This window comes from Nymphalis io, chromosome 9, assembly GCF_905147045.1.
Source record: "Nymphalis io chromosome 9, ilAglIoxx1.1, whole genome shotgun sequence".
Taxonomy (NCBI): Eukaryota; Metazoa; Arthropoda; class Insecta; order Lepidoptera; family Nymphalidae; genus Nymphalis; species Nymphalis io.
Window position 1 is genome coordinate 3,044,556 of NC_065896.1, and position 144,179 is coordinate 3,188,734.

Below are 144,179 nucleotides of genomic sequence, written 5' to 3' on the forward strand. Positions count from 1 at the left end.
AAGCACGTAAAGCCGTTGGTCCTGCACCTGAACTCTTTCCGGTCGTGTCGGATTGCCGTCCCATCGGATTATGAGAGTTAGGAAATAGAGAATGCACCTGTGTTTGCGCACACACTTGTGCACTATAATATATCCTGCGTAGTTAGTTAATCTCTTTTGAGATTGGCCGCAGTGGTCGAAATCGGTCTGGAGGAGATTATTATTGGCGTATAACCAATATAACCAGTATTTCAAAAGCCAAGTCTAGTCTTCCCTTCAAAGGCACCAACGTTAGGGTTGTAATACTATGTTTTAAGCATAATTTGTTTCCATATTTTATTATAACCGAATAACAAGGACAGCATAACAAAATATATTAAAATTAACAACATTGTCACGAGCTTCAACATGTCTATTAAAAGATGGCAGGTTATGAAATCAATGTACAGATGTATTCTGATAATAACTATCGGCATTTCTCTTAATTGCGCTGTGGGAATGTAGGTTACCATTAACAAGGTGCGCCTTATACGGTGTTATTGAGAACATTCAACGCAATTGTTCTATTACGATTTCGCCTTAGAAAAGTCTTATTAAGGCTTAACATGCTATCTGGATACAGGCAGACCAAGGTTTCTGTTATGTCTCCAAAAATGGCGGTGTGGCGATTCGACGCGCATGCGCGCTCGGTAGGCCTTTTAAGGTTTCTCAAGAGCCTTTTAGAGGGCTAGCTGCTACAAACCGACTCAGCGAAGGCAAACTTGAAATAGGGCGACGAATGATACATTTTACATTTTACTTTGTAGGTATTGATAGTTGGGAGAACGAATGGCTAATAAACGTTATTTGAATATTAAATTATATAGCGGAAGAGTTCCTCTTTGTATGCAAAGTATCTTAACGTCGAGATGACGATAATGTGTTTTCATTATTCGTTCTAAGTGTAATGCGTCAATAAAACAAAAAATGTAGCGTATCACTATACGTATATATCAATTAGAATAAATCATTGAGTAGTTAGTCTTAAACTATGTAGACAATTTCATGGCATCACTCTTACAGTCAGTTAAACTCAATTTATATATTTAGTTTTTAATTTCAATATAAAAAGTATTTTGAAAAATATACATAATATATACCTACTAGACATTTATTTTTCTTTATACATTAAAGATAAAAATAAATTTTATTTATTTTATTAGTTGACATATGGAAGAATCAAAGCGTGAAATGAACTCCAAATATTACACAAATTGTATAATTGTAAAGTTACAGTGCGTGAAACTGAACATAATAATAATAATAATATACATAACCTCAGCGCCGCACATGCGACGGAGCTCAACGAAAAATAAACTGCATGTGTCAGGCCTACCTACCGCCTACTATGGGCTTTATACTATAACTTGTAATTACGGAATATTACGAAGTCGCATCAGTAGATGATTTTGTTTGTTGATATTCATAGTAAATTAAATATAATTTATTTCTTCTCACAGTTATCTTTTTTTATATGAGAAGAAAATTGAAAATACAAGCAGTACAATACAATACCGGTCAAGTAATTGTACAAGCGTCTTAGAACTTGGGTGCTTTTTGTATGAGCGTTTTGTATCGGCGTTGAATTATATTAATAGTGACAGCTTTATCAAAATAATTGAAATCGTCTTTTTCGTCTTTTGCTGTTGCTTTGCTCTCAAAAATGTGAACAGCGATAGAAAGTAAATATTCAAATCGAGACATTTGCACATATGCTTGTACTAGTATGTATCGTATTAGTGTAAATGATCAATGAACTTGAACGGGGATCGCTGCAAACGCGTGCGAAGTCGAGCTTGCCTTAATCTTGCGTGCATGATATTAGTGATTAACTACATATTTTTATTTCTAATGTGTTTGTTTTAAATGTTGACGGTTGATTTTTTTTTTTGGTGTTGGACAATTGTTTGTCTGCACTTTTTTCATCAATTAAGGTAAAAAAAGTTAGCCCCAGTATAACATTTTTAATTAAACTAAATAATGTACTATGTTTAATTTAAAGCCTTTATCAAAATTATACAATTTTTTAATTCTGTTTCAGTAGTCGAACACTTAATTGAATAATAAACGTTACCAATTTACCCGAAAATTTAACGTAATATCTACAATAACATTTGCTCGATCTTACAATTCCAAAGAAATATTTGTTAACCAATAAATTTTGACACATGTTAATTTAAGTTACACATTACAAGACCCTGGGGGGTCGCTGGCCGTACTTACATGAACTGGGTATGAACTGTCGAATAATCAAATAAATTCTGGAATCAGGCCGAGTTTATTGAACTTAGGAGATACGCTTACTCATCTCCTAACCTCCTTAATTAAATTCTGACAAAATAAGTAGTCTAGACTAGAATAGATAAAAACACGAAAAGATTTAAAATGCTCCTGAGAATTAAAAATATTACAAGCATCTTGTTCTTCTTAATTAAAGAAAAAATATTTACAATAATTAATATAAACTACCCTACTCCTACTATACTAATGCCTCTAATAGAGGTCATGAGGAAAACTATAGATAACTATAATTCATAGTAAAAATTACGCATTTGTCCATACAAGCATAATACTATATGACACACACGATTTATATTCCAATATTTAATTTATCTCGGTGTTCAACAATTTTTATACACAAATTTCAGACCTACAAATATTGCTCATTATTTTACTTGGAATAATAAATCTATGTAAAAACGGAATTAATCAGATATGTTTCACATACAAATAAAATCCTGAGCATTAATTATTTTTAGCAATTCATAAATTTCATGAGAATCATTATCTTTTATCAATAAATATTTAAAGACTGACGTAACTTTATATTCCTAATTATATAAAGATAAAAGTTTTGTTCGTTTGTCTTTTAATTTGCATAAAAAGTATGAATTTTATTGACTGTCTTTGCGGCGGGCATCCTCGATGGAAAAGACTGAGAGGCAACACACCAGATGATCAGACCAGTTAAGAGACTTCAACTCAAGCAATTATGACACTATCACGAGGATATACTGCCGAAAGAAATCATTTAGTCGCGTGATTTTTCATTGCTAGATTAAAATTAGATTAATCAGCTCTGTAATATAAGCATTTTGTTTTGATTAGATATGTTACGTCATTTAACCTTAATATTAAATTATAGTCATTTGAAAAATTCTTAAGGTTGTGTAGTATTAAGATTCCTATCTCTTCAAGTCTTAGTCAATTATGTTCCGTTACATAACATTTAAAATCAATAAAAATACGTTCATAAAAAAGTTCCGAGTCATAAGGACGTTGTAATTTGTTATGCCCTTTAGTTTTCCTGTTTAAAACAGAGTTTTAACTCGTTGTATTATTGTTGATGTGGATAATGGTACGGATTTATATATTTTTTCAAAGTACCGAACTGAATGGCGTAAAAAAAAATTATAAGTGAACCTTACAAATATTTTTGTGCAGGTTGGGTGGTAGTTGTCAAACATTAGACCGCAAAACATGTTATGATATGCATGATGATTTTATGTGTCTTATACATAATATCTTAATTCTCAAGGTTGGTATCCCATTGCCGATGTAATAATGCTAATATTTCCTATGGCGTGCAAGTGACCACTTACCATTAAGAGGCCCAATTGCCCGACCGCGTACCTATTTTGTAAAAAGAGACACAGAGCTTAAATGTTTTTTTTTTATTTTAATATCGGTTAATTCGTGTAAGTATGTAAAAACTTCTAACGTCTGAATAATATGCAGATATCTCGAGTGCCACGCCTTGATAAAGTATATCGGAACAGTTATGATAACATTCCAGAATTATCGATGACATTTAAGTACTATCATCAGTAACTGGTAATACAGAGTAATATTACGTATAATAATTTTATAATTTACATTTTATAGGTATCGTCCAAATTGTTGTGCAGTTATATCTTAAAAACAGTCCTAACTGCATAAGAAATTGCTTTTTTTTAAATGCAACTAATAATGCAATTTTGAAGTGGAAAATCATTTGATTTTAGATTGGGTAAATTAATTTGCTAAAATAATAATATTAATCAAGACTAGTAATAAAAAAATCCAATTAATGCAAAGTACATATGTAGGTGCCGAATTAGCTCAGCTATTGCTGATATTTGGTTCTTTTCTTTTTCCTATTGGAAAAAGTAACTGTTACGAACTATAATACATCGATTAGCCTCCTTTAAATGAAACGATCATCATTTTTCATTATAATTTACTGTTTATTATAGTAGCTAATATTAATAAGAATTTAGATAAGATAGAAACGAACCAATGAATTAAAAAAATACAATCTGTTTAGGCTCCGAACAACATGTTGTAAGTAAGATTATATTTAAGCAGCTAGTTTCTTCCGCATGTAATTGTCAATAAATTTATATACTAATATATTTTTGGGTTATCTTTGTTTTTTTATCATCGTTATTTTTTTCTAATTCAGAAGTGGAAGATGTTCTATACACTGCAACCACTATTTTCTTCTCAATATTTTTATAATTTATATTTTTTAATATTTACTTTAGTCAATAGAACATTAAATGTTTTGCTTAGGTGATGTATTCACACAAGACTACAAATTATGTTATGTCAGATAATATACTATAAAGCAAGATATGTTTTGTCGGTTTATTTCAATGTTAAGTTTTATATTATTATGGACATAACATCTTGGTTTCAAGGTTGACAACACTCAACAATGTCATGTCATAGTCTTGGCAAATGCCCCTGGCACGCTGGCACACATTGTCTTTAGGCATACAGACTTTAAGTGGTCGCACTTACTATAGTGTTTCTTCCTGTTGTTAGTATAAAGCTACAATTTTCTTTCAAGCTTTTGCATTTTAGCTTAGCCTTTGTTTAGGTTTGATCAATTGGATTTATAGAAAAAAAATGTCATTTAATCGGAATAATTAAATACGGTAGGCATTATATACCGACTATATAACAAATATTTATGTAAAAGACTCAAAACGGTAAATGAATTATCACGATACATATATGGGATTAGACACGATGCTATATACTTTAGAAATGTTTTTAGATAAATACAATTTTATGAATTCTCGTTATTTCAATTTTAATACAGATATCAGTGACGTGATTGATACAATTCGAAATCATACTCAATTGATTTTTGTCACAAGGCTGAGAAGTGATTCACGCTTACAAGAACACAAGTGACTCAATCTCGAGAATATAAAACGTTTTTATATAATTTTACCTTGTATAAATACCATATTTAAATAAAATATTCTTAATAGTGTATAAATTCTTCACTACAATACACTACTAATAAAAACAAAAAATGACGACTTCATATAGATATTATGTAAGGTTATTTGCTTACATGGTAATAATATATTATAATAATAATGTCCTTCGTTATTTCTGCATATGGTTAGAACTTAGACAGCTGTCAGCTTCGCTCACTATTTCAAGTGTCTGGGGTTCCATAGCTATTCGCTAGCAGCATAAAACGGTGCTGCTTGATTCGGCTAGAACAGTCTGCCGCTTTCAAACTCTCACCCTGACCCCCAGCCGTCTGGTCTCCCCAGGCGGGGTGTTATCCTCCGCCCGCTGCTAATATTCATTTGTACAAATGGTAACTGCAATTTTATATGTCTTTGTGTATTTATGTAGGTGTATAGTATATTATTTACCGTAGTATGTATGTTATTTTGTATGTAGACGTGATTGATTAAATAATATACTACACACACACATAAAAGAATATAATATTACAAAGCACAGACAGTTGAGCACTTTAAAAGATTGAAATAAGCGGCCTTTCTGCTAATAAGCGATTACATACATTACACATTGATTATAAATTATCACTGGCTATATAAATAAACATTCGTTGATCCATAAAATAAGTGTTTTTCTATCCTAAAACCACAATATTAACAATAATCTATGTTCGCATAAACTAATTACTAATACATATTTAACAAGGAAAATAAATCGGAGTTATTCTTCAAACACATATGTATATCGGAATTACGCTATAAATAATATTATATGTATATTATGTTTCACACTTATCGTTTCTGTGAAATTCCGGAGGTAAAGGAGATTATACCTACATAAATATACGATGACTATAGTAAACAATATTATATGTTTAAGTCTAATCATATTATATTCATATTTTTGTACATTAATTGTTTTTTTGCTAAAATCAAAACCAATAAAAAAGTCTCTTGGTATATTCAAATTTACTAAATTCGATTTTTTTATGATCATTTATCATATATTTTAAAAAGATTACCTTATTAAAAAAAAATAGGTTTTTTTTTTAATTCTATAAAATAATACATTTATTATCTGTATTAAGTTAGGGAGTGGGATGAGTCAGCAGAACGCGTGACGCACCGCTCGACTGCACACTTGCACAGGGGTGCAAGGGATCGATAGTCGCAGACGAGTGTCAACTATATGTATACTTTAATATAACATACCTAAACTATAACGCTATATAGCAATCGTGGGGTGGTTGTATTGATTTTGATTGCAGTCTCTCACTTGGTATTAAACATTAAGTGCGTTGTTCGGTATTCCAGTTTGTATCAATATACGGTAATTTCTACGGCTCCTTCTTACACTACAGATACGATTAGAGGATCTTTTCCAGGTTTATAAGTTTTTGTCAAGTAACTCATAAGTTTAATATTTAATTATTGAAGTCAGATGTAAAGTATTTTTTGCTAACAGAGTCAAACGCTGTAAATTAGACTTAATAGATTATTACTATGGTATCCTAAATTTATCTTCTAAACAAATAAAACTTATATAAAGACTATAAATATTTTAAGTTTATCCATTAATTTCTATTATCTATGCGAATTCGTTTTTATGGCTTCATGATAATCGACTTTAATTTATTCTCTAGATATAGTAGTCAAGCCGATATGTCCCAGTCATTAGAACGCTTGATTCGGAACCAATGATTGCGGGTTCAAACCTAGACAAGTACAACTGAATTTTCATGTGCTTAATTTGTGTTAATAGTTCATCCCGCGCTCGGCGGTGAAGGAAAACATCGTCAGAAAACCTGCATGTGTCTAATTTCACTGATATCCTACCCCATGTGTACCAACCAAGCCGAATCGGAGCAACGTAGTGGTATAAGCCTCAAACTTCTTCTCAAAGGGAGAGAAGGCCTTACAGCAGTGGTACAATTACATTCTGTTACATTTTTACTGTATATGGCATGTTACAAATATACTAATAAATAATGTAAAATGTCGGTCAGTAATGCCCTAAATATCATCTGTTGTACGTTTAAAAACACACAAATTATTTCGTACTAAATATTCTTCATGGATTTTGCGCACTACGTGAAACGTGAATCGTAGTGACCATTGAGCCAATATATCATTAAATTCAATAGAGTATTAATATACAGGATAAATATATCGAAGGATGTGAACAATCGAATGATTCGTAAAATATTCGTCTTGTATCAGCAAGTAGTTTAAAATTATTAGCAACATTATTTAGAATATATATAGTCTTTTATATATATATTATTAATTGTTTCTATTTCATTGTTGACAATACAAATTAATTACTTATAAAATGATTTCCAGTTTAATTAAATTACAACTGTGGATGTTTATTAATAAATTCTAACAAACTATGCATTACATTTTTTTAGAAAAAACTATAAAAAATAATAAATTTTCTATTAAAAATATAAAATCATGTTTTAGAAATGAACAACAGCTTAATTACAAAGCTTTAGCGTAAACAGAATTTTTTTTTAGGATCTAAAAACTCAAGAAGAATATTGATATAGAGTTTTGCTTATTTAGTTGACAATGAAATAGATCGATTAATTGGGTTTAATAACTATAGATCGTTTTATTTGTGGAGAGGCCAGGTGGGGCCGTGCCCGTGGGGCTACGCCCATGCAGTAGTCTCGTTTATTCCGACCAATTTCCTTTTATCATAAATTGCAAGAATCTAAAAAAATCGTTTTGGCAACAATATGATCGAATATGATTTAAAGACGGTTATCGTAATCGTATAGGGTGAGCAAGTAAATAAATGTTGACTTTTAATCACAAATCACTAATAATTTTGTTAATTCAATCTCTCTGTAGTACAGAAAAGGATATAAGGAACCTAACCCCCATTCGCAGGCGAAACTGGACTTTTACTAAGAATTTAAAATTGGAATTCAATATCTTGCAACGTGATAAAAGCAGAATTATTATGCTTATTACTTATAAATAATAATAATTACGGTAATAATTTGGACGAAACTACTTTAAGGATGAGTAATCCCTTAACTATTATCCTATTGTTAATGTCGTTAACAAAACAAATAACACTGGGCGTGTATCAGCTGTTGTGTTGCATGACTCATCGTATATTTCGCCTTGGAAAGGGAAAAATAATTCATCAAACAAATATTTGTCATATTTGTGGTATTAATACTTCAATTTCTTGATTTATTTCATACGAATTCTCGCAAGAAATAAAAATGAAGAAATAATTATATTTTTCAATAATATAAAAATAAATAATATAAATAACTTTAAACTAATAAACAATTTTATATTACTACCGAAAAGGTTTAAATAAAGATAAAATATAGTATTACAGATAAAAAACAAAATATCAAATCAATCATCAATTATGAACTCCTTCGTCCAAGATCCCTGCAGTCCAAGATCGACGAAAATACGAAGAAATCTTTAAAAACGACTACAACGAGGAAACTTGACTCACAATAAAATATCATAAACACTGTTAACATATAATATTGACGATTGGTATCCTCCGAACAATCTTGATACGAAATTTCACGTAATTTAAGTAAACCAGAAGAAAGCGCGCATTCAATTATAATGTAATTTATCAGCCTTAAACTCGCTTATCAACTTTTTTTTATGTAAATACTGCGTTTTGAGTTAACGAACAGATAAAACTTTCGAAATTGTAATAAATAAATATAAAAATTAATTCAAAAACTGTGAGACTAGAATGAATAACAAGTGACTAATACATTTACAATAAAATATAGGTTAATATGCGTTGTCTGTAATGAGATAAAAAAGCTGACTCATAGAGAAAGTGCAGAGTTTCCGAGATCACGGTGAAATGCTTGAAACACCAATTAGTCTAAAGAACACGGTCATACATCACCATTACGGGTCTTGGACGAAGACTTGCATTATTTTTAAAAACTTTAAACAGACTATCTAACGTTTTTTTACTTAGTAACCTCTATTTAATATCAAAGAGCACCGCAAACATTGATGTATGTAATGAAACACAAATGAAAAACATAAAAGCAGATTGAAATACATTGCAATGCAATGTTATAAAATAACCTATTTAAAGAAAATCCGTATCTATAGGATAAAGATATATATTTAAAACATGAAACCAAAATGAGAACAACGACGATATTGTGTCATGCAAATTATCGGTTGTTTTTATATTGACTGGGAATCCTTTTATATTCCTGGGAAATATTATCCTACATTATGACTAATGGACCATTTACATTTTTATTATAATAGTCGTCTTCTAATAGATAAGATATTCTTATGTAAAACTAAATCTATAATGATATAAGTACATAACAATAAATAATCGACATCACATGACCTAAATACTTAGTAAAAACATACATTAACAATTTTATCATACAAATAAAACATTTGGTTGATTGACAAATTAAAGAATCAACCTTATTTGAGCTAAGAAAACTTTCATTGTAATATTTATAATAATTATGTTTTATTTAAAGTTCACTTCCGTAAAATCAATTCTGCGTAATTGCTTGAGTAATTTAATCGATTAAAATAAAACGCACACAAGAATAGCCTCCATTGGTTTTGCTAGGATTTTCTATTCTCGGGAGAGCCAAGGATTTCAATTAAAAGTTTTGCTTACTAACTTTATAAAAAAATATTAAAGATGACCTATAATTTAGATTTATTAATAATACTTGATCGTTTTATTTGGATATTAAACCGGCTTCTCTTGCACGGAGAAGCCGGTCAGAAAGTCAGGTAGGCCTGACACCCTATGTCTTGGTACGCCCATGGTAGCTTCATCATATGATATGAAAGTACCAAGTAAAATTGGCTTAAATAATACCTGATAATACCTGAAAGGTATTTCAGTCAGTTATTACTAAACAATTTAATTTTAATTTTATCAGATAGTAATAATTGATAATATAAATATTAGTCACAAATATGACCATCGTAAACAATACGTTTAAAATTATATTTAAAAGTTATAAAATTCCTAAAGTAACTAAATCGATTTCAAAAGGATTGTTCTTAAACAACGAGATAATCAAGAATAATTTTATTTTTTTCCCTAAAATTTACTACTTACTTTCAATTAAAGTCTGTTATTACATTAAAGACAAACTAGATTCTATATTCATATTATATTTGATTAAAGATATATAATGATTTACACTTTACAGACAAAACTATTATAACGGCAAACTTTTTTAACTCTTAGTTCTTGTAAATGTTCTAAATTACAAAAAAAAAAAAAGAGTTGATTGTAACCTAAGGTTATTCACTTCTATTGTTATGAGAAGTTAAGTTTATATAACAAATAATTTTTTAAACTGTCATTTACTAGCTGGTATAATGTTAATGTTCTTGATAACTACATCATTTTGCCGCTTGAGCGATTGTAGTGCGGACATATTGTTTACGTGAAGCCGGCTCTAGCGAGTTGCAAATATTATCAGCTTATCAGTGATAGTGTATTACCATCTCTTATCGCACTTTATAACATGTGGATTCACGTTACCATATAAGGTAACGAAAATTGTGATTGGTGGGCTATTATGCTAACGATAGCATATGAACTCTGATAAGACGGTTTTATATAGTTAATACTCTCAGCAACTGGCTCATTTTTGTGAAGCAAGCTGGACGTAGCGGCTGTCGCATTTACTTATCCTCTGTACTTAATTTAAAAGTAAGTTTTATTACAATTTTCTTTAAATGCTATTTATTGTAATTTCGAATATCAAGTTTAAAAACAAATTAAATTGTGTTTTTAATAAGAAAAAAAAATGACGTGAAGTGTCGTTATTACATAATTATATTACATAATTGCGTAATGAAGCAGTGAAGTGATAAATCGTTATAATTGGAAAAATTAATAAACTGTGAACACCTGTGAATATATATTTTATATTTACTTCGGAAACTCAGTTGAAGTATTTATTTGAGTATTTTAATAATTAATTTATGAGTATCATGTATCTCCCGTATAGCACTTTTTTTAAATTTTTAAGTAATAGACGTTATCAGCTTTAAAAAAGTTTTTTTTTTGTTTTTCAGTCTAATTCAAAATGTGCGACGAGGAAGTTGCCGCGTTAGTAGTTGACAATGGCTCCGGTATGTGCAAGGCCGGTTTCGCAGGAGACGATGCACCCCGTGCCGTCTTTCCCTCAATCGTGGGCCGCCCACGTCATCAAGGCGTGATGGTCGGTATGGGTCAGAAGGACTCGTACGTGGGTGACGAGGCCCAGAGCAAAAGAGGTATCCTCACTCTAAAGTACCCCATCGAGCACGGTATCGTCACCAACTGGGACGATATGGAGAAAATCTGGCACCACACCTTCTACAATGAACTGCGTGTGGCGCCCGAGGAGCACCCCGTGCTGCTCACCGAAGCACCCCTCAACCCCAAGGCTAACAGGTTGGTGTCGTCGTCGTTGTGTGTTGTTGTCTTTTGATATTCAATAACACAGTCACGTCACGTCACGTCACATCGCCAGTCGCTGTCGTCGCCATGCTAACGTTCGCTTCTCTTTTGTTACAGAGAAAAGATGACACAGATCATGTTCGAGACCTTCAACACGCCCGCCATGTACGTCGCTATCCAGGCCGTGCTATCTCTGTACGCGTCCGGTCGTACCACCGGTATCGTGCTCGACTCCGGCGACGGTGTCTCGCACACGGTGCCCATCTACGAAGGATACGCGCTGCCGCACGCCATCCTGCGTCTGGACTTGGCCGGTAGGGATCTCACTGACTACCTCATGAAGATCCTCACCGAGCGTGGTTACTCTTTCACCACCACCGCTGAACGTGAAATCGTACGTGACATCAAGGAGAAGCTCTGTTATGTCGCCCTCGACTTCGAGCAGGAGATGGCCACCGCCGCCTCCAGCAGCTCGCTCGAGAAGTCTTACGAACTTCCCGACGGTCAGGTCATCACCATCGGTAACGAAAGATTCCGTTGCCCAGAGGCTCTCTTCCAGCCCTCATTCTTGGGTATGGAAGCTAATGGCATCCATGAAACTACTTACAACTCCATCATGAAGTGCGATGTTGACATCCGTAAGGACTTGTACGCCAACACAGTATTGTCCGGTGGTACCACAATGTACCCTGGTATCGCTGACCGTATGCAGAAGGAAATCACAGCTCTTGCCCCATCCACGATGAAGATTAAAATCATCGCTCCCCCAGAAAGGAAATACTCCGTATGGATCGGTGGTTCCATCCTCGCCTCCCTGTCGACCTTCCAACAGATGTGGATCTCGAAACAGGAGTACGACGAGTCCGGCCCCTCAATCGTGCACAGGAAGTGCTTCTAAGCGCCAATTAAGACTTGCTAATACAATATGATGCCCTACACCGAGACCCCGAACGGACGGCTCAAATTACGCTTGTGATGTATGTTTTAAGTGCAGTATTTAAATAGGTTGTAAGGTGTCGTAATATGCATATTACGTAATTTTTGACAAAAGATTTTTAATTTATTTATTAAAAGTCACTAACATTTTTAATAAAATAATAATTTATACCGGTATAAAAGTGCAGTTTTCTTTCTAATATACATCAAATCAGACGAGATACCGTTGAGGATGATGATTTAACATAAATATTAAAAAGATACGGTGTTTAAGTCTGGTCAAGCTATCAATTGTTTTAACATTTTAGTTTAACTATCACCAAAAGATTTGTTTGTCTTTTTTATATTTTTCCGGGCTCATAAAACTTATATTTATGGACCCGGAATATTTTATTTAATCTAATATCAATACATTCATAAACTTATTATTATTATAAACAATAGTAGTTTTAACTGAATAAATAAGAAATATAATTTATCAAAATAATTGAATAACTTCAAAATGCCACAGAATCTATTTAGCTGTGTCAATAACCTTAAAATTAAATGTTTTGAATTTTACTTCGTCTAATTATCTCAACAATATTTAACTGTAAAACTAAATTAATAATAAAGCCTTATTCCGCTAATTATTTATGAGGAAGGAAAATAAATATACCGTCTTTTCCTGAATTGTGGTCGAATAAATATATATACATACATAATAACATCTAATTAAGTTTGTTTGTTACGACGCTTCAGTTTTCCCTTTATCATTAAAAAGTTATTTTAGTTACATTGCGTGAATAAGGATGACTGAGACTTAAATGTTATAATTCTATAATAGTGTTCTGAATAAATGACTATTTTATTACAAAAATATTATTTTACTCAATTAAAAATTCAACAAGCAGTAAATGTCCCAGTGCTGAGCAAAAATCTCCTGTTTTTTTAAGGCCGTGAACTTATTGCACCTCGCTGCACCACAGGTAACTAATGAGACAAAATATTTTTTTATTTAAATGGTTAACGTACTGGTTTGCTGTTGGAATACGTTTAAACGTTAGAATAATATTATTACTCTGAGAATTCGACGTCATCTACGAAATTTTGGCAGACTATATTTAACTGACCTATAGATTACGGTGTGATCTATAATTATCCCGACACACGCCGTCTACGTTTCGTCTGATCATATGACGTCATAGGTGCATTACCAGTATGACGGTTTAGATGTTGGTCTTTAAGAATCAAAGCTCTCTATATACTTATTTTTCTTAGGAATTAAACGGTTTTTTAATATAATATGCAATTGCGTGTATTTTATTGGGTAGTATTTTGTTGTAGTGTGCTTATTGTTTTGTTACTACGATCTTCGTTAATAAACAACAATGTGCATTATTGTTCTCTATGAAAATGAATTGTTAACAACATTGTAGTTATTAGCTTTATTTTTATTATAATATTTATTGTTTTATTTAATGTAACATATTTATTTATAAAAAAAATATATAATTAAAATAATTGCATATAATATTCATATTTTTATGAGACATTTGTGACATGTCTTTTAATTGTAATTAAAAGATATTTTTATTGTTTTTTATCGTCATAACAAAGATTTAAAAGAAGTACCTACATTTTTTATTGCTTTTACGTTTTTGATTTCGTGCAAGTCGTATTTACATGTTGATGCGGAAAGCGTTGACTTAATCAACACGTTTCTGTCCAAATTTAGTATAATATTAAGAATGTTCTTAAAATAACTCAAATAGAATAGTCACATGTTACATGCATGTTACACGGAGTCGGCCGCTGCAGGCAAGGGTCAAGGGCGGCGCCTCGGATCGATTCGCCCCAAGTCTCGCGTCTGCCGCTTCGCCAGACGCCTGAGGAGGCTAGACACCGCTCGGTTAATAAACGAGACGTTGTTTTGCGTTTGTAGACTTCAATAAAATTAATTTAAGAATAATATCTAATATATCTCTATAAATTTAGACAGAAAGTAAATACAAAATTTCTTTGTTACCTATAATGGTACGTATCAACCTATACTGGGTAGATAGATTAATTACCTAATGGTACTTATTAAAATGGAAATAATAAATAACAAAGACAAATTAAAATAATAACATCTAAGAAATGGTTTAAAATTTATATAAATATTTATTTAATGTATAATCAAAATGTTAATACTATTGGTTATATTGTTCCAGAAACAGTAATTTCTACACTTATTACTTACATTCGAGATTAGTATGAAGTTGGATCAATTAAAACTAGGTATTTGTACGTTAATTACGACGACAGTTAATATATTTATAAAAGATAATTGAATTAAGTTTGTAAGTCGGTACCTCATCTATCTTTATATAATTGACAAAAGTTAATAATGGGACAGGCGGACAGAATATTTTTATATTTTATACCTCAATTTCTATGTAATTGTCACTGTCAACGAACGCTGCAAATTATCAAACCTGAAAAATTTGTCAAGTTTTTTTAATCAAAATTAGCAATAATAATTAATTCAAAGTGTTCTATCTATCTAACGCTAAATATTATCACTAGTAAAAAAATGTCAAGGCAATCTTTATTTTAAAATATATCCCTAAGCTGTACTCTGTATAAAATCTATACACAAATTATTAATATTAAAACGTAGTTCAGTTTAATTATTTAATTCTATATGAAATGGAAAAATAAATATATATTTTGTACAGATTGTAGTAGAAAAAAAAAGTCTAGAAAGTTTTATAATTCAGTATTCGTAGGACATCGTATCCTGTGCAGGTTAATAAAAATGTATATTCATCCCTTCGAGGGTTTGACAGATTCTACAAAGAGAATGTCTTATGAATGTTAAAACTAATCTGTTAACTCAGACCATCGACGAAAAGGATTTTTTTATAACTATTTCAATAGTCTACGTAATAATCACTCTTATGTGAACGGTATTAAGACATAATATTGAAAGATCGAACCGTTGCATACGAGTAAGGGTTTGTTATATTTATAGAATGAAGGACAACTTGTGTGTCCGTGAACAAATGATGCGTTCATTAAAAAAAAATTGTGATATCGATTTATTTCAAACTCCTTTTTCGAAATTAATTTAGCTTTGAGAAATTACAAGGCATTTTAATAATTGATGTCAGACTGTTAAATAATTAAGAAATTTTGGTGGTATTTAGTTATCTCTTTTTATAAACTATCTATTTGAATTTCATAAAACAGTAAATGTGTAAAAAACTAAAAATATTTACGAATCGAATTTTTGTTTTTATTTATTCCATGTATATTATGTATGCATGTATATTATTGCACTATAAAAAAGATTTATTATGGACTATTTTCTTAGACAATGAATTTTATAAGCGATGGAAACAATTCGTCACACTCAAGGCTTGGCGAACATTATGTACATACATAAATGATAAAGATAATGAATCACTTCGATACAGCACAATATGTATTCCCTCCGAATAGTAAATACTTATAATACAATAGTATTCGTAATTTGTTATTCTTCTACCTTAACGCGTATCCTTCGATGACTCATGTCAGTCATGAGATCCTTAAAACGATATAAATATTTACCTCAAGACATCATGTTATTCTTTGAAATTGACGTAAAATTCGAAGTGAATCACGAAAAATTTATTTGCGATAATATGCACATATAATTTTACTTGTGTTAATTTAGCACGATATAATAATAATAATAATAATAACTTTATTATTCAGGCATCGACGCCCATAACTGTCTACAGATTACATATTTATAATTACAGAACATTCATTAATAATTAAAATTAAAATTAGAATCATAAAAATTACAATTAAAATATATAAGAATTATAGATTAATTAAACACATAACAAATACAATTTTATATATATATACGACTAGAAATTAACTAAAAATAATTGTTTATGTACGAGGCGCATAAACCAGATGATTACAATGACTTCTGGATCATCCGCCTCATCATATAGCCATTAACGTCATTTGCAATATAGTTTTATCAACTAGGACTTATTCCTTAATCTATTTCAAATTTAGTTATGTAGTCTATCTTCTTTGTATTAATTTTTTATAATTATTTTATACTTATATTTTTATAATATTATATATTTAATATAAAAAAAAACTTTGTGAAAATTTTTATATTTATGTTATCTTGTTTTGTAGATACTTACTACTGCACCGGTTCGGTGGAATATGTTCAAAATTTAGTTCCGAACTAAAAGTGTTGGTACCACCGTGCGAGACGATCAAACCGTCTAGCCTACCTTCACGGTGTGCTCTTTGTTACGTTGTGCATCGTATCGACAGCTATGGCCTGCCGCTCATAGTCATCATCAGTCATATGAATCTCACAAGCATGTGATTTCGAACAAAATGTTATATAAATTAATTTTTTTATTACTAAACTCAAAAGAGAGAGTTAAAAAGGCAAATTCATGGCCTTGACCGTGCAGTTAAGACCCTTGGCTTAGGAAATGACTTCTGATAGTAACAGGGGCTGACTCAGCGTTGTAGTACGCATGCGCAAATCAACACGATTCTGACTCATCGACATAGTATAATTTAGATAATTATAGTTACCTACTCTAAATGTTACTAAGATCAGGAGTTAGAAAATATGAATAACATCGTAGTTTATGTATCTACTATGAAGTCATTTAAAAGTGGACAAATGTGCAAGATACGTCATTCATTTAGCTTAATTTATTAAGATACTTCATCTGAAATGTATTTATTTTGAGTTGCATTAAACTAACAATTTATAATTAAATAACGCAGTTATATACAAAAATTATTGTTGTATAGTTAAGACTGTTATAATCACCGGTTCATCAATATTATCATAGTGTCACGTAGCGTTATTTATCACGTTTATTCTGAGATAGGCAATGAAAGTAAAATATAATTTCTATAGAAATTATGAAGATGCAACAAATCCAAGTAATAGATATATAGTATCCAGTGGTGTGCAATGCATCCTATATGCATGACGCATGTAAAGCGTTGCTTCCCCTATGATGACCATCATTTTTTTTAAATTTACTTTTTCTTCGTCAAACTAAACGAAATTGTTTCAACATGTTAAAAAAATAAAAAATATTATTTTTGTAAATAAATAATAATGATAAACATTTTTACGAGTTATATATATGAGTTTGCAAGTAACGGTATTATTTTTTGAATAACTGATAATTTGCAACTTTAGTATCCTAAATTCATAAGGTTTTTGCAGACTATCTGATTTATAAATGTGTTACAAAAATTAATCTTCACTTACGGCAACCAATAAATTGTTCATGCATACCGTCTATCTCACCATTATATTGTAATTATTGAGCAGCATCGGATCTCAGGTATGCGGGAACAGTCACGTCACATGATTACAATCAATGACAGATAAGGCATGCGTCGAGACAGATTAACCGACCCAAACAAATAAAACCTACAATTTTATCCTCGCCTATACATTGATCGTTCCTCATTATTTTGTCGGTTTATTTTGTCAGTAAACCAACGACAATATCGTATTGAATGAATCGCTCTGTTACTAGATACAAACACTTCCAAAGATGTTTATGTGTGAGCTTGAGCCCGCTGTGTACATACAGTGACCGTTGCGAGCGTTCACCAATCAGAATCCCGTGCCCATATATGGTAAAACCGTCGGTTTGCTGCGAGAGAACTGAGGAGGTCGACAAGTGTATGTTTGCAGAAAAAGAATAATTCTAATTTTAATTTATGAATATTCACTTGACATTAGTAAGTCAAACTGTCAATAATTGATTTTACTTAGTTATTTTGTTAACTGTCGAAATTACAAATATAACGTTTTATTATAGCCTGTTCAGCAGTTTTTGTTTTAATAATAAGTAGAACGCACATATTGCCACCTGCTTGTGATACAAATTAGCCTACCGAGCCTACGCCAACTTTGAAGCAGAGCCACCAACAGAAGTGATCGGTATTTCCCACAGATCGACGATTGTTGTATTATTTCTCCTGCTATAGTTTTACCACGGTAATAGGTAAGTTAATAAAATAATTAATTAATTATTCCAATAAACTTACATTTTACTTTAATAACATTTCAGTAATCATTCTAATAAATAAGTTTATAATTCAAAATACACATGCTAATTTGCATTATTTGTGTATATATGGTACTAGACATACAGAACCCTGAATCACCGCAAAACCGTTTATGTACAACATCTGTGCGTGTTGGAACGATGCCAATATTGATTATTATTTTTTTACTTTCGCTACTGCATTTGATTTGCGTAGAATATGTATGTATGGAGTTAATCTTAATTAGATAGACTCGGGTCGTTTTATATCAAAGAATTCAAAGGCCAGTGTGAGAACCGTGAGATGTCGTTATCAAGTAGCGAGCTATCAACGCCGGTTCCGCGGCGTCGGGTGAGGGGCAGGGGGGACGCGCAGGCTCCCTGCAGCGCAATACCATATATGGTAACGAAAACTCAGGATTTCTGCGATTGGTGGAGAGCTAGCGGCGGTCGCGGGCTCGCGGGTAGGGGCGCCCCGATAACCGGCCTCATTTATATACTGCGGGTCCCTCGTCCGCCAACATTCCACGAAGTTTGCTCGAGTTGAGGTGTTGTGCAGCATAACCGAGGCTGTGCAATAGCGATATTAATTTATTTATTTAACTAGGACTATTTAAATTAAAGTAAGTTCAACTGACGTGCATTAAAATTGTGATACATGTGCATTATTTTAGTGTTTAGTGATAAATTTGTGCAATAATGGTGCGGTGCGGTCACTGACACGGAGTCGGGCCGGTCGTATGACGCCGCCGGTCGGGATACCGGGAATGCCGGTTGTGGTAGGGCGTGGCCAAAACTTTGGTACTTAATTGCATTTAATATACATGAACAGTATTTTAAACATTCAATTAAGTCTAAAGTTTAAAACCAACGGTCTACTTTTACCGACCGGTACACGCCCGTCTCCGTGTCTCACCGCGTGAGTCGCCACGTCCCCGTAACGTAGCTTCTCATTAGACAGTTCCTTATAAGGCGTCTTCGACTTTATCGCCCACTGTAGCGTGGGTGATTTCAACGCAACGCCATTTATGGAATTCAGTTATTGATTTTACCGCGTGTACTTACATTTCCAAGTTTACCTTATATTATTATATCAATATAATGCAGTATACTTATAATTGTTATCTTATTTTCCAGACTAATTCACAATGTGCGACGAGGAAGTTGCCGCGCTAGTAGTGGACAATGGCTCCGGTATGTGCAAGGCCGGTTTCGCAGGAGACGATGCACCCCGTGCCGTCTTTCCCTCAATCGTGGGCCGCCCACGTCATCAAGGCGTGATGGTCGGTATGGGTCAGAAGGACTCGTACGTGGGTGACGAGGCCCAGAGCAAAAGAGGTATCCTCACTCTAAAGTACCCCATCGAGCACGGTATCGTCACCAACTGGGACGATATGGAGAAGATCTGGCACCACACCTTCTACAATGAACTGCGTGTGGCGCCCGAGGAGCACCCCGTGCTGCTCACCGAAGCACCCCTCAACCCCAAGGCTAACAGGTCGGTGTCGTCGTCGTTGTGTGTTGTTGTCTTTTGATATTCGATAACACAGTCACGTCACGTCACGTCACATCGCCAGTCGCTGTCGTCGCCATGCTAACGTTCGCTTCTCTTTTGTTACAGAGAAAAGATGACACAGATCATGTTCGAGACCTTCAACACGCCCGCCATGTACGTCGCTATCCAGGCCGTGCTATCTCTGTACGCGTCCGGTCGTACCACCGGTATCGTGCTCGACTCCGGCGACGGTGTCTCGCACACGGTGCCCATCTACGAAGGATACGCGCTGCCGCACGCCATCCTGCGTCTGGACTTGGCCGGTAGGGATCTCACTGACTACCTCATGAAGATCCTCACCGAGCGTGGTTACTCTTTCACCACCACCGCTGAACGTGAAATCGTACGTGACATCAAGGAGAAGCTCTGTTATGTCGCGCTCGACTTCGAGCAGGAGATGGCCACCGCCGCCTCCAGCAGCTCGCTCGAGAAGTCTTACGAACTTCCCGACGGTCAGGTCATCACCATCGGTAACGAAAGATTCCGTTGCCCAGAGGCTCTCTTCCAGCCCTCATTCCTGGGTATGGAAGCATGTGGCATCCACGAGACTACATACAACTCGATCATGAAGTGCGATGTCGACATCCGTAAGGACTTGTACGCCAACACAGTATTGTCCGGTGGTACCACAATGTACCCTGGTATCGCTGACCGTATGCAGAAGGAAATTACAGCATTGGCTCCCTCTACAATGAAAATCAAAATCATCGCTCCCCCGGAGAGGAAGTACTCCGTATGGATCGGTGGCTCCATTCTCGCGTCTCTGTCGACCTTCCAACAGATGTGGATCTCGAAGCAGGAGTACGACGAGTCTGGTCCCTCGATCGTCCACAGGAAGTGCTTCTAAGCGCGCAATCGATGCGCAAAGCTGCCACCAGAAGCGGCCCGCGGCCCGGCCGGTCCCGCGGCCGGCTGCTCAACTCAGGCTTATAATCTCCGTTAATTTAATTGTACGTAAGATATTATATGTAATTAAATCGTAATAGTGACGGCAGGACGGAGCGCGGCGCCGCGGGCGCGCCTCGACCGCCGGCCTCGGTACTGCACTCGCCAAAGGATCTTTTGTAATCTCATGAATGATGATTGTATGTGCTGAAACGGATAAGACTACTTTCTTACTAGGTCATTTATAAATTATAAAATAACAAAAATACAAGAAAAAAAAAATCTGAAAAATTAACTAGTCTTTCTTTTCATCTGTCCTTGACACGCTTTACACCTAAACAAACTTGCACTCTATAGAGAGCAACGCTCGACATTGACTACGAAAATAGAAACTGATCTCTCCCGCCAGCATAGTAAATAACGTATTCAAAAATAAATAGCTAATGCAACTACAAGAGTTAAAATTAGAATGGTAGGTACATAAAATCTGTTCGATATTTGACTTATTTACTAACCACACACGAAGATTACAAATACGGCTGATAATTACCTTATATTGAGATTCCATAATTATCTAATAGGGAAACGAGCAAATATATTTTCAGACTAGTAAAGACTGACCCACATATTTATAATGTTGATTCATACATATGATACGAATATTAATTTGTTTTAAAGAATGCCAATTAAAAAACAATCATTTTTACTGAAAACGAGCTAAAATTTAGATGAAACGTGTGTGCCACCATCCACAGGGCAATTATATATTCATAGGCGCCATCACTAGTGAACCTTTCCTATTGCAACAAAATATTTACTGCTACCGACACGGTACTTATTTCGCTTATGCGAAGGAAAATTAAAGCAAATCGAAGTTATTGAATATTTTCCGACGTAGTGCGATACTTTAAAACTTTTTCGTATTACTCCATTTCAAATATGTAATACATATTTCATTCATTCCATACAAACGTACGCGCTATGTTGAATCAATTCCTGCCTTGCAGACACGTCCCGGACCTGTAACTTGCTTTAAGCGATATGATTTTGAATCTTACAACTTCAAATCAGTGGCCTAAATATTTCAGGTCTTTCTTATTTATCTATTGGCAAGCTTCCAGTTTTTTTCCATTATAATTAATATAACAATTCAAATCTAAAAAAGGATATGCCATCAGTTACAAACATAGATGTTCAGCTTGATTTTCTTTGGGCAGTGACCGTTGAAAACGATAAATGCGTCATCCTGTTTTATAGCACACAATGCTATTTGAAAATGCTTCTAAATATCATATATAAAGAGACCATATCGTTTTATAAGTATAGTAGGCATAACTAGGTTTTAATGGCAAATGCGATTTTATTTCGTGGTTAGTCTATATACATCGCATATTATATATATATATATATAGATTTGTGTGTTTAAATGTTTGTTTTGTTCTGTCAAAACAGATTATAATTTTCAATATAAATATATATTATTTATAAAAACCTCTGTTAAATTTGTTTTACGTGTATGATTGTATAAGAATCGTTTTTAAATAGGATGTAAGAAACTCGTATTAACAATATGTAACAACGTCCACTTTAATAGTATGTAATAATTTAGTCTTTTTTTTCAAATACTTTGTGATCTATTCTACCTATCATCTTTATTTCCATGTTTTAATTACTTGATTGAAATGGTTTGGTTGACACGGAGGTAAAAGACAAAACCTCTTATAATAGTATTCAGTATCAAATGCCTGCCTGAGCTGAATGTCTTAAACAAATCTAGTAATTGCCATTACTAGATTTGTTTAAGACATTCAGCTCTAGACCTTACAACACTAATTTTGAACATAATGGAATACAAATGTAACTTGTTTAATTATTTTTTTAAATAACTTGGGAAAGGTAAAATAGTAGTTTTGAAATTTTGTATAATTAAGAAAATGTTGCTAAATTTAAACACCCTAGAGGGGCTAGACCATCACCTTATTTGTTTATATTACATGGTTTGGACATTCTTGAACCCTGTTTAGTTAATCCTTTTTAGTAGTAAATTTACATATAATGGGAAAGTTGGATGAAAGTAGAACACAAAAGATCTTTTAAATTTTATTTCGAACATCACAAATATTTCGACATAATTAAAAGTAGTTACAGTTAAAATTCATGAATATCAGTATAAAATACAGTAAAGTTTAAAAGTAACATTTATCAATATGTTTTAGAAAAATATTGTGTATATAATAAGTAAGACTGTAAAATGTGTTAAAACATTAAACATTTAATAAATTTTAAATTTATATTGATAAATACCTGAAGAGTTACAAGTTTATTATTCAGGAAACCCTGAGCTCTGATATCTATATAGTAGAAATAAATAATTCAGAATAAAACCAATCGCCTTGCTTTTATTACTAATGGTCATTGTCAGATATATGAAGCTTCAATAAATGGTTAAAATTAGTATTTTAAAACTCTTTAAAAATTCAAAATTGCGGAAAATATTAAAAAGTTAGTGGTAACTGATTAGTTAAAAAGACATTATAACCTAACATAGTAACTGTAAATATAAATAAGGTATATTCGTCAGTTAAAACATGATATTATATTAGTTTGTTGCTTGAGAAAGATTAGGATTAAGAAAGTTATAAACGTAATGGATAATGACATATTAAGGGAATGTGAATAAACAATTTTAATTTTGTAAAATGACAACAGATTTGTGCAAAATCAAGTTGGAACAAATACTAAAAAAAACAACTAAATTTGCATTCAAGATTTTCAAGTCAGCACTGACGTTGGGCTCATTTTAAAACTATGTTAGTTTGAGACAAATGAAATACCGTTAAAAATTAAGTTGGCATAAAGTTTACTAACGTCTAACTGGACTAGCTCCTTCATTAAGACTACTTTAAATAATCCAAGGACCGACAAGCCTACAATACGTAGCGATTACATAGGTAAATTGATATAGTGTAAGGATAATAGTGATGTAATTAACAACTATTTCAAGCAAAAATTCGGTGGAAACAGAAAATTTAGCACATTTTTAATATTTAGAGATAATTTACAAGTGGTACAACTTTGTAAAAATATATAATACAAAAGACATGCTTAAAAATTGTGATGACATTGCAACTCGTATAATAGACTTATAGACCCTTGTTTAATATGTTAAAATATTAAAATATTAAGTTTAAAAACCTAAATCAATACTTAAAATATTAAAAACTACATACAAATATCAATATAAAGTACTCAGAACAACTAAGCGTATATTAACGAGCGTTGTGCGGTGTTTCAACAGATTCAGAGAAATAATCTAACACAGAAGGTTCTTAAGGTCTGTGCACCTGAAACGACCATAAATAAGACATACAATTAAATAAATAAAATACTTTACCTACATTAAGTTTAAAATGTTCTCAGATCTTTACTATTCAATTAGTTATTATTCTATTATTCAAAAACTGATGATGATTTGTATTCCTTAAATTTTATTTTGATTTATCATGATTTTGTTAATATCATTATCATACTTATGTATGAGGTATACATAAGTATATATGTAAGAACTTGTACTCTACATTTACATAAGAGTCAAAAATTCAAAAGACAATCAACAAAGTTCATTATATAAATATAGTTATTTGTGTCGTTTCATTGCACAAATCTCAACTTAAGTTACTATTACATATATATTATTATAAGACAACACATTTGTACTTTAGACTTCTAATATTAACTGTTGTTTAAGGCCACGGTTATTTAACCTACGGAACACTATTTTGTTTCTGGACTTTTCATAATTCATGAACATTTAACACACAAACACACTGAACTGTCACATGTTTCCGCTAAGATTCACTGTCTCTTATGCTATCTTCTGTCGCTCTCCTTATATCGCTGAGTGGGTTGCCGTGGACCCTGAATCTGTAGACGCAGGTGTAAGTCGGATTGCCGTGGTTGCTTTCGACCCGGAGTTCTATGATGTCGTAAGCTACGGGATATTCGACACCACCTATGTTTGTTGTCTTCGGATATTTTACTGGAAAATATTGTATAGATGTGCTATTTGCATCGTACATATATTCGCCGAAGAGATGAGGATCTGAGTCCATTTCGCCGTGTAGCCCCTGAAATATTTCCTATGCATTAGTCACATGATAACATAAATGAGTAAATTAGAAAAAAAACCTTTAACCCTACAAACAATTCAGTAAATATATATAACACACACAACAAATTAAAATTATATAGAGTTTTAAAAGAAAAATACACATTATCCAAGTAGGCTCTTTCAAGTACTTTTGAATTTATAGTTATCTTTTATAAAATCATCTATTAAGTTCCGACAGGTTCGGAATTTAGATTATACAGAAAAGTATGGTCAGTTAAATAACAGAATGATAATAATTAAATATATTTGTATTATTATTTAACCAACCTATCAAACCATGTAATTTTGCTCTCTTTCTTGCGAATCTTCCCCAAGTTCAAATATAATATATACAGATTCAAAAACTTACGTAAACGGAAAAGTTTTTGGGCGCGGATTCGATTTTCCCTTCAACGGCTAGCAGTCGGGACATGTGCTCCAGCGAGAAACCGGTCACTTCAATGATTGCGTACGTCCGTATCACTAAAATTATTTAATAAATTAAAATTTGTGAGATGTATGTTAATTTAAATGCTAAAAATTACAAAAAATACGTAGCCGTTTGCATACTTACTACTGGTGGTAGGGCTTTGTGCAAGCTCGTCTGGGTAGGTACCACCCACTCATCAGATATTCTACCGCAAAACAGCAATACTTGATATTGTTGTGTTCCGGTTTGAAGGGTGAGTGAGCCAGTGTAATTACAGGCACAAGGGACATAAAATCATAGTTCCCAAAGTTGGTGGCGCATTGGCTATAAGCGATGGTTGACATTTCTTACAATGCCAATGTCTAAGGGCGTTTGGTGACCACTTACCATCAAGTGGCCCATATGCTCGTCCAACTTCCTATTCTATAAAAAAATAAAAAAAAATAAAAAGAACTTTAAAATGTTTGCTTTGTTATAACGGCATTTTAATTAACTTAAATATTTTTTCCTATGATAATAATTAAACTGAAATTTTAATTAGTAGAATAGTTCTAAAGCAGACATTTTATTGCATTTTTTTGCTATTTAAAGTTTTTTTTGCTTATATTTTTTTATTTATCATTTCCATATTCCGTTACATATAAGTCCTTCTTTTTAATCTTTAAAGCCAAAAAACAATAAACTTGAATTTTCATGCTGCAGAGAGTTACTTTAAAACAAACGGTGTCATTTTATATGAAGTGTTCTATATATTTTGTCTTGAACACGACCCATGAAGGCCTATATATATAGAAGTGCGAGTCACCGACCCAGATACCCGGGGAAGCCCTGGAAGGCCCAACACTCGGCGGGCATGGCGCCGGGCGACAGCGCGTACCGCGGCGACGTGTACACCCACCACACCGGCAGGCCCAGGATCGAGTACTGTTTCGTTTTGATCTGGTACAGCTCCGTGCACTTCGTCGAGATTACTTGACCTCCTGGAAGTTTACCGCAAACATGTTATCTATTCCAATCTGTCTTCAGCAATGGAACATTTAGAGAGTTATTTAATAGTATTTCAAAGTACAGAGATAATTGAAAAATAGATCAAATTCTTAAGCAAATAAAAATAGACACAAAAGGGAGCGTTATCCTGCAGGGCTTTACTGACATAAAATCAGGAAGGCATTACAAATACAAGTTTTATAGGGATCACTTACCAGCAGATTCCAAAGCATAGTCAACTAATCCTGTCTTATCAGCGTCATAAACATCTAACATTCCAATAACCATCTTTTTTATTGCCTCGAAATCTACCTCAGTCTTAACCTCCACTGGCCGCGACTGTACCTCCCTTACATATTCCTTGACCTTCTCCACGATTAATTCCATTTGTCGGCGCTCGATAGACAACAGATATTCTTGGACTATTCCCCGTATACTGTCCTCATTAATTTCAGGTTTCCAAGAATTAATGAGTCGCTCGTGTATCTCCTGACTCATAGTTTGCAATTGCTCATTCGTGACATAATTTTTATCGAAGTGTTGTTTAAGTTTGGCGGCGATAGCGTCGCTGTTGTCGTTACTACTTAAAATCGTAATGAGATTTTGCTGCAAATGTGTGAATGAATACTGCTCGATTTGGGCTTCGAGATTGTCCAACTTCGATAGTTTCTGATCGTAGAATTTCAGACGCGTGTCGACGTTTAACGCCCAATTTTCCAAAGCCGCCACACGTTTCGTTAAATCCGTGTCTTGTTTTATCTCTGGCGGTTTGTATGTGTCAGCGATAAGATTCTCTTTTGAGAAAACTTCGAAATCAATCTTCGGGAAATTTTCTTTGTAATTGTAATCTGAAAAATAGAAAACATATTTTAAATTTTGCGCAGTGTTTCCCTGTCCTTCCCACATAATTTGGTACTGAGGGTTACAGATAAAAAATATTAAACAGGGAAGGACAGAGAATTAGTCTTAAACAAAAATAATATTCATAAAACTCACCTAAAAGTGTTGCGTCCTAATGCGAGCACTTTCAATAGGTGACGTTTAATTCTATCCTTCCCTGAATTTATTAAAATTATTTATCTGCAGGGAAGAACTATGTGGGATTGGGTAAGGAAAAGACATAGTGCATACAAAAAAAATATATTGTAATCAAAAATATCCCAGTAATTAGGTTACAATTATTATATTATATATTATTTAATTAATCTTAGAAGTAATTTTATATTGTTTAATTTCACCAAACCATTACAAATTCAATTTCTTAATACTAATTATAAATCGTGATGGATTTCTTGTGACTATATAAATTATATTTTATAACGAATGTGAACTAACGATATTTTGTTGTAAATAAATGAACTAACAAACTGACTATATCTGTTGATATATTATTATATTATATGAACAAATATAGGTATTTTCAACGGGTATTAATCCAATTGGATGTACTAAAATCTTTATATTTAAATCAAGTTTTGCGATATAAAAAGTTTTATAATTTCGCATTCATTTTTTTGAAGGTTTACTGAATTAATTGTATTATAACATTATTACATACTAGAATATGATAAAAAAAAATAAAACATTATTCTTTTAAAGCGTAGAATGTTTGAATAAATAAATTTTATAGAATAAATTAAAGTTCTTTTTTAATGTTTTCTTTACTAATATTATTATTAAGCCTCAATATATGATCTGATCATGACATATTATTATTACACACTGAAAAAAATTAAGACTAGTATTTTAGTTATAAATAATTTGAATATAAAATAAATAAAATAAAGCAATAAAATTTAAACATATGGCAACACAATGTTTCAATTAGGTACATAATAACACTTAAAGCTTATTTTAAATGTCAAACTCATCGTTAGTTTTTAATTTGTTTTTGGATTTCCAAAATTTTCATTTTCCATATTTGTAACGAAAAATTAAAAAAAAAAAAGGAAACAAAGGCGGATTACTTTCATCTTTAAACGCTGATTTGTAAAAATAAAAAAAAAATGAAGTAGGCCTAACATAAAATAAGAAAGCTCGTAATAACATGGTATTATTAAATAGAAATATAATACATTTGTACTTTACATTATCATTGAAATGAAAAAAACATTAATTTCAAAAGTAATCATATTAAAACTATAATTTAAGTACGTTCATCTTAAAGTATTAGAACGAAAGCTGTTCTCGTTTAAAAAATGTACCTATTTTTTCAATCGTATAAATTTAAATTACACTAAGTTGAATTAAAGCTTTTCAATATTTATAAATTCCGCATGACATTGGCCAAAAGAGATCTCGTGTATTTAAAAAAAACCGCGATTATTTTTATAGACAATTTCGATGACTAATTTATGGGCTTCTCCATTTTCTAAACGTGAACACTTTGCAACCATGATAATATGAAGCAAGTAAATAAATGAATATTCTTTTTTTAAACCTATGTGTATATGTGAATGACTTAAAAAGTTTAGTCAGGAGACACTATTATTTGAATTATAATAAATTAAGGTACTTACCTAACCATATTTTAATGAATATATAAATATCAATAAACAAGATTTAATCGTAGACCAAAATGCTATTTAGATAAGACATCCAATTTCATACAAACATATTGATATTTACAAAACATAAATTATTAATTTACTATTAAGTAAACTATCAAAACGGAGACTTAGGCCGACACCAGAGCGATGCTTTAAGACCTTTGAAATTTCTTGTAACATTTTAAATTAAAAAATCATGCTTTCATTCAATTTGTAGATAAATTGGACGTCTAATATTTATGTTTAAATAAATATAAATGAAATTGGATGTTACTACAACTAATTATAAATTTGAACCTCTTGTCTCAAATAGTATGTTTTAAAATTGACACCGTAGTACCAACAAAGTAAAAAAAAAAGTGGTAAATAAAGTCAGAGTTGCCATATGACAACGTGGGACTATATTTTAATAATAGAACAATAAGTCGCATCCAGCAACGCGAGGTCACGTGGTTAAGCGTTGACGTCATCGAGCGAATAGCTCTCGCGCTCCAGATACGACATATTTTATTTTTATTGACAATTTCTACTGTATTTTTTTAGTAAATGGACTTTTATTAAATAATTTCAATCAACAAAAAGGCAAGGTAACATGTGAATAGGGTCAGTATTATCATGGCTACATTTAATTATAAATAAAAATAAATCGTTATCCAATAATTCCGCGCCAGTAATGTCGAATCTCTTCCCAGCAGCTGTCAGCAACTACCACTATATAATCAGAAGCATCTGCCATTCTATTCTGTACAACAGCTTTATATTCCCTGTACGTCTTCGTTACCACTGGCAGATTGCTGCTTACGTCTGGCAATGTTATATTTATGTCTGGCAACGTTATATTGAGACGTGGTAGCACAGGCAATGTTATATTCGGTAGTGACGGGAGGGTAATGTTCGTTAATTTAGCCGAGAACTCTGATAAATCTAAGTGGAAATCGGTAAAATTTGGTAATGCGAGATGTTCGTAGTTTTCGTACGTGTAGTGCACTGAAAGGAATTTAGGCTTAAAGTAATATTTTAGTGTCTTATATATAAGCAAACAATATTCTTGAAAAAAAACAAAACCTACACTTTGAGGACTTAGTATTATTATATAAAAACCATTTTGTGGTTTATATTAATGTGAGTTTTAGGATATTTTCAAATGTAAATTCAATATACTCACAGCCATATCCAAATGTGGGCAATAACAGTAGCATCAACCAGGGCCACCAGCGCCGCTTGGCTACTGCCTTCTCTCCATACCGTCCCGCTAACTTCACCTTTTCATTAGCTTGGCCTGACGATACCTTAATAAAAATAAGATTTCTATAAAATACATACTTGTGCATGAAAACTTGTAAAAAAATCACTTAAAAAGGAAAGATAACTATTTATATAATTTAGTCCTGAACATCAATCCAACAAACATAATATTAGTTTGTTCAAATTTGTATGTATTATTGAATTTTCTACTACTATTTTATATTCTCTTTCGGTTAGATTGTCTGGAAGACAAATAACTAGCCCTAGTTAGCCCTTAGACCACACTTGTACTACGCAATAATTAGTTCAGAGCATTATTCTCTGTACAATTTCCTTGTGGTGTACAATAAAGGATAAATAGAATACTTTTATAAATTACAGAATCAAGTATTAAATTAATTAAATAAAAGTAAAATCTTTTTTATTTAGTTACCGTTTCTGTAATTGTAGTGACAGTTGTTGTAATGACCGTTTTAATCAGCGTGTAGATCCAATAAAACGGTGCTACAGCAACAGATGCTGTCCGTGATACGAGACCACCTGAAAATAATAATTTGTTTCATAAAAATACAATATAATCAACACTTCAATTATACTTATAATTTTTTTTTTAAATAATGGTTTTCATTTGATCTGCTTATATTATTCAAGAGATACTTATTAAAATATTTAAGGAGTTTTGATAACATTTAATACAATTTAATACGAGGACTCATTCATATTTGTCTCATTGATATAAACAGTTAGTTTTGTTGAAGAATCTGTTCCTATAATAGACGGGGCCTAATTAACCCCCTAAAGTTAAGTTGGAACCCCTTGGTAATGCACTTTTTGGAAAACTTTTACTATTTTTTAACTGCAGAAAATATATAGTTTCTACAGTGTTTTTTGTCATAACACGCCATGCCCTTACCATATTCAAATAGGAGAAATATTTGTCCACCTACAATACTTAATGGATAATCTGGCCCTGGTAAAGCGGTGTAGTGATACTCAAAGATTTGTTTTAAAACGTTAACTAAAATTTTGTATATATAATGAGGTAATGTTTTCTCAAGACATTGCCAGTACACAAGATAGATTATTGAAACTATAAATTTAAATAGTGACAGCTCATCAGGTTTCAATGGGAAACTGCAAAGCCAAAAAAATCGTGTAATAATAATAACTTATTAAAATGTAACGGCCGTGCGAAGGGTCTCGAGCAAAAATGATTTTCCTGTAGGCCCAAGAGCTTTGCCTGTAGGCTGCAGTTATGTTAGCAGAACTTACTTCTCGCCGGTCTTCTCTCAGTGTAGGGGTATCGGTGCGAGGGCCCCACTACTTTCCGATAGGCGTTGCTGGTTGCAGTGGTGACGGCGGTAACAACGGCGGCCAGCACGCGAGCGATCCACCACCGCTCGTCTGCCTTCGTGTAGGCGCCGTTACGAAGGTATGACTCGTCGTCTGAACTGTCTACATTCTAAAAAACAGGTTTATCATTTAAAAAAAATAAACATTTTTTAATAACTGAAATAATTTATAATTATATTAATCTTTACTTAACAGCTTATGTGGTTGGAACATTTTCAATTAATTATTTATTTTATACTTTGGAATTAGGATATACCGGTGCAAGCTCGTCTGGGTAGGTACCACCCACTCATCAGATATTCTATCGCAAAATAGCAGTACTTGATATTGTTATGTTCCGGTTTGTAGGGTGAGTGAGCCAGTGTAATTACAGGCACAGGGGACATAACATCTTGTTATAGCTTGATGGCGCTTTGGCGATGTAAGCGATGGTTAACATTTCTTACAATGCCAATATACAGGGCGTTGGTGACCACTTATGGTTGGTGGCCCATATGCTCGTCCGCCTGCCTATACTATAAAAAAAGGATCTTATTTCGTACGTAGGTGTACTCTAGTTTTTTTGACTGTCAAATTTACATAATACATAAATAATAAGATTAAATAAATAGAGCACAATAATTATTACAAATTATAAGTCGCATATCAGTTTTGAGTTTAGCGAGGTTAATTTTAGTTTAAAAATATTTGTAAGAATATAAAACCAAAGTATTTGAAAAAAAAAAAAAACTTACAGTAAACCTCTTTCGAAGTGCACTGGTCTTCCAAACTGACGTGGCCGGAATGTCTGGCTCATCGAGGGTGTTCGGTCCCTGTATGCGGAACTGCGACAGCGACCGTCTCGACATGTTCGGCACCGCGACCTGACCCGGAGCCAGCTCCACTCGGTCGCGGGACAGCGGTGAATATGTGTAGTCCGTTTTAGGGTATTTGCTGGAAGAGAGATTTCAAAATTATTATCTGGTTTCAAACTGCAACATTGTTACACATTTTTACAATTTCATATTAATGTAGTGATTAAAACAATTCATCGTGACTTCCTTCTCCATTTTTAGAGTTGTAATAGACTTTAAAAAAAAATCTATATACATACATGTATGCTGACAATTGCATGTCTCATATCTGGGTAAAAGCGTCCCCTCCCTATTGAGGAGAGAGTTTGAAGATTATTCCAGAAAATGGATCCAATACTGGTAGAAAGTAATATACATACACATATATAGCAGAATCTCATCTAACACATAGTTTTCCTAAGGATTTCACGGCCGAGACAAATTATAAACACAAACTAACAAGATCTAACCACGGTGCTATTATGGCTCTTGACCGTTTCTTTTGGGGGCTTTTAACCTTAAAATAATTTAATAACACGAACACAGTCTCATACATCTTTTTTGTTCTTCCTCTCGCCTTATAACCATCCACGTCCATACTTAGCAATGTTCTTGTAACATGACATTAATGCTGGCTACGTACATCATTTATGATAAAAACTATTTTAATAAAATCTACAACAATTGAGATAATTTTTAAATAATTTATTTTTAATATTACGTTCCCTTATATACCGTTCTTTAACTTTTGTGTATTGATTGTGTTACTTCTTTCCTTATTGCTAAATATAGGTCGTGTCGAGTGTGTGCGATAAGACAATATACCGCGGTTCATTTATTTATACTAAATATATAAAAACAATACAAAAAATCAATGCAATCCAACTCTATGAAGTAAGAAACATCTTTACAAAGTTAAAACAAAACAATTCATGTCATAGAAATATCAACGAAGTACCTGATTATATTTACAATTAATGCAACACCACACTAAAAACAACGTATTATCTATAGAATACATATATAGAATTTTAATCTTTACATACAAATTAAGGTCTTTTTCATGCAATGATTCTTGAAAAACCTTTGTAATCAAACTTCTAAACTAACATTCAACAATCGTTTGACATTTGCTGCGCAAACGCAAATATAGAACTGGACTTATTTCCACCGTTGTACGCAGGCTTACGTTTTGGTGCTTTCGTTTTAATTCTAACCAATTGGAACTTAGCGGTTAGCGGTCACTTCAGTGAATAGTCGTGGTATATATTTGTTGAATTAACACTGAAATGATTCATTAATTGATGCACAATTTATACATATAATTCTAAATATATATAAAGGGGCCTTACTAAACTAATTACCTTTTCGTCCTTTGTTTTAGAGACGCACGAGACGAACTTTCGTGTTATGTAAAACAATTACAAATTTTACAATTACTATGGTCGAATTTCGACCACTGCGAACAATCCCCAGTATAAAACATAACACAAATTGATTTTTACAACATTTAAATTATCGGTTTAAAACTTACCCTAAAACAAATACCTCTTCGATCGTTTCAACATTTACAACTTTGATTACATTATCCATGTTTAAAAAAAAACAACAAAAATTAAAACAGAACAATATGAAATAGCATTTTTCAAGTCATTTTCTTCAACTATTATGCGAAAAACGACAATTGAGACGGGTCGAACCAAACATTATTTATTTTCTTTGAATACCCTCACGACTATTCAACTAAATTAATTTATTTCTAAGTATAATTTTGTTATTACTATAATATTGTATACATGTTTTTGTTTTAAATGGTCGGCAACATTAAAAAAATATAATAAAAAAATTGTTGGTACGGTTCATATGTGTTATCTGTTATTAAAACAATTTAAAGAAAGTAAAAAGAACTACATATAATAATGATTATTTCGTAAAATTTTAAATATCTTAAAGTATAGTTGATAAGAATATTGTATTTGAAGATTACTAAGATTAATTTGTAAGTTAATAGCGGTTTTATAATCTGTTTGCGAGTCTCGCATAAAAATGGTTTATTAATCAAGTTGGTCCGTGATCAGAATTGTTAAATTAATACAGTTAAGTGTATTGAACCTAGGGTTACCATTCGTCAGAGTTTCCTCAGACTTTTTCTCCTTTGGATAGCTTCCGGGGATTTATAAATATATTGAAGTTTTCAAATCAATACTGAAATATAAAATTAATGCCCTTATAAAGTGAAAGCATACATTTAGTTGCGTAATGAATTATAACATTTTTAATTATTTATAAGACAAAACGAATCGACAAACCAAAGGAAGACAATTATTAAGCTCAAATATCATTGGTCTCACGCGTATTATCCTGGGTCCTGGGTGAATTATGCATATATATATATATAAAAAGAAACAAAAAGGTAAACAATATCCTCCATGGTTCACTAAGGAAATGATAAATTTATATAAAGAGAAACAAGTTTTTTTAAATAAATACAAAATATATAAAAACCCACTTGATGAAATTTCATTACGTCTTTTGAGCAAACGTTGTGCAGATTTATCGAAAATTTGCTACAATAATTACATTAAAATTGTTGAAGAAAATATTAGTAGAAATCCTAAATATTTTTGGTCATACCTTAAGGGCAAACAAGATAATAGTACCGCACTCCCAGGCATAATGACTTACAAACAAAAAGTAATGAAATCGGGATCAGAAATTTGTAACGAATTTGCCTTGTATTTTGCTTCTGTTTACACACAATCTCAAAGTTCATATACATTACCATCTTATAGTAATCAATGTAAACATGACTTTGGAGCGTTCACTAATTTTGTAATATCGCGAAGACAGATTTATCAATACTTAAAAAGACTTGATACAACTAAAGGGACAGGTTATGATAATATCCCTCCTATATTTATTTCTAAATGTGCATGGGTACTAAGTTTCCCTTTATATTTATTATACAACGAATCACTTCGCTCAGGTGTTTTTCCCGATAAGTGGAAAATAGCTAGGATCGTACCAGTATATAAGTCCAAGGGTAGTGAGTGCATTGAGAATTATAGACCGATTTCCATACTTTCTACTTTTGCCAAAGTATTTGAAGCAATAGTTTACCCATATCTAGAATGTCATGTAAAGCAAATTAAATAATAATAACCAGCATGGCTTTATAAAGGGTCGATCTACAACATCAAATCTTGTTTCGTACAGTGAATTCATTGTGCCAGCTATTGATAACCACAAGCAAGTTGACGCAATTTATACCGATTTAACCAAGGCTTTCGACAAAGTTTCGCACGATATATTACTCTTAAAACTAAGCAAGTACGGATTCAATGGTAATATGCTTGAGTGGTTCAAATCATATTTATACAAAAGACAACAATTTGTTGTCTTAAAAGGTTTTAGCTCGAGTCTATATAAAGCCTGCTCCGGGGTTCCTCAAGGGTCACACTTAGGACCTTGGCTCTTTAATATCTTCATTAATGATATTTGCGATACGGTACATTATAGTAGAGTATTTTTATTTGCGGACGATTTAAAAATAACAAAAGTAATAAACAACTTAGCTGACTCAGAGCTCTTACAGGTGGATATTAATGCTATATATAATTGGTGTAAAAATAATAAAATGGAATTAAACGTCAGTAAATGCAAGCATATAAAATTTACGCGAAAGCTCAATATAATCAAAACAATATATAGCATTGATAACATCAAGTTGGAGGAAGTTTTTGAAATAAGTGATTTGGGTGTCATTTTTGATGACAAGCTTACTTTTGTCCCGCACTTCAATAAAATAATTACGAAAAGTTCCAAAACGTTAGGATTTTTAATTAGAAATGGTAAACACTTCACGAATAACACGAAAAAAATAATCTATAACGCTTACGTGCGTAGTGTACTGGAGTACGGTAGTGTTGTGTGGAATCCTTGTTACAATGTACATCGTCTGCGTATAGAGAGAATACAGAAGCGATTTGTATATCATCTATCCAGAAACAAAAAAACCTCATACAATAAATCTAATAAAAATTACAGCAATCTCTTGAAAGACTTTAATATGGATAGTCTCTCTGTACGCAGACAATTATTAGATCTCTCTTTCCTATTTAAGATAATTCGTAACGAGATCGACTGTACTTACTTACTTGAAAAGATATACTATCGTATTCCAAGGCACAATGTTCGTAGTTTTCTGGGCACTTTTGATGTCAGAATATCAAAAACGAAATTAGGATGTAATGCACCAATGCCTAGATCATCACGGTTGTACAATGGTTTTTGTCAAGATCTAGATATTTTTAATGACTCTGCCATGATTTATCGTAGACGGGCGCTAGAATTGTTGAGAGATGCAAATAAATAATAAATAAATAAATAAATAATAAATAATGTTATCTTAATTTTATTTTGTATTAATTAGTATATTTTTAGTAATTTTTTTGTAACGTAAACTTTGCATGAATTTAATGAATTATTTAATTTTAATTTGTACCTATATCAATTTCAAACTATTTGTGTTATTAATTTTAATTTTATTAAGTGCATGTTTATTTTTTTATGATCTTTAATTTGTACCAATTTGGACTTTTTTTGCTATAATTATGTGTTAATGTATTTTTAAAACAAATATTGTAATTGTTGTGGCTACTTTAAAAAGCTTCACATGTTAGCTATTTTCACTAAATTGTTTTACATTTGTCATTAAAACATGTAGTAGCTACTAGTGGTCCTTAAAATAAATAAAATAAAAATAAAAAATAAAATAAAATATAAAATTCGAATTACATTAAAATAATTATATTTTTGTAATCTTTTCTTCGGCCACAACTAGCTTAACATTTCAAGATAAGAAATATCTATATAATGCGTTTTGATATCAACTGTAAGTTGTAAACGAACTGCTTAATGGAATAATTTAAAAACAATAATTATGAATGCCGATATTTTTAAAAGACTTATAAATTTAGAAAGTTAATAATTACAAAATATAATTACTAGTATGATGTTAGTCTTGTCTAAAGAATATATACAAATAAATAAAATTCAAGTGTCTGTCTGTGATTTCAAAATAACTACCTCTTTTTCACTTAATATGGCTAATTACGAGTTACCAAAACACTCATGTTTTTTGATCGACTTCATAAAAGGAGAATTTTCACAATTCGTCTGTTCGTATATATTTTAGAGTACCGCTTCTTAATAATAATTTAAATATTTTATAGCTACAATTTAAATAGGCATTATTCATTTAGATAAATACCATAAGTGCATAATAAGATTTTTGAAATTCGATTTTCTTTGAGAAATATTCAATCGATTGATATAAAAAATAGCCTCCAGTTGATAATGTACAATAAAGTCGAAAATAAACACGAATTACTTTTTAACATTCATAAGCCGGTTAAATAAAATAATGAGCAGATGTATAGCGGCGCAATGTCAGCTGATATGTTTTTTAATTACGTGTTTAAATTATACTTTTTGGGATAATTGGTAATATTATGATCCTTTCAAATAAAATAGTCTGAATTGCTCAACAATACACCGGCCACATAGCGGTGTAAGTCACAGGGTCAATTCAAGCTTTAAACTTAAATGGAGGGAAAATACTGAACATAAAAAACCTTTGACAGCAGACGTCACTAGTATTATTTTTGGATAGGATTTGCGTAATATCCGTTCTTAGTGAGCGTTTACGTCGCGAAAGTAGTAACTATGCTAAATTTCAAGTCAATTGGACCTATAATTTTGGAGATCTCGTTATCAGCCTATCAGACAGTGGTACTTCGCTCATATATACAATTTCTTCTTTCTAATGTCAAATCAATCTTGAAAATACGAGAGCAAGTGCTTTACTAAACACTAAATAACTTATAAGTAAAACCGTCATTAATTTTTTTCTTTTTAAAGAAATGAAGTAGTTTTAAGAAATGAAGGGTTTGTCCCTTTTTATCGCTGGATAAACGCGTAACGCGTTTTCCCCACGGGAACAGTGTGTTATGTAGGACTCGCCGGTGTCCAAGGCACCGAGTGCGCCCCGAACATCGGAATATCCACTAAAAAACCAGCGGTACCCTTCCGTCTAAACGTGGAGCGGCACGGGATCGCTTGCGCATGCTTCCGTGATTAACTAATCACCCCCTAAACAACGTTTAAAATGCAGTATACTTTTAAATTTTGATATTAAGCAATTTTTTTTAATGTAAATAAAATACCTAGCTAACGTTGCATGTAAATTTTTATATTTTATTTATAAGCTTATCATCAAAATTAATATAAAACCCTACGAGGTCAGGACTAGGCTAGTATTCTATTCTCAGTACAAGCCATATGATATCGCGAGCGTCTTAATTAAATTCACTTTCATTCTTTATGTTTTTATGTCGGACGACATTGACATATCATTACTTAAATAAGTTTAAGGCCGCTTTGCACATCATTAAGATAACATCAGGTATTCTGTACCAAAACGTCTAAAGATAAAAAAAAAAATGTTTTATATATAAATTATGCCCGCGTATTAATTTTTTGCTTATAATTTAAATTTGGAACAGTAATTTCGTCTTGTTACGAAAACAAAAACATTTTTAAGTTTGAAATATATATATTGTTTTTATCTATTTTATGCATTAAGTTTATAAGTATAAGGACAATGAATCGTTTAATGGATCTTACAATTTATTTAAAAAAAAAAAACATATATGGCAGATGTTTCATTATAATTGCTGCGCTTGCATCTGCAATGTTTTGCAGTCTTGCAGTATTTAATCTCAAGGTCAAATCCGTATGAAAAACAAAGGTCGAAACACACGACCTCGGTTTGTTTTTTCTTTAATACATCAGTAGATAGACGGGCAGGGCCACCTGATGGTAAGTGGTCACCACAACCCATCGACTTTGGCGCCGTAAGAAATATTAACCGTTCGTTATATCAATGCGCCACCACCCTTGGGACCCAAGAGTTCCCTTTTGATTGTAGTTACACTGGCTCACTTCTAATCCGAGCAATACTAAGTATGTATATTATGTGTAAGAGATAGGCCGAATATGGATTGAGCCGAATACGAAATTCGGCCGAACATTCGGTGATAATAAAAAATTCGGCCGAACTTCGTTTCAATTTCGCCGCGCTTTATGAAGAGCGACACGTCGTGACTTGTTTAAGTTACGCATTATAATTTATACTTCTTACTATTTGTTAGAAGAATACTAAGTTTATTTAATTTTATTTAATATGATAAATATTATATTTGAGTGCTCAAATGTAACATTATCAAAGAGGTCATTAATGTTTTCCAAATAACCCTATATATTATATAATAGCCGAGATGGCCCTGTGGTAAGAACGCGTGAATCTTAACCGATGATCGTGGGTTCAAACCCGGGCAAGCACCACTGAATTTTCATGTGCTTAATTTGTGATTATAATTCATCTCGTGCTTTACGGTGAAGGAAAACATCGTGAGGAAACCTGCATGTGTCTAATTTCACTGAAATTCTGCCACATGTGAATTCTACCAACCCGCATTGGAGCAGCGTAGTGGAATAAGCTCCAAACCTTCTCCTCAAAAAGAGGAGAGGAGGCCTTTAGCCCAGCAGTGGGACATTCACAGGCTGTTACGGATTACGGATTATATAATATATCAGAGTACTACTACTACTAAAATAAATAACCATGAGTATATAAAGGCCTAGTTTTATTTAACAGTTATGATAGATAGTATGATATTCATTAATTTCAATCAAAATAGTGCAAGTAGATATTTTATTTTACTTTCTTTTTGCACCGAATGGTCGGCATTTAGACCGAATTTCGGCCAAATGTCGAAATTCGGTTCAAGCTGCCGAAATTCGGTTAAACAGAATGTAAAACGAATTTCGGCCTATCTCATATCGTCCCTAGTAAGTATAAATGCGTAAATGTTATAACAGTTTTTTTATATGTTATGTTTCAATCATAAAATTCAATGAAATGAAACATAAATTTGGAATCGTGATAGGTTTTCGGTCCTACCACTCACAGCTACCGAATAATTCCTCAGTTACCACCATTTTTTTTTTAAAAAAAAGAAGAAATACTTGTAAACTCACTTCCAATACTCCCCGGCCATCTTATAGAGTCGGTAGGGAAGATGTTCGGTGGTAGGCTCGCGGTCCAGCAGCGCGCTCGTGTCAGCCAGGGCCTGTTCCGCGAACGAGCTGTCCGTGGAACACGCGCTGTACGCTGGACTGCTGAAACGGGTCGACCTACGAGATCATCAGAATATATTATTAAGGTATTTTAATATTATTTCACATATATTAAAAAATATAATACAACTTGAGCAATAAGCAGGCAAAGTTATAAGGTACGATCTTTAAGTTAAGGTTAAGGTTTTGTTTCGATGTTGGTCCTTCAATCACGCTAGACGATTTGAATGAGATTAATCACACACATTCATATAATTGCCTTAACTGAATAAATAATAATTTTGATAAACGCTCTAAAATAATATATTTATCTTTCAGTTAAATGAATAACCCAGCGTAAAAAAAAAACAAGTTACACTTTGCATAAGTAACAGCCTACAAATATCAGAGCCAAGGTCTTCTCTCCTTTTGAAGATAACGTTTATCCCACCACGCAGCACGCTCCTCTTGTTGTTTGTACTCGAAAAATCCAAGATTCCTCACGATATCTTTACTTATCAACCAACTAAGTTGATTGTCTGGACTAGAACCCGCTTGGGTTATGAGTCACATGTAACCACTGAGCCAAATCATAAATTTATTTTACGTTAAATATACGGAAAACTAGAACAAAAGAGGTGAGAAAAGAAGGACATACCAACTACAACATTTATAGGAAGACACGTGAATACGGCGAGTGCAATATAATTTGGAGCAACGCCAGACCGTACTCCGACATGCCGACTAACCTTACGCTAAATTAATAAACGTTCAAGATTATCTGAAGGTTTCATCGCGTAGGTTTGTACAAGGAAATAGTAACGATATTGCGTTGTTCGTATTTGGTAATGTATGCTAACGATATATAAGTGAGCCCGTGTTGTATAGTGGTTAGAACACGCGGATCATTACTTATGTTATAGCTAAGCGGACGGGCAAATGGGCCACTTGATGTTATGTGGTCACCACCGGTCATAGACATTGGCGATTGAAGAAATATTCATCATTTCTTACGTCACCAATGCGCCACCAAACTCTGGAACTAAGATATTATGTCCCGTGTATCTGTAGTTACACTGGCATCACTAACCATTCAAACCTGGCGTGACGTGGCGCACAGCGGTAGATGATCTGATGAATGGGTGGAACCTATACAGACCCTAACACCCAGAGATCTTAACTAAAGGTTGCGGATTCGAATCCACACAAGCATTATTGAGTTTTCATGTGATTCCATTATTTTATGTTTAGAATTTGAGATCTTGAAGAAAACGACATGTTTTGAACGAAATTCTGCTATATGTATCTACCAACCGGCATAAGAGCAGCTTGCTATAATAATCTCGTAATTCCATGTTCTAGGAGGTGAAAGAAAATATTGTGAGGACGTCGTATTTAATTTGCCTCACTTGATTCCACCAAGCGGAAATGTTATCAAATGTGGTGGAATAAATCCCAGTACTGGCCAGGACGATCATACGATATGCCGAAGCATATCAACATAATATTATAATTGTCAAAACCTGTTCTTAGGTTATAACATACATTATTCTTCTATTATTATTATCATAACGGCTCCGGTCCTCGACCGTTTCTGTTTAAATATTTGTAGTCAGCTGCGAATGTTTGTTAAACATCTGCCATAACGAAATTTCGTTTATGAAATTCGTCATCGTAATCTATTTAAAAAGCCGAGATGGCCTAGTGGTAGGAACGCGTGAATCTTAACCGATGATCGTGGGTTCAAACCCGGGCAAGTACCACTGAATTTTCATGTGCTTAATTTGTGTTTATAATTCATCTCGTGCTTAACGGTGAAGGAAAACATCGTGAGGAAACCTGCATGTGTCTAATTTCATTGCAATTCTGCCACATGTGTATTCTACCAACCCGCATTGGAGCAGCGTGGTGGAATATGCTCCAAACCGTCTCCTCAAAAGGGAGAGGAGTCCTTAGCCCAGCAGTGGGACATTAACAGGCTGTTACTGTTACTGTAATCTATTTAAACACGAGTATTGCTTATTGTTAATTAAGTATACAACTATACCTATAATGTTTCTGTATCAGGTAAATACAATTGTATATGCTAGTATTAAAAATATAATATAATAGATTCAAGGCTAAGCCCCTGAACCGATTTTGATAAAATTTGATATGAATCAAGCTCGAACACTAAGGACGGACATTTTTTACCTAATATACGGCACCCCTCCCCTTAAACGTGGGTGAATACTATATTTATAAATAATACATAGACTATAGTTTTGAATTTGAAATGCCTAACGAAATAGTCTTGGATTGAACAAAAAAAAAAGATATATATAAAATAAACATTATAAAATTATATAATTTTTTTATATACTGTGTATATTTTCTATGTTGACATAGACTCCATCGGCTTCTTTTTTTGGAAATTGGTAGTGTTTACACTTCAGTGCCACAGAAAGCACGTAAAGCTGTTTATCCTGAGCTTGAATTATTTCCGATCGCTTCGGATTTCGATCGATTTGCCGTCATGCCGGATTATGAGTGTAGGAATAGTGCACTTGTGTTTGCGCACACATATGTGCTCTGTCCCGCGCAGTGAGCTAGTCTCGCTTGACAATGGCCGCCGTGGTCGAAATCGGTCGGGGGGACATTATCATTATTTCAAATTAATATATACCTACTCCACTTCACCGAGAATCGAATGCACAGAACAAATTAATTAGTAAAAGTAATTAAATTACATATATAATAATTATGTACAAAATCTGCTATGAAATTGATGAATACCAACGCAAAAACTTTAATGCTTTTTATCACCTATGATAAAATTATAATCTTGTATAATTTATATAAAAATTATTTATTTATGATTTTTTTTTATATTATTCATAAAGCGTTAATCAAAGAGCAAATAAAAAAAATATAATCAATTAACTTTTTTTTGTTATTACATGCTAATAAATAGTTTTAATTTATCGTGATATTAAAATCAATCGATTACTTTAAGTTACTATGATACCACATAAAATATATACAAAAACATGTAGATCACACCTGTCCTGGGTCACGTTACGCGATGTGTGTATTGGGCTGAGCGTGACGTCAGCGAGCGTGCTGTAGCGTTGAGAACTCGTCGACACGCGCTCATACTGGCTGTTGATCTCGTTCTAGATTAAATAAAAGAAAAAACATAAAATAAGTCAATTTTAAAGAGATTTTTTAAACGTAATTAATATATATATATATGGCATTGCTTTTATTTGACTCCACTAATATGCAATTTAAAAAAAAACACCTTTAAAATGAAAATAAACAATATTTATCAAGGTATTTAAGACACGATATTCTTATTCTTATTATTGAAAAAAAAACAGTAGGTAATCAATTCTTATAAAAGTTAACTTATAAAGTTAAAATTCACAAAAAAAACGGAGCGAGTCATCCAACGGCTCCGCCCATGATGTCATCTATAACAGCTACAATAGCAGTTTGTGTGAGGTTATTTCTTGCAACGCTAATCGAAACGCAATCTAACTACGTAGTTGAGTCATAGCTACTTGCACGAGTACTTCCAACGTAACATTGTAAGGTCTAAGTCAGACATTAGTGCCAATATACAGGCGAAACTTCCACTAACTAACCTCGCTCCAAAAGTACGCTAACATAATCCATAATCATTGTGAACTATGCAGAAAATGGCTAGTTATTGTATGTATGTTTTGATACCCTATATATAATACATATATTATATAATTTATTATGCAATGTAAAGGATTTTGAATAACAAAAATGTAATAAGAAAATTTTCATATAAAATTCATGTTTTAATTAATCAATAAACAATAATGAAGTAAAATATGAAAGTGGTCATGGTTTAATCGTTTGTATATAATATTAATAAATAATAATAGATATTTGTGACGTTTCCGATCTTAAGCTGCGACGTTAGTGTGGCACCGGCATCACACTTAACAATTATACTTCCCGTCCCACGGCTCCTGTATTCAATAATGATAGTTTGCGGTTAATTTTAAATGCACTCAATTTTTACCGTGACTCGAAGAGAGTTAAAAATAATTATGATCTTAATAATTTCTTATCTTTCGTTAAAGTAAATAAGTATGGATCAATAAAATTTATCAAATGATATCTTAATAATACAATTAATCGAGTTAACTAACGCTGATATCACTAAGTCCCTCTTAGTGACATCAGCATCAGTTAAATATAAATTTAACGCGGCAAATTTGAAAAAATATATTTCGTAAAATTTTAGCACAGTTAAAAATATATATATAGGACTATGCACTACAAGGAATTACATTTTGAAAGGTATAAGATTGTAGAGACAGTGCGCCCTGTCTCTTTTCTCTCTGTTGCCCCCACCCCCCCATAAAATACAAACGAACGTCTTGTAGTGTATTACATATTTACTTCACTATTATGATTTTATTGTTATTATTATTACAATTTAGTTCATAAACGGATGGGTAGGACAATGTCTTTTATAAATATTTAGATTTAATCATATAATAAACTATTTATATAATGTTATTACTAAATGGTATAAATTCGAATTAAAATATAAATATATCTATACTTAAAAAAATATAATATATTATATGAAATAATTTATTTCAGCCAATAAGTTCCAAAACGGTATTAACACTTTAATACCTAGGCAACATTCCTTTATATCAAGTGGAGTGGTGTCAATGACCCGTGTTGGTAACTGGCGGTTCACGCCGCAGTGTCAGTTTCAATATTTAAGATAACGCGCTTTAATAAAACTTTCGTAAGAAAATATTTCAAAAAAGATTAGAAGATTAAAAACGAAGTTATTGTGCGGAGCTCGATTTTAAATTATACATTAATATTATATCGGTTAATTTTTAATTACAAAACAGATTTCTCGAAATACATTTCGTATTTTAAACAGATATAAAATTAAGTGTGAGTTTTGCAGATATTTTTAATTCTATAAATATAAATAAGTAATAAAAAAATATGTTGATAAAATAATTAACATTTAACCGGGTAATCTGACTGACTGCTAATAAATAATGAGTTGCAAAGGTTTATCTATATAAAACTGACCTTGTCTGATCGTTTCATCTTAGTAAACATCTTGGGAAACAGATAGTATCGATGGAGCGGACTGCGAGTTTTCACTCATCACCATAGTAACTTTATAATAAGACGTACCTACCTCACATGGTCGATCCTCGGAAATCTAACTAAAATAACGAAACGGAAACTAGGTCAAGATTGAAATCGAAAAATTTAAAATTAGGTATTCAGAGCGCGAACTACAATTCGTTTACGAAATTACAAACTGTTTTGTACGACTGTTAGGGCGCAGATGGACAGAATAATAATGTCCATATGTGTTCAGCGGGCAATTTAAAAATAACCGACGCGGGAGCTCGGTTTTAGCTATATTTGGTTTTATTACGTTTTTCTTCTGAAATATGATTGAATTTGAAAAAGAAATTAATTCTTATTCATATTGAATATTCAAAGCTAGTAAAATCATAATGAATTGTGACAGAAAACATTTATCATGATGAATTTATTATTAAAATGTAACTGTGGACTAAGGGTTTTTTTTTTATTTTAACATCCTAAATGTCAGACGTTCATAGTAAATAAGACATATGGCAGCCCCAAATGAAGCAGATTATTTGTCAATGAACTAATGGACATAAGGGAGAAACCATAGAGAATAATTTAATAATGATTTATTATTGTAACCGATTTTATCTCTGCAACGCGTAGGCAATCAGAAGGAAACGAAGGACGTCCGCAATTTATTTATAAATTAAGACGGGTATAATGGGCCATCTACATAACTCTAACACCCCCTGTCTTAGGTACCCTGAACCTCAGACAAATTGTATGCAAAATTTCACGTTGATTGGTTGAGTAGTTAAAACGAGAAAGCGTAACAAATAAACAAAATCGCTGTTGCATTTATAATAGGAAATAAGATAAAGCGTGAGCTATTATTTATTTGGGCTACAAACAATTATCCTGCACATAATATTAACAGATAAAAATATTGATAACATGAATCATAAAATTTAATTATTCGCTGAATCTTAATACAAACTATACATTGCATAGTTAGAAAATTAATAAAATATGAAAAAATATCCTAGTGACTTATTATAATTCACAAATTTAAGCGACAAAGTGAATTCAATAATATTGTTTTAAATTTGTCAAATAATCTAATTTGATTTGACGTGATTGTATGAAATACGTAAATAGTGGCTACGTAACTGGCTAAACAATGGCGCAATGTCGATATAAGGCATGGTTAATATTTCTTACAGCATCAATGTCTATGGGCGGTGATGGTCACTTACCGTTAGGTTACCGTACCGTAACAGCCTGTGAATGTCTCACTGCTGGGCTAAAGGCCTCCTCTCCTCTTTTTGAGAAGAAGGTTTGGAGCTTATTTCACGCTGCTCCAATGCGGGTTGGTGGAATACACATGTGGCAGAATTTCAGTGAAATTAGACACATGCAGGTTTCCTCACGATGTTTTTCTTCACCGTAAAGCACGAGACGAATTATAATCACAAATTAAGCACATGAAAATTCAGTGGTGCTTGCCCGGGTTTGAACCCAGGATCATCGGTTAAGATTCACGCGTTCGTACCACTGGGCCATCTCGGCTTTTTTTTTTTAAATAGTAATCATTAGGTTACTATTTTTAAATAATTCTGTTTATTACCTGTGCTTATATATTATAATATATCTGATATAGTAAAGAATACCAATACGTAGTGCACTAGATTTTTTACATCCACTGGTGCGTAACATGAGAAAGGGAAGCACTTATTAAGAGTGGCCAGCGTGGGTGGGTGGTCTGTGTAGTCGAATGATTGTTATTTATGGTACATTATAATTGTTATTCAATTAAGATAAGCGTTATTTTAAAAAGAACCGTGTTGAACGAACTTGTATGTACAATATATCCTTTACATTGGTACAAATAATACGAGAATTGATGAAAAGTGCACTAATTTTGATTGTGAAGTTTTTGGTAACTTTAAGTTTTAACATGTAAATATTGGTTTTAACGTATGATGAATTGTTTATATATTACATACAGAGATGAGTCCCGCTAATCCAGACCCTGATTTTGCTTAATAGTCGCAAGATATACGAATCTAATATGTAGTATTAAAAATAAAGATAAGGCGAAGGAAATACTTATTATGCCTAATAAACGTAAAATATTTAATTGCATTTAATAAGAAATTCTATTTTTAAACAGAACTCTTCCCAATACTATCTGGGTCCGCTCCGTTTATTACGAAGTAGTGCTTGGAACTTGATTGAAAATGACTCGACGGAACTCGTGGTCGTTGATTGATGATTCACTTTAAACACATTTTTTTACGAATATAAGAGCTCAAGGTTTTCTTATAAAGCCTAGCCTAAGCCTAAAATACAGCGGCTTACGACATATATACGTGCACACAAAACGCATGGCTGATTTCCTTTTTGTAGAATATATTTAAATTAAGAAAAGGTAGTCTATACAACCGAGATCGAGATAATATTTATGCTAAATTCAGGAAATGGTTCATAATTTTGTTATGGTTTTTTTGTGTTGGTTTTTTTTGTGAGTGGTTTTGAAAATATACAAATTAGCCGGCGATCGTTATCCATAAATTTGAGTGATTTAATAGTAACAAATTATTATTCATTCATATTGACTACGGATATTTATTTTTAAACAAATCCAGTAACATAACGCGTAAAATAATGAAATGAATGAATATATACATATATTGTTTATTTTTAAGAAATTAAATAATCATAAAGAAAATACTAAAAGATAGAAGCTTTACAATAATTATATGATATAGTAGATATAAAATTCTTTAATAAAATTAAAAAAAAAAAAACATGTAAACATAAATACAGGGTATAAACTTTTTATAAGTATGGTAACCCTATATATTGCATACCAATACGTGTATTTATGCATATGTGTTGCATTCCGTATCATATACCACGTTGCGTGTATGCGGTACCGCCTTTGACTTTGAAATGATTGTAGCTGAGATAACACGTAGCGGTATCTCTTAGCTATATCAATGATGATTAGAAAAAAAAATTGTACCAGGTTTACGTTTTTTTTTAATTAGTTTATTAAGCTAACAACTTAAGCGTCAGTAGCGCAATGGGTTGCGGGCCGGGCCGCCGAGCGATGTAAAAGTCGAATGTTCGATCCTGTCCCTTGGGCTATTGTCGTCCCCACTCCTAACACAAGCTGTACAGTTTAAGTAGATGTATATAGGAATATTAGTAATTCTTAAAAAAATAGTACTATTTCAGAAAATGAAATTTCAATATCAAAAAGCCATTGGCCATTTTAAATAAAATGGCTTTTAAGCCTATAATTACACTGGCTCACTGTAGCAAAGGCTAGACAACTGAAACAATCAAATAAATTTAACTATTTTGTTACAGCACTAACAGAAGTGCAAAGTTCTCAGCGTCATATTCGAATTGCAAAGTTCGTCGTCAAGCGAACATCAGCGGAATGAAATAAATCATTTTAAATTTTGTATAATGAAAAAAAAAAACAACCGCCTCCCGCCTATTATTCTGTTTATATATATATTATATTAAAAATAGTAATTAATTTCAAAAATCGACATAATTCTTCTTAGTTTCTTTTCCGAAGTCAGTTTCCATAGTTTTTTTACTTTGAATATGAATAATTTAGTGTAACGCTAATCTTGAATATTACTGCTGACAAAGTACTATTTATATATAGATTGAATTTTTTTTTTTTTTATAGAATAGGAAGGCGGACGAGCATATGCAACCTGATGGTAAGTGGTCACCAACGCTCTTAGACATTGGCATTGTAAGAAATGTCAACCATCGCTTACATATCCAATGCACCACCAACCTTGGGAACTAAGATTTTATGTCCCTTGCGCCTGTAATTATACTGGCTCACTCACCCTTCAAACCGGAACACAACAATATCAAGTATTGCTGTTTTGCGGTAGAATATCTGATGAGTGGGTGGTACCTACCCAGACGAGCTTGCACAAAGCCCTACCACCAGTAAATTTTATTTAATTTATTGAATTTATTTAATATTTATTTTTACAGTATCTTTCGGGAATAATAAGTTAACAATTACGTGTAGTAGCATAAATAAATAATTATAAGGTTAAATTCTCGTGATATCTCGACAGTTAACAAATATCATATTTTTTATTCATATCAAATCAGAAGAGTATAAATTACATGAAACGAGGATCATAATATAAAACGTAATAATTATTTAAACTTGACTGTTAAGTATGTATTTAAAACTAAAACTATAAGAAACAAGTAAGCATAAAAAATATCATACCTGGTAAATTTCTTTTCTATTTCCTCTCAGCCTGTCTAGACTCTCCTCTGAGGAGTAGTCGGAGGTTTTGATAAGCTTTTCCGATTGCCGAGTGAAGTTCCGAGTGCGGTAGGCGGGAGGCAAATCCTCTTCAACTTCCTGTACCAATTCTATGGGCTTTGTTTCAGTTTCTCTGAAAGAATTATCGAAATCAATAAAGTATATGAACTGCTTTTTATAAATCACAATTATATTATTATTTATTACACGTAACATTCAGCGAGTATGACATTTTTATATTATATTGCAAAAATATAATATTTCGTTATACATATATTTAGTTTAACTATTCGGGGAATTTTTTATTCCTTAATCAGCCGAATACTGAATCATGATCAAAAATTGCACATGCTAAGAAAGTATCTTTTAAAAAACAAATTGCAACAAATTTTGTTTTAACATTTACGAGGAAGTTAACATATTAGTGCAATCAGGTATTATTTATTGGTTCACTGATATTTTCTTCATAAGCTTTGTAAAGCAGACTAGTTTAAAATGTGAAAAAGGCAATCTGTCACATTTGCGGAGAGTACAGGCGCAGGTAAATGCAGGCTTTTCAAAGCATGGGAGCGCTGACTTCCAACTTCCAGGTGACTGCTACTGAGAATTTGTCAACAAAAACCCAGTGATTTTAACCCAGAATCTACAGCCTTATAAGCCACTAGACATAAAAGGCAATTATGAGAATATTTGCTAGACAAGCCGAGATTGTGGTAGAATACTCTTATATATACTTATGTTTTTAATCTATTTTAATCCTATTATACTACTTGTTAGGAGACCTTAAAAATATTAAACATTAATACATTAATTAACATTCATATTATTAAAAAGAATATATGAATACCATTAATTTTTAATACTATGATAAAAACTAATAATTATAGGTAAATGATAGACAGGTTATTATCAAACAATACCACTTAAAAATTAGTATATTTTACATGTAAATAAAGTTTGGTATATATCTAATAAATAGAAATATTAAATCTTATCATACTTTACAAATACAAGTAGTAAGATTAGGAAAGTTAAAAACATCTTTTGTATGTAACTCAATAGTAGGTATCACCAATGTGTGATAAACACACATTTGAGTTTCACAATACTCTTTAACACAGAAGGTGTGAGAATAATATGAAAGCTTCTATTGTAAGCTTATGAACAACAAGCTATTAAGCATTGATTAGAATTAAGTTGAACTTATAATCTTCTTAAAAATAATATAAAAAAATATAGTTAACAATTTATAACATAATAGCCAAAATAAAAAAATTGTAATTGAATAGATTTTATAACATATTTAATAGTTATTTTATTACTTAATTATAATTGATAATGTGTATATACATTTGGTTTTATTATTGAGAACATAATTATATTTATCATTATGTTTTTATTTGCCTTCATATATAAATTTTTTTTATTAAACTTAATATTTTAAAATATATTGAACAGATTCAATTTTCATAGTTTTAATGTAGATGACATTGTATTTATGAAACAGTGTTTAACATCACATAAGCCAAGGTTGTGGTATTGTGGCATCGAATTTTTATGTTAAGGTCGTCGTAAAACCATGGTTGACCTCACAGTAAGTATGCTATGACGTCATAATTGAAACCAAATATGTCCTTTAGTTTTGTAATCCCATAAAACTATACTTGTGCAAATTAGACATTTAAAAACAAATCTTTCAAGAAAATCTTATCAAGAAAAAATTGAATACAAATATTTATTGTATAGATGTAGTGTGTATATATATGATGTAGGTAATACTTAGGTATTATATATTATTACCTCCATCATATCTATTTAAATTATATTCTTGATATATAAAGAATTCAAGCAAATTCTACTTGGCATTAAAAGCAGACATACAGGTGTACCTATTCATGAAGATTATATTAATTAAATAACCTTTGAAATTCATAATATATATATGGGTATTTATGAGGAACTTATAAAAATATCCAAGTCAATGAATTTTCATAAGAATAATGTTTTAAAAGGTGTAAGCTTATTCATATAGAAGTATTTTTTGATGGAGGTTATGTTCATAATCTTATCAGTGTTATCTCGTATTTTTACAAAGATATTGATGAATATAAAAGTATTTATTACGTAGTTGAGAATAAAAAAATACAAAATTTAGCAGCATTTATAATAGTAATAATAATAATAACACTCTTATAAGTTATTAACAATCAAAGATATATATCATATTGACTTTAAATATTTAAATATGTTTCAATTCCATTAAAACATAAACAAAACAATTTTAATATGTCGTGTTTTTTATATTTGTTTACAGCGTACGAACTTTGAAACTTACTTGATCGGCGTACTTCGTTTTACAGGAGTTTTTCTTCCAGATTTGTGGTGTTTGTGTTCTCCACCCTCTGCACAACTCTCACGGTCGCAGCTGGAACGTAAAAAGGGTGTTTTCGACCGGGACCTTGACCTCAATCCGCTAACTGTCGGGTTCTCCATTATTAGAATATATTTACACTATGAAAATTATAACACCATCACTTCTGCATATTTAAGCACTTAAGTTAATTGTACCTAGCACTCTGTTGTCGACACACCAATCGAAATGTAAATTAAAAACGGACTAGTACAAGCTGATTATTGCACAAGAAATCTATTTCTGTGGCTTCGAGCAATGCCGCCAAAATGTATCGTTACGTCTTGCTTCACTCACTTCAAATGATAACCTAATAAAAGAATAGTAATACTTTTAGTTTTTTTATGTCGTTGATGACGTTCATGTAAAACCATTGTACAGTTCCTTGTACATACGAAAACTTAATAAAATGATAAAAGTAATTCTATAACGTCTTTTTTGCTAAACATAAACTATGATGACGTCATTATCAAGAAGACGTTACAATCTTACTGGTGTTTCTATCAAAGAAAATATTAAGCAAAAGCTTCCTTAAAAATAAAAAAAATATGCCTTATTCTTAGATGACAGAATTTTTTAAAGGGTTTTATTAAAACAATTTTAAAAACTTATTTTTTTTCAATTAGTTTTATTTTTAATAGTGATATGAACTGTCGAAGAGGTTTGTCTAGCTCCATTACGAAAAATAATCGAAAAAATAAAATATTTTTTATCTGTAGTCAAATGTCAATGCTAATGTCATTTGCTAAAGATTGAAAGATTTACGAGTGATGTCTGTAGTGTTAAAGTTGAAGTTGTTGACAAATGACATAAATGTTTTAAAAAGTTGGCGGCATTTTACTTTTATAGTGATAACGAGACTACATTTAAATTTAATTGCGCTTTTTATCTTCTATGTAAAAAAATGGATGCGAAAACGATATTCAGTAAAATAATAAAATTTGGACAAAATAACAGTGAACGTGAAGAATTATACAAATTCTGCAAATTGAAACTTGAACAGGTTGAGTCATGTTTTCACTTAAGAATTGAGTTTGCAGTACGATGATAATATTTATTTGTGTTGTATTTTTTATCCTTATTGTATTGATATTTTTGTTTTTCCTTTGATAAGGTGTTTGATGAAATTCCTCGTAGAATACAACACAACGATGGTGCTAACTTGTTGGATTGTATCTTCAATGGTTTACCAGATAATACATGCAAAATCAAAATTAAGGTAATTTTATCTACAATTATAGATGAAAATTAATAACAACGATGGTTAAATGAATAAAAACATTCATAATAACACCATAAAATTTTAGGTAATTGATATTGTACTACAAACAATGAGAAAAGAATCAACGTCTCTCACTCACTGTGGTGATGTGATAAGTAGACTCTGCTTAGAATTGCCAAGATTGCCGTTAGAACACTTGGTGAGGTGGAGCAGTGATAGTGTACAATCAATAGTAGATGATAGTGATGTTAATATGATGTAAGTGCCATTATGTACTTTATTTTTAATTGTACATTTACCTGCATAAAACAAATATGCCACTTTCCCAGTGTAAAACTATCTATTATGTAATATTTGGTATAAGCAATGTAATATTATCCTATGTATATGTTTTGATTTATTTTGCACATAATTAACATAATATAAAGTTGCATGTTAAGGCATTAACACCAACAATGAATGGACGATAATGATTAATATAAACTGTTACATACTTAATATCACCAGATTTTCATTGATTATAATAAAACATTTCTCTATATTCAAAATTATGCACATAACTGTATTATATAATGTACTAAATTCATAGTAATGGGGTAAAGATTGATAGATGGATGACATAAAGCCTATTCCAATGGTAGAGAATAAATAAACAAGTTGAATTTTAATTGACAACATCCTCAAAATCAAAAAATTACATTATGAATGTGGTAAATAAAAGAATGGAAATAAAATTGTGTTGTAAATTATATTCATCAAGAATTGTATTGTATTGTAAAGCATAATACAGTGCCGAGCTATAAGTAAATCCCATGGAAATTGTAAATTGTTTTGTTTATCTCTATTCTTGCCATTGAAACAGGCTATACTCAAAAAATAATCTGTAAATATATTACTTTTTTATAAGTGTAAGAAAAGGACCTATGTTGAGTTCAATTATATAATTAATTTATTTTGTATATTGCAGTTGGAGAGACATATTACCAGAATGCCTAAATGCTATATCATTACACGACAATGTAAAACATTGTGGTTCTGAATTGTCAGGAGTTGAATTTAAAGTGCAGTGTGTCCACACATTGTGTCAATGTCGATGGACCGAGAAACAGTTGGTACAGTTGACGGCTATGTTTAAGTGAGTATGTTATAAAAAATATATTTGGGTAATTATAGGCTATAGATACATGACAGTTGCTGCATTAGCAATGAAGTCACCATATAGGTTGCACTCGTTAGTGGAAGAAAGAAAAACAAAAATGATAATTTATATTTCATGTATAACGTTGTGTGGCAATTTTTTTTTTTTTTACTAATAATAGGCCAGCGTTTGACTGTTGACTTGCCTGATGTTAAGCATCGACATGGTCTAAGATGTAGCACGCTTGCCTATAAGAAACCTGTTTACTCTGGATTTGAAGACACCAACATTGTACCGTAACAGCCTGTGAATGTCCCACTGCTGGGCTAAAGGCTTCATCTCCTCTTTTTGACGAGAAGGTTTGGAGCTTATTCCACCACGCTGCCCCAATGCGGGTTGGTAGAATTCACATGTGGCAGAACTTCAGTGAAATTAGACACATGCAGGTTTCCTCACGATGTTTTCCTTCACCATAAAGCACGAGATGAATTATAATCACAAATTAAGCACATGAAAATTCAGTGGTGCTTGCCCGAGTTTGAACTCACGATCATCGGTTAAGATTCACGCGTTCTTACCACAGAGCCATCTCGGTTTTTTTTTTGTACCAACATTGTACCTATCGGGAAATATGGACTCAGGCAAAGCATTCCAAAGTTTTGCAGTGCGAATGATGAATGTAGACTCAAAGTGCTTCGTACGTAGGCGGGGAATTTCCACTGTGTACCAATGGCGCTTTGGTCGCGTTTGCCTGGCCGTTCGATAGTAAAAAGGGGCTGGAGGAATCAGTTCGTGTAATTCCTGAGCACATTCTCCGAAATGTCTCCGATAGGCAATTGGTCCTATAGTCCTATAGTCATGCAACTTTGTACATTGTTTGTACTAATTTTTATTTTGTACCCAGGTAGAGTATAAATATAGTTAATACAAAATAAACATGTCGCTTGAGTGGCTGTAAAAAATAGTTTCTATTTCTACATCTAGGCATGGGTGACTATACACTGTCAGGAGTCCATTGTCCACTTTCATTCTTGCTTGTTATATTTGTAATAATTACTAATGATACATTATTTTGTTTTACATTAATAGGGGTGGGGTAGTTGGTAAATATATTGATCAAATAAATTTTGTGTTTGAATTGGATATGTTGTGATAACTGCAATATATTTTAACATTTGTTTTTTTTTTTCAGAGACATTCAACTGCTCCACGCAGATCACAGACAAGTTGTAAACAAGATCTGTTCATATATGGTGGACATATCACCTGATGCCCTGCCTCCCCTTGTCCATCAACTGCTCAAGTATATATTTCATATTAACTTCATGTATCGATACAAAACAATTTATTCAAAACATAATTAACAATAATAAATCACAGTTAGAGAGACCAAATAGGTATCAGTTATAAGGATATTTGACGCACAGATTTTTGTCAACAAATGGTTGTTAGGTATTTCTTAGTTAGGAAATTACATACTTTTCATCAGATACCACATACATTCAGTTATTGTTTTTTTCCTGTGTTAAATTTGAAAGTAAAATGTACTAATAAAGTTCATATATCATAATTTTCTATGTACTAAATAAACAGTATTATACCTGCTGCTTAGCTTCTTTTTCCTTTTTTTGGGATAACAAGTATGCAAATATTTAATTTATAATATATAATATAAGTTAAACTTTTCAGTTTAGTAAAATAACATATTATATTAATTTACTTTATTTTAGATTGTGTAAGTTATATAATGTAGAAGTAGTTCTTGCTCACTTGAGTCATTACTTTAATGTAAGACTCTACAGCAAGCTGGAGCCTCCGCCTCAAGACTCAGAGTCTACCACAATGGATGTTGATGACATAGGTAATTAATAATATCATTCAATATTTACTTTAACCTTGTATAGAATCACCCGTAACAGCCTATGAATGTCCCACTGCTGGGCTAAAGGGCTCCTCTCCCATTTTTGAGGAGAAGGCTTGGAGCTTATTCCACCACGCTGCTCCAGTGTGGGTTAGTGGAATACACATGTGGCAGAATTTCAGTGAAAATGGACACATGCAGGTTTCCTTACGATGTTTTCCTTCAACGTAAAGCACGAGATAATTTATAATCACGAATTAAGCACATGAAAATTCAGTGGTGCTTGCTCTGGTTTGAACCCACGATCATCGCTTAAGATTCACGCGTTCTTACCACCGGGCCATCTCATATAGAATCATGGACACATGTAATAATTCAAAGCAAAATACATATTAATACAGTCTTGTGTAAAGTGATAGCAATTACTTTATAATTTATTATAATATCTAATTTATTTATTTACAAATTACACAACAAAGTCCTAAGTATAAGTAACATTTAATATGTAATAACTTTGATTGTTCATATATATATAGTAAACATCTTGAAATGATTTAGTTCTTTGTGTAGGTCAGATCATAATCAGAAGACTCCACCTTCTCTGCTATCATGCAGGACAAAAGTAGAGAGAAAAGAAATAAATTGTGTATAATTTGTTTAATTTAAACACCATTGAATATTCTAAATTTACATATAATGAACGTATGTAATAACAAAAATTGTATATCACAGCTAGCTATCTACTACTACTGGCGTCAGTTTATGAAATATATTAGTTTTGAACTAAAATAAATAAAAATACAATGAAAAATTATATTAGGTACAATATTTGAGGCATATGATTTAAACACTTACATTAAAATGGACTCAAATATAGTTTTTTTTTTCTTTAGTTCAACACAGCCCCGCAGAGATGAGTAGATGTTTGTCTACATGTTTGTACCATATATCACAGGGAGCGGCTGAACCGGAACTCATTCGCAAACATATAAAACAGTGGCCAAAAACCCAACTGTTAAGGACACCATTCCTCATCGACCTTTCTTTAGCTGTCTCGGACAAGGGAGCGGATTTCAGATCAGTATGTTTGGATGTAAGCATGATTTAATTTAAATTAATTTGTTTTTAGTGTAGTAATGTTTTAATAGAAAAACTAGTCCGTTAAAGAAATATTTGTATTTGGAAAGGGCTTTATAAATTACTGTTTTTTATACATTTACAATCTACCTTATATTTTCAAGTCTTATCTCTATTTATTCATATGTATAATAGATGTTTAAATAACAAAGATAAATATTTTAATATTATTTTGTGATAATAAAAAACAGAGGTTATAACATTTTTAGACATTATAATAATATGTGCATTAATTAATATTATATTAGGTAATATGATTCAGATAATGTATTTTTAAAACGATTCTTATTGTAAAGGTAATAAAGTCGGCAATAGAGTTTCGTATATTGGACGAGCTAAGAAGCAAGGAGTCTGCGTGGGTACGCTCTGTATTGCCGCCGGATGTTGATATTGTTAGCGTGCTTAAAGTTCTTACTACTGAAAGGTAATTTTTTTTTTTTTTATATTTAATTAGTTTTCGCCCGCGTGTGTGTGAGGGGTATTTGGGGGGTGAGACAGGTGTTAGGTATCAAAAAGCCAAGCTTGCTTGAATAATAATAATATAGATTGTTCTACCAATGTTATAATAATACTATGTTTATCTAAAACGTGTGTTGGATGGGTGGCCTTCAATCCTTACAAATACTTATTTTTTATAACATTTAACTTTATTCTTAAGCGACTATATAATATTTTATTGAGAATAAATTTCTTAATACCTAACAGTACAGTAACAGTAACAGCCTGTTAATGTCCCACTGCTGGGCTAAGGCCTCCTCTCCCTTTTGAGGAGAAGGTTGTGGAGCTTATTCCACCACGCTGCTCCAATGCGGGTTGGTAGAATACACATGTGGCAGAATTTCAATGAAATTAGACACATGCAGGTTTCCTCACGATGTTTTCCTTCACCGTTAAGCACGAGATGAATTATAATCACAAATTAAGCACATGAAAATACAGTGGTGCTTGCCCGGGTTTGAACCCACGATCATCGGATAAGATTCACGCGTTCTAACCACTGGGCCATCTCGGCTTTTGTGTAATTACAGACACAAGGGACATAACATCTTAGTTCCCAAGGTTGGTGGCGCATTGGTGATGTAAGCGATGGTTAACATTTCTTTCAAAGCCAATGTCTATGGGCGTTGGTGACCACTTACCATCAGGTGGCCCATATGCTCGTCCGCCTTTCTATTCTATAAAAAAAAAAGTACCACCCGCACAACACGTATTCTACTGCTAAACAGCAATACTTTGTCTTGTTGTGTTCCGGTTTGAATGGTGAGTGACCCAGTGTTCCTATAGGCACAAGACATAACATCTTTAGGTTAAAATTTCTTACAGTGTCAATGCCAATGTGTAGTGGGGACCACTTACCATTAGTTGGTCCATTTGCCAATTTGTCTATCTATTTGAAATAAACCTAAAGCAATGTAATCAATTATTCCAGTGCTAATCACAGACAATTAACGGTGGTGGGTCTCATCAACCTAGCCTTCAGCTTGCTCTCCGTATCCCGCTTAAAGCCAACGGCCCAAGCGTGTTGGTCACACGGGAAGCTGATATTGGTGCGGCTTTGTAAGGCTCAGCCCGAGACCGCTGGGCACATACTCAGTCAGCTCGCGGATAAAATATTTGGAGACTACTCCCAACATCAGTATACAGGTGAAGCAATTTGATATTATTTTATTTTATTTCAGGTAAAAGATATATTTGTATTTTTATTAAGTTAATAAATTTACAATTGAATAGGTGATAAAAGAAATAAAATTCTATATTAGCTCGCTAGTAAAACAAAAACATCTAAAAAGCCAAACAGGCAAACCTCTAGGTTTAACAGCAGGCCTGCTGATAATGTTCACTTTTGTGTGCATTATTTGATAGATTTTTTTCAATGTCCAGTTACAGTTATGCAAACGGCTTATATGCACAAGTGCGAATTTAAAAATTATCTTTAAATAAATAATTATTACCTAGTTCACTGTCATCCGAATTCAATGAAACAAAACGTAAATTTTGCTTCAAGCTGAGTTTTATCAACCTGTGAAAACTGCAAGAAAGCTCGCTCCATAGTTTAGAGATTTGCGTGGACATACAAACAGATAAATAGAAAGGCAAACCCGGCACCTGCTCGGCGACCCAGTGTAATTGACACTGGGTCACGGAATGCGTCTCGACACCGCGATTAGTCTGCAATATATAATAATAATAATAATAATAATAATAATAATAATATCCTGGGACATTTTTCACACACGGCCATCTGATCCCAAATTAAGCTTATACAAAGCTTGTGCTATGGAAACCAGACAACTGATATACTACATATACTACTTTTCTTTTGTAAATACATACTTATATAGATAATTACACCCAGACTCAGGACAAACAGACATGTTCATGCACACAAATGTCTGTCCTGGGTGGGAATCGAACCCACAACCTTCGGCGTGAAAGGCAAGTATCTACCAACTGCGCCAACCAGCTCGTCATATATAAACAACATATATATACATATATATGTTGTTTATATAATATTTAAGTATGTTAAACTTGTTTTCTCAAATATTTAAAGTGAATTGTACTCTTTATTTTGAGAAACAAATTCTTAAACCATAAACCATAATAACCGAGCGCGACGGCCGGCAGACTGCCTGCACCTGCTGTGCAAGCTGACGCCGGCGGCGGTGGAGCGCAGCGCGCAGCTGGCGGGCGCGCTGGAGAGCTGCGGCGCGGGCGGCGCGGGCGGCGAGCGCGTGTACGGCGCCGTGCGGCCGCTGCTCGCCTACAGCGCGCGCGTGCGCGACGCGCTCGTCATGGTGTGCCGCAAGGGGCTCTACTCCCGGTACGCGCGCGGGCGGGCACGCACCTTATTGCTTAAATTATACGATTGTTTATTTATGCGTTCGCTTATGAAAATATAAGGCGAAACCACTTAGTCTTGAGAGTTTTGGAAATTTAAAAGCTAAATGTACGATCCATTTGAGTTAAAAAATGATATTGACACGTTTGTAAATTGCTAAGTTTTTTTTTATATTGATACTTTTCCATATAAGCAAATAAGGATCTACACGTAAATGTCTCTCTCGTTTTAAGAAGGTTTGCATTTAAATTATTAACATAAGCTATAATGAAATTGCAATATAATGTTCCAATAAAACTTTGTACAACAGGGATTCCAGCTACCGCTGCTTAGCCCTCTTCGGCTTCTTGACCGTGCTAAGACACATGAAGTTATCAAGAGAACTCTCATCGAGTCAGAGCGGCACGAGCGATCAGTTCAGCTCGCACTCCTACCTCACCCAGCTCACTGTGGACATGCACGCCACGAGTCAGGGCGCTGCGTAAGTATTGAAATAGCTGCCATAAATTTTACTGCCTCATACTGCCAGTACTGTCTAGTTATAGCTAGCTTATACGGTTGCAGTTTTAGGTTTGAATTCCGGGTCGGGTAAATAAAAGTTATTGAGTTTCTATGATAAGAAATTTTCATTGACATCAGTTACTCTTTAACTTTTTTGCGTCTGTCCGCACGTCCTTTTAGTCGTACACCTGACCTCTCGACCTGAACACCTGTGGTGTCGGATTGTCACTCTTATCAGATAATAAAAGTGAGGGAATAAAGAGTGCCATATATCCTATTATAGCTAATGATATAGTTTGTCGAAACTTGTTGAGAAAGGTATATAACAAATAAAGAATAATCCTAAATTATTACCGTTTCTCCCACTTCTTCGTCCCGAGAAAATTTCTTCTCAATAATTTTTTCCCCACTATCTTTTTTTTTTATTATAGAATAGGAAGGTGGACGAGCATATGGGCCACCTGTTGGTAAGTGGTCACCAAACGCCCTTAGACATTGGCATTGTAAGAAATGTCAACCATCGCTTATAGCCAATGCGCCACTAACCTTGGGAACTAAGATTTTATGTCCCTTGTGCCTGTAATTACACCGGCTCACTCACCCTTCAAACCGGAACACAACAATATCAAGTATTGCTGTTTTGCGGTAGAATATCTGATGAGTGGGTGGTACCTACCCAGACGAGCTTGCACAAAGCCCTACCACCAGTGGGTACTACAATATGGGTACCTTCAAGTCTAGAGTGAATAGGCATCTTCTAGGCAAGCGCGCTCCATCTTAGACTGTATCATCACTTTCCATCAGGTGTGATAACAGTCAAGCGCTAGCTTATATATTTAAAAAAAAACTCAATCTAGTCTTAACATGTGTATTGTACTTACATGTGAAACTCTTGGCTGTGCGCTAGATTACCCATCATAGACACAGCGGTAACCTGTTTATCACGAAAAGGAACTTCGTTTGTTTAACAAACGTATCAAATAGAATCGTTGCATTTTAATTTGAAAATTGACCTTCAAATTTTACTTAAATTCCGCCCAAAGTAATTTCACTAAAAACACTCAAAGCTATTTCGTATTTTGTGTATAGTACATGGAGACCTTACTTTTACAAACAGGATAACGTCTCGAGTTCGCAACGAAACGATATGCTTGGAGGTACTCTCGATTCTACGTCGTTGTCTCGTACAAGATGCTGCCGTTAAACAATTATTATACACTGGTAAGTTTTTTTTATTAATTGCACCATATCGTTTTTATTGACTGCCTCGATTGTCTAGTGAACTGCCACCTGCGTTCTTTTTTTTTTTTTTTATAGAATAGGAAGGCGGACGAGCATATGGGCCACCTGATGGTAAGTGGTCACCAACGCTCTTAGACATTGGCATTGTAAGAAATGTCAACCATCGCTTACATATCCAATGCGCCACCAACCTTGGGAACTAAGATTTTATGTCCCTTGTGCCTGTAATTACACTGGCTCACTCACCCTTCAAACCGGAACACAACAATATCAAGTATTGCTGTTTTGCGGTAGAATATCTGATGAGTGGGTGGTACCTACCCAGACGAGCTTGCATAAAGCCCTACCACCAGTTGCAGTTCAAACCAAATGCGTTCAATGTAAGGCCGCAGACCCGGAGGTCCAGGGTTCAATTCCCAGGTCGGGTCAATAAAAAAAGTTATTGGGTTTTTCTGTCAGAAAATTCTCAGTAACAGTGCGGAGTCTGGAAGTTGGAAGTGTGTACTTGCCGCGGAAAGCACGTGAAGCACGTTGGCCCTGTGCCTGAACTCTTTCGGGTCGTGTCGGATTGCCGTCCCATCGGATTGCGAAGGTGACGGAATCGAGACGGCACCTGTGTTTGAGCACACGAATGTAAACTATAATATGTCCTGCGTAGTTGGCTAATCCCTCTTCAGATTGGCAGCCGTTGTCAAATTTGTCAGGAGGATATATCATCATCGTTTTATATAAGTATTAAAAAAAACTTCTGATAGTTATTTTACTGCACTTATGCCTTACCTCAAAAGGTATTACGATTAGTATCTTGAAGTAATGTGCATAAAGTCAAAATTTCATACTCCGCCAATCCGCGAAATTAAAGTTAATAGAAAACAAACAAATGTATAAAAAACATATATTTTATGCAATAAAAGAGAGAAGAGTATAAGTCATTTAATTGTTTGTTTTTACGAAAAATATATGTTAAAGTGATTAATTGAACATTCAATCGTGTCAAAAATTAAAAAAATAACATTATATATTTTTTTTAAACATTATGTTATTATAAAACGTATAATATCGTAACATAAATCTTTAATTTTATAAATTTCTGTTATAGATATGTACGAATGTACCAAAGATAAGCCAGCTCTACACGAGTCGATCTTGGAACTGTTCTATGAGCACTTGATCAAGTATTTACCTGATGAGGACGATGAAACTTCCATATTACTCTTCGACAAGTGTGTACAATTATCAAGCATGAGTGCCACACTAACAGTAAGTTGTGTTTTATATACTTTTTTTTTCACGCTGGAAAAACGCATTACTCCCCCACGGGAGTAGTGGGGAGTATGTGAGGCTCGCCGGTGTCATCGGAATTTCACTAAAAAACCAGTACCCTTTCCGTCTTAACGAGGAGCGCCACGGGATCCTAACGTGTTGGGTTTTATATACTTGGTACATTGTATAATTATTTTATAATTTACTTACTGGTTGTAGCTTGAAATTTAATTTGATAGTAATAAGTGATTTGATCTCGAAGTCCTTCAGTCAGACTTCGCTTGTAAGTACGCTTGTGCTCATGCGCACACATTTGGGCAACGAGCCAACTGTGCAGGACACTATAAATACTAATAATATGTTCTGCGTAGTTGCCAAGTGGCTTGAGATTGGCCACCGTGGCCGATATCAGTCAGGAGGACCTCGTCATCATCTTAGGAAAAATAAATGTATATATGTGCTTAAAAAAAAAAGATCAAATCTGTTTTTATTTATGCGATATCACGCGCAGAACCGATTAAGGTTATTGTGACATTTAAATGTTTTAATAATTTATTTGTGTATGTCTTCTATATCATACGATTAATAATTCTAGGAGCCAATTGGTCGGCTGTTGTACGTGATAGCGCAGTTCTTACAAGTAGAGGTAGATGAGTCCGAAGACGTGCTTGGTAGTCAGAGTCAAAATGGCTCCACGTTTCTTAGGAACAAACTGACAGATATTATGGAAAAACTGTGCAATAGCGATCTCTCGGCTGCGATACAAATGGTTTGTGCATATTTTGTGATTAATTATTTTATTTCCATACATTTTCTAAATATTCGATTTGATATTTCTAGATTTGGTCTGTGGTTTTTACTTTATTTTTTAAACCAATCAAAGTTACGTTAATTTGTTTTACTTTTTGTTTGTGTGTTTTAGTGATATTTCGCTTAAATACAAGGGTCAAGGTTGATGGCGCGTTGGCATAGGAAGGGATTTTTAATATGTTTCAAAGTGCGAATGTCTGGGTGTTCACTTTGTGCTATTATGAGTTATTAGCTTAGCATTTGTAAGTCGGTGTAACTATTGTAAATAAAAAGTAACCACATTAAAATTATTTTTGTTTTTAGGAAGACACAAGCCTAAATGATCTCACACCAGAGTCTAAAGCAAAAAATATTAAAGTACAGCAGACATTGCAGTGCTATGAAGCGCTCATAGCGCATCGCATTATGCAGTGGAACCCCGAGAACTCTAACGCCAACTCCGTGCATCATTTGTATAAGGCTTACAATCAGCTTTTAGAAAATACTAAGGTATTAAAAGAAAATATGTATTTACGGTACAACCGCCCATTTGCTGGGGTCAGCATGAGTCAGTAGTCTTAACTCGTTAGACAAAGAGATGGTGGTTAAAAAGGTTTTTTTTGTATGGTAGTAAGCAAGAACTTATACAATTCAAATAACAGTTGAACGTAGTAAGTATTATAATGTTGAACTGTTATTTTAATTTATATGTAGTTTTAAGAGTTAGATGAATGATTTGTATACATAAATAAGAAACATGTTTAAAATTTAAATAAAATTAACTTTAATAAACTACCAGACACTACACTAGCATTTCCTTCCTATTTGTTGCAGGGATCCCCGAAAACAGGTAAAAAGACAAAATCGCTAAATGAAACCAAAGAGACGGTGAAATCACAAAAGACCCAAAAGTCACAGAAGTCACAGAAGGAGAAGGGCAAATCACCCAAAAAAGTGTCCAACATGGTCAAAGATAGGGCCGGACCCTTCAAGCCCCTGCCCTGCCTGTGGGACTTGCAGCTGTGCCTGCGAGTTTTAGATCTTCTGTACGCGTGAGTACCAGATTTAATTCTTAACGTTTCTATTGACTTGGATTATTAAGGGCGGGCCTTTTTAAGGGGGAACTGCAACCGCTGCGCTCATGCCTATCGGAATAATGGCTACCTATGCATATGGCACAAAGTAAAAAGTGTCATTAACAGTGTCGTCTCCCGTGTCGCAGCGAGCACGTGCCCTGGTCGTCGGTGGAGCAGCGCAACGTCACCCGCGCGCGCGGCGCCTTCCACGTGTGGGCGGCGCGCGGCGCGCAGGCGGCGCTGGGCGCGGCGCCGCCCCGCGCCGCGCGCGCGCCCGCCCGCCGCGCCGCCGCGCTGCTGCACGCGCGCGCGCTCGCCCGGTACGAAACGCGTGCCATGGAGCACGAGTGCCTGCGCAACCACAGGTGTACTCTCATAATCCGATTGGACGCCATTCCGACGTGCCCGACGAAGAGCTCAGGCGCAGGGCTTGCCGTGCTCTCCGAGGCACGGGAGTGTACACACTTCCGACTTCCTGACTCCGAGCTGCTGCTGCGAATTTTCGACAGAAAAACCTAGTTACTTTTTAGCGGCCTGACGTGGGATTCGAACCCAGGACGTCCGGGTCTACGGCTGTACATTTAGTCATTAGACCACCGAGGCAGTCAATAGTGGAAATACTCTCTATGTAAATAGTGATTAATGTAAAAAAATGGAATTAATAAAAGTATTAAAAGTAATTTAAATGCGTATAACATGTTATAACTATCCATCGTAAGTAATCGTGATAGATACTGAATGTTAATAAATAGAAAGACTCCATCGTAACAGACGCCTTGGATATACTTTACTTGCAAGTACTAACATATTTTTACCACCATAACGAACAAATTGCGTCAAAATCCATCAAATATTTCCTTCAAAACTGTTGTAAATATAGTAATGGCTATTAGAAAATAATACTCCTTAGTTCTTCCACACCAAATATAATGATATAACTTAAGAAAATTTAAGGTCATTTTCTTATCGGCCTCAGAACGGAAACGTATCGATCTATTTTGATTGGTTTTATATTTTACAGGTTTCAAGATATGTGTGATTTCGACGACCACGCTACACTGGCCTGTCTTGAACTCTATAAGACTTGTCTCAGCCTGTTACTCTCACCGGCTTTCTCGTTGAAGTTAGATGTCGTCATGTCTGGCATAAGTAAGTGCATATATACATTAAATATATATATATATATATATATATATATATATTTAATTTAAATTAAGAAGCATAACTAGCAAAAGGGTAACCTGATGGTAGGTGGTAACGACTACCTCTATACATAGGCATTGTAAAAAATTTATTCACCTTTACATCTTCAATGCGCCACCGACCTTGAAAAAAGATGGACGGTACAAAACAATAAGTATTGCGGTTTGATGGTAGACTTATGTGGTGTGTAGGTATCATCTACTCAAATATGGCATATATGGCTTGTGATATGGCCATATCAGTCATATAAGGAATTAAAACCCACCATTGGTATATCCCGCACTCGCTCTTACTTTTGTTGTAATTTTGGAACAAATATGGAATCATCATAACGACTTTTTATTGGCATTCTTTCAGTTGACAACGACAAACCAGCCACAGCTTGCATAGCGGAAATTCTAGAAAAAGTACATTCAGCAGTGACACACATAGAAACAGAGGCGGCTGAAGATGATCTTGATATGGTCAGAAAGAAGATACTTACGACTCTGATTCAGATCGCTATCTTACTGCTGGAGATACCAGTCGTACCTTGCAGTCAGCTAATTGGGGTAAGTGTAAAAATATACCCAAGTAAATTTCCTATTGCAATAATTTTAAGCTGAGTGGAGCGGTAGTTCTGCGTATTTTACAAATATTACTACATATATATAAAAGTTAATTATTATGTATTTTATATGGTTATCAAAATGCTTTGGCAGTTCCTCGTGTAAGCTAGAGACCATTATATATTGGTCACTAAGTAAAGTATATATACATCTATTGTAAATGTGTACCTGAGAGTAACTATTGAGTAACTATTTATAGTAAATTATGTACTAGCATTAAATGTTATTTTAGAAGTGTATATGTTAATATATATGTATATATTGTGGTAATATATGTACAATGTACAGGTTTTATTTAAGTTTGGTGAAACCAATGCCGTTCGGAAGCATACTAATATTTCCGCCAGAGGGAGTTCCTAGGAGCCAAGTCGAGATGTTGAATCGGCATACTTTCCAGGCGACGCTGAGGCTGGAGGAGCTCGTGCGCGGCAGCAAGCAGGCGGAGTGCCTGGGCGCGCTGGGCGCGCTGCTGGGCGCGCAGGGGGAGGGCGCGCTGCTGGGCGACGTGCTGCGCAAGCTCTCCGCCGAGCTCGGCCTCATCGACGTGAGTCGCAGTAGTACTCTCCGGGGCCTCCGTCACGTCCATTTTTTAAATCAAAATCCTTCTACTTCGAATACGATTTTTATTTTAATAAAATTTGTTGTTTTTTATTCACGTAGGGTTTTTATACAGAAATTTCAGGATCGATTCGAATGTACTCGTACTCATTTTTTTTACTGTTGGAAAGAGATTTTGTGCATTTTCGTATATTTTTGATATTATATTCTTGTTCACATTTAATGCAGTTCAATATCACGAATTATAATTATACACGAATAATCAATAAAACTTTATAAAGTATATCGCTCTTTTTAAATATATTATTAAATATTATTGTGATTACAAGTGTGAGACAATTCGGCTGGCCTACGCTCAAGCTGTTTATTTATCTATTCTCCTGCTATTATCCGAACGCAGTCATTAAACGTATGGCTACATTCAAATAACACAATCATAACATTTTTGACTAATATTTTATTAAGCAAGTTTTATGGATGTATTCGAAGCACTACTCTGATGACGTCAGCGAACTAAATTAAATTTATTACTGTTGGTATAACAGGAAGAAGACAGTTCAGCTGACCAAGAAACGAGCAGTTTCCCAACGATAGACTCCCGCTCCGGTCATATGGTTTTGGGCCAAGTGTGCGCTCACCTGAGCAATCGGTTTAAAAGCACTGAGCACTTGCTTAGCAGGGCGAGAGACCTCACGGCCGCACTGAGCATCGCCGTTCACTCGCACCAGCAGCGGATAGACCGCGGTGAGAATATATCCATTTTAACTTGTATGATGTGACGTTACAAATTTATGTGTATATATGTATGTCGCGGATTCAAATGGATTGCCATTTTAATGGCCGCCATTGTCGTCCAATATGTAGATTTTATTAAACCAGTCAGTGCGCACGTCCGGCGCTGGCGCTGTCCTGATAGCAAGAGACCAAGAGACCAAGGCGGTCGCTAGACAAACGATCACACGCGCTGCTGACAAATACACCATTATATTTTTTATTTCCATCTGTCGGCTACGCAATAATATAGGCAACCGTCTTATATTTTTCACACTTGACGTCTGACAACCGACCAACCTGCATGTCATACATCACGTTGTGTGGTGTTGCTATTCTAATAAGTGACGTCGTACACCCGCTTAAATTTATTATCTCTGACATGTATATTATAATGTCAATAAAGAGGAGACGCTATTTGGAACATAAGGTATAAATGCTCCATTCATCAATATATTCGATTCGTTCTTCACAATTTAGATAATATGATGATATTATTGTTATTATCCCATAATAAGGAATAATTCCTCCATACATATATATTTAACACAGAATCCTAAATTCAGACGTTTTTAAAACATAAAACCTTTTATGGTTCATTTTATGAATTATATAAGCATCCGCCATTTTGAATTAAAAACTGAAAATAAATTTCTATGTTCGCGTTTTATATATTTAGATGAAATAGAATAATAGTAATAGTAAATGAATGTCTTTGTATATTATCATGTATGTATGTTGTATGTATGGCCGTTTCTTCTTTGTTTAGAAGTCCAAGAGTTGTACAAGTCCATTGTAATCCAACTGTGTCAGCTGACGACGTGGACGTCCGAGACGGCCAAGTTACGGTGTTGCATCGGCGGCGGGAGCGACAAAGTCTTGAACATTTGCATGCGCCTGTATTCGTTGCTGGCGACTTTCATCAAGCAGCTAGACCCAGCCATGGTGCAAACCCTCAGGTATGCATTACGATGCATTTACCATAAAATAAATTATTCCATCTCAAAATACGCGACGGGATTAATTAAACATTTTTGAGTCAATATGAAATTGAAACCTTGAAATATTGAATACAAAATTTTCACTTTAAAAAGTTGCTTAAATTTGCCATGATAGACATACTTATTAGGAGGCTTTTTCCGAGTGGTTAAAAATATATTAATACATTTTTGATTTGATTGAAACGGGCGTATAGGCGTAATAGCGCGTTGGCGATGTAAGCGATGGTTAACATTTCTACAATGCCAATGTCTATGGGCGTTGGTGACCACTTACCATCGGGTGGACCATGCTCGTTCGCCTACTTATTGTATAAGAAAAAACATTCGACAGTAGTATGATGTATGTATATATTTTCATTGTGTCGAAGTCATTCTTTCTGGCTCTATTTTTGGTTGGTTGTATTACTAAAACAAAGTAATAACTCTGACTTATTTTGATTTTGCAGACTAGAAAGACTGCTTAAGTTCTCTGGCAAGAAGCTGTCTGCAGTCACGGACGGCCTTATAACATACTTGGAATCGTCGCAGCAGCAGCAGAAGGCTAGCAAAGTGTTGAGGGACACCAAGCTGATACCGCGACTCGTGCTCGAGGCGGAACAGTTCAGCAAACACGTCATTCTCCTCGGAACGAAGGCTAATGTACGTACAGTAACAGCCTCTAAATGTCCCACTGCTGGGCTAAGGCCTCTTCTCCCTTTTTCAGGAGAAGGTTTGGAGCTTATTCCACCAGAGCTGCTCCAATGCGGGTTGGTGGAATACACATGTGGCAGAATTTCGATGAAATTAGACACATGCAGGTTTCCTCACGATGTTTTCCTTCACCGAAAAGCACGAGATGAATTATAACAGAAATTAAGCACATGAAAATTCAGAGGCGCTTGCCACTTGTTTGAACCCACGATCATCGGTTAAGATTCACGCGTTCTTACCACTGGGCCATCTCGACTTACGAAGATAAGATTAATATTACGAAAACATTATTAAAAAAATGTTTGTCTTAATTTTCTTTAAAACGTCGTCCATAAACTGACCTATGTCGAATTTCACTGAAATTTTGGTAGGTATCCACCATCTCGCATTAGAGCCACATGATGAAGTAAGGCCTTTGTTCAGCAGTTGATGCGGATTTATTAAATGAATAACACTCATTTATATTTTATGTATTTGTTAAAAATATATGTAACGTATGATTTTCTTTTTTTAAATTGTAACTTCATTTTGCTGTACCGACAGCGGTATCTATACAGATTCTGGTTTTCACCCTACTACCGTAGTGGAGTTACTACGTGACTTAGAAACCGACTCGAAATTGTTCCTCAAGATATTTTCCTTTACCTCTTATATTTTCTCGTACATAAGCGTGCTCGTGATTCGTCTCAACATTCGACTAATTCTTCGACGAAACATCAAGGACGTTACGCTGACACTTGTGAGCGTTCATACACACGCACTAGTTCGTCTCACCATTCGCGCGAATGTGCAAATGCTGTGTTATATATATAACGAGGTGGTATTGATCACGTGGGGCAATTGTCAGTTAACGGAGCACGTTGTCGGAGCCGTTATCAGACATGTTGCAGGCGCAAAGTAAAAGTTCAGTCTGTTGTTTATTTGTTCGCTTCAATCGATAATCACAAAATAACAATTAACCACGCCGACTAAAGTGGTTGGAAACGCAGCAAGTTCGATACAAGAAGACGACCGTTCGCCCCGGAGTCCCTTTCCCAAGTCCTCTCGAGAGCGTTCAGCAAACCTCAAGTGTCCGATGTCAAACCATTAACAACTAATTATTCATTAAATGTCGAGTGGGCACTCTGAATTCCTGTATCGACTTCACTCAAGCGTACTACTTGATGCTTCCTAGAACCGCTTATAGACGGCGTTGTACTTAAATTATGGCGTCTTATCTTTGATTCTGCGACATATATTTCATCGAGCGCCACGACCGTTTTTTAATTATTACAATGATAATTACATGGAAACAAAATTTATCTTGCATTTATTTAACCTTAAAAAGTTTTTTTTTTAAATGTAAATATAGTATTATCGCTTTACTATTTTTTTTTTCATTTACATATATTTTAAGATAATGTGGTTCATATTCACTTTAAATAATTTAATTTTGCAGTTGAACTTTCAACAATATTTATCGTTGGGGACGGCGAGAGATTTCAAAATCAAAGCGCCGTTACTGCAAGGTGTTATCAATACAGGCGACCAAACGAACGAGAAGGAAGTGGATGGTAATTTGAAGATATGATTTTGCACTATACTCTGTTGGATATAATTATACAAATATGACCAGACTGCGATAAATACTTACCGTAACAGCCTGTGAATATCCCACTGCTGGGCTAAAGGCATCCTCTCCTCTTTTTGAGGAGAAGGTACAAATATTTATAAGCAAAACTGCTTTAATATAATGGAAATCAGCCGCTAATACTAATATTGAAAAAGTGAAAGTCTGTTTGTCTGTTACGCTTTCACGGTTAAAACACTCAACCGATTTTGCTGAATTTTTCGAATGGGCTAGCAAGCGGGTGAAGTCACGGACGAAAACTAGTAGAAAATAAAGTTTCTTTGCTTTTTTTACAGCTTTGTATTCTATTGTTTTGTTGTCTTGTAATGTAATGTAATCACTCTTTATTCCCTTGCTCTCATAATCCGATGGGACGGCAATCCGACACGACCGGAAAGAGTTCAGGCGCAGGACCAACGGCTTTACGTGCTTTCCGAGGCACGGGAGTGTACACACTTCCAACTTCCAGACTCCGGGCTGCTACTGAGAATTTTCTGACAGAAAAACCCAATAACTTTTTATTGGCTGGACCTGGGAATTGAACCCAGGCCCTCCGGGTCTGCGGCCTTATATCAAGCCACTAGACCAACGAGGCAGTTAAAACTATATATATATATATGACTCCCGTTTCGACTTCGTGCGGGTAAAATCGTCTCCCGGCGCGGTGCACCGTATCTTTATAATCCTCGTTTGTCTTATCCCAGAGAACGGGTTGTGCTTCCACTTGTGAAATTAAAAAATCGACATCTGAATTGTCAGCCATTTTTATTAACACGTGCGAACTAAGCAACAACAAAGCATAGACTAACGCGTGCATCGTACACGGTGGCCGGTGCCGCACCGTAAACACGTTTCCACGGTCTTACTCCTCCCATTATCCCCTTTATGCGAATGCTTAGGTATTAAGTAGATGAATATTCCAAATTTCTTGTTCAAGAACATATCAACGACGCGGCTACAGAAATTCTGTCACCATTGGCAAGTGATGAAGAACGTAGCAACAGCGGTGATGAATGTAATAACAGTGATGAGGAACCATCGAAAAATAAACGCAAACGAGTTTCATAATGTTATATTTTTGTAGTATATTTTTTGATGTTTATAAAATAAATAAAAAACAATGTATATGCTTATTCTTTTTTAATTATAAGACCAAAAATCAATGAAAAGGAAGACAATTTTTTATTTCATTAATATTTTACTATAAGTGTGCTAAGATACATAATTAATAGTTATTCAGGATACATTAATATGTGGAGAAAAATCTTAGTATATATTTTTAAGCATATAGCGCGCATTAAAGATTGGAGAGCGTTGAATAAAACAATCGTTATTTTTTAAACCCGTGACCGCTTCCCTCCCGCCATCCGTATGCGATGAGCCTTAGAAGTCGTGAGCCTCGCTGGATTTATTTAAACGCTGCCCTGGATCGAGTCGATGTGTAGTATGGGAATCACGTCCGAGAAAAAAAATTATGATTTTGAAATACGATAACAGTGACTTAGGCTTCGAAAGGTATGTTTTCTAGCCAAATAAGTAGTTACTTTTCAAGCTTTATCTTAGCTGGAAAGGATCCTCTCATAAACGTATTTATGAGTGGAGCTTGCGATCCATGGCAATAATTCATCACAGTTTTTTAGGTTCATCCTTTAAACTGATTGTATATCGTGGGTTCTTATGGCATTGGTTGGTTCGCACGTAAAACGGAGCGTTCAGAAATATCTTTGTTATTTATCCACCTTCTAACCCGTGTAGGTTTTTTTTTAAATTATATATTCTTCCTCAAACATAATAGCTCCTCTAATAATAAAGCAAAAAGTTTTAAGACAATACCTTAAGTTTTGCTCATCAAACCGTGAGGCACTAACAACGTGAAATTATAAATATATTTTATATAGTCAATAAAAAAAAACAGCTGGATTACTAAAGTATTCAAGTACGTAAAGTTAGTACTTAATACTGAAAAAAAAATCTCGTTTTTTGACATTTCCTTGCTTTTTTGTTTGGTTTATTATCGTAATAATGATATTCGTCTAACTATGCCGTTAGTGCGTGCCGTGTCGTTTTTCCTATTTTTCGTATTTGTTAAATAAAACTAATATAATTCCATACAAAAAATAATTAAAAAGTATATAGCTTGATAGCAGCTCCAAACGGTTGTCTCATTTTGTAATGTACCAAAAATGAAATGTAATACATTGGAATTGAAAACAATGTATCTTATATTCTATAATAAAAATAAGATGTTCTTATTAATTAATTACCACTATTATTATAGTAATTAGTGTATTAATTTTACGTTATTTTATTGCAATAAAAAAAGGTTTTTTAAAGACATGCTGCATATAGAAACTGCTTGTTTTTTTTTTTTTTTAAATAAAATATTTAAAAAATTTAAAAATAATGCATTCTAGAATGCTTCTTGATGGATCGATGAACACCAAGAGTCATTCAAAACTAAAACTCCAAGCTTTCAACAACCAAATTATCAAAAATCACAAACACAAAACAAAGTGAAACAAAAATAAGTTTTCATTACGTTGTAATATTGAAATAAAACCAAAATGCCTTGCTATCCAGGCTGCAATCCTTGCTACTACTCGTGCTGCGGGCCGTGTTACTCTTCCTGCTGCTCGCCTTGTTACGGCGGCTGCTATTACCGCTGCTGTTAATACAGACGAAGCAATGCAATGTAAAACGTACTGCGAAGCGTGCCGACAATATGGATTCATATAAAATTAATTTATTCAAGATGTTATTGAGCTTGTCTTGAAGCAAACGGCGAGTTGTGGTTTGATGTCGCTCCGTCCAGAGAGCCAAGCTCCTCTTTTGAGTGTGGATGTCGCAGCGATGATGACGTCGAGCTAGCCTCCGTCCTACTACCGATTCTCGAGAGCTCGGAGAGTCGTTCGCAGTTTTGCTTATTTGCTCATAACTTGTAATGGATTGTATGGATTTGTTTGTTGGGTAATCTAGAAGCATTGGATATCCGATCTCAAACTTGTTTTTTTTTTTACATTGATTCAGAAAATAATAAAATTGTTCTATAAACTTTCCTTTTATTCACGCCATTTAGAATTAAGATTTATCATTAAGTCTTTATTATCGAGCAGTTAAAATAACAAGACTAAAAACAGGCTAGGAGAAAACATTCTACTTTTGGCCCGTTTTAAAAAAGTCTTCAAGATTATTTTATTGTCGTATTGTTTAAACCTTAAAGTATTTTTTATAATTATACTTATAAAATATAACGTACAAATTGTCAGCCTTGTTTATTAACATGTGCGAACTAAGCAATACATTGCGGTGCACCGTACACGGCACCATGCTGCAGCCGTCTCCCGACAGCGGCGCCGTGCCGCGTTAGGGTCCGTTCACACAGACCGGCTCGGAGAGGAGAGCAGATTTTTATCACGTTGGAAACAGTGTTTTGAGTGATTGTAGTAAAGTTTATTTTTGCATTTGCACCTTTTTTGTCATTAAAAATGCCTGAACGCGCTTCGTGTGAAGTAATAAAAGGAGCCGACCGGCTCCGCTTGCGTGCTCTTTCTCGCTCGCACCCGCTTTCAGATCTCTTCCAGCCGGTCTGTGTGAACGGACCCTTATAAGTTTAGTGGAGGACAGAGAAGTGTTAGAGCGAGGCCCCATTAGGGTCCGTTCACACAGACCGGCTCGGAGAGCATCGGCCTGCTTTTTTCTTTTCACACAGACCGGGTCGTATACGCTTGGAATTGGCCGGAGCGGAGCCGCCAACTATTTCACATCGACCGGCTGGAAGAGATCTGAAAGCGGGTGCGGTTGGATGTGCTCGGAGCCGGTCGGATGCGCTCGGAGTCTGGTGGATACACTTCAAAGGCAGTGCCAGTATTCCGCGCAGTCTAAGGGTCCGTTCACACAGACCGGCTCGGAGAGCATCGGCCTGCTTTTTTCTTTTCACACAGACCGGGTCGTATACGCTTGGAATTGGCCGGAGCGGAGCCGCCAACTATTTCACATCGACCGGCTGGAAGAGATCTGAAAGCGGGTGCGGTTGGATGTGCTCGGAGCCGGTCGGATGCGCTCGGAGTCGGGTGGATACACTACAAAGGCAGTGCCAGTATTCCGCGCAGTCTAAGTTTTGTTTTCGGTGTCTTAACGTGTGCTTTTCGAAACATGGATTTAGATAGCTCCGACGAAGAAATATATTTGTTAGCAAGATTACTTGAAATAGAACATAGGAAACGTAAGCGCAAGCGGAAACAAATATGGGTAAAACATATTTGGAAAAACAGACTAATCCATGGGGAGTTTCACACCATTTTCGAGGAATTGAAGAGAGATAGCCTAAAATTTTATGAGTATTATCGTATGGAATATTGGCAATTTTTGAAATTGACAGATTTGTTAAGAGTACATATAACAAAAAAGACTACAAATTATCGTTGCACCATTACAGCCGAAGAAAGGTTAACGGTAACTTTAAGGTAAATAAAAAACAATTATTTATACTAATCATGTTATTTAGATCACAAAATCACAGCCCTCCATTTATTAAGCATTGTTTACGTTAATGAAATGTAAATTACTTATACTAATCATGTTAAATAACACAAACATCTAAATAGATCACAAAATCACAGCCCTCCATTTATTAAGCATTATTTACGTTAATGAAATGTAATTAAATAGTACAGATTTGTGTGTGTTTAATTATTATTATTATAATTATTATTGTTTTTGATTGTTTATTATTTTGTATTTTGTGTGCTGGTATTGTACCCGTAAGTAGTCTGATCTGGATAGTTTTGAGGAATATAGGTTTCGTTTGACACTAGGTAAGTAGATTGATTAGTCGATGGCGGTGAATTTATAGACAAAGAATAATTCAAATCTGTACTATTTTCATACAGACTTAATTCAGCTTCATTAACAATGTTAAACACGCGCCTTTTAATTCGTGCTTGGACTTCTTTTGGGAATGTTTCCACTGTATCTGACATAGACAAAAAAAAATTACGTAATGCCTTGTCACGGGGTGTAGTATTTCTTTTTTCTTCAAGATACTCTTCGAAAACCGTAGCAACATCTTTGCTTAAGCGTGGTCTCTTTTTCGAGCCAGAAGTACTTGCAAGCGATTCAACTTCAGAATGGTCAGAACGTTTAGATGATGTCGATGGTGGTGGTATTGGTGTGCCAGGCTCTGAATCATCTAAGTTTTGTTTTCGGTGTGTTAACGTGTGCTTTTCGAAACATGGATTTAGGGTCCGTTCACACAGACCGGCTCGGAGAGGAGAGCAGATTTTTATCACGTTGGAAACAGTGTTTTGAGTGATTGTAGTAAAGTTTATTTTTGCATTTGCACCTTTTTTGTCATTAAAAATGCCTGAACGCGCTTCGTGTGAAGTAATAAAAGGAGCCGACCGGCTCCGCTTGCGTGCTCTTTCTCGCTCGCGCAGCCGATCGGCTCTGATTGCGTGCTCTTTCTCGCTTGCGCAGCCTGTCGGCTCCGATTGCGTGCTCTTTCTCGCTCGCGCAGCCGATGGGCTCCGATTGCGTGCTCTTTCTCTATCGCGTAGCCGATCGGCTCCGATTGCGTGCCCGCTGCGGCCGCGCCGACCGCCATTTTGATAGCAACATTTGAACGTAATAGTTGTGCGTACTTGTACGAAAAGTTGAATGATGAAAAATTAATAATACTCGTGTCAAAATATGAGTGTTTATTTGACATAACCAAGCCATCATATAGCGATCGGATAATGAAAGACAATGCATGGGAGGAAATTAGCAAATGTCTCGGAATAAGTGGTAAGTAAGGTTTTCATTGTTTTACACCTACCCCCAGATACTCAAACGAATTTTAAAGCAAGGGCTTCTTAAACTCGTGCTGCGACGTGTTAGATTCAAAGTCAAAATAGGAATAACATGAGTTTAAATGCGCCCTTACTTTAAAAACTCGTTTGAGTATCTGATCGTTAGAATATACTTATGTAGTAGACAATTTTTATTAAATATAACTTAAGAAACTCGCGTAGCCACTTGATCTTGCCAATCTAAAGCACCACTTGATGAAAAATAATCCTTAAATTTATTCCTTGTGGTTAGAACTGCGTCGCTATTAGAACTGTTTTCATTATTATTGTCTGTTATTGCTGTTAATAAATTTATATTGCTGTGAAATTCATTCTCTTGTCCTGGCGTCCGATTTTCTATTAAAAAATTATGTAAACATGTAGTTGCTAATATAATTAAATCACAGTACTTCGGCTGAATTTTCATTCGTTTTTGATAAATTTCAAATCTTTGAGTTAGCATTCCAAATGCACATTCTACGACTTTTCTTGCCCTGCTTAAACGCAGATTAAATACTTTTTTTGATAATTCTGTTCTTGCTTGTTCTCTTGGATACGGCCGCAATATATTATTGCTCAAAGGAAATGCCTCGTCTCCTATAAAAACATGTGGTAAGCTTTCAGTGGTACTAGGTAGAGGTTTATTTGGGGGCAGCTTTAACTTATTGGTGTTGAGTTTTTTCCAAAATTTTGAATTCTGTAAAATTCCGCCGTCGCTATTTTTACCATATGATCCGACATCAACAATTAAAAAACTGTATTTCGCGTCGACCACAGCTAGTAACACTGTACTGAAAAAGTTTTTATAATTATAGTATAAGCTTCCACTATTATCTGGTGCCTGTATATTGACATGCTTTCCGTCTATAGCGCCCAAACAGTTAGGAAAATTCCAAATATTAAAGAAATCACGTGAAACCTTTTCCCACATTTCTTCATCTGGCATCTGCATAACTATGGGCATCAAAACATCACAAATTACTCTGATTGTCTCATGAATAATTGAATGAACTGTAGAAATTCCCATTCGAAAATTAAATGACAAGTTTTTGAAACTGCAACCAGTGATGAGGAATCTGTAAAAATAAAACAAACACACAAAATAGAAATATAAGACTGCCGTACCAAAACGAACTATAAAATAAAAAAGAGTTATGTTATTAATTTTTCATTTCTGTTCTTTCCAGTGACGCAGTGCCAGGATCGTTGGAAGAAACTGCGAGATAACTTCAGAAAAGCCTATTATAACCGAAAAGGCAAGAGTGGCGATGGTGCAACTACGTCCAAATTGATAAAATTTGAAAAAGAACTTTCTTTTATAATACCATTTTTTCGCAATCGAAACCAAATATCTAATGTAACATTATCATCGGATGATTCAGAGCCTGGCACAACAATACCACCACCATCGACATCATCTAAACGTTCTGACCATTCTGAAGTTGAATCGCTTGCAAGTACTTCTGGCTCGAAAAAGAGACCACGCTTAAGCAAAGATGTTGCTACGGTTTTCGAAGAGTATCTTGAAGAAAAAAGAAATACTACACCCCGTGACAAGGCATTACGTAATTTTTTTTTGTCTATGTCAGATACAGTGGAAACATTCCCAAAAGAAGTCCAAGCACGAATTAAAAGGCGCGTGTTTAACATTGTTAATGAAGCTGAATTAAGTCTGTATGAAAATAGTACAGATTTGAATTATTCTCAGACAGCACTGTCGCATCGTTTCAAAGGCTTGTGTGCAGCGAATTTCTTGGAAGTTATTTTCTACGAATTATAATTTTTTTTTTTATGAATAAATTTATAGTTCAATGCGTCCCATAGCCCGTCAAGCATAAGTTGCAAATAAGCAAAGGAAACACTTTAATCGGCAGAAGTAAAGATCGTAGCGCCTTACTGATTAAAAGAAAATCTTTGAATAACAAAAGAAATGTAGCATACCCAATTTTTTGCCAATGTCTTTGATGGTAATTCGAGACTTCAAATAGATTAAAATACGAGCTGAACCTTGAACACTTATTAATAGTTATTAACTGGTTTTAGTTATCACGTATTCAACCGCCCAACGGCAATTATTCTTTGTATTTTGTAATCCGGATTGAAAGGTGAGTGCCAGAGCCAGTATAATTAGACACAAGGGATGTAATATATTCCCATTATTATTTCAGCAAGGAATAATTTATATATCTTAGAGTTTACTTGTGGTAGAGATTTGTGCAAGCTCGTCTGGGTAGGTACCACCCACTCATCAGATATTCTACCGAAAAACAGCAGTACTTGGTATTGTTGTATTTCGGTTTGAAGGGTGAGTGAGCCAGTGTAATTACAGACACAAGGGACAAAACATCTTAGTTCCCAAGGTTGGTGTCGCATTGGTGATGTAAGCGATGGTTAACATTTCTTACAATGCCAATGTCTATGGGCATTGGTGACCACTTACCATCAGGAGGCCCATATGCTCGTCCGACTTCCTATTCTATAAAAAAAAGAGTGGAACAAATAATATTCTCTTTGTATACCTTAATATTTATTTATTTTTAATTTATATATTATATTCCCATTTTATCGGTTTTATCCGCTTCAGATCTGGCAGTTAGATTATTATAAATAAGAACTGTACCCGTTATGTACATATAATAAAATGTGCAGTGATTAAATATTGTTTTTTTAAACCAAACCTTTATTATTATTTTTTAGATAAAAGAAAATAATTTGTTACCTATTTTTAAAGTTTTGATAAAACTAAAACATATGACCTTCGCTATTAGCAGTATTAGCATTAGCGGTTACATCACTAATACACGTAGGCGATGCCGTTTCACTTAGGGTATGATTTTAGATAAGATTTTTTTCTTTTATAAATAATATGAACATTTATATGTAATTATTTAATTTATACTCTCATTGTTACTAATTATGTTCTTATTCATTTCAATTATTTTAAACGAAAAATAAAACATTTAAATCACGAGTATATTATATTTCATCACGAGATCTCCTAAGCCATCCGCTCGATTGACTTGAAATTTGTCACAGTTAATCCTTCTCTTCAGTTACTCGTTCCTACTCCTTTAGATTGGATAGGATTTTACGCAAGTCCTATCCAAAATTCCATTTTTCTTCTTATCTACCCGTGCGAAGGTGGTACTATTACGTAGTTGTAAATAAATCTGTTCTTGTTTTGCACAGTACGTGTCACATGGCCATAAGGGTCCGTTCACACAGACCGGCTCGGAGAGGAGAGCAGATTTTTATCACGTTGGAAACAGTGTTTTGAGTGATTGTAGTAAAGTTTATTTTTGCATTTGCACCTTTTTTGTCATTAAAAATGCCTGAACGCGCTTCGTGTGAAGTAATAAAAGGAGCCGACCGGCTCCGCTTGCGTGCTCTTTCTCGCTCGCGCAGCCGATCGGCTCTGATTGCGTGCTCTTTCTCGCTCGCGCAGCCGATGGGCTCCGATTGCGTGCTCTTTCTCTATCGCGTAGCCGATCGGCTCCGATTGCGTGCCCGCTGCGGCCGCGCCGACCGCCATTTTGATAGCAACATTTGAACGTAATAGTTGTGCGTACTTGTACGAAAAGATGAATGATGAAAAATTAATAATACTCGTGTCAAAATATGAGTGTTTATTTGACATAACCAAGCCATCATATCTATCTAAATCCATGTTTCGAAAAGCACACGTTAACACACCGAAAACAAAACTTAGACTGCGCGGAATACTGGCACTGCCTTTGTAGTGTATCCACCCGACTCCGAGCGCATCCGACCGGCTCCGAGCACATCCAACCGCACCCGCTTTCAGATCTCTTCCAGCCGGTCGATGTGAAATAGTTGGCGGCTCCGCTCCGGCCAATTCCAAGCGTATACGACCCGGTCTGTGTGAAAAGAAAAAAGCAGGCCGATGCTCTCCGAGCCGGTCTGTGTGAACGGACCCTTAGATAGCTCCGACGAAGAAATATATTTGTTAGCAAGATTAAATGTTGCTATCAAAATGGCGGTCGGCGCGGCCGCAGCGGGCACGCAATCGGAGCCGATCGGCTACGCGATAGAGAAAGAGCACGCAATCGGAGCCCATCGGCTGCGCGAGCGAGAAAGAGCACGCAATCAGAGCCGATCGGCTGCGCGAGCGAGAAAGAGCACGCAAGCGGAGCCGGTCGGCTCCTTTTATTACTTCACACGAAGCGCGTTCAGGCATTTTTAATGACAAAAAAGGTGCAAATGCAAAAATAAACTTTACTACAATCACTCAAAACACTGTTTCCAACGTGATAAAAATCTGCTCTCCTCTCCGAGCCGGTCTGTGTGAACGGACCCTTAGTGCGTTGCATTTTGTTGCGTCGTCGCAGTGTCGTCGCTGCGTTATTTTCCATATATTTTTTATAACATGCCCCATTAGACCATTGCGTCGTCGCGCGCGACGTTTTAACGGACCGACGGACAAGAGACGAAGCGGGAGGGAAGGTGATGCGCTGCGTTGTCGGAGCTCCGCTGCGACGACGGACAGTGATCCACAGGTAGAGGACGAAGCTAGACGAGCGTAATTACATTTTTTATATTACGATGAGTGAGCAGAATATTGATATTGATATTGATTTTCTCATATCCTTGGTCCAAGAAAGGCGGTGGCGTAATAAAAGCAACAAAAGAACACGTTTGTATCTATCCATGGGCAGAACTGAGACGCAACTGCGCAGGCGTGCGTACCCTCTTGCGTTGCGAGGGCGCAGCGTCAACGCAACGCAGATGTGGCATACAATACGTTGTTCCGTTGCGACAACGCGATGCAACGCAACGCAACGGATTAATGGGGCTTCGCCCTTATGGGACAAAACTTTGGAAATATATAAAGACAAGCGTAAAAGTTTAAAAGCTTGGTTTGAGATCTGCCATATAAAGAATGAGAACTTTGCAGACCTACCCGATACGGAGAAAAATAAATACGGTAAGTATCTTTTTACAAAATTTTATTTATTCTTGTTAATGTATTTCTATCTAGTGGGGCCAAACGAAAAAATATATAAGTAGCTGACTTAAAGGAAGTTTGGGACAAGACACGATCAGTATGTTTTTTATTTAAATCGTAATGCAACAGTGTATTATATAGTGTGTGGATAGTATATCTCGTAAGCAATTTCGTGTGGTAGGTACCTACATTAAACAAGCAATCACTTGCTACTAGTAGTTAGTGATGGGACTCGAGCCGTGTTTCACTCGAGTTACTCGAGTAGTTTTGTTTTTACTCCCACTCGAGTCATATTTTTGATGACTCGGATTACGAGTGACTCGAATGATTCACTCGAAAAAAAAACACTCGAGTCTCATCTTTACTCGAGTGACACTCGAGTAAATCGGTTTTCACTGGCGAGTGACTCGAGTGAAAAAAAGTCACTCGAGTCCCATCACTACTAGTAGTAGCTTGAGTATTCCCGCTAGATAGAAACACGTTTCGCATACATATTAACAATAATTATTTTGCCATGGTACACTGCCATATTCAGAATTAAAATACTCCTTATATTTGTCACGTATTTCATTAGCTGTTGTAGGAACCATTTCTGTTGAATAAAATGGCAAAAACTCCTCTAATTCACACCCGCTTAGAGATTCTTGGACCCCTTTTACGCCCTCCTCTTTGTGTATAAAATTTTGCAGTAAACAACAAGCTTTCACAACATCAACAGCCAAATCCAATGACACATTTAAAGGTCGATGAAAAATTCGCCACTTATTGGCCAGTATCCCAAAGGTGCATTCTACATATCGTCTCGCTCTTGTTAACCGATAATTAAAAACGGATTTTTCTGCATCAAGCATTTGACTATTATATGGGCGCAGTAAATTCTGATGTAATGCAAATGCTTCATCACCTACGAATACATATGGCAAGGCAATGTTGGTATTAGGTAAGGAAGTAGGTCCTGGCAAGTTCAAAGTATTGTTAATCATGTTGTGCCAGAAAGCTGTGTCTTTAAAAACACCTGAATCACAATCCTTTCCATAAGCACCGACACTGATATAAATAAAGTTGTAGTCACTATCGGCGACTGCCATTAATACAATCGAGAAGTAATGTTTGTAGTTCAAAACCATCGATCCACTTTTATTTGGTTTTATTACTCTGATGTGCTTTCCATCTACAGCACCGACACAATGAGGGAAATTAGCAGACACTTCAAATTTATTTGCTATTTCTAGCCAATCGTTTATACATGGCATTTTCATATATTTTGGGTAAAGTTCAGACCATATTAGAGAACACACTTCTCGTATGATTACGCTTAAAGTTGATTTTCCCATTCTAAAACGATATTCAAGATCGGCTAATGAAGTTCCGGTTGCTAAATACCTGCAATTGAAAAAAACATTACAATAATAAAATGGATTATTAATATTAATTATTTCAGGTAAACTAATATCTCAGAAATTGAAGAATATAAGGGATGCGTGGATGAAATGCGACAAAAAGATACGTGAATCGAAATCTGGATCAGGTGCAAAACCAGTACCTAAATATCAATATTATGATAATTTACAATTTTTGAAAAAAATTACCCCACAGCCAACCCAATCTGGATCAAACATGCCGGAAGAAAACAAATCTGAAGTTACTAATGTCAACAAAAGAAAGAAAAACGAAGAATTAAATCCTGTAGATAAGAAAATGATTAAGTTTATGGAAACGTTAGAAAAAGATGACGATAGTAGAGTGATGTCTTTTTTTAAAGGTATAGCTCCTACCGTGGAACGCTTCAAAGACGAAGATATTGTTGAATTCCAGTACCAAGTATTGAATATTATAAGAAATATTCAATATAAAAATAGTTATAGCGCTCCACATCATTCACGCACAGCAGGCGCAATGGACACCCCGGCACACTACGGTTACAATACTACTGCTGGACCCAGTACGAGAGTTCAATCACAGGCTTCGAATTATAGCATTGAAAACGATTCATTACAAAGCATTCCAAGTCCATCTACTTCAAGCTTGATTGATTTTGATTTTTATACATTACATCAGAATAATTAAATATATATTATATTTATTTTATTTACCTCAATGTAACAACCAATCTCTCCTTAGCAGATATACTTGCTCGCATATTTGTATTTGTGTGTTGCAGTTTATTCTTTAATAAATCTAATAATTTATCAAATGTCTTGTAATTCATTCGAAAATAATCACAAAACTTGGCCTCGTCTTTTCGGAGATCTTCGTAAAGTGTATGAAATTCACCAAATTGCTCCCGTGCCGACAGCATAGGATGAACCCACAACTTTCTAACTCGACGTTCTTTTTGCCATTTTCTATACATATAGTAGGCAAGCACAAATTTCTTTTTTTTCATTATATAAGACATGTTTGCGTCATTTCGCGGCGTGCACGTTCGTACGCGGCCGGTAATGGAATGAATCAAACAGCAGGGAAGGAGGGGAACGCGCGCGGTGGCGGCGCGGCGGCGACGCGGTGGCGGGCTTCGCGCGACTCGTATCTACAGTGTAATTGCGCGGCGTCGGCGCGGCGACGGCGCGGTGACGGCATCGTGTGCAGGAACGCTTACACTGTGGCCGTTGCCGCTCCATAGATATGGGCCCTTAGCAACAGGAGCAGAATAATACGTCTTTTGCGGCCCATGTCATGGCCATGATAAAAACTGTATTGGAAACGATGGTCGCTGCTGCGTGCCCGCGTGGTCAACCGTAACCGGAGGGTAAATAGGGGTATGAAAACCTTTAATAATTTATTACATTTTTAAGGATTTTCATCACAAACTTAATATAATTTAATAAAAATTAAATTATATGCTTCAAAAAATTTAATGCCGTACCGTAAAAATATTATGAGGCAAATGATAAATGAAGCATAATGATATATTTAACAAATAGTAACGCGTGATATTTTGCATAACAGTTGAATTTATAACAGTAAGTGTGAAGTAGTGTTTTGTAAAGAATTGTTATTTTTAGTGTTATAAATATTAAGCATACAATTAACTGAGTCCTTACAAAATTCTTTCAGAGTTAGTATTATTTTATATATATAAAAATACTGGTAACTAGGTAATCTTTTTTATTATTTAATTTAAAAATTATTTAATTTAACATTAAATTAGGATTATATATTTTATTCGATTTATATTTTTTTTTAAATATTGAATGTTTTTATTTATTAATAATATTATACATGCTAAAGTTTATGTTATGAGTTTAATGAGAAATATGAATATGTAGAAGTCGATACTGTCGTTGTACAAGATTATAGCAATCCTTTGATATTTTTTTTACCTTTTTATTAAAAGTATTGTTAAATATTTCATTTACTTTATATTTTATGTAACGTGATTTTTTATGTTTATTCACTTTTCCTGACTGAATAATTTACAATTATTTCTCTGAGTTTAAAACTCAACGAAACTATCTGAGTTTAAAAGAACATTTTAGTGCATATTAAAACACATCGAGACAGGATTTTATAAAAATCACACCTAAGAGTGTTAAGTAGGATGGGGATGAATGTATTGATGTTTCTAATTTTTCGTCAAGTCTAATTTTCGTAAGTTCGTCATTTTTGTGGTTACAAAGATGTTATATTATACCTGTATTCGTCCGCGGCTTACTTACTTCAGTGTTGTGTTGTGCCGTGAAAGCGTAACAGATAGACAGATTGAGCTACTATCGCAAATAATAATATTAGTATAGCTTTATGTGTAACAAACTTATGAAAGCAAATTTTTTACACACTCAAATGACATATGAGGTTATGGGTCAAAATTCTACGAAATATCAATTTGATGCATTTTTTTATTTCAGAAATGGACGCTGCTGTCGCTTTTGATAATGCTATAGGGATACAGCAGGCTCTGAGTGTTATCGGCGCTCTTATGCTTACCGCCTATCTCTTCCCCAAGCAGGCCACCGTCGAAGGTTATTATTATGCAAAGTACCAACCTGTTAATGTCCTACTACTGGGCTAAAGCCTACTCTCCCTTTATTATATATTTTTATCTTTGATTAGGTTGAAAGGAGTTTAGATACATAACATAATCTAACGCCGAGCAGCAATACTAGTATCGTTGTATTTCGGTTTGCACGGTGAGTGAGCCCAGTGTAATTATTACCGGCACAAGGGACATAACATCTTAGTTCCTAAGGATGGTGGCGTAATGACGATAAAAAGAATAGTTAATATTTCTTACAGGGCGTCTGTTTATGCACGCTGATGATCACTTACAGTCAAGTTGTCCATTTGACAAATTACCTGTTTCTATATTACGAACTTAATATCTTATTATAATTATTTTTATTATAGTATTTTTTTTTAAATTCTAATACAAAATTTATGCACTTTTAACAGATTTCGAGGAATACGACTTCATAATAGTCGGTGGAGGATCGGCAGGGAGCGTGATCGCCGATAGACTGTCTGAGTGTCCTCAGTACAAGGTGCTGGTGATAGAGGCAGGTGATAATCCACCTTTTGAATCGCTGGTAAGGCTTTATTTATTAGAAATAATTATTTTTACAATACTAAACGTTAACTAATACTAGAAGAATCACCCATTTCTATAGCGGCTTGATATATATAGCAACAACATTTATGTCCGTTATTAAAGAGGAATACATTATTGATTCACTTCTCTATCTAGTTAGGTTAATGGAATAACATAGCTTGAAAACAGAACTAAATAAAAATAAATCGTCATTATTTTTTATTGATTTACTTTTAATCTATTTATATATTTACTTAGGAAATATATGAGAATCATCAATATCATGATGATGTTGTTCCTATTTAGCTTCGGTGGCCTTTTGTAATATACCACTGATTACTAGACAACTGTGTAGTGTAATTATTGTCTCACGGATTGACACTCTCATTTACAATCTGAAATAGTTCAGGAGTTCTGGAGGGAGGAGAGTGATGCTATCACTCTCCTCCCTCCAGAACTCCAACTTTAACACTCGAAACTAATTTATTTACACAAAAATAGATAATTTTTTTTTCGGTGTTTATAATGACGCTTATAAATAAAATATTGTTCGCCTAAAATAAATTTTAAAAAACCAAACTAAAGACAAAAATAATATCTATCTACTGCAGGTGAATTATCATAAATATATGTATTTAGTTTACGATAAAATTGTCTTTGACAGTATAAATACTTTACATGACATTATTTTAAATTTTTAATTTACCAACCTTGAGAATTAATACAACAATACCAAATATTGCTGTTTGGCTATAGAATATGTGATAAGTTCGTTGAACCTACTCAGATGGGTGTGACAAATGTACAAAATATAATACTTAAAAAAGTAATGCGATTAGCTGGTTCTCTATTTATTCTAAATGTTGCCTTCTTTATTCATACTTAAAATGTTTAGTATGGACTTTATTAATACATATAACACACATAAACATCTATCATATCATGAGGTCACTACTGAAATATGTGTATAGCGCTTTATGCAAATAATTATCAATTTTCAGGTACCAGCGCTGTTTCCATATCTTTCTTATTCGCAGTATGATTGGAATATATCCTCAGTTATTGAATCGAATGCTGGAAATGGTCGAAAATCTAAAGAATTTAATATAGGTTGTGGACGTGTGTTGGGTGGAGGCAGCAGTATTAACAATATGTACTACGTTCGTGGTTGTTCTGGAGATTACAATCGCTGGTCTTTACTGAGCAACGATATTAGTTGGGCTTACGATAATGTTCTGCCATACTTTATAAAAAGTGAACGACTTGTGAACAAGGAAATTTTAAATTCTCGGTACAGATTGTACCATGGCACGAAAGGTTTCTTAGGTATAACCAGGGAAAGCAGACCAGTAACGAATAAATATTTACAAGCATTCGAAGAATTGGGTAATGAGATACTTTTAGACGTTAATGGGAAACAGAGTGTGGGATACACCCTTCAGCTGTTTACAATAGCTGAAGGAATAAGACAGACAACTGCATATACTAATCTGGGAGCAAATAAACATAGAAAGAATCTTCATGTGTTAAAGCAAACTACAGTTACAAAAATTTTATTCGATGAAAACAATAACGCTATTGGCGTAAAAGCTATTACAAATAATAATAAAACGATAACGCTTAGAGCAAAACGTGAAGTCATTATATCATCTGGTGCTATTAATACTCCTAAATTACTCATGTTGTCTGGCATTGGTCCAAAAGAACACCTAAAATCGCATAATATAAATGTAAGGAGTAATTTACCTGTTGGTCTCAACTATCAAGACCATTCGTTACTATTGTTATCTTTCAAAATGGAAAAAAGCGAATTCCCTACCAAACCACCTAATCCAAAACAATTGCAATTTCCAATTGTAGCTGGTTATGTAAAACTTAATAAAACGAATACATGCGCCGATTATCAGGCCCTTAATATGATAGTACCAAATGACTCCGAAGGCCCCCTTCAATCTTGTACCTTTAATTTTAGATATAAAGATTATTTATGTCAAAATTTGTACGAAGCAGGTAAAGATAGAAACACAATGTTAACCGTATTAATTTTATTACATCCTAAATCAAGAGGGCGCATAACGTTAAGTTCGTCAAATCCAGTGGATCCACCAAATGTTTTAACTGGTATATTTTCTGATATAAGAGACTTAGAAGACTACACCAGCTACGTTGAAGATTTTATTAAAGTTGTTAACACAACTTATTTCAGGAGTGTCCAATCTGAAATAGTAGATTTAAAGCTACGTGAATGCGTTGATTTGACGTTCGGTAGTAGAGAATATTGGAGGTGTTATGTAAAAACAATGGCAACGACATCGCTACACTTTATTGGCACCGCTTCTTTGGGGTCCGTGGTCGATAGCAAGCTTCGTGTTTTGAATGTAAATCGATTGCGAGTGGCCGATGCAAGTGTTATGCCATCACATATTAGCGGTAATCCAAACGCGCCAGTGATAATGGTCGCTGAAAAATTGGCCGATTTTCTAAAACAAGAACATGGCTGTCATGGTCAGTGTTCTTAGTTCTAACATTTTATTACGTTGTTTTTGTAATAGAACTTAGAATATATATATTTTAATTAATTTTGTCTGTCTGTTAGTGTTCGGTACAAATTTTACTATCGGTGTTTTTGTGACTTTGAGGTGTCGTTAATCCTACATACATAATTTAGTAGTTTATCTATTCAAATAAAAGGCCATAACATTTACACCGTATTTAATTTATTTAATTTTTTTCCCCACTGAAACTAGTTGCTTCACTTTGTAATTTACATTTCCTAAATTAAAATTGTTAATAATTTACGCATTTTCAATATATATTATTCACATATATTAAATTAATAAAAGTTTGCATACAATTTTTATATTAAAGAATTACCAATGTTTAAAAGTATGGACACAAATAATACACGCGCCCTCTAGAGAAGTACCTTTGTGTGATACTTGGATTAATATATTTTCAAATATTAAGGTCAGCTTACATTGGTCCACTAGTTTGGTTCAGCGTAGCAATTCAGTGATACTGGGTCGGCAATGGCACTGGATCCACGCCTTTAAGATTATTTATATAAAATAATATTGTTTTTCTAAAAAAAAGACAGTATAAAACAAAATAATTTATACAACAGGAAAACAAAGTTTTGTCTAAAAACATTATGCATTATGATTCAACGAGCCAACTTATATGTAATGGAAAGGAAGAATTTATAAGGTAAACAGAGGCAGTTATTTTTGGAGGCTCCGTTTGTTCTGTTTGTTTGACAAATGAGTCCCAATCAGAAAATTCCAAAAAAAATCAATAGAATCCAGCCTTTATATTTAGTATTTATTTGCAGCCAACTTGTAGCACCCTCGTGGCACTGAATTTCTGAGCTAATAAGATTTAACTGGAAACTAGACACTGCACGAAATTGACTTGATGACTGACTAAAATCTAATTAAATACACAATACATATTGCTTACTAATCAAGTATTTACTTTTAAATGACGTTTTATAGCTATTATAAACAAACTTGGGCAAAATGTAATTCAATTAATGATTAAAAAGTACAATGGTTAATCATCAATCACGATTACAGATTAACTAACTAACGTAAAGTAAAATAGGAACCTGTATTCGGTTACAATATCAGGCAAGAAATTATTTTTAGTCAATTTCACAATAGTAGTACTTTTAAAAATTTATTTTTAATCATATAATATTATTATCCTTTCATTATATAACTTATATACTTACAGATAATATAAGAGATTGAATTAAAAGGACTTGCGTTTGCAATATTCTACTTTATTACTTATTTGTCATTCAATGATTGAAAAACATGTGTCCATTTATGTGAGTTTTATTGTGCAAATTTGAAATACAGTCAACAGTATTTGAAGTACAGTCATATTTTGAACTTTGAGTTTGCTGTGAAAAACGTATTTCCAGTATCAGAATACAGTTACTTCGCTAAATTTAGGAACAAGCTGGACCACAGCAAGTGCGGCAGAGTCCACCGATACAGCCGCCTATACAACCGTGTCCACAGCTGTAATAAGAGCCAGCTACTCCTCCCCGCGCTCTGGAAAGTACATGTAGTTTTAGCAAGTTATAGCATACACATAACACATAACGCACTCACACTAGGAAGAACTCGACCTACCTTAATAACAATTCGTATTAAATGTAAATCGTTGATGAAAAATGTTTTGTTTGTCATTTTATACCCTTAACATGAAATATAATTTTATACCCTTAACATGAATTAAAATTTACTAACCCATGAATGCAACCAAGTTCTCCGCATGGACCCCTGCAGTTAGCACCAATTGCATGTACACAACAGGCTGCTGTACATGACTCCATACGTGATGCCTGAGGCCCGCACGGTCCTTGCATTGGACCTTGGCAGCCAAGACAGCAATTCCTTACTGGCATACTCGAAAATTTCTGGAAATTAATTTCTGGTTAGGTTTATAGTTGATAGAGACATATTATTCTAAAGTTGTACAAAAAGTATTACTTGTTTACTGTAAAAATATTAGTTAAATTATTTTAGACAAAACTTTGTTTCAGTGTTGCATAAATTATTTTGTATTATAATGACTTTTATATTTTTTTTTTGAGCAAAACAATATTATTTTGTTCCAAAAAGTATTTATTTCTTTTCAAAACAGAATACACTTTATTCCTATTTCACTGGTTTTGTCTTCTGTCATACTAAAGTCTATAAAAGTCAAATTTTCGGTCTTGTTTTATCATGACTATTTGACGATAATATTAGAAAATCAAAAATTGTACTTTATGTTTTGAATATCAAAATTTAAGTAGTTAACATATTTCTGAAGTTAATTTATTTACTTCCTTTAATACAATGCTTGGCTCTTGTGGTGTGCCGTGCTGTGGACAAGTTGCTGGAGGCTCTTACCCAGCTCCATTTTGTGGACCATGCTACGGAGTGTGCATTGGACCCTGTGGAAGACCTTTCGGAAAATATAGCTGGCGCTTCAGGCCTAATTGCTGTTAACAAAATCCATTTACCAAAATGTTGGTGATTACTTTATAAATAAAAATAATTTTGAATAAAATTTAAACGTTTACGTTTTTTTATTTTACCATATGCTTTAAAACCTTAAAATTTTTAATGATTGATTTATGTATGTTTCTTAAAGATATTCTTTTTATGGTATTAGATAGGCAGACTGAGGGCTTGGCCCCATGTCTACGGTACGGCGTCGGCGGTCGTGTAATTTCAATAGAAAAAGCGCGTCTCGTTCTTCTACTAAAACAAAAATTTGTAAACTAAGTGATGCTTTCCCGGTGTTGAACCTCGATAAATATCCACTTGTTGTTTCCACTGAACTATTATAGTTACATTTAACACTTGTTGATAATGTGTGTAGGTTTGTCTTAAAAATAGCTTGATTAAAAAATTCGACTTGTAAATTGTCAGCCATTTTTATTAATATGTGCGAACTAAGTAGTAAACTATTTTTATTAACATGTTCAAATCAAAAATTGCTGTGCACTGTAAACGGCCACCGTGCTGCGGCACGACGCCACGCCGTCTCTTGGCGCGATGCCGTGTTGTTATACGGCACCGTAGACATGGGGGCCACGCCCTGACAAGTGGGTCACTCACCACCGCCCAAAGACTGGCATTATAAGAAATGGAAAGTGATTGTTGCCTTACATTACCAATCCGGCACCTACCTTGTGTGCTACGATGTTATGCCCTTTTTGGCGTGCATCAGAATGACTGTACAAAGTGACAGATCGGCTTTAAAATACTACCAGCATTTAGTACTGTACAGTAATGACCGGATCATTCTGACATCAAGATAAAGTCTTAGTATTCAGTTACATGTTATATTTATTACAATAAATAGATTTACAAAAAATCAATTCTTACACAGGGTACACAACCCTGGAAATATTTTTCGCGCCCCTCGCCTAGAGCTTCTGTCTCACTACCCCATGGTCGGTGGTATTAAATATATTACAATATGTACAGTATGCGAGATGGTTTCGTTTTCATGTTGGTTTTAATAATGCAAATGGTGTATAAATAAAATAATTAAAATGATTTCATGGCTTTTATTAGACATACACAATTGATTCACATTCACGTTCTTTTAAGATTTAACAGAACAACCCACCAGTTATATTCTCAGAAATAAGACGATGCACATTGCTTAGCAAGTAGGGCACGGACCGCAAGGAGCAGGGCATGGGCCACATGGTCCACAGGGAGGACATGGGCCGCACGGTCCACAAGAACTGGGTCCACACGGAGAACATGGTCCACACGGAGAACATGGTCCACACGGAGAGCATGGTCCACACGGAGAGCATGGTCCACACGGAGAGCATGGTCCACAGGGAGAGCATGGTCCACAAGGTGGGCAACCGCCGCAAGGCTTTGGGCATGGGCCGCAACCACCGCAAAAATTAGGACCACAGCATGGTTTGCAGAATGCTGGACATGGAGAACACGGAGACGCACACGGTGGACGGCACGGGCCACTAGGCATGCATGGGCCACAGGACCCGCATGGGCCACAAGAGCCACACGGCCCACACGGGCCACAAGGGCCACATGGGCCACACGAGCCACAGGGACCACAAGGGCCACAACTAGGAAAACAAGAGCCAAAAGGACTGCAACACGCCATTTTTAAGTTAAAATGTTGTTAATTATAATAAACACGTTTTTGTATTTTTTTTGCAAAGTTCACTAGAATTTATTTATGTATTTTTATATGATATTTTTTATGCTTTGTGCATTTTGTATAAAAATTTATAATAAACTAAACATTTTTCCCTTCAAATATGTTGAAAGTTCCAAATTTAAATGTATTATTTTTTTAAAAGAATAATTGAGCAGACAGCGTTTAAGATAGATTGGAAGGCATACAAAGAAGACCTATTTAAAAAAAAATATTGGTAACAATGTTTTGTCTTTTATTATATATGATGTACAACTAGTTTAAGCTCGTGGCTTCGCCAGATTGTAGGTGGGTGGGAGAGTTGTTAGGTAACTTGCGAGTGGGTTTGTATTAGGTATTTTATGTCCTTTTCTGTATCCCCTGGTTACGTGTACGCAAAATTTCACATTTATAATATTAGTAGGAACTGGCATTGATGGGTTCTATTTAGTGTCTTCATTAAAACGCGTTGACAAATATATTGCTTGTTTCGCAGTCTAAGAAAAGCAATCGCACGTATTGTGCAAATGGCAAGTTAACTGGTTGGGCATCGTGCAAGCCCGTCTGGGTAGGTTCCAACCACTCTTTATATATTCTACCGCCAAACGTAAGCACTTATTATTTTTGTGTTCCAGTTTGAGCTAATGTAAGTACGGGAACAAGGGACATCAAATGTTAATGGATGGTTAATTATATTTCTTACAGTGCAAAGGTCTATAAACAGAAGCGACCACTGACCATAAGTTGGCCAATTGTCAGTCTGACTACCTTTGGAAATAAATATAATGAAAAGAAGGACACTGTTCTTAATACAAATAATAATAGTAAATTACTCTGTGAATATATACTTATATGCCCTATGCGAAAGTAACTCCGTGTGTCTCTTATGCTTTCACGGCTGGAAGACTGAACCGATTTTGATGAAAATTGGTATGTAATGTCAACAAACAGTTTGTTTTTAAATATTACCCACATTTAGCTTTATTTTACAAATAAGTTGGATAGAGGTCAACTGTCTGTAGTTTTATTATTTCAAAAATAACATTAATAAAATTGAGTTTTCTTTTAAAATATATCTTAACCAAAAACGGAAAAAAATTTTGTTTATGCTACAAGCCTTCGAGATGTCGGGATGTTGGGGATCGGATGCCCTTGCGTTTATCAGGGAGATCGGCCTTAAAGAGAGGTTATTTGGCAGTCGCTCCGGGTCTTATTTAGAACGTTGTCCATCGCCGTACAGCATGGACACGCGGCCTGTGTTATAGGCAGCTTTATTATCGAGTAAGGATCGGGAGCAGTTATTTAAATTTGACTATTTTTTAGTATAAAAAATATGTATATTTAATTGATATCCTTTAAACGTTTTTACGAAATATTTTTTTAATGTAATATTATAAAAAATTATAATAATAATAATAATAATATCCTGGGACATTTTTCACACACGGCCATCTGATCCCAAATTAAGCTTGTACAAAGCTTGTGCTATGGAAACCAGACAACTGATATACTACATATACTACTTTTTTTGTAAATACATACTTATATAGATAATTACACCCAGACTCAGGACAAACATTCATGTTCATGCACACAAACGTCTGTCCTGGGTGGGAATCGAACCCACAACCTTCGGCGTGAAAGGCAAGTGTTCTACCAACCACGCCAACCGGCTCGCAACCAAATATAGATGTGAAATAGTATAATTAAATTTTTCAAATGTTTTTTAACACATGTACATATTTATATTCGCTTTATCAAAACATTAAAAATTTTCACATGAGGTTTCAAAATAATCAAGTTAATATAATATAATAATTAAAAAAAATGTAAAGTTAAAAAAGGGAATTTGAAATTAATATGAAGCTTTTCAGCCGTATAATCGCGTGGTTATTGATAGCAACTTGCTGTATATTGTTGCAATGCATTTTGCATTATCAACGAAAATTATACTTTTAGGTCAATTTCTAACAATACAATGCGGCTTCGATATGAATGTCATAAGCAGGCACAGGCTATGGATTACCGCATAGGACGAATACCGCATTTGAGTTATTTCATAGCATAACAGATTAATGCACATTCATGAAATCACTTAATTGAATCAATTTATATGATAGATTTTAGTATAATGAATTGTAGCTTTTTTATTTAGATTTTTAGAAGAAAATTTAACTACAGGTAAGTAATAGTTTTAAAATAATCAACTATTTCCATTTTTATATATATAAAAAAAAATACAGAAAATTTATATTAAAAAAAAAAAAAAAATTGTGAGTACGCTATTTTGTCTTACTAATTTATTAATAATGATTGTCGTCGCTGTACTTTGTTTTCATAATTTGAGATGATAATAATTAAAATTATAGATATTGCAATTTGTTTAAAAAATAGGAAGAATATACTTTTTAATTCCGGCTATGATCATACCTTAACACCTTATAGTTTAATTGTAGCAAATTCTATTTCTGTCGTAATTATATATATAAAAATAGGCGCGTGAGACACTTGAATCAGTGGACAATCCAATTTAAAACAGACGTGAGTTTAAAAAGAACGTTTGACGTTCAGTTCAGATGTCCTGTGAATGTAACACTGCTGGGCTAAGGACCTCCCTTTTTGAGGAGAAGTTTCGGAGCTTATTCCACCACGTTGCTCCTTTGCGGGTTGAATAAACATGTGGCAGAATTTCAGTGAAGTTAGACACATGTAGGTTTCCTCACGATGTTTTCCTTCACCGTCAATCACGAGATGAATTATAATCACAAATTAAGCGCATGAAAATTCTGTGGTGCCAGCCCGGGTTTGAACCCACGACCATCGGTTAAGATTCACGCGTTTTTACCACTAGGCCATCTCGGCATAAAATTGCCGTATCCGTAAAATATGGTAAAAAAACTTTTGGATTTCCAGGCATTATAGATTCCTAAATTTATTTATTGCATACATCTTAGTAAAATTTTTATCGTTTCTTATTACTAAAGTCTTAGTACAGTATTGTTGTCGTATAAAATAAACAATATTTATTTTCAAAACTTTTTTTTTGTAAATTAAGATGTAATCTTTACAAAATTATTACATATTTATTTGCAATTTTTTGTATACAACGAAACTGAAACTTTTGTTTACGTAAATCCATACAAGCGACAATCAGTGATATTGATGTATAGAAGCTTGTATCATATAAGGATACATTTTACAGAGAGGTAAAATAATTTTGAATTTTTCAAATATTTTTCTGTTAGTCATTTTCTAGCAATTAAATATGATATATTTCTAGCTAGTAATATGATCTCATACATGCTTCCCTCCGCATCAGGAAATCATTTTAAATTTTCTTATACAATATTTGCAATTAGATGTAATGGAATAATATGTTTATGTCACGTCTTACTTCTTAGAAACTTAAGATTATACCTAGATGAACCGGCCAAGAAATATTTTTTTACAGTAAACATTGTTTTCAATTTTAAAAAATTTGTTTTGTAGAAAAAACTGTACTATGTACAAAAAAATATTACTACTTTTATCCTAAAAATTAATATAAAAATATAAAATGCTTTAATTTCATACGGTTACGGTTTCATATTAAAACATTATATTTTTACAGTAAATACTGATACCGTCCATAAAAGGTGTCATGTCATTAAATTTTCTACAAAGTAACAAGTACTGGCTGGCTTTTTAATGGTGGTGAGGCTTTGTGCAAGCTCGTCTGGGTAGGTACCAACCCACTCATCAGATATTCACCGCAAAACAGCAGTACTTGTTATTTGTGTTCCGGTTTGAAGGGTGAGTAAGCTAGTGTAATTACAGGCACAAGGGAGGTACATAACATTTTAGTTCCCAAGGTTGGTGGCGCTTTGGCATTTCTTATAATGCCAATGTCTATCGGCGTTTGTGGCCACTTACCATCAAGTGGCTCATAAACTCGTCCGCCTACGTACTCTATAAAAAAAAAAAACTTCTGACAAGTTTCTAAAATGTTTCATCAACAAAATTACATTCGATTCGATTAATTAACTAAAGGAAACAGATAGCGATTAGAATAAACACGTTATTGACGAATATAATCGTAACGGATGCAAAAGTTTATAGCGACATTTTTTAAAATACCTTCGGTGGGTGCGTGTTTAACCTAATAAAGTGTCGCGGAAATAGTCGAGTTACATTACGTTACGTTAAATTGTATATTCCATGTAATCCGACATCATATCACATTAACGAACCCGATCGGGATTTTTTTGAACATTGCGTGTATATTTTACATCGTGTAATTAATCCTTTTTCATTAAATAGTTTTTGCAAGAGCCGGTAACGAGGTTAAGCAACACATTTTTTACCATTTCGGTATCGGTATTCTAGCAAAACGACTGCCGTTTTTGTGTATAGTATTTTATGAGAATTATGCTAATTACTTGCACGGACATTTAATTATTGTGTAGCTGCTTAGTAACTAGTTTGTTTCACGTTTACCAAGAAATCAAATCACGTTAATTGTTTGTGATGAATAAGTAATTTAAATTCTTTATTCTTTTTATTATCATTTTTTTATATCCTTATTATATATTGCCAGTTAAATCAATATTTTAAGTTATTAATATTTTCTCTACACTATTGCTTTGTTCGATGCAATTATTAAAAGTGTAAGCTTAGTATGAGTGCATTTCAAATATTCATTATAATTTTTTAAATGAAATTCTCCGTGGAAAATCTGCGAAGGGTTCGATATTATAGCATTGCCATTATAAAATTCCGTGAATCGAACGTTTGTATTCTCAGTAAGCCTAGTTCGTATCTTTATGGAGAATAAGTTCTCGGAAATATCATTTTAATATCTCTCTAACTTCTGTGTAAATTGCATTGAGGCGTTAACGAAAGAGTCAAGTCACAGCTTAGAAGGAAATTAGGTAGGTAGGAATTATGGTCGTATGCGATTACGTAATTTCATTTTTGTTACTTATAATAATAATTACACTGAAGCCAATGTTTTTTTTTAATGTTTCAAGGAAAGTATACGTTCTGATATTATGTATTTATTAAAGGATACTTATGTTAATGTCGATCCTTATAGACTGAATAGAATACATTGGCAGATGATATATTAATTATCTAATAATTAAACTTATATAATAATTTGACACGATAAAACATTTTTTGTCATAGTTTATTGCTGTAAATTCCTCAGTGACAGGAATTCAAACTAAGCACTTTAACTAAGCACATTCAAACTAAACAAATGTATGTATATACATACATTTTGGCGAAGGTGTCTCACCAACCAAATGCGATGGACATGTTATAGAGCAAAAGTGTGTACACAAATGCATTCTCTATTCTTTTACTTTAATAATTTGACGGGTCAGCAAATCCGATAGGATTATAAAGAATCCAAGCGATTCCAAATTCCTGTAGACTACTGAGAATTTTCAGCAGAAATTCTAAATAGTGTATTATTGGGTAAACTGAAATCCTCAAGCTCGAGTTAAACCTAGTGACTAGACTAACGAAGGTACTCTGTCATATAAACAGTACACTACTAAGATACTTAATGTAATGGGACTTGAAGACGTTATAAAATTGTATTGTTTTAATAATTATAAGCTTTGTAATACTTAATATTCACAACGTTATTCAAATATATCGGAGTAATCGCACGTGCCTGTCAAATGCACGGTGCAAGGTGCGTTAGCGGAAGCGTTCGTTTTAGCGACGACGTCGTGCTTCAATCAGATAAGAACAGGAACTACTGGAAGTGAAGCACTGTTTTAAAAAATACCGATTTTTTTAATTATAAACGTTCTATTTTAATATATTAAATACCGAAATCTTACGAAGACCAATTTTACCCCAATTTCTAAGGAAGACAACTGACATACACTCGGAGTCAGTGACGAGTGAATTCGTCAACGCATTCCACTGCAAACTTGTATTTGAATATTAAATAGTATTGACACCAATTATCCTATGAAATTGATTGTGATGTTGCCTAGTAATAAAAACATGCGGACATCTTAAATAGCGTTAATTCATATTATAGAAAAGATTTTAAAAAAAGGTATATGTCTTTCTAAATTTGGATTTACAACAATACGTCTCTAGAGATACGATAATCTGTTGAAAAAAAAACTAAGCGAAAATCTCGTAAAGTAAGGTAATTAAACGCACATCGCAAAAACGATATATGCAAACCTTTGAATACATCGCTTAAAATATTCGTTTTGCAATATAATTGAGTTAACGCTGTGAAAATTGGATAGATTTTTTTTAAATATTTTTGTAAATACGTTTAATTTAAATTAATTTGGAATACATCGTTTTGATCACATAGAAATATTATTAATTTCATGTGTCTTAATAAAGTTACTCGATGAATCCATTATGCGTTAGAAAAATATTTTTTTTAATTATTTTTTTGTATATTTTATTAACCATTTAAATTGTAATAACAGCTACACTTATCTCGTACATAACATTAATTGATTTAATTTACATAAACCTTGTATAACTTTATGCAAATGTATTTATTATTGTTAATTATCATATCAAAGTTCTGAGAATGCTCTGGAATATAAAAGTATTTAATTACGAAGTCTTGTAATCATTTTGTTTTAACGGTGAAACGTATCAGTTAATGTGTTTCGCTCAACTTTTGACCGGAATTCGAAGAAACGTAGCCTATATTTGCGATTCACCTAACAATATGAACAGTACCTTGACCTTTGATATCTTTTCGCCGTAACTTGTGCGCATAGGTTTGGCACTGCAGGGGTAACGTTTTCATAGAATCCTGTGGAGCGAAGAGTCGTATTGTTCGTTTATGTATTTCTCATGCTGGCATTGATTTTAGTATTGTTCGAACTAGAATCTACTTCTTCTATTTATTTACGTGATATACTTTATATATATATATATAATATACATTACATCATTGGAAGTACGAACATTTTTGAATCGTCATTTTACAAGATTGAAGATAAAATTACCGTTTCGAACGTAGATTTAAGCGAGAAGGATCGGCAAGAAGCTCACTAGTTACTCTTTTCCAAGATTTAAATGGGTATGATGATTGAATACATTTAAATTATTATTCAATCCACGTTAAAAGCAATGAATAAGCAATGAATCTATATAGTCTTATATCGCGTAATATTACTATTCATAATTTTTTTTAATATTTAATTTAAATTGATTGTATTTTGAATAATTGTGGCATCGTATAACTTTATCCAAGAAAAGATGAATTGACTTTGTGCAGACAGCAATTTTTACTTCCCGTTTTTATTGTTGTTTAAATAAACTGTTATTTATACTAAGGCAGTGCTACAATTTGTTAAAAAGATCTAGAAGTGGAAGTCTCCAGCTCGTCAGCAGCATTGTAAATAGCCATAAGAGCTCTTTATATGAATTTGCAGTTTCTATATGTATATGCAGCGCTCACTAGTGCACTATAATATGTCCTGCGTATCACTTGTGATTGGCCGCCGTGGCCGAAAAGTCTTAAATATCTTTAAGACGTTAGATAATTGTTATTTATTCTAAAAAAACATAGTTTTTATTATATACCTACGTATTTGACGCAATAAACGTAGTAGCTGTGTATTTAAATGTATGATATCTCTTTTAACTACTCATACCAACTAGATGCATTGAAATAAATTGGAATTTTATTCGACGAATGTAGGCGCAATTTAAGTCTAAATAAACACACGAGCGCTGATTTAATATTCAAATAGAGGCTGGAGTGAAAACATTAATCAATAAACAAGCTACAGCCATTAGGCGTCTAATTGAATATCGAACCATGTTATTCGCTAATTGCATATCCTATGATTTCTATAAAATACGCAATTAAATTAATTAAATCCATTTATGTCGTAGCTTAATTCAGTAATATCATATTAGGATAATCTATATCAAGTATTATAAATAAAAATAATTTAATTGGGCTTAATAAAGTTAACAGTTCAATTTTGAATAAAAATAAAACAACAATAATATAGTTTAATAATTTATTGAGATCTTAAATACATTCATTTGTTAATGAATAATTCTATGAAACTCCGAAGCTTTAATGGTAGTTAAGACAAGGACCAACGGGTGAACAGCAGCTACCTTGAACACAGGGTATGCAGCATCCTGTCATAGGATGATCACATCCTCCGGGACATCTAGCAAAGGTGCCAATGTTGAAGTCGCGATAGCAACCATACTGATACGGCATCTCCAATGCAGATTTAAATAACAAATCGTTTGTTTAATTTTTTACAAGCACGCCTAATTTGGTTATTTATATATTTTATGACAGACTTAATGACAGTGTTGTCTTAAATTGAATTAAGACCTTATTTAAAAAAAAGGTTCTATATATACTTTTGTAATATATTTTTTTCTTTAATCACTAATTATATTTTTTTACCGTAGTAAGTTAATATATTATTTTAAGTAATGGTATTTGTAGCACAATTAATTTTTTAAAATTATATATATATATTTTTTTTTTATAGAATAGGAAGGCGGACGAGCATATGGGCCACCTGATGGTAAGTGGTCACCAACGCTCTTAGACATTAGCATTGTAAGAAATGTCAACCATCGCTTACATATCCAATGCGCCACCAACCTTGGGAACTAAGATTTTATGTCCCTTGTGCCTGTAATTACACTGGCTCACTCACCCTTCAAACCGGAACACAACAATATCAAGTATTGCTGTTTTGCGGTAGAATATCTGATGAGTGGGTGGTACCTACCCAGACGAGCTTGCACAAAGCCCTACCACCAGTATATCAAGTATTGCTGTTTTGCGGTAGAATATCTATATATATATTAAGGTTGTCTATTTCGTATTATTAAAATTATGATATTTTGTATTTAGAACCATATAAAGAACAGTGTAATTATTATCAAATAGTTCTTATAATATATAAAACGAATATACGTGCGCTGTGTTGTTGCTGGCTAAATAGATGCTTACTAACATAATCATAAAAAATAATAAATAATTTGACAACAAACGGAGTATTTCTGATGTTTATTCAAAGAGTTTAGAAACTAACTTTACAGTGAATATTTCAATATTTGGTTCCGACCATGCCTGTTTACTACGGAGGCTTCGTCGGCGGACCTCAAGGCGGAGGCTACTGCCTGTATTCGTTTCAACCATGTAACCCAGCGACTGGTGGATGTGGGCCATGCGGCCAACTGCCAGGGCCCTGCTGCAATCTCTCTTGTTGAACAGGTACATCTCTTATGAACGATAATATTTGTAAAATGAATATGCGCACTATCTCGTCGCTTCACGTTCGAGATGTGCATTTTAAAATGATATTTCTATTATTCACATATCACGTTAAATAAAAATGTATTAATCGGTAAAGGATCATAAATATCCCTCTCCCGGGCAAGTCTTCCTCACGTTAGAGAAGATTTAATTCTACGGTCGAAATGGTATAACAATGAAAAAGGAAACCGGGATTGTGAGCTATTTGTGGTTACCATTTAATTATTTTGTTACAAATTCATCAAATTCCAGTTCACATTGTAACATCATTTCGTTCAAAACAATCAAAATGATATTATAGTATATTTTTAATTGTTAATATTGGAATATAGGAGATATATTTTATGTTTTCATTGAAAGAGCCGAAATGGCTTAGTGGATAACATAAGCATCACAAAAAATGGTTTAATCGAATTCCTATTTAATATCACTTTATCGGAACGATTACGTTTCGATTCGATTGCGATAAAGTGACAATTTGTTAGAAGAATTGATCCCCTGCTGTTACGTAAGCGTGTTGACGCGTGCGACTTAGCTTATGCGAAGTTATTTATTTAAATCGTTCTTTTTTCAGCTCCCGCCAACTTGTGATGATGTCGTCATAGAAAATTTTAACACAATTTTATCGTTTACGGTATTACTAGTTTTGTTTGCAGCTGTCATATTTGGTTATTATGGCTTTTATATACCTTTTGTGACTTAAATATATAATTATGTATATAAAAATATTATTTTAATGAGACTTTAATTTCTTTGTCATATTATATGGTGAAACATAAAAAGGGATTTCACAGAAAATTTCATTATCCATGTTACGATATAATCATTACTTGTTAACTTTTTAAATAATAAAGAATATAAAGTAACAAACTAATCGAGCCATAACAAAATGTAAGCGGAAAAATGTTCGCTATTGCGTTCATATTTTGTTATGAATTCTATATTATAGGATAGCATGTGCAGTTGAAAGGCGGGTAAATTGCAGTGTTTCCGGCGCGCTTCCATGAACAAGAACGCTACGCGTTCACCGTACTAATCCAGCGGTGAATAACATTTTGACTTCTGATATAATTATTTTAATTTTTAAATTACTTGTGCCATGAGGTACAGGTAAGGTATATTAGACAGTCTCTCTGTTTGATGTAAAACGATGTATTTGCGCATCTTGAGGTTATACCGACTCGCATGCTATGACGGCAAACAGTATAACGATCTCTTATGCTATCATACTCCGCCGCCGGCGCACTCTACTTTCTTTTTTGTGAGTGGCGTTAACTAACCTCTGTTTTTATTTATTTTACTGCATATTTATTTATTGGTCTCTTTTGCTTATAAATGAATTTAATTAAATAACCATCAATTTCTGTACTTCAATATATTTTATTCAGTGACGTTTCACAGAAAACAATATTTATTGTAATGATATGAATAAATCCAGCTAGGCATTATCTCTCACGGCACTGCTATTTATATGAAGTAAGAGGAAAAAAACTGCAAAACATTTCACCGAAAAGGTGTAAAGCTTCTGTCTCACATCCGTCGGTCCTTCCCACGACAAATTGTAGGAAGTGCGTTCCAAATAACCAAATTGACTGTCACAACGCTTCTACGAATTTTCAAATCGCTCATCTACTAGGGTGAGCGCTCGTTCGGAACTTTATGTGGAAATCGACGCAGACGGGTAGCTTCAAAGTCTTACCATTGTCTATATTGTGTGTATATATGTAGGTACTTAACGTAATACATGTAACATACCCATGTATTCTATACTGATTACATAATATTAAATATCACCGTTTGTATACTCTTGCTTGAACAAATATTTTATCAATGACATAGATAGGTCAATGATCGGAAAGGTAATGTTTTCATATCTAGACGTGAAATTCCGTAATGAAACTTCTCGCTAAGATTTTGCATTTATCATTAATTATAGATAAGTTTTTTTTTATTTGGTATTTCTTTAATTTCTTCTATAATACATAATAATTACGATATTAACCATAGGTATCAGATAATTTTAACTAGAGAATTACAACAAAATTAAATAAAATAAATAAGCGGACGGGCAAATATGTCACCTGATGGTAAGTGGTCACCATTTGAGTGGTATGGTAAGTGGTCACTAATTGACACTATAAGAAATATTAACCGTTCCTTTTATCGCCCATTTAACACCAATGTTGGGAACTAAGGCAGTTTTGGCTGGTACCTACCGGCTCGCACAAAGCCGTACCAATAATTAAATGCTATAATGCTTAAATGCTAATTGATGAATAATACATTGAAACGGGAAGGTAATAATGATAACAATATATCAATAATCGAATGTATATTTATATCTTTACACTTTCCAATTTATATAGTTATTTTCCGTTGTCATGGCCACATCATCTCATCCGTTATTTTTGGTTGCCATAGCAACATTTTTGTACAAAATGAATGGCGTTCCGAAATAAGCCAATCAAGGATATTAGGTTCTGTTATCATCAAATGGGACGTCAGTAATGGTTACAGGCGGGCCTGGTGGACAGTGCCGGCTCTAACTGTCGTGGCTTGGCTTGGCTTGGCTTGGCTTGGCTTGGTTTGGTTTGGCTCGCATGTGGCACGTGGCGTGGCGTTATGTGGCACGGCGTTACAATATTTTTATAAAGATATAATTTTACTAGGTTATATTTATTTTCACCCAAGTAAGTTTAGGAAATTAATTTAACAGTGGACTTTAGGAAAATCTAGATCTTTTGGCAAGCGCAGAATGATTGTAGCAATTATTAGTTTTACGAAAATATTAATATTAACATGTCATAACCTAATTAGCGATGTGAAAATCGCAGGACTGATCCGGACCCGGCAATCGTCGCTCCTATAATCTATTAAACTTAGTACACTCGTTTTTATTTGTTTTTGTACAAGTATAAACTTGTTTTTATAAATATTTAATTTATACTGAGTACAAACATTATTTTGAACGCCTAAATACTTTTGCTTACTGTTGCTTTAGCTTCTCGAGACTTGATTCATGTTTAACAACACTGCATAAATTGAATATGCAATATTATGCAAACTTCGTGGTAGCTACCGTCTTTTTTTATTATAAGGAAGTCTAATCTCGGAACAGGACACCACCGCGCTATTGTTTATGTCAGCCATTTCCCCAGTTCTAACCTCGTGACCATCTTCCGCTGACCTTCGACGCGAAGCTGACGCTCGCTGACGTCACAACCCTCGGAAATAGCTCGCGAACTTTGTGACTAACGTAAAAATTAAAACGAAACTGTTGTTAATGTTTCATTCATTATTCAGCGTATGACGGATAATTTTAGCAGCTTGGCAATTCATTCGACGTATTAAAAACATGTTATACCTCAGATAATCTTCAGTCAATGAAATCTTTAAATGTAATGGAATCAGTTTAAGTATAAATGAAAATGACATAATTATCGCGATATTTTCTTGTAGCTGATGGTAAAAATAACAATATATGACTACTTATAAATGTTGCCTAGTCACTGTTTAGTTAAACACTAATATTTTCATTTCTGTCATTATTGATTTGACATTCGAAAGAGGAAGACATAGCATTGTTTAACTAATCACCCGCTAAGCAACGTTTATAAGTTAGGCCGTATATTATATTCAAATAATCTGTGAAAATTCTATCAACCCGCATTGGAGCAGCGTGGTGGAATTAGCTCCAAGCCTTCCCCTCAAAAGGGAGAGGAGGCCTTAGCCCAGCAGTGGGACATTAACAGGCTGTTACTTTAATCTGTGAAAACAACAAGCAACTAAAGAGTTTCTTGCTAGTCTTTTCTCGTTATAATCTAAAGTCTGAACTGGTGATACATTACTTTACATTTACTTTAATATATTATTGTAAAATGACGAATTAAACGTGGCTGTAAGAATATAAGAATGTTCAAATAGGCATTTGAATTAAATACATTTTGATTTTAAAAGTTATTCTTTGTTCTAGTAAAATCTTGTTTTGTGAAATAAAAATACCGAATGATATTATTCATATTATCAGCTTATTTCTTTATAATGACGATCGCAGATATAAAATATTTTAATTTGTGATCGTGAAAAGTTGAAATACAAACTAAATTATTTGTGAATAATCAGAAGGAATTGAAGGAATCCTTAGTTTTAGTTTACTTGAAACGAGTTAATGTTAAAACAGAATTTGTTTTATAAATTGCATAATATTATGTGCTAATTTTGAAGTGTAACGTTTGTTAGACATGTTTAGTTACTTAAATTTAAGATTTCCAGCAAAAGATAAACAACTTTGCAGATAATAAATTCAGATCTACGGCTGATCAAAAACAAATATAATATTCGTATAATGAAATATCGTCACGGTCGTTAGTTTAATAGTTTTGTTGATAATAATTTATTTTATTTGAGAAACACGAAAAATTCGAATTCATACTTTTATTTTTTACTTAGCTATTTTATTTAGAAAATAACAAAAACTTAACTTACTATTATCCTAAAGATTGTCTTGCAGTTTCCTAATAAAATTTATTCTAAATAATACTACTCTAGTAAATTATATCACAGAACTCACAACTAGACACGTGATATTTGGATAAGTATATAATAATGCCCCTAAATATTCCACTGAAATAATAGCAACTTAAAATAGATTTATCTTTCGCGTAATTTAAACATCACACGTAAATAATTATTCGAAGTGAAAACAAATTATCGTTTATTATTCTAATGACGAGTCATCTTAACATGACCGCATTATACGTGCGTAAATAGAAATGCAAACGTATTTTAGTACATAATTTCTGCGCATTAGCTATAGCTTTCCTTGCGTTTTAATTATAATTCATATTGTACGCCAATGAATCACCAAAGCGTAGGAATAGTTACGCAAAACGAAATACGCGTAATTGCGTCGCGAACGTCGCGCGGCGCCGGCGCGCACTCGTGATCAAAATAAAAGATAATTACATTTCTTAGAATAGTTGTGTTTATAAACTAAACACGTATATATGTAAATAAATTATGTCCATACAATAAAAATAAAATGCGCATTGTTGATGTTTTCTTACTTTTAATTAATTAACGGAATTTGTTTTCGAGCCAGGGTTATGATTATATTGTGTGATATGATGATTGTCGCACAGCCGCTTGTCATTGGCAATTGTCAGACTTTGAAATATCGATCATTATTAATCAAATAATGCATTGACGGACCGGTTGGCGTGTTTGGTAAATACTTGCCTTTCACGCCGAAGGTTGTGGGTTCGATTCCCACCCAGGACAGACATTTTTGTACATGAACATGTATGTTTGTCCTGACTCTGGGTGTAATTGTCTATATAAGTATGTATTTACAAAAGAAAAATAGTATATGTAGTATATCAGTTGTCTAGTTTTCATAGTACAAGCTGTGCTTAGTTTTGGATCACGTTGCCGTGTGTGAATAATGTCCCAGTATATTATTATAATTTTTGCAAAAAATGACTGAAATTCAGTTTCTGTTCAATTATGTGATTTTAATTTGTAATTACTCCAACATTCTTCGTGTTGTTAAACACCCTTCGTATACCATAATATAATATGGTATATTAATATATATCACTAGCGTTGAGGACTGTTATTATTTGTCTGAAGTATAATCAAAACGGTTACCAAAATAAATAAATAATTAAATATCATTCCCTTCTATAACAGTCATTTATATAATTATTTAATAATGTAGGTATTAGGTATACTTTTTAGACACAAAATATTTGTTAGAAATGTACTATAATTGAATTTTAATATTTTATTTAGAAATAGAATACACAATAAAAGTAGCAAAGCTTCTTTTAGGATTTAATTGAAAGCGTTAATTATACAAATGTATAAACATATTGAAATGCTTCGTACTACTTACTTGAAATCTATACGGGGGCACAATGTAAATGTTATACATATTTAAAATGTTAATATAAAAAATAAAAAAGTAATATGATAGTTTCAGTTAACGGTTTACTGTGGTTTCGATACCTACGTAAATATATATAGGTAGTTATGTACTAAGGTAGGTAACACATGCGCTCTTGCCTTCATTGCTGTTCTAGATCAGGATATGAATATAGAAATCGAAGAAAATGAAATTATTAGTAACAATGATACAGAAATTGATGATGAACATATTATTGGAAATCCAAATTCGAAAGAATATGAGATAGACTCATCTTTGTTATTCTAAAACATAGGACTTAATTATTGTACAGCTGCGTCCAATGTCTTACTTATACAAGCTGAGTAGTAGATAAAGCGGCAAAAATCCGGAGTGATTGTGATTACTTTACACAAGACTGGGATAGAAGGAAATGTAGGAACTCTCAACCTGAAGGATCGAGCACAAAATACATATATCTTCTGATCAATTCGAACAAAAAAATTAAAGCTCGTGTAACTCAGTACCTGTATCACAAGTGAAATCTTTTTTCCTCAAGACTCAAATAGTAGACATATAATATGCTGTTTTATTTGTATTAATTAATTGTAAAATGCTGATGATAATGAGACTGATTTATCTCAAGGTAAATTAGATGAGACATGTACAAGTGTATGCGTAACACAAAAGTGTACTTTTTATTTCCGCACCCTTAAAATACGGTCGTGTGGCAAATTCGACACGACCGAAAAAGTTAAGGTCACTTCCAAACTTCAGGCTCCTATTGAGGATTTTTTGACTGAAATCAAACACTTTTTTTACCTGACTAGGCTAACGGGGCTAACGCCTGGTATCTCGGGATATGCGGCTTTATAAGATAGCCATTAATCCAAGGTCGTATCTTAATATGTTACATACAGAAACGTGGCACACTTATATTCGCATAATATTTTTATTTTTAGAACGCTTAAAGATTCTTACTTAAAATATTTATATATTTTAATAATCATTATGCGCTGACCGTGTGTCGTTGCCGAATATAATATGATGAGTTATTAGCCTTATAGTGAAATAAATCAAGCAAATAATTCGATAATCGCCTGTTTTTTCCCGTTCATTGCTCGCAAGCTTTTCATGGAAACTCATTATTAGTTTCAGTGTAATTGTAAATATTTGATTATACAATTTAAATGATAATTTTTACCACAGCGCGTTCAGCGATAGCCAGTTAATATAATACGGATAACAGTTCATTAAATATGATATGTATTCCTATTTTATGGATATCTTAGTTAAAATTAATTACTAAAATATTCGCATTAATGTTCCTAGTATTAAATAGTAAAAATATTTTCATTGAAAAATACTTATAAAGCTAGTTTAGACAGAGGCATTCGAGTATTACAGTAAGCAAGATTATTAGGTGTCTCACATTTAGTACCTTGTGCTCGCAGCAGATAGATATAAAAAAGAAAAATATATATGTCGGAGGAAGTGAAGGAATGGACGAATGTTTATATTTTTAAGTTTAAATTAAATTTTATTTAATTTGTTTTAATTTTTAGTTTTTAAATCTGACTTTTTTATTCTTATTGAGCCATCTTAACGTGTTTTTGACGGGAATCGGTGTGAATGGTTTGGGAGATAGAATAAATTGTTTCGGCGTGTGTTGGAGCCCGGTGTCGGTGTCGCGAGCCCGCTGCTTGATTATTTTAGTTGTTTATGATTGTTTGTTTTAAAGTTGATAGCTGTGAAGTGAGAATTGTAAAATGAATTCAACTGTATGAATCGTTGTGCAATTTGTTTTGTACTCGCATATAGTACTGAATCTGAGCCTCTGAGGACGACTCTAAGGAGCGAGGAGAATGGTTCTTCTGCGATATATATAAATTATATTCAGTATTAATACAATGATTTTTGATTGGTTGTGTCGCATTTCTACGTTTAGATAGTTCTTTTTATTTTGCGATTTTTATATATAATTAACCAAAAATGCTTTACCGCTGCATTCAAAAATTATTTTATTATGCAATAATCATTGTTCAATTAATCGCCATCAACTAGATACCCGTGTGTGAAGGGATTTTAAGTATAACGTATAATTTGATCATGACCGGTTGAGAAGTTAAGATCTGAGAGCTTAACAAACAAACAAACTCATACATATTGTATTAGAATATCCATTGAAACATAACATTACCAAAACAAAACATGAATCAATTAATCAACCTTGGTGACAATGTAAAAACCTACCGCCTTCTTATATATGAACACAAATGCCTGTTTTATTAACATACAAAGTTAACGTCTTCATCGTATCGCCATGTAAAAACATTAATAAGTTACAACTTAAAGTCAGTCTTGTCATATTGATGTACTGCGCCAGGCACTTCTGAGAGCCTTAAAATAAAAGCATCGTATAAATCACATGCATAGTTTTTTTGTTCGTAAGTCACAAGTTGGTTAATAGTTAAGTTACTGAAGTTTCGAATTGTTATGTCGCGACGGAGACACGCAATTAAACACGGCTACTTGCTAAAGTAACTACCATTAATTAGTATAATCAGTGTATGTATATAATACAATGTAATAAATAAACTCTTTGTTTTATTTTTTATATTAAATATGTAGACAAATGAAAATAGCATAATCATGATATACATTTTATCTTTAAAAACAAATATTAATCTTACGATTTCCGTATATACGTATGACTATGTACTATTAAAACACTCGGGTTTCATGTTGTTAGTGATATAGCTGTCTAGTGAAAATAGGCTAGGCGTGAGTTGTGCTGACACTACTAAGAAGGCAACGTTTCTCGCAAGCCAGCGCAGTATTGTGCGATATTCCGCGAACCCTTCGGCTTTCTATAAACGGATTACTATGAATTGGCATCTTAGTTAACCGTTCGAATTTCCGAATAACTTTCTTGACTTTTGTTTTGTTTTGTTATTCTGAAAAATGCACATCGTTATGTCAAATGTCATATTAAATTAAATTTTCTAAGTAAATGCGAAAGCGAGAAATAGCAATAGCAGTTGTTTGATCAATTTATTATACACTTATATAAAATTAAATTTATATTTTTTTATATAGTGTGGTCTAATCTATATAAAATCGTTTGTCCAGTCAAAGTATCGATTGATAGGATTTTATAACGTAAGTATTCATTAACTATACAAGCATTTTTGGAAATTTTAACTTTAAGGGAAGGTAACTTTGTATGAATTTCATCCATATAGGCAGCTAGTGCTATAATATCATCAGTATCAAGATATATGGTCCAACATTTGAAAATATTTGGATTTCAAATTTTTGTAGTAAGAATTCAACTATAATGAATGAAATTAAATCTCTTTGAGCTTTAATTTCCTTTAGCCCTGATAGGTGATTTTTTTAAATTTTAACTATCCAACACTTTTAAGCCTTAAGTTATTTTTAATATACATACAATTGGTATAGTTATATCTTATGAAATGTATATAATTTTAACGTGTCAGTTATGAACAGTTAAAGTTCATACAATCGGGTATTTTCAGATTTTATAGAACTCCGTAATTAATGTAATTGCTCTAACCTTTAGGAGAGATCCCTGCTAGTCTATATTTAAAACGGTGATTAAATTCCATTAGCCGTCGACTTTGTTGTCGTTGTTTACTGGAACTATTAAGCGGAATTGTCGTTTATTTTATGTTTATAACATAATTTTAAACGTGTCCTCACCATAACTTTATAAGCTTGCTAACTGGCTGACAACCAACGCATAGCCTAGGAGTGATGACTATGTCCTGGTAACTGATTTCAACCATGGTGGGCATTCGTAAGAAAGACTATCTAACTGCGCGAGACGAAAGGGTTCACAGCCTAAACTATAATACATAGAAACGACATATGTTGCGGAAAACTGAGTCGGACAACGTCACACGCCTTCAATCTTTACTAATTGCCTGTGTCATTTTTACCAGCATATTTATATCAATAAATTTGGAATAACACAAACGTGACGTATATTTACATACATACATGAATCGTCATTATTCCATCTCACCAAGCAATTAAATATGGTTTTAACGTTACGTTTTTTTGTGGTTAGACCAATGTTACGTACTGTGATTATACGTCAATCACCAAATTCAGACAATTGACTCGTTCGAAGTGTTATGCTTTTTAATTTAACTTGACCAGCAAACTAAGTTTTTGTGGATATTTAATAGTACTCAATTCTGTAAAAAACACGATCGAATCCGATTTACTTTCATATCCGAACTCATTTCGAAACTCATCTAAATTGAATTGAAGCTGTAGTTAGTGCCAGTTTCTAGGGGCCAACTTGGTCATCTGCCTTCCTAATTAAAATAATTAATTATATAGATATCACAAAGTAGCTAATAAAGTTAAAAAAATTCGAATAAACTTTTAATATTCATGAACAAAATTAGCACCGTCTCAATCTATTATATAATTATTTGTAGTATTGAATTAATTAATTGCCATTGAATAAATTTGTCTCTCTATCTTTTGGAGATAATTTCTAATTGACAATTAATTTATCCGTTACATCAACGCCTGTTATGTTTTAGTCAATCATTGGAAACTTTTGTTCGTAATGATTTGTTAATATTTTTGATATTTATAAAATTTATTATGTACTGTTTGTTTTCTTTAAATACAAATAAATTAATAATAGGTATTCAAGCGTCTGTCGAGATCACGTAATATCATTATAATTATTTATTAATGCCATTACCAGCTGGAAAATCAGTTGTAAGGAAGATCCTTTAATTCAATTTTAAACGATTACACATTTGTCAACGTCATTCGTTACACAATGAATCAACACGGGGGATAAAACGATGACGGAAACAGGATAGTGTTTTGAATTATTTAAAATTGCTCGAAGTATTCAGTGAGCAACATTTTTCCAAATTACCTTATGATGCGGATAATTCGAGTAATGGTCAGTGATTTATTTCATATCTCTTCCTTATTGTTATAACAGTAATATATAATATTGCAATAGGTTTCCTTGATTTCGTTATACTAAGGTTCCGTTAACACGTTTATTTAAAAAATATTATTTTCTCTCATCGACATTCTAAATGTCTAGAGCCAAACTTTGACGGTATTTATATGAAATCCTCCTAGGTATCTTATGTTTAATTTCCATCTTTATTTAATACATGAATGGGCCTGAGTCAGTGATCACCACCGTCAAGATATCGATACTGAAAGAAATATTAACTATTCCTTACACCATCAACGGGCTGTCAACCTTGGGAAGTAAGACTCGAATAAACATTGCACGTGTCATGAAATTCTGCCACATTCTCCAACGCGGTGAAAGAGCATGATGGAATAAATCGAAACTCTCCTTATTAGAAAAGGAGAGGATGATCAACCGTGAGATATTCACGGGCTGTATTATGCATCTGTATTATTTAAATGTAAATATCTTATAACTCTTGTTAACATTAATTTAAAAGAAGCATACAATAACATGTTGTGCATTTTATACAAAGAAATAACAATTAAATAAATTATGTTATATCTTCCGAAGCTGTTATGTAACAATTATATTTATTTATTTATACGACAAGTCAACAAGTTAAAAAATACCCATCTATCTACTGGGTATTTTACGTTTCTAGTATTAAATATCGTTTCCCCGGCGATTTGTATTACAAATACATAAGGTAATTCTAAGGGAAAACCTTGAATAACTTTGATTTCTTGCATAACCAGTGTGACTATTACGTGAGCTGGTAATGAAGCCGGTAATTATGACATAACATCATCCCAGCTAGACATCTCCAAAAATATCCATAAACAAATTCAAATGTTTAAATTAGTTTTGTTGCGTTTAAAAAATAGATAAAAAATATAAATATCATATCGTATCTGATATGGTATAGTACTTCTCGAATGACACAAGTTTAGTATTTATATTTCCTTTATGCTAACTAGCATTTATATGTAAGGGTCATATAAGGTGTGTTAGACAATTTCATGTTGATACTTTCCTCGGTGCAACTAACAAATTTGCAATAGACGTGATTATTGTCACCGAATTGGATTACTTACGATTAGCCACGAGCTTAAATGTATTCCGGACACTGCTCGTTTAGAAGAAGAAGAAGAATCTACAAGAAGAGACAAGGCGAAAATAGTCCAATGATATTGCGCTTTTGCCAAGATTTGAATTGTATAATTTACTAGGAAAGAAAGCAAGACGATACCTTATAATGTGAAATTAAATAAACCAAAATAAGTGTTCTTACTATTATGTAGAAAGGGAAACAATACAACGCTAATTTCTTCATATAATGACGCTTATTATAATTACTCAATTAAAGTCAAGAAAAAAAAGCAAGTCTATATTAATAGTCTTATTGCATGTGCCTGTGACTTAAAGGTCTAGAGATATATGTCTATAAAGTGCAACACTGAAGACAGCGTTACTAGCAGCCAGCCCCAGCTACGATGGGTCTCTGTAATTACGGAGTCCCTGCAGCTACACCATAGAATTACACCAACTAAGGAAATAATGAAAGGGTAGGGTGGGGTGGCCTTACACTAAGCAAAAACATTTCCCACTTGAATTAAAATGTTTATATGTTAATTAAGAAAGTATTAGAAGATCCAAACATTTGAATTTATAACATTATAAATTCAACGAAATATTTCACAAAAACAACGGATATTTATATGAAATTGTTTTTCAAATAATACAAACACAGGAAAAGTTAATTCTGCGTAAGTCTTATTAGCGTTTAAATGTAAATGTAACTTTTGCCGATTTCTTCGAAGTTAACATAATTGTATCTAAGTTTTACTAGTATTTGATTGTTATTCACACGGACTGCAATTTAGTTGCAGAAATAATTGTTTTGTATTCGTCGACAATACGTATAGAATTTGAAATATTGTTTCCGTTTATACATCTTTAATTCGCTCATTCACACTTTACGTTCATACTGTTACTATCACTCGCATCTATCATTCACCCATTATATTCATTCAATATTTGATGAAAGACGATTTGACAGTTGACCGTCAGCATTCGAGAGTCATCCTTTACTTAAACCGGACGTGTGCTAATTAGAGCTTAAAAGATGTAATAAATATAATTGGCGAATTATATTTATGATATTATTTCTAAATTCCTTATTATCATACATCATACCATGTTTATGCGTATCACTCCTTATAAGGTGAAGATACAGAGTTTATTCTACTTGATTTACTCCGCCTGTCCGGGTAGCATCACGGGGTCGCTTGCGCATGTGACCACAACGCTCTGTACAAAGTTGAAAGATAATATCAAATCACAATTTAACAAGATTATATTCATTTTGAAGCTTAAGTACATTCTACAGAGAAGAATCGGCAAGAAGCTCAGTAGTAACTCGTTTTCGACAATCAAGTTACATATAGAATTAAATACAATTGCATTATTATTTATCCTGCATGGAAATCAACGAATACTAACTACTATACTAATGTAAAAAGGCAAGTTTCTTACTATGTGTAAGATATAAAATCAATAATTTATATGATAATAAATAATGTATGTATATTCTTTACTACATAATATAACAGTATATATCAAACTCAAGAGGTTAATATCGATTTTGTCACTGAAAAAATTAAATGTAGGTGCAGTCCTGACAGGATGTCATTTATGGCCACAATCAATTTTCGAGAGTTAATTTATCTTGGTATTCATTACAATTGCCATGTTATATACTTTTTGTTGTGGATCTAGAAATGTAGAAGAAATTATTTTAGCGAGAATTTTGACATACTAAAAGCGAACCAATATTTCTTAGGTTTTGGGAGTGTCTTCGTGGAAAAATCCATTACTTATTATCGAACGTGAATGCGATGAACAGAATTCGGACTAAAGCCTTAAATACGATTTTTTTGCTCAGTTACTTGAAGAAACGGCTTATGAGAATTTTCATCGGTTACTTCTCATTGAAGACCACTGTCTGACAAAGTCTTGCTTTATTAGTATGTATATATAGTATATAAAATATAAATGAAACAATTTTTTTTTTAATTACCTGATCTGTACACATTTATAATTATCATGTCCTTACCCAAAGATTGGCTGGAAAAGATCGCTCTCTAAGCGATAAGACCGTCATTTGTACATACCATTAACAATATTATATTTATGCATTTATAACTGTATAGTTCTGGAAATATTTTGGTGTACACTAAAGTATATTCCATTTATTTTAAATTTTATGGACAATTTTATATTTTGGAATGATAAAAACGTCCTCCAGATCAGGCACTGGAAATGAAAATACATCGTACATATCTTGCGCAAAGGACAAACCGGATTTCTAAGACTATAGACTGAAACGGTCAAGAAAACGCGGGTGCCAGATTGACGTTGAGTCGCACCATCATCAGCAATGGCAAAACATATCGGGATTCTCAGTAGCAAAGTCATGTGGTCACTGAATTGAAATTTTAAATATTAATTCATACACCTCATAAGACTGTACTCTAATAAATGTAAAATCATTGTAACTTTACATTTTATATTGTTTTATATTACTATAGAACAATGCAATTCTCACAATAATGAAAGTTGAAAATACACAGAAATCAGGACGCCAATTAAAGCCATACATGAGTGAACATTCTTAATTGGCAATTATCTGTGAATGTAATTTATTCGATTGAAAAATATATTTGTGAGCAATAAAATTTTCAGCTTTCTGTTTCATAGAAAAATCAAGAGATGTGGAGTAAAAGCAATCAGAAATAAATACAGAAAAGTATATTTTTCATAAGGTACTACCTAATGTTAAAATGATTAATTGAGTAGTACGATTCTGGTGTAAAAATATGCGAATATCAAGCTGCGTTCAAATGAGTCGATCAAATTTAAAATTGAATTATTTAAGTCATCTAAGTACAGATTCCATCAAATTATAGCAACAAAAGACAATTCAATAAAATTTTGCAATCGTTTATTTTTGTGGATTGAAATCCTTGTTTCATTTTATTTAATCATACCATTCGCTTTAAAATATTTGCTTAGATGCAAATATTGCTCGACAAAAATCTAATGTTGAACTCATTGTTAATTAAGTCTTTAATTAACAAATATTTGACAATTTAGTAAGAAGAACATAAATAATATTTACATATTTCACATTGTATTTTAAATTAATATTATTTATGCATGCTTTTGAAAAACTGTTCTTTTAAGTTTAATATTTTTAAGAATAGTAGGATTGGACTACCTACACAAAAAATAATAAATATTGTGCTTACTTTTGTTTTACCGCGATCAAGATATTTTGTTTGTTTCGAACAAAAACTAAGCGTTTCCTGTTTCTTACTGACAATAACAGGAAAATGTAGTTTCAAAAAATACTGAATGGAACAATTCCCATCATGCCAGCGTCACGTTCCGCGACTGGCCAATCACTAAGCCACGGATTCACAGGTTAGATTAGATCTTCAAGTCGACTCTAACGTTAAAAGGACTTCACGAGAAATTCCGTTTTTTTATCTTATCGTGTTGTTAAATAAATCTACTTATTTCTTAGTAAAACTTAATAATACATATAATAAAATGTTTTAAAATAAAATAAGAAATCGGTAATCTTTAAAATATGCTTCAATTTTTATCTACAGACTGAACTTACCCAACTACATAAGTGACGGTGTCTTTTTTATAAACATTGCTTGGGTGATTAGTTAAACAATGCTGTGTCTTCTTCTTTCAAATGTCAAATCAATAATGACAGAAAGTGATAAATCAGTGTTTAACAGTCACTAAGCAACGTTTATAAGTACGACCGTAAATCTTTATTTAAAACCCTATTCAGTACTAAAAAAACGTTCGATAAATATAATGAATTTACTATTTATAAATTTTGTATAAAATTTTATTGTTTACTAACGTAAATGTGCCTCGTTGGTCTAATGGCATACTTATTAGGCTAAAGATCTTGAGCTAATGAGTTCAAATCGAAGGTCGAAACAATAAAAAAATATATTTAGTTATTCTATATATCTGTTATACACTGGTGGTAGGTCTTTGTGCAAGCTCGTCTAGGTAGGTACCACCCACTCATTAGATATTCTACCGCAAAACAGTAATACTTGGTATTGTTGTGTTCCGGTTTGAAGGTTGAGTGACCCAGTGTAATTACAGACACAAGGGACATAATATCTTAGTTCCCAAGGTTGAAGTCTCAAATGGAAAGAATATAATGTTTTCGAATATTGCGTTATGCTTGCAGTATTTTCTATATGTTATGTGTCTCAGAAACGGCTCCAACGATTTGGCTCTAATTTTGTTTTTAGACATGATCTTTCTTTTTAATTTTTATTTAAAGGTATTTATAAAAAAATATTAAAGTCGAGCCAAGCTCGATCACCCACGTACTGTATTTTGATTAAATAGATTTTATTATATATTAACATTTATTGTTGTTGTTTCAGATTAATAGACTTCGAGAGCAAAACAGCAGTACTTGGTATTGTTGTGTTCCGGTTTGAAGGGTGAGTGAGCCAGTCTAATTACAGGCACAAGGGACATAACATCTTAATTCCCAAGGTTGGTGGCGCATTAGTGATGTAAGCGATGGTTAACATTTCTTACATGCCAATGTCTATGGGCGTTGGTGACCACTTACCATCAGGTGGCCCATATGCTCGTCCGCCTTCCTATTCTATAAAAAAAAAAAAACTTCCTTCAGACCTTTTAGCGTACAAATGTTCCTGAACATGTTTTAATAATTTATCATTGAATATTTCTAAACGTTTTCTGTTATCCTAGTTTTCCCACAAAATAATTAATAACCCTGGCAACAGACGTCACGAGCTTATGTTTTTTCCTGGTATAATTACGATGTACTATATATGTCACAATTTCTAGAAAAATGTTTTGTTTTTTTACGAACATAATGTGTTGCAATGTATTGAAGTTTTTTTATTTATTGTAATTTATTTATTAAATAAAATTTAGAGCTGAGGTTAAAATTGGGCGAATGTTGGGTTACCCCTTCATCTTCAACCTACTAAATTCGATTTCTCAGCTACGAAATCATTTGATTTCGTTGTTTCCTTACTGAATAATATTTCATGTAGCAAGACAAACACTTCCCACTATTTACGTGTTATTTAATACAGAGTTATCCGGTATAGACCCTACTTACACATAGCCTTATGATATGAAATGTGTGAAAATCTTATTAAAGATATTAGAATGAAACCATAGACAATTTAGCACTTTTAATGATTTGACATATTAAAGATTATACTTAACATTTGTATAATTTCACCTCATTGAAGGGAACTCAGACATGTTATGACAGCAAAACCATTATAAACATAATAGTTATTGGTTTTTACCGTCAAGAAATTCTCAGTAGTAGCCTGAAGTTAGGAAAATGGTGGTATTGCAATCAGGTATGTCCCTCGGAAAGTACGTAATACCGTTTACTGATCGCTCTCTGTCGTTTTCGATTGCTGTCCTATGGAACTATGAAGGTGAAGTAATACATCCTACACAGGCTATTATTTGAGTTTGGCCGCCTTAGCAATTCTATACATTAATATAATGATTAATAATAAAAATCATTTTTAAGAAACAAGCTTTGAACATTAAGGAGTTCCATCGTCCGGCATCCAGGGTTTTTATACGCATGACCTGGTATAAAACCAGGTCATACCTAAAAAATAAAAATGTATGTCATCGGAACTGAATCGAATCGGAAAAGAGGAGTGCAAGATTCAAATAAACAAAGCAATTTAAATTAAAGGCTATCTGTATATTATGGTTATTAAGATCCCTTTTCAGATCATTGTTTTAATGTTAAAATCAAAAAGTTTATTAAGTTTATAATAATTTTTCATAGTTAAAGCAATAACATTATTTACATTAAAATTGTCTACATTTTATTGATATTAAAACATATTCCTATAAACGCAATAAAGCTTGCTGTTTTATGTACAGTAACAGTAACAGCCTCAGCCTGTTAATGTCCCACAGCTGGGCTAAGACCTCCTGTCCCTTTTGAGGAGAAGGTTTGGAGTTTATTCCACCACGCTGCTCCAATGTGGGTTGGTAGAATACACATGTTGCAGAATTTCAATGAAATTAGACACATGCAGGTTTCTTTACGATGTTTTCCTTCGCCGTCAAGCACGCGATGAATTATAAACACAAATTAAGCACGTGAAAATTCAGTGGTGCTTGCCCCAGGCAAGAACCCACGATCATCGGTTAAGTTTCACGCGTTCTAACCACTAGGCCATCTAGGCTCGCTGTTATATACTATAAATTATTATTACTATAAATCATTGTTTTAATTCGTTTCGTGTAATCTGCCAATTTCACTTTTAACGGAGTAATCACTAACAAGACCGGTTGCAAAATGTTTCATTTTAATTAATGACGTGGGAGAAAATCGTTCCGAGTATAATGACATCAACAAAATAACAGAAATTTGGTTTGGTAATATATATACAGTACTGCTCGTATTATTACTTACTACTGAGTACTTACAATTTGAGACCAACGTAAAAATTTAAAGTTTCTGATTTTTATATTATAATTAAAGAGAAGGAGAAAATTATACTGTTTTTATCCTTTTCTTAAAGGAAAACTTGTTTGAACATTTTCAGAGTAGACAATGAGTGCAATGTTTTTATATGTAGTAATTTGCTTGAAACGGTTATATCACAAAAATGTTTCATCTGGTCAGTTTCTAGAATTTATTTTCAATCACTACAATTTAATAAAAAGACATACAGTTTATAGGAAAACATAAAACAAGCAAGATAACAGCTTAAATAAATATGACCACATTTGTATGTCATTATAATTTTTGTCTTAGATATTCCATCAAGGTGAATTAAATACGATTACTTTTAATTTTATCCTTTGTTATTATTTATTTATTTATAAAGCTCTTACGTCTAAAACTAAGCCCCTCACTCAATATACGTAGCTGAAGTTATTTTTTCTTAACATAAAGAAATATTGCACTCAAATTGAAATGTATACAATTCCAGAATTGTCATGGCAATTGAAAACAAATACGTGCCAAATTAAATTTAAACGGTAATTAGTCAAACGATGTCGTTTTCCCTACGTTATTTTTTTACGTTTCATTTTCATGCTGTAGTTTACATGTATTTTTAATTAAAGCTGTGTACGATTGTTATTGATATATCTACATTACAGTGAGTGTTTCCCTATTAATCTACGCATCTATAGTAACATTATAAATGGGAAAATATCATTTTGTCTGTCTGTCTGTTACGAAATCACCATTGAATTTGATAAAATTTGATATGACGCTTGTTTAAACCCTAAGGACTTAAGAGGAACATACACTTTTTTATACCTAACACTGACCTCCCAGGTCTTACGGGCACATTTTTTTTTTACCTACTATGATGTCGGATCGACTATACATAACAAGCTGTCAAAAAGATTGACAATTACCATACGACATGGTAACCGACACAACTGAAATTCTCAACGCAAACAATAAGCGGCCGGATATTTTACACGACAGTTCGGGGAACGCGTCAATGTGGCTGGGTGGCTAAATGATATCGATTCTCATGATAACCTTCTATGAACGGGGAATGAACGCGCTCAATGTCACTCGGGGACATCCTTGGGTTGAGTTCCGTTGCTATTGAGGACATTATCTTTATGAGATGGAATGTTATTATGGAATTTTACGCGATCAATTGGAAAATTACAGGTATCGAGAAGCGAGAAGCCGCTTCTTAATTCCCTAGAAGTCTTGTTATCGTTTAAGCTATTTAAACTGCCAACTGCATAGGAAATCATCTAAATATTAAATTAAAAGAAAAACGAAAAGTCGTATATTAAGTGTATATTCATTATGTACATTCTAATAGAAAATATAACCTTATAATATATTGTTTGTGTGTACATAAATAACATATCATATACTTAGAAATAAAGCCGTGAGCCCGATGATAGGTAAAGGGTCTCTGTTATTTTTAAGGGGAGAATGTTTAGTTTATTTCGAACGTTTACTCCAGCGCGGGTTAGTGGGTGGGAAGGTGGATGTGACAGAATTGCATCCGTCTAATGCAGCTTTCCATTTCTGACGATGTTTTTATATATCTCAAGCAAATTACCACGAATAATTTCATGACATATAGGGGCAAAAAAATAATTAAATTATACCTTTTTCATTTAGAAGACATTTTCAGTGGTTAGAAGACATGAATCTTAACCGACGATTCCGAGTTCAAACCCGGGCAAGCTCTACTAAATTTTCATATGCTTAATTTATTTTTATAATTCATCTCGTGCTCGATAGTGAAAGATTATATCTTGAGAAAACCTGCATCTCTGCCAACTTTACCTGCCTGCCTCGGGGTATCCATTAACAAGCATTAGAGCAGCGTGGTGAAGTAAACTTGTAACTTTCTCCTCAAAAAGAAGAGGGGGCCTATGCCCCCTCTTAATTTACCTTTTTAATGGTAGATAACCACATATTCAGCAAAAAGCCAGTTAATATCACATATTCACTCCTACACATAGACGTAGGCGTTGTAAGAGGCCATCAGACATTCCTTACATATCAACAACCTTAGAACATCAATCAATTGTAACTAGAATAACCAGTGTACTATAAAATTGTTGTAGTAGTATTATTACAGATACAAGAAAAATAATAGGAACGTATAGGAATACTCTATTCTAGTCGAAGAAGAAATAAAATAGGCTAGCTACGAATAAACTAACTTTTTAATTTGCATACTCCATATGATTTGCTAATGACTGATATGTGATGCACTATAATCAGTTCTTGATTCATAATTAATATATCGTTATTATTATTATTGTTATACAAGTCTATTTCACTTAACTGCTTATATCCACTTTAAATTAAATTTTAAAATTTCGGATAACAGTTTCGCTGATATTCAAAACGCATTTTTTGCGAATCCATAATGGATACCATAGATTATAAGTTAATTTTAATTATAATTGTTAGAATAGGCTATAGATCCCATAGTTGGGACTAAAACGAATAATGGTTGGTGGTGATAACTTCTTCTAGTTTCTATGTTTATGGACGAAAGTGACAACTAACTATCCTGTGGTACATTTGCTCCTAAACATATATATTAAAAAATAATATATTACTATATTAAAAAAAACTGAAAGCTCTGAATATTTAAATAATTCATTAAAAAAAGCTTATACAAATACATAAATTTACAAACGTAAAACCATCGTAATTTTATGGTGCATCGGATTTTATATTTGATTATTGTTTTCGATTATTTGTTTAAATTTAATTATTTGTAAAATATACATGATTGCTGTCAAATAAAGTCAAAATGCTTTGTTTAATTAATAAATTAATATAGAAGCATTACACTTACTTATCGATTGTCAAATTAGAAACTATCACCTATTGGGAAATTAAATACCCTGACCCGAGAAGAGCCAAATGTCAAATTAAATAAGTGAATGGGTGAACTCTTGACCTGAACTTGCCACTACACAATGTTATATTCGTTGTGGTTACTACCTAGAAACAGTAAAAATACCATCGTATGATATCATGATAAGCAAATTGAATACTTAGAATTAATCTAACTCAATCAATTGAAACATCGATAGCCTTTATCAATACCATTGTTACTTTGAAGTTCAGTTCAATCTGTTTAAAGTTCCCAGAAGGGTTCGACAAGGTAACTTAATAAGGAAAAATTTAACCCGTGATCTCTCTTTCATCCTTCTTGGAACTCAAGGAGTTTATTGGGATGAATGCGGAATGAGTTTTATTTCCATCCAAAGTCATTGGAAAGATGACGTGACATGACAAGATGAAATAATTACGTATCATGTTGAATTGAGAACACTTTAGTGTGGGATTTGTTATATTGTAGTTTCCTCTATAAATATAAGTATTTTATCATACTACCAGTAGGTATCAAATTTTCTGTTTATACAATCTAGGTCAAATATAAAAACTCCGTGAAATCCGAATCCTATCATTGTATTCGTTTCTATTTAATATTCCGCAGATATAATCTTAAAAATTATTTCATTTAGATAAAGCTGATTACACAAAATAAAAATATGTTATAGATGATAGCGTAGAGTTAGTGTTCGATAATTTCCATACGACATTTTTTTTTAAACTAGACTATTTATTTCATTTAAGAAAAAGTGTTTCTTACCGGTTCTGCTCGATATAAACTACATGTCGAACTGTTCATAGTTTTACATTCAATTCAATCAAATTGTGTTTATTCCTACTTAAATAAAATGTATTTTTGTTTAAAAGTGATCGCTATTAAACTGCACCTTTACAAGAAAATAATTGATAGTTTTATTGTTGTTAACTTGCGTTGTTAAGTAAAGTTTCTGTAATGGCTTTAGGTTTTTATTAGTAATTATTGTTGACAATTATTTCAGAGGTAAAATAAATGTACGCATGTATTATTTTCAAAAATTATTAAAAAAAAACTACAATAATAATTTAGATTTAATCACAAGATAATAAACATGCCTCGATCAACATTTTTACTTTATTTGAAAGTTCGGATTTCACGGAGTTTTTATATTTGACCTAGATTGTATAAACAGAAAATTTGATACCTACTGGTCGTATGATAAAATTCTCGAAATCCGTAATAAACTTAAGTTTCCTGGTAAAAAATGTTTACAACACAAAACACACAACCGTAAAACGGAACAATTTAAACTTGATACAAATAAATCTGTCATAATAAATACCGATGGGCAACACAATAACCTATACGATACGATGCTCTTGAACGACATGGCACAACACATTCTCTGAAATTACCACATACTAAGCTAATAAGTCAATGAACTCATATTCTCAAGCAACAGAAAACATAGTAATTATATTGCAAAGCGATAAAACACTGCACGATAGCTTTACTACTAAATTATTACATACTAATCGCATTCTCGGAATTTTTATCTTTCATTCTTAGAATATGATAACAGCTGCTTATAACAAATGGGGTTAGGTATGTATTTCCGTGAATTCATTATCAGTACAATACGGAATCGTGAAAGATCTCCTCAACTGTTAAATTACAATTGGTTCATTTAGGAATATCAGAGCCAGCCGGTGTCATTGTTCCTGGAAGTGAGGCCGAGAAATATATCCCGCATTATCAGCTATTGAAAAGATGCGTGTCATCATCGTCGGAAGGTCTAATTGTTATCAATTTCATGTCCATCATGTTCTTATATAGATGATATACGTGGAGACGTAAATGTCAGACTAAAAGGCGCTTTACATATTATGGTGTAGTGTCAATAAAATGTATCATGAGTTGTTTATTATATCGATACGTTTTTTATTATCTTTTATAATTTTTTTGTAGCATCATTATTTGCACATCTGCTATTGCGACTATCGAGCCGCAATGACGATACCTAATATTTTCGGTTAGATATTTCATTTATATAATTGTATTGACATCTAATGGCTAAAACCTTAACCAATTTCACAATATTTCCTACCATTTCTTATCAAACAGTACATAACTTCTTTAATAAAAGTTGTAAACTAATGAAAAAAGTTTTGGAAGCCATACGACAAATTTAAGGCGACCTTTAAAAATAACAAATCCTCATTAGTAATATAAATAAAGATAAATTTTAGACTGTTGTTGCGTAATACGTTATTTAAATTTTATTAATGTAAATATAATATATAATAATTATTATTAGTATTATTACTGTTATTAAATTACAAGTTCTCGATGTTTAAAGATGTTGCGATAGAAATTTTGCTTAGAACTTATTGAGATCATTATATTCATCGTTTCATTCATTCATTATCATATTCATTATAAAATATATTCATGAATGTAATATTAAAATATTATAAAAATTCTTGTATCAATTTATTGGTAAATATTAAAGGAAAATGGATACAGTCTTTAAACGTATAACTGTGGGTAGGCAAACGCCTCCTCTCCCCTTAAGGAGAAGGTTTGGAGCTTGCTGTACAACGCTGCTTCAATGCGAGTTGGTGAATACACATGTTGCGGAATTGCATCCAACATACGATGGGATGAATAATTACCACAAATTAAGCACATATGAATAATGAGTGGTGCTTGCCCAGGCTCGTACCCCCATCTTAACCAAACCAAAGATGTATGTGTTCTAGTAAATAAGTTTTGTTATGTTTATTTAAAATAGGAAAGCTGACGAGCTGACGCTGGCACTGCTCCGCAAACCATAGGATCTGGTATGCTATAAATTTTAATCCTGTAAACTGACTCACTGATACGTAACTGATAAAAGGACAGTGGTACGCCCCTACGTAGACCAGCAAAAACTTCTACCAGAAACTTTCCCTAAAATAAATATGCGTTATTGATTTGTCATAAATTGGGACGTAATATGATATCACATTAAATAAATAACTTGTCTCGAACGTGTAATAGTCACCAATTAAAATGATATCATTTAAGGAGAAACCGAATTCCGCTCGTGGTATTCAATAAACTCATAAATAGCTGGCGTACCGCGCAGTAATGGCGAATTTTTAATCGTATAACTGTTAGCTTCGCCGAAGTACATATTCGAATGTGTGTAATTAGTGATTACCGACAGACGGCCCGCGTCTTTACCGCGAACCGTAATTAACGGCCGTTGCTATACTCAGAAAAGTGATGTTACATTACACAAAAACGACTCTACATTACAACTTGTTTTGTACCTGTAAATTTCCTTTTATGATCTCGTTTACAATTACTTATAATTGTTTTCTTACGAATTACTCAAGAAGTTGTGATGTTTGCCCGCCTGCAATTTAATTTATCTTAAAATAGAAAAGGCGGCATTTGATCGGTAAAACGAGAAACGTGTCTACAATACAGAAAGATAATAAAATGTTATTAATACTTAATAATTTTGTAATAATAATAAAATTAAATGATACTTTAGTATATATATAATAATTAAGTTTATTAATGAAATATTATGCTTTCTAAAAGTTCCTTTTAAAAACATACAGATATAAAATGTTGTTCATATATAATAGGGATATAATAGGGAAGAGAAGGCCGATCGTTTGAACGTTGGTCACATGTTTGGAAAACTGTTTCACTGAATTAAAATGAAACAAAAGAAAATTTTCTTATAAACTTCTCGTGTATTAGTTTAAATAAAAAAATATGTAAATAATATGCTTAGAAATAAAAGGCAAATTAGCTTGAAACAATACATAGTAAACCAGTTCATCCGTAGAAACTTACCATAGTAATCTAAAAACGAGTATGTACTGTGTGTGAACACGTTTCTAATTCTACTTATGCTATCTCGCGTTACTCCACTAATTTGTGCTATTATTATTTACAACTTACAATGTATTCTGTTTATTTAGCATTACCATGTATAATTTTACACGCACATTATTCTATTTAAACAACATGATGGTATCCGATGAGAATATCTCAACTTACTGGTGGTAGGGCTTTGTGCAAGCTCGTCTGGATAGGTATCACCCACTCATCAGATATAAGCAGCAGCAGCAAGCAGTACTTGGTATTGTTGTGTTTCAGTTTGAAGGGTGAGTGAGCCAGTGCAATTACACAAAGAACATAACATCTTAGTTCCCAACGTTGGTGGCGCATTGGCGATGTAAGTGACGGTAAACATTTTTTACAATGCCAATGTAAGAAATGTTATGGGCATTGGTGACCACTTACCATCAGGTGGCCCATTTGTTCGACGGCCTACCTATACTATAAAAAAAGCAAATCTTGTAACTTTTTAACTAAGCCGAGCCGAGGTTTGATTAGAGATCTTCTTCTGTCTATCGCGTATATTACGCGATAGACAGAAGAAGCACTAAATTGTTTTCATATATTTTATCATCCTCCCTTGAGGAGAAGGAATGGAGCCTACTATACAACACCTCTCTAATGAGAACACATGTGGCAGATTCATATCTGACATATTCAGATTTCATCACGATTTATTCCTTCACCTTCGAGCACGAGATGAATTAAATTATACATTAAGCACATAACAGTCATATGATACTTGCCCGGATTTGAACCTACTCTCCGGTTAGGATTTTGATTGTCTAAAACCCGCAATGCCCATGGCCGGGTATTGTGGCACGTCAACCGAGTATGGTTTCCACTAAAACCACAGCGATGGCCACCTTCGACACGGATAGGTGAGGCTACGGGTGTCAGAGGTGCTGAGTGGACTTTTCTACTCCTGTATTATAACGGTTTCAAAAAATGAAGCTCCGGCCCTCCACGCAGATTCTCTGCGCAGTATCGCCGTCACGATTATTCGCAGGATAAAACCTCGCCCGACCTCAAGGACCAGAATCGTCCTCTTCCCAATTGTTAACCACTGGGCCCTATCGGCTAAGAAATGAGTAGTGTCAGAAATTAATTAGAGTCATTAATATTGAAGACAAGACAAATCGAATAAGTTACGGAATCATTATATTTTTAATAATAAAACAGATCAATAGACTCATTAATGTTGCAAATTATTGTCATTAAAGCTAACAAATACAAGGATAGGTTTCGATACTATAAATAACATATAATTATACCGATACGTGTCGTGTTACACAGCTGGTCAGCGTCGAGATAATTTAGTTAATGTGCTTTTAATCGGCATATAATTACTTGCTATTGGGGACAAGTTGCGGGTAAAGCGGTAATGATTACCCAGAATTTATATAATTATGTAGTTTTTATAAACAATACATTGTTAGATAGTAGAAGATAGTTTATTTTTAATACTAGAGTTAAAGTTAATACTAGAGTAACAGTCATGAGCATAGCCAGTAAGGATAAGGGTGGGCATGACTGAACCAGAGCTCTATTCAAGTGAAGTATTAAGCCCAATTATCTTAATATACCTAAGTAAACAAGACTCTTTATCCATATCCATGGTAACAGCCCGTGGATTTCCGCTGCCAAACAAAGCCTCTTCTCTCAAGGAGGAACGTATGTCACGACGCTATTTTTATGTAGCTGAGCGTATAGGTGGGTCGATATACAAGTAGAATTTCACCATACATGTGTAAGTTTCCTCGCGATGTTTTCCTGTAACGTCGCACGAGATCAATTATTTAAAAAAATTAAGCACATGCGAACTCAGTGATGCTTGAGATGTTCTCTCTATCTTTGCTTAATGTTTTCTGTTCACTAAACCATCCCGGCGTTTTAATTATTTTTTAAATTAAAAGTTACCTCCTGTAATTTAAACTTTATGTGAATTTTGTTTTGCTTGATATGAAATACTGCATGATGAGTTTATTTCTCAAAGCAATTTCAGGGATGGCGTTGTAAATAAGTTTTTTCTTTCTAAAACAACTTGATGGGTAAAGTAACTTATTAAGCTCTGACGTTGGGGCCACGGCTTTTGTTTATGTACGTACCTTATTTCAAATATTTCAATATAAAGTTGGTCTGTACATAACTTCACGTCTGAACTTGAATATACACTGAATAAATCTGGTTAAGATATGGTTGTAGATTTTCTTTATTAAAAACATTTTGTTATACAAATAGTACCTTAAAGTAATTAAAACCTATTATATTAAATGATAATAAAATGTAACATAGATGATTTTCTTATAGAATCAAACTGAATATCAAATGATGCAAATTATAAGGTATGTTATTTTATTTAATATCTGTTGTATTATAACATAAATGCTTGTGCATCTTTCCAATAGTACCCCTAAGCGCCAACGAAGAAACAAATTTATCAGAAAATATTAAGATATGTAATAATTACTCACTAATGGTCTAGTGGTTAGAATATCTGGCTTTCACCCAGGAGGCTCGGGTTCGATTCACGGTACAGGAATTTTTTTTGTTTGACGCTATGGTATACGGGCCACTTGGGCTAACAGCAACAAAACCCATTTGAAAAAAAAAATAGTCAAAAGTCTGTAAAAATCCTCACCAGTGATGATTCCAAGTTCAAACTGTTTTCACTAAACTTAGTAAGTTTAGTGAACACATTCATAATTATAATATATGCCCAGTTGTGCCCGAGATTGATTTGAATATAATATATTATATTATTTGAACATAATATAATATATTATATTATATTCAAATCAATCTCGGGCACAACAGACGATATGAAACATACATTAAGTTTTAATATTTTTACACAAGCGTTCATTTAGCCTATTTAATACAAGAAATAAATTTTATTAAACATAATACAATCTATTTTATTATAGATATCTATTTTATATAGCCGAGATGGCCCAGTGGTAAGAACGCGTGAATCTTACCGATGATCGTGGGTTCAAACCCGGGCAAGCACCACTGAATTTTCATGTGCTTAATTTGTGATTATAATTCATCTCGTGCTATACGGTAAAGGAAAACATTGTGAGGAAACCTGCATGTGTCTAATTTCACTGAAATTCTGTCACATGTGTATTCCACCAACCCGCATTGGAGCAGCGTGCTGGAATAAGCTCCATACCTTCACCTCAAAAAGGGGGAGGAGGCCTTAGCCCCGCAGTGGGACATTCACAGGTTGTTACTGTAATGTACTGATTTATAGTCTGAAATTGTGTCTGAAATTTCAGCTCAATCGGAAGAGTGAAACTGGCTTAAAATGCATTCGGAAGATTTGAGCCACACATACTAATAAAAAATACAACCTGTAAGTGTCCCGCTGCGGGCTTTGACCTCCTCTCCTTTTTGAGGAGGTTTTGAGCTTATTCCATCTACAATTTTCCGACGGTTGATTTTCATCCCCCACATGCATATTTCCTTTCACCACCGAGCACGAGATGAATTATCAGATGTAAAATTAGAAATTACGTACGTGTAATTTCAGCGGTGCTGTCCGTGTTTGAATTTGGAATCGTCGGTTAAGATTCACGTATTCTAATCTTTGGCCATTGGGCGGTAAAAAGAAACATTGAATTAAATTTAGAAAGCTGGATTATTAAATAATATAATACGACAAATAAAATTAACTCCAACAAAGCATGGATCTATTTCCGTTTGGAAAGGAGGATAAAAATTAGAAAATGTTTATTTAACTACATTATTTACGAACACAGTTTTTGTAGCTCTGCGATGAATTGTTGAAACGAGCAGGAAAGTGGATTTTTGTATTACGTGACCTTGATTTTTTACCATTACCTGGTATTCATTAAAGATTGTCCTCTATTTATAAAACTGTGGGAGGACGTATAGGAATTAGTTTTTGTATTCAAATTTTTTAAGGATCTTTTTATGTTCGTTTCTTAATTAAATAATTAAAATTTATGAAAGAATGACATTTTAGATCTAACATATCTATTATATCTAAGATATTTTGTGATAACAAACTCAAAACCCAGAGGAGAATATTATCGTTAAATGTCAAAATTATCAGAAATACGTATCACTTTGTGTCGGTTTTCAAGATTTCACGAGTGTGATACGAAGTAACTTCTTGTAGAATATTATTTTTATTTTGTTTACGTTAATTAAGTGTTTTATTTGATAGTTCTCATTGCGTATTATTTTAATTGACGGCGCTCTAAGGTTAAGCTTCGTTTATCTTTAAATTTCTACTGAGGCATAGAATTATTTTTATAATACTTGAACTTCTACTATATAATACTCGTGTAGTTACTATCGTACATATTGTTTATAATATGTATTAATTGTTCAAAATAAATAAATAATAAATAAAAAATTACAAAGAGAAAGCGAAAGTTTTGTTATTATAATTTATCATAAAATAGAGATTTAGAAAGTCTAATACGTTGACGTTTAAGTCGAGATCCACGTTAACTATCTACAGAAACATCTTATCTTATATATAACAAGATTCATTGATTTTATTGTGAGCAGATTAACTTTAAACCTAACAGAGCAGAATAGCCATAATCGACTCGGATTGGATCGCAAAGATTATAATGGAAGATGAGATTAGCACAAGAACTACAAGGAAAATACAATATCTAAACTAAGTACTTACTAAGTTTTACTAGATATACTTTCACATTATAATTCGTATCAAGCCAATCGGTAAAAATATATAAAATGTCTCCAAAACCATACGACAAAAAAATTAAAAGTATGCAAACTTTAGTTACTACAATTATCCTAGATATAAGATTAAGACAAGAAATATTTTTGTCAATTAACAAAATTCTCAGTAACGTGTGCAATAAAGTTGAGTGGTTCTGCGAAATGCAACAAACAATTTACAGCGAACAGATGTCAATCTAGGAAACGTTACTAAATTGTGATCAATTACAGATATGATGATACTAGTAATTGGAATAATTAAATGAAGTCTAGGAAAAATGATTGAATCTCTATTGTAAGTTTATTGGATTCTGTAGCCTATGCTAATTACAAGAAGATTGAAGATAAATAAAAAACCTTGTCATTGAATTGATATAATATCTGTGGTCAAAATCTTGGATAATCTATGATATTTAATAATAATTAATTAATTTGTGATAAACTGTTGTTTATAATGTCGGCGAAGATATTATCGGAACTTTGGAAGTAAAATTAAAGTAGATAAGAGTAGTTAAGCGAATTAATGAAATAATAAAATCCTCCAGACCGATTTCGGCCACGGTGGCCAATCTCAAGAGACATTAGCCAACTGCGCAGGAGATATTATAGTGCACAAGTGTGTGCGCAAACACGGTGCACACTCTCTTCTCTAGCTTTCATGATCCTATAGGATGGCAATCCGACACGACCGGAAAGAGTTCAGGCGTAGGACCAACGTCTTTACGTGCTTTCCGAGGCGCGGGAGTGTACACAATACCAACTTCCAGACTCCGGGCTGCTACTGAGAATTTTCTGAGAGAAAAACCCAATAACTTTTTATAGGCTCGACCTGGGAATTGAACCCTGGACCTTCGGGTCTGCTGCCTTACATCAAGTCACTAGACCAAAGAGACAGTTAAGTGAATTAGTGTTCTATTAAAAATAAAGATTTACTAATGATGATATATATATACTATTAGGATAATAAGCATAATTTAGCAAATCGCGTAAGTATGTAAATCTAAAGTTTCTTTATCTCTACTACATCTTTGATCATAATAGGGTAGAATCTTTGTAGAGTAAAGTTTGGAAGCTATTATGTACGTTAATCTGTTAGTATGAGTGATATTTTTTACAACTAAATTTAAAATCAGTTCCACAAAAATGCTGTAATTTAGCACTCACATTACCTGTTATGACAAACTAATTTAATAAAGAGCTGTTTAAGTACAAAAATCCGTTTGAAACTATTGTTAATAAAAATATATTGTTAATATATAATGTTACATCTAAAGCCGTTTAGTTCCTTTGATATAATAATATATAATAAATTAAAGTAAAAAGTGTACATACATTCGTAATAACTTCGACACGTGTATCCATAATTGGCGTTGGAAAGTATCCAGGCAATTCAGGTCACGGTCCTATGACTATAATTCTTCGTAATGAAAGAAGCAACAGGTATTCATATTAACTGATAACAGAGAACTTAAAATTAAGACACCTACTTTAAAATAAATTGACACAATATGTATTATAATATGTTATGTATTATATTATTAAAGCCGAGATGGCCTAGTGGTAAGAACGCGTGAATCTTAACCGATGATCGTGGGTTCAAACCCGGGCAAGCACCACTGAATTTTCATGTGCTTAATTTGTGTTTATAATTCATCTCGTGCTAAACGGTGAAGGAAAACATCGTGAGGAAACCTGCATGTGTCTAATTTCATTGAAATTCTGCCACATGTGTATTCTACCAACCCGCATTGGAGCAGCGTGGTGGAATAAGCTCCAAACCTTCTCCTCAAAAGGGAGAGGAGGCCTTAGCCCAGCAGTGGGACATTAACAGGCTGTTACTGTATGTATTATATAAAGTACAAGTAATAAGTATTTACTTATGTTTTTAAAAATGATTATGAGTAAAGTAAAAGACAAAAAATATACTTCTACTGCGAGATTGGATGAAGTAGTGGATCTTCCGCCACGCTGCCTCATTATATTGGATAGTTGATGGTGGCTTTGTCACGCTATCTTCTTTCACTGTTTAATACGCGATAAATTTTAAACAACATGAAAATTCAATAACGCTTTTCCGAAATTGACCCTGAAATCCTCGGTTGAATCCATTACTTCTTTCGACTGGACTATCTCGATTCCATTCAATATCGCCAGCAGATATATTTAAATAAAAAATACTTGCTTATTTCAACATGTAATTATTTAAAAATCATCAATTCAATATATTATCCTAAACACAGAAAATAAAATTAATTTAGTCATCTATGATTAGTCTCAAGGTAAGCAATATGCTTATTTTTTTTCTATTTTATTTACTTAAAATATTAAGGCTTTAAATATGTACAAATAAATATAAAGTGTAGCTATTGTACATAAAACCGCGTGGAACGGTGGCAAGAATGCTAGCAGCATTTCGACTTTAAATCGCAGTTCCGATCCTCTTGGCAAAAAATGAACCAGCGCTTCTGCAATATCAGAAATAGTAATAATAATAATAAATCTAATAAGTAAAACAACATCTAACAAGTAACCACTATTGTACCGTGGACTTTAATTAGACCTACAAAGTAAAGGTCGCGATCAGCTATTTGGAAACGCATGCATTAGAGCGATAGTTAGAAACAAAAAGTGGAATTCACTAGCAAGATTCGTAGAAAAGCTAAAAAAAATCATTAGCTATATAATCCATTACCACGCTGGTAGTGAGACCGGGCCAAGATAATTTATAATAACAGTTCGCATTTCCAAGAAGCCGATCCGTTTAAATTGCACATCAGAATACATCAGTTTTATCGAGCAAAGAGTCAAAAGATTCGGTACTCGTAAACAAATGTAACTTTTCTCTGAAGAATTCGGTTTATCTTTAGACTCGACTGCGCGCGAATTCCGCTCAGGAACTTCGAATCGTTGATCTTATAATTAATGTGTATAAAATGCTCGTCCGGACAAAGCTTTGTTATTTTATTTTTGCAACTCGCGAAACTACAACAATATATATTTATATTAAAAGAATAAATCATATCGAACATTATTTGTTTTTTTTTTTATAGTGTAGGTAGGGGTACGAGCATATTGGCCACCTGATGGTAAGTGGTCACCAACCCCTATAGACATTGGCATTGTGTGAAATGTTAACCATCGCTTACATCGCTAATGCGCTACCAACCTTGGGAACTAAGTTGTTATGTCCCTTGTGCCTGTAATTAAACTGGCTCACTCACCCTTCAAACTGAAACACAACAATACCAAGTACTGCAGTTTTGAAGAAGTAAAATGTCTGTAAGTGGGTGGTAACTACTCAGACGAGCTTTCACAAAGCTCTACCAGATTTGTGTAACAGTTTGGTGTTCCAGATTTATATATAAGCTTCTAACTTATATAAATGGAGTTTTTCATTATGGTAGCTAGTTATTAGCTGTGGATAACACGTTTATAGTAATTACGCCACTTTTACTAAGCCTTAATAATAAAAAAAACTATTTCGTATACATTTCGACGATAAGATTGACTCGAATACGAAATAACATAAGAATCCATTGATTCGTTTTATTTTCGGGCTATTGGAAACATTTAAACTGTGAGGAGGAAAAAGGCGTTCGTCGACCTGAGTGCTTTATATGGAAACGCTCTAGGGCTATTAAGGTTATATTAAAACTTTGGGTATTATACAAAATATCTCCAAATAAGAGCGAGATAGTATATGTTTTAAAAAAATAATAGTAACTATGTATAATATTATTTTATATTTGAAGAAAAGAGACGGTAGAGACAAAACGGTAATCCTGTAACATGACGATGAGCCTTCTCGAATAAGGAACATTTTGATTTTGATTATGTAATATTATAAAATGTAAGAAGAATTTGGCTCCAAAAATTTAGTGTTGTACTAGCGTGCTAGTCTGGGCTTTATAATTTCATACAAGACAATACCGCCTGTTATTCTAGTATATTATATATATTCTATATTTGCAATCTTTATACGTAGGCCTTGGTACAATAGAGCTAAATATTTATAAGATTTAAAACTCATCTTCATCATAACCTTGAGAAGACGAGCTTTATCCAGCTCTGGAGTCCACTTTTTCAATGGTATTAGCTAACAAAAAAACCTGTTCCTTTATTTCTTAGGAAAAACTGGGAATATTTGCAAAAAATTTTGCAACTATGCGGTTGGTATGATCTGTAAAATTGTTATTTATTATTTAAAAATAAGTTTTAATCAGCTTATAAATACATATATTAATTTACAATTGCTAAATATCAATAATAATATGTTACTAAATTATTAAGCACGAACACCTAAACAAATTCGTTACAAATATTGTTCATTAGGACTATTTAATTATCATTTAGTAACATGGCTCGAAAATATCATTCAAATCGATATGTACCTAAGTATATTTATTAATTTGATTCGAACCCAGGACCTTCGGGTCTGCGACTTTACATCTAGCTGCCAACCAACGAGGCAGTTAGTTAATAAATATGTACATATAAAAACTGTGGCGTTCCCTGTTTGTGCATACATATTATAGGTCTAATAGGTACCAGTCTAATATTTACAAGAAATAAAACACTTACAATATCATTAAACTTGATATGCTAATAATTTATACACTCGATAACTTTAATCCCTAGATATTTCTAAACGATAGTCTATAATCTTTGTCATTCTAAAATTTATATCAAAATCACGGCAAAGCAAAATCGAAAAATAATCTTGTTAGATTCGTTTCTATTCTTATACTTTTCATTTCCAGCGTGATCACATATGGAATTTTATACAAACAACCTTTTTACTGACTTTTATTCCTATAAATTCCTTCAAGAATAAATATCACGTGATATATATGTCTAGGATATTATATTATTCACTTATGTAGTGTTAGATTCTAAATTTAATTTGTAATAAGATTGTGAGCTAAAATAATAAAAAATGGCTTATTGAAACAGACAGAGCTCGTGGGCGATAATAAGTAAAAAATAAACACGGGACGATGTCATCAGCGGAAACTAGCTAATGAAAAAAAAACATAAATAATTCAAGGAAACCAATAATAATATCACATAACATTTCTCGTAAAACAATTGTAAGCTGTACCTAGAATTCTAAACAAACAATAGCAATTTTCCTAACACAAACTACAGTAAATGATTCAGCATTTAAAATTATATCTATATAATTTAATATTTTTTTTGCAATGGAAGTCCGTGGTTGTATTGTGCTCCATTTGTGCTTGTACCGAGAATTTAAATCGGTAATAATATTTATATTTACTAATTAAGCTGAAAGCAGAAATAAATTCATTTTAATAAAATATTATATCCACTGTATACATCTATATATGTATACTGTGTTATTGTAAGCAGTTTGAACAACGAAGGAATATTATGACATATCGAATTGAGCTTTCTTCGAGTAACAAGCTTATTTATTTCAGTTGAAACATATTCTTGATTTGATGTATTTTTACACTTTAAACAATACATTGGCCATTCAAGCGTCTATATAAAATCAAATCGCTTCGTTTTATACAACATAACGATGTCATTTTTCAATTAATCACTTTGTAAATAATATTATATAATGTTGGGATACGTACTAATATTGGTACTACTTATTAAAAAAAAATTCTATCTATTGAAAAAAAAACTTGACTCGAAATAAAAAAAAACACTTTTTATATAAACTAAATGTAATAGAATATGAAGAGAATATGGATACTATTGGATACCATGATTTGTATTTAAAAAAGGCTTTCAAATCGTAGATATAAATTAAACTCTCAAAAAATACTACTGGTGGTAGGGCTTTGTGCAAGCTCGTCTGGGTAGGTACCACCCACTCATCAGATATTCTACCGCAAAACAGCAATACTTGATATTGTTGTGTTCCGGTTTGAAGGGTGAGTGAGCCAGTGTAATTACAGGCACAAGGGACATAAAATCTTAGTTCCCAATGTTGGTGGCGCATTGGATATGTAAGCGATGGTTGACATTTCTTACAATGCCAATGTCTAAGAGCGTTGGTGACCACTTACCATCAGGTGGCCCATATGCTCGTCCGCCTTCCTATTCTATAAAAAAAAAAAAATACGAGTACGCTGTATTCTTTCTACCTTCGAAAGAGGCGTTTGTGTGGCTTGCTCAAACGCATTTTATTTAATTATTTTTAGAAACTACATTCAGAATTGGTATTGATAGCTTTACGTGTTATAATAATTTTGTATCGGTGTGATTTCAATGTATGTGGTACTAATAGTATGGTCATAATTCTATTCTCGGATCAAATAAGTTTTTTTTTTTGTTTAATATATCCCAATAATATCGCGTCAATTCAACGTCAAAATCGTTTGTTTGTATTTACTCCTGCTGTGGTTGGAATAAGCCGAGTGCGCTCAAGGCATTGAAGGGGCGGGAACACTTTAGGGCTCTTGCGACGTGGCGCGACCGTCTCTGCGAAGAACGTTACACGCGCAAACGCATCGTCGGAGATCCTGCCGGCCTGCGAAGCCTGGATGAGACGAAAGCGACGAGTCACCTTCCATCTTACGCTGGTAATGACCGGTCACGGTTGTTTTGGGGAATACCTGTTTAAGATCGGACGCGAATCGACGGCGATGTGCCACCACTGTGGCGCGGATCGGGACACAGCTCAGCATACGTGCCGGTTGGCGTGATTGGTGGATGCCTTTCACGCCGAAGGTTGTGGGTTCGATTCCCACCCAGGACAGATATTTGTGCATGAACATGTCTCTTTGTCCTGAGTCTGGGTGTTATTATCTATACACTACACTAACAGCCTGTTAATGTCCCACTGTTGTGCTAAGGCCTTTTGAGGAGAGCTTATTCCACCACGTTGCTCCAATGCGGATTGGCAGAATACACATGTGGCATAATTTCAATGAAATTGGAAAAACCCACGATTATCGGTTAAGATTCACGCGTTCTAACCACTAAGCCATCTCGGCTAAAAATTATCTATATAAGTATGTATTTACAAAAGAAAAAAAAGTATATGTAGTATATCAGTTTCTTTTCTGGTTTCATAGTACAAGCTCTGTACAAGCTTAATTTAGGATCAGATGGCCGTGTGTGAAAAATGTCCTAGGAATTATTTATTGCCCCACGTGGAGTGGAGAGGCAGAACCAGGTCCATGAGGTCGATCCCAGGACCTTCCATGGGAGCAATCTTGTCGACGATACTCCGCAGGGAATCGGTGTGGAGGGCCGTAGCCTCATTCTATGAGACCGTCATGGTCAGGTCAGACCAGATCTTGCTCGGAGGAGACGACGTCGGCGACGTCTCCAAAACTGTCTGGCAGGACAGATTAGTTTAATTTCAATGCATTTAAAAATGATAGTTCTTTTATTTGTACTTTTATTTGCACACTTTTATCATTAAACTATCTTTATTAAGGTGTACTTTCTATGGCCTGGATATTATAATAAAACTAAAAATATGATCTGACTTCTGTGAGCAAGTTCGATGATTAAAAGGTAAAAAGTTTTTAATAATCGAACCTAATGAACAACGTAGTATTTTCTTCGAAGATAAGCACGATAACAATACACAGTCCGAAACAAACTACATAAAACATTTTTTCCAACTAATCTTCCGTTGATATTTTTTTAATTACATGAATTAATAGCTGTAATTACAAGATAGATGGTTATTAAGAAAAGTAAGCGGTTCCTTATATAATATTATTTCATTTATAATAATATAAGAATTCATTAATTAAATTTCGATTCGCTTCAGAATGTTTTTAAAAACAGGTGTGTTTTTAACAACAGACGACAGTATCACAATTTGTTTACAATATCATGTTTATAAAAAATAAATTATCTAACACGTAAAGATAAACTTGAAACATCAAGTTTTCAACTTAGCAAATTCAATAGAACCTTCCTGGAAATTAGTAGATTATTTTAAAAAAAATTGCATTGTTTTTACATTATCAATAAATAAATTAAAAGCTCATATTAAAAAATAGTAACAAATATGACATATTATTTTGTACAAGATTATATAATATATAGATGAAAAAAAATTAACTTACATGAAAATCGACACATACGTGTTGATATATGTTATATTTGTTACTATTTTTAATATGTATGTGTTATCAACACGTATGTGTTGATTTTCATGTAATTTGTTATATAAATTCAACTGCTTATTACATGTATATGAAAAATTAACTACTGAATTTCTTGCCGACGATAACTTTAAATTAAATGTGTCTTGTAAAGTAAAATTTCAAAAGAGTTTACTTGTTAAAAAAATTAATTTCAATCTTTTATAATGTTAATAACGAATTAAACTAAATAATTATATGGTTGTATTAGGTTTTGGAGATTTAATACGCCTTGATATTTTATTTACAATGTCTTTTTAAGCCTAGGTAAGTTAGAAACTAATACGGAGAGTAAATTAACTTTAAGGGTCCAGAACAGAATTGGCCCCCAATTCATATCATCCCACCACAAACAAAAATGTTTATTTTTTTATAAGTGAAAGGGGCCGAGACCGCTTTGGTTACGTAACATGGCGCCAAAGTATTAGGCAACACGACCAACAGCTCTCTACTTTATTATTAACGAGATATGGCTGTGTACACCACACCACACACGTGTAAACCATCTGTCGCAGGGACTGGTAACTACTAAATATTTTACAATTAATTATTCCGGTTTCCTTACCATTATATATATTGCTCGATTAAACGATTTATCAGTAAGATTGTTGCATACTATTATTTCAAAATGTATGTCATACAAAATATTTATATTAAACAAAATTGATTATACTTAACGGGGGCGTACCGGAGTAGGGAGTATAAGAAAAATATTTAAACTACATTCTATGTAAAGGACCTATATTTTTATTAATAACGACAATCAAACACACAACTATATGTAATATATTGATAGATGCATTGAAAAGTGCTTTGACTGATCAGTGCTATACTTACGAAATTTTTTTTATTAATATTTGTCTAGTTCCATTTGTTTCACAACTGTACACCAAGTATGGAGGAATATTCGGAGAAGTGAGGCGCATGTCACACGCGTCGTTCGAAGAAGATTATTATCTTCTATTGATCATTATGTAGCTATTTGTTATTGGTTATTGTCCTGGAGATGAAGCCATTGTTGATTGGAATCTATTGTGGTATTTAATTATAATTGTAATTACTCAATCGTGACATGTTTTGCCTTTCAATAAGGTATTAAACAGTTGCTATGTTACAATAAATATACGTTAAATTTTTGAACACATTTGTTTTCTTTTCGTTTCCAATGATAAAGCGGATATTCAAGTGTCTGACGGTTTCGCTCAAAGGTGCTGAGAAGAGAAATTTTATAGTTATACTAACAATATTACGTTCGTGTGCATGCAAATCATATGCAAATGTATATCTGTGACTATAACGTTGAAACCTTTATCATTTTGCGATTGAAAATACGTTGACCGATGGTATTAGCATCACTAAGCCGATTTCCGATGAAATAAATAAATGATTGGATATTGTATAATTTCGTTTGAAATGGACTATATGTGCATAAGATGACTATAGTTTAAATGTATTCTTAATATGAATACAAATAATTATTTGTATTTTTTTTATTTAGTTTTAGTCACACAGGAATCAATTTGAGGTCCTTTTTTATTTTTCATAAACACTTGAAACACAACTATACAATGTATGGCTGTTTGGCGGTAAAGCGTGTGATGAGTGGGTGGTATCTAGTAGTTTCAGTGGAATGCTCACGCCTCATCCCTAACATGAAGACTTAAATCACAACACGCTGTTCGTAAAGTTAAACATTAAGTAATACCTACAATAATAATGTCCTCCAGACCGATTTCGGCCACGGCGGTCAATCTCAAGAGAGATTAGCCAACAACGCAGAAGATATGTGACATGCAGACAGTGCATAAGTGTGTGCGCAAACACAGGTGCATTTTCTCTTCCCTAGCAGATGGCAATCCGACACGACCGGAAAGAGTTCAGGCGTAGGACCAACGTCTTTGCATGCTTTCCGAGGCACGGGAGTGTACACACTTCCAACTTCCAGACTCCGGGCTGCTACTGAGAATTTTTGACAGAAAAACCGAATAATATTTTACTTTCCCGACCTGGGAATTGAGCCCAGGATCCTCCGGGTCTGCTGCCTTACATCAAGCCACTAGACCAACGAGGCAGTCAATACCTACAATACCTATTATTTAGATTACTAATTAACAAACTGAATAAAAACAAAAACTAAAGACAGTTTTTCGTTTTTCAAACTCAAAGCATGTTTTCTGTTGAAAAAGTGTTCGAATTTCGATTCTATAATCAAATTTCGAAATTTATTTATTTGTAAATATGGCAAAATTTAACGAATAATATGTTATATGCTTGTAGATAATATGCATGTTAGTGTTATTATTCGTAGCAATGAACAGTCCGAAATTGTTTAATAAAAAATTACTTTTGTCACTGCGTTATTAAGACAAGCAGTTTCGGAGACATAAAATTACAAAAAAATCACGTACCTATTTACATTATAGAGATAAGATATTGCTAGGCTGTGATAGATCAGACAAGATAGAATAAGATAATAATCATTATTATCGTTGGCGATGTATATTCACGATCCT

General features: G+C 33.4%; 7 protein-coding genes across 10 annotated transcripts; 5 read left to right on the plus strand and 2 right to left on the minus strand.

Moving 5' to 3' along the window:
* The first annotated feature begins 10,717 nt into the window (after window positions 1–10,717).
* Window positions 10,718–12,842, plus strand: LOC126770813 (actin, cytoplasmic A3a). Its single transcript, XM_050490389.1, has 3 exons — window positions 10,718–10,989; window positions 11,358–11,718; window positions 11,842–12,842. The coding sequence occupies exons 2-3, from the start codon at window positions 11,369–11,371 to the stop codon at window positions 12,620–12,622; spliced, it is 1,131 nt and encodes a 376-aa protein (XP_050346346.1). The 5' UTR covers window positions 10,718–10,989; window positions 11,358–11,368; the 3' UTR covers window positions 12,623–12,842.
* Window positions 10,810–21,472, plus strand: LOC126770812 (actin-5C). Of its 2 annotated transcripts, none has more exons than XM_050490388.1 (3): window positions 10,810–10,989; window positions 19,875–20,235; window positions 20,359–21,472. In XM_050490388.1, the coding sequence occupies exons 2-3, from the start codon at window positions 19,886–19,888 to the stop codon at window positions 21,137–21,139; spliced, it is 1,131 nt and encodes a 376-aa protein (XP_050346345.1). In that variant the 5' UTR covers window positions 10,810–10,989; window positions 19,875–19,885; the 3' UTR covers window positions 21,140–21,472. The 2 variants fall into 2 exon arrangements, with proteins under 2 accessions (XP_050346345.1, XP_050346344.1); XM_050490387.1 differs by lacking the exon at window positions 10,810–10,989 and adding an exon at window positions 19,160–19,360.
* A 1,792-nt stretch (window positions 21,473–23,264) lies between these two features.
* LOC126770769 (klaroid protein-like) lies at window positions 23,265–53,213 on the minus strand. 2 transcript variants are annotated; one of them, XM_050490317.1, is made up of 12 exons: window positions 52,665–53,213; window positions 50,291–50,462; window positions 43,948–44,060; window positions 40,828–40,983; window positions 32,626–32,824; window positions 31,811–32,000; window positions 30,972–31,078; window positions 30,459–30,582; window positions 26,960–27,592; window positions 26,567–26,737; window positions 25,698–25,810; window positions 23,265–25,304 (listed from the first exon to the last, which is right to left on the minus strand). In XM_050490317.1, exons 1-12 carry the CDS (start codon window positions 52,820–52,822, stop codon window positions 25,026–25,028), a joined length of 2,415 nt encoding a protein of 804 aa, XP_050346274.1. In that variant the 5' UTR covers window positions 52,823–53,213; the 3' UTR covers window positions 23,265–25,025. The 2 variants fall into 2 exon arrangements, with proteins under 2 accessions (XP_050346274.1, XP_050346275.1); XM_050490318.1 differs by lacking the exons at window positions 40,828–40,983; window positions 43,948–44,060; window positions 50,291–50,462; window positions 52,665–53,213 and adding an exon at window positions 34,259–34,402.
* A 350-nt stretch (window positions 53,214–53,563) lies between these two features.
* LOC126770755 (Fanconi anemia group I protein homolog) lies at window positions 53,564–73,375 on the plus strand. The gene is made up of 24 exons (XM_050490298.1): window positions 53,564–53,742; window positions 53,854–53,958; window positions 54,047–54,219; window positions 54,929–55,096; window positions 56,292–56,402; window positions 56,830–56,960; window positions 57,854–58,053; window positions 58,394–58,521; window positions 59,527–59,741; window positions 60,726–60,921; window positions 61,250–61,420; window positions 62,558–62,661; window positions 63,782–63,942; window positions 64,541–64,714; window positions 65,059–65,244; window positions 65,569–65,786; window positions 66,832–66,959; window positions 67,371–67,564; window positions 68,019–68,165; window positions 68,725–68,923; window positions 69,720–69,909; window positions 70,398–70,590; window positions 72,080–72,194; window positions 73,188–73,375. The coding sequence occupies exons 1-24, from the start codon at window positions 53,644–53,646 to the stop codon at window positions 73,316–73,318; spliced, it is 3,837 nt and encodes a 1,278-aa protein (XP_050346255.1). The 5' UTR covers window positions 53,564–53,643; the 3' UTR covers window positions 73,319–73,375.
* A 3,027-nt stretch (window positions 73,376–76,402) lies between these two features.
* Window positions 76,403–80,695, plus strand: LOC126770884 (uncharacterized). Its single transcript, XM_050490493.1, has 3 exons — window positions 76,403–76,498; window positions 77,806–78,034; window positions 79,266–80,695. Exons 1-3 carry the CDS (start codon window positions 76,403–76,405, stop codon window positions 79,856–79,858), a joined length of 918 nt encoding a protein of 305 aa, XP_050346450.1. The 3' UTR covers window positions 79,859–80,695.
* Window positions 80,696–82,791: 2,096 nt separating this feature from the next.
* Window positions 82,792–90,274, plus strand: LOC126770779 (ecdysone oxidase-like). 2 transcript variants are annotated; one of them, XM_050490330.1, is made up of 6 exons: window positions 82,792–83,023; window positions 84,486–84,572; window positions 85,504–85,803; window positions 86,893–87,006; window positions 87,437–87,570; window positions 88,574–90,274. In XM_050490330.1, the coding sequence occupies exons 4-6, from the start codon at window positions 86,895–86,897 to the stop codon at window positions 90,089–90,091; spliced, it is 1,764 nt and encodes a 587-aa protein (XP_050346287.1). In that variant the 5' UTR covers window positions 82,792–83,023; window positions 84,486–84,572; window positions 85,504–85,803; window positions 86,893–86,894; the 3' UTR covers window positions 90,092–90,274. The 2 variants fall into 2 exon arrangements, with proteins under 2 accessions (XP_050346287.1, XP_050346288.1); XM_050490331.1 differs by lacking the exon at window positions 84,486–84,572 and having other exon boundaries at window positions 85,507–85,803.
* Window positions 83,029–85,443, minus strand: LOC126770809 (uncharacterized). The gene is made up of 2 exons (XM_050490382.1): window positions 85,138–85,443; window positions 83,029–84,427 (listed from the first exon to the last, which is right to left on the minus strand). Exons 1-2 carry the CDS (start codon window positions 85,440–85,442, stop codon window positions 83,539–83,541), a joined length of 1,194 nt encoding a protein of 397 aa, XP_050346339.1. The 5' UTR covers window position 85,443; the 3' UTR covers window positions 83,029–83,538.
* Window positions 90,275–144,179: the final 53,905 nt, after the last annotated feature.

Coding starts and splice junctions, on each gene's coding strand:
- LOC126770812 (XM_050490388.1), top strand. CDS start 19,886: ATGTGCGACGAGGAAGTTGCCGCGCTAGTAGTGGACAATGGCTCCGGT. Junction 20,236..20,358: donor CTCAACCCCAAGGCTAACAG/GTCGGTGTCGTC, acceptor CTTTTGTTACAG/AGAAAAGATGACACAGATCA.
- LOC126770779 (XM_050490330.1), top strand. CDS start 86,895: ATGGACGCTGCTGTCGCTTTTGATAATGCTATAGGGATACAGCAGGCT. Junction 87,007..87,436: donor CAAGCAGGCCACCGTCGAAG/GTTATTATTATG, acceptor CACTTTTAACAG/ATTTCGAGGAATACGACTTC. Junction 87,571..88,573: donor ATCCACCTTTTGAATCGCTG/GTAAGGCTTTAT, acceptor ATCAATTTTCAG/GTACCAGCGCTGTTTCCATA.
- LOC126770769 (XM_050490317.1), bottom strand. CDS start 52,822: ATGGAGAACCCGACAGTTAGCGGATTGAGGTCAAGGTCCCGGTCGAAA. Junction 50,463..52,664: donor AAACGAAGTACGCCGATCAA/GTAAGTTTCAAA, acceptor TAATTCTTTCAG/AGAAACTGAAACAAAGCCCA. Junction 31,079..31,810: donor TGAGAGAAGACCGGCGAGAA/GTAAGTTCTGCT, acceptor TATTATTTTCAG/GTGGTCTCGTATCACGGACA.
- LOC126770755 (XM_050490298.1), top strand. CDS start 53,644: ATGGATGCGAAAACGATATTCAGTAAAATAATAAAATTTGGACAAAAT. Junction 58,054..58,393: donor TCAGATCAGTATGTTTGGAT/GTAAGCATGATT, acceptor CTTATTGTAAAG/GTAATAAAGTCGGCAATAGA. Junction 63,943..64,540: donor GCATGAGTGCCACACTAACA/GTAAGTTGTGTT, acceptor TAATAATTCTAG/GAGCCAATTGGTCGGCTGTT.
- LOC126770884 (XM_050490493.1), top strand. CDS start 76,403: ATGGATTTAGATAGCTCCGACGAAGAAATATATTTGTTAGCAAGATTA. Junction 76,499..77,805: donor GCAAGCGGAAACAAATATGG/GTAAAACATATT, acceptor TCTATCGCGTAG/CCGATCGGCTCCGATTGCGT. Junction 78,035..79,265: donor CAAATGTCTCGGAATAAGTG/GTAAGTAAGGTT, acceptor TGTTCTTTCCAG/TGACGCAGTGCCAGGATCGT.
- LOC126770813 (XM_050490389.1), top strand. CDS start 11,369: ATGTGCGACGAGGAAGTTGCCGCGTTAGTAGTTGACAATGGCTCCGGT. Junction 11,719..11,841: donor CTCAACCCCAAGGCTAACAG/GTTGGTGTCGTC, acceptor CTTTTGTTACAG/AGAAAAGATGACACAGATCA.
- LOC126770809 (XM_050490382.1), bottom strand. CDS start 85,442: ATGTCTTATATAATGAAAAAAAAGAAATTTGTGCTTGCCTACTATATG. Junction 84,428..85,137: donor AGATTGGTTGTTACATTGAG/GTAAATAAAATA, acceptor TTTCAATTGCAG/GTATTTAGCAACCGGAACTT.